General features: G+C 37.5%; 3 protein-coding genes across 11 annotated transcripts; all 3 read right to left on the bottom strand.

The window, feature by feature from the left end:
- Positions 1-35804: 35804 nt before the first annotated feature.
- On the bottom strand, positions 35805-38398 carry LOC126964846 (uncharacterized protein C15orf61 homolog). 3 transcript variants are annotated; one of them, XM_050808168.1, is made up of 4 exons: positions 38382-38398; positions 37667-37954; positions 36824-37007; positions 35805-36069 (listed from the first exon to the last, which is right to left on the bottom strand). In XM_050808168.1, the coding sequence occupies exons 2-4, from the start codon at positions 37814-37816 to the stop codon at positions 35942-35944; spliced, it is 462 nt and encodes a 153-aa protein (XP_050664125.1). In that variant the 5' UTR covers positions 37817-37954; positions 38382-38398; the 3' UTR covers positions 35805-35941. The 3 variants fall into 3 exon arrangements, with proteins under 3 accessions (XP_050664125.1, XP_050664124.1, XP_050664123.1); XM_050808167.1 differs by lacking the exon at positions 38382-38398 and adding an exon at positions 38133-38182; XM_050808166.1 differs by lacking the exon at positions 38382-38398 and having other exon boundaries at positions 37667-38174.
- Positions 38399-50963: 12565 nt separating this feature from the next.
- On the bottom strand, positions 50964-81823 carry LOC126964829 (probable cytochrome P450 304a1). 3 transcript variants are annotated; one of them, XM_050808134.1, is made up of 9 exons: positions 81646-81823; positions 77039-77287; positions 64024-64196; positions 61910-62182; positions 59564-59681; positions 56420-56600; positions 55033-55150; positions 52814-52955; positions 50964-51802 (listed from the first exon to the last, which is right to left on the bottom strand). In XM_050808134.1, the coding sequence occupies exons 1-9, from the start codon at positions 81737-81739 to the stop codon at positions 51618-51620; spliced, it is 1533 nt and encodes a 510-aa protein (XP_050664091.1). In that variant the 5' UTR covers positions 81740-81823; the 3' UTR covers positions 50964-51617. The 3 variants fall into 3 exon arrangements, with proteins under 3 accessions (XP_050664091.1, XP_050664093.1, XP_050664092.1); XM_050808136.1 differs by lacking the exons at positions 77039-77287; positions 81646-81823 and adding an exon at positions 72943-73185; XM_050808135.1 differs by lacking the exons at positions 77039-77287; positions 81646-81823 and adding an exon at positions 64316-64739.
- Positions 81824-91340: 9517 nt separating this feature from the next.
- Positions 91341-143959, bottom strand: LOC126964822 (nuclear factor NF-kappa-B p110 subunit-like). 5 transcript variants are annotated; one of them, XM_050808117.1, is made up of 22 exons: positions 143543-143957; positions 141807-141949; positions 137990-138135; positions 135184-135289; positions 133599-133728; positions 130143-130247; positions 129307-129418; positions 127739-127917; positions 127234-127286; positions 126959-127015; positions 125953-126190; positions 124911-124948; positions 124212-124277; positions 121128-121256; positions 120604-120713; positions 109475-109647; positions 107837-107974; positions 106023-106192; positions 105094-105204; positions 104429-104590; positions 93740-93881; positions 91341-93273 (listed from the first exon to the last, which is right to left on the bottom strand). In XM_050808117.1, the coding sequence occupies exons 1-21, from the start codon at positions 143697-143699 to the stop codon at positions 93786-93788; spliced, it is 2619 nt and encodes an 872-aa protein (XP_050664074.1). In that variant the 5' UTR covers positions 143700-143957; the 3' UTR covers positions 91341-93273; positions 93740-93785. The 5 variants fall into 5 exon arrangements, with proteins under 5 accessions (XP_050664074.1, XP_050664073.1, XP_050664075.1 ...); XM_050808116.1 differs by lacking the exons at positions 91341-93273; positions 93740-93881 and adding an exon at positions 98174-100611 and having other exon boundaries at positions 143543-143959; XM_050808118.1 differs by lacking the exons at positions 91341-93273; positions 93740-93881; positions 126959-127015 and adding an exon at positions 98174-100611 and having other exon boundaries at positions 143543-143959.
- Between the last annotated feature and the right edge of the window lie 220 nt (positions 143960-144179).

The raw sequence follows: 144179 nt of genomic DNA, 5'->3' as shown, positions 1-144179 counted from the left end.
AAAACTCCAATGATGTAACCCAAGGAAGGTAAAACGGCCTAAAATATTGACATCGCGTGCGCTGCGAAAACTATTGATGATAGAATAAAATAATGTACTACGACATTGCAGAACACAAGGTTACAAAAGGTGTCGCGACATCATATTATGTTAAAAGTGTTCATATATTTTTACATTTAATTGATATGTCGCTACTACATGCTCAGTCCTGTATGTACGCGGACGAAGTCACGATATAGCTTTAATGAAATAAAGTGGATTTAGCGATTTCCATAACAAGAAGCCTCGTTATAACAGTGGGTGGTCATGTTTTATTAAATTACTGAAACGCAGCTATAGTAACGCCAATTTTAAGAACTACATTTGCATCTCAAAGTACCCTCAATAAACATTATATTTGTCCACTTTTTTATTATGCATAAGTTAAGAAGTGCTGATAAAGAGAGTCGCCAGCTGTGATTAAAATATATTGATAAAAGCATTTATGAACGTAACAATAATTTAATCGACTCAATTTTACGGAAAAGTGTCCGTTATGGATTTCACGTCTCGGTTTTTATTATTGTTTGATAAAGCGGTATTATTCAGCTATATATTTAACAAGTGCTGACCCAGCAAACGTTGTTTTGCCATAAGTATAAAGTAAGTACCCCGCGCCTGCTCAATGTATGAATTGTCATACCATGTAATGAAATATATGTGTCTGAATTATTTATATTGCAAATATATAAGTATTTCTATGTCAATAATTATAGATTCCAAGTAGGTAATATATCATATACAAAAACCTTCTCTACAACACATGACATCTTATGGTAAGTATAATATCAATTCAGTAGTGTCCGTAGTATAACCGAACAAAAAAAGCGGTTCTACGGCTAGAACAATGCGCCGGCTTGAAGTAATATCTCGCTCTATGATATACTAGTGATTGTAGGCGGAATAGGCAATCACTCGAGAATATTCTCTAAGAGCGGTGATACAACAAATGGGGATTTCTTTTTGTTAACCCGTAAATTTTCACTGCACTGGCACTGAGACCTGCATGATGAGTATAAACTTCATCACCAGTAACGTTATCTGCATGATGGGGACATTCAACATATCAAATATAGGCAGAAGAAATGGTGTAAGAGATAGCACATATCCTTCAAACAATATAATAATGTCACATATAATAATGCGTTTAGGAGGCTGTTGGGGCTACCATGGCGTTGTAGCGCTTCTGGAATGTTTGCTGAGGCATCTGTGGATGGTTTCCATGCCATAATGCGCAAAAAGCGGTTTCCATGTTGCAGCGTCTTCGTGTTAGCAGTAACAGCATCCTAAAGATGATTGCTGCCAGAGCTGACTGTTCCTTCCAGAAACACTGGATACAGTTAGGTCTAGGTTTATAAATATATTCCACTAATAATACTAACGTAGTAAATAAGAAATATTGTTACTAATACATTTACTAATATATATGGAGATCTCTCTGAATTAAATAAATAAATATCCATCCCCAACGACCTGTATGCTGCACTAATTTAGGAAGCTGCTAGAGAAAAATGTAAGGCGATCTGTGTTTCTTAGACGTTAAGAAGTCGCTAACGCCGATTATTATTTCTCCCATCTTGCTCAGAACGTTTGCCCCTATATTGACGCTAGTGCAAGCAGTTCCAACACTCATACTCAAAAGTCGTTGTTCCAAATTCAAGGAACATTGTCGATCCGATCCCTCAAATGTGTGACAGCTCTACAACAGGTTCAGTGCTATTACCTCCCCGCTCTCCAAAATCAAGAAAATCATATAACCGCCAGATTTTGGTATACCTACAGGGTCATTAGCAGAACTACAGTAGAGGTTTCACTATCAATCGGCTGGCTCTTTTCTGATGTACCAAATTTATCAATTAATTATAATTAATTTATTATTAATTTATAACACAAACATTGGTGTTTGGAACAACATTTCAGTCTCGTTACCTGTGTGGTTGCAGCAAGTATGAATCCCCAAGTATCAACAGATCTTGCAATGTTACGTACTCCTCGTTCCTACCTCACACAATTGCAAGGAGGTAATTAAGGTGTCAAACTACTACCACTCTTATGGCCACCCTTATGTTCTAGCTCTACTGTTTTCAGCAGACTGAGCGATTTTACGATTCAGAAATAAGATCAAATATTTCTTATTAAAGTTTCTTTGACAAAAAAGGCTTACTATAGTATAGCAGATAATATAATAGATAATAGTATAGCAGATAATAATGCCACAGCTCACCAGGATATAGAAGATGGGCGTTTCTTATCAGTTCATCTCCCAATGTCAAAGCCCCTTTACGAACTTATTCATGGTGTTTACCAAGTGTTGCTGCAATATGATATGGCACTCACTATAGTGAATTATTATTTCCATTTCTATTGATAGCTGCGGTAAAAGATTGAGGTTATACCATGGGCCAAGCCATGTAGAATTTAAATGAAACATATATGTCATGCTGCACAGTTTATTGTGTGAGAGCGAGTATGTAAATATCCCAAATAACAAATCAAGTGACCCACTAGATCGCTAAAGTAGATGTGATAAAGTCATTGAACTCTTTATCTGATATGTTTACGTATTTAAAAACATTTAAAAGAAATGGCAGAGTCGATAAAGAAATATTGATGTTGGTAGGTATGGGGCTTTCTTTTGGAATTTTCTTCGGTAGAATCACCTTTCCATTTATAGATTTTAAGAAAAAAAAAAGAATTTATGTAAGTAGGATTCGAATAGGTATGTAAGTACGTAAAAAAATATAACACTATGTCAGACATTTAAATAGAATAGACCAACATTACAAACAATTACTACGAAGTCCGCGCAACCAATAAAATGGCAATAGACAAATATTACTAAATCACTACAGAAAAAGGCGCATTGTGGTACCAAAAATGTAGCCGGCATCCTGTGCACCGAAGTCTCCCAATGGTAAATGCCTTTAGTCGTTCCGTTTTGACCTTAAAAATATCCATAATCTGGATTCGTTTTATATCTTAAGTGCCGTGAGTTGTCTTGACATTGGAATTGCAACAGTTAATTAACTTTTAATGGTTATCTCGAGTTGTACACCTTGGCCTAACAATTACCATTTCCAGGCTTTTCAATGTCTGTTTTCTGTTCTTTATTTGCATTACGTTGAAGGGCAACCAACGGGACACCCATCTCCATTTATTACTGAGACGCCGCCATAAAAATGTAAATAAAAAGGTACCTGCTAGAAGTGGCATAATCTAAGTCAAATAAACTTTATTCAATAAGGCTTAAACTGAGCGCTTTTGAATCGTCACTAAAAATATTTAAGTAATTAGAATTTCTGAATCTACCACAGGTTCGGAAAAAGTAGAGCTCGTGAGAAGAACACACAAGAAACTTAACGATAATATACAGGGTTAGTGGTAATTGGACCTTTTCTCGTTGGGAGGTGATAGAAGTGACTATTTGTAATAAATAAACCCCTCATAACGTATGAGAGAAAAGTGAGCCATTTTGAGCTATCAGTTTTATTATGTTTTTTATTTCATAAAAGCAACATCAAAATTTATTTAAAAAAGTATCAGTTTAAATATCATTTATTACTTCTGATTTATAAAACAACTAGCTGACCCGACAGACGTTATTCTGTCCATAATAAAAAAAAACTCATGTAGTCGGAATTTCATAAATTCCGTTCTTAGCTGACCTCTACTCCGTAAAAGGAATATTCCTACCAAATTTCAAATCTCTACGCCTTATGGTTCCAGATTCCAGATGGTATCAGTTCCAGATATCGTGATGAGTGACTATATACGTGGAAATCTCTTAGATAGATAGATAAAGCCTTATATAAAATTTTATAATCAATGACAGATATATTTTCAGTATTACGTAATAAATGTTTAGGTATGCGTAAGCAGAGGAGACTGGGATTAATCTGAAAAAATATTTTAAAAATAAATAAAATCACTTTTATTGCTTTCAAAGAAAAAAAACACAGAATAACATACATGATACAAATGATTACAAATTAAAATGAAAACAAAAGGTAGCGGCTCAGCTTCTGCTGCTCGGCGTACATTACTCCAAGCAGTGCTGGTTTTCAGCCACCCCCCTCCCTGAGGTGTTATTAGGGAACTATTAGAGTCCACGTCCACCAGATATAAATCACCAAGAAAATTTAAAATAAACTTTCAAATGTTGTAATTATACATACTCGTATACTTAGTTTCATATAATTATGTTTTAAAATCTATCATACTATTTATTCTAACTATATCTAACATATTAATTATCTATTACATTTTCAGAGTATATCACACTATAGTCGTAAGTATCTATCCCTACTCTTTGCTATAGTCTTGTTTGTTTGTGTGTGTGGTGTGTATAATATGGAGATTCAAAAAAAGTGTTTTAGTTTTAAATCTTTTAAGCAAGAGTGTTTTAGATTTTCACCAGCAAGTTGTCGTTTTAGTAAGGCAGTTTTAAACTTGAGTTTAAATGTATATGCACTCATTTTCCCTCGGAGAGGGGGAGGCAGATCATTCCATATACTAGCTGATAGAAATCTAAAACAACCTCTAAAGTGTGAAGTTCTGTGTCTAGGTACTTTAAGTAAATATTTTGTAGAACTGCGTGTATTTTTCATCCAATTCAGTTTTTCGAACAGATATTCTGGCTTTTTACTATACATTATTTTTTTAATTGAGCATGCGTATTGTAGTTCTCTTCTAGCTTTCATATTAAGGATATTTTTCTTATTTAAGTAAGGGGTTATGAATTCACGTCTGGGAATATTATAAGTAAAACGTATACAAGCATTTTGCACCCGTTGTATTGCTGATTCCATATTTTGGTTTAGTCTTGGACCATAAGAACTGCTACAGTAATTAAAGTGGGATAACACGATAGCTTGAGTTAACCGATGACGAAGTTTCTCATTGATATAAGGCCTTCTTTTGTATAAAGTTTTTAACTTAAAGAATACAATAGTATCTAATAAATAAAACAAAAAGTAACAAAAAGACATCCGACTTCAATAAAAACTATTCCATAATAATAGATATAAGCACTAAAACGTAAAAAAAAAAATTGTAATAAAATGATCGGATTTGGTACGGCCAAACCATCTGAAGTGGTCTGGTAACGGATGGTTATTATAGGTTACCATATTCGATGGTTCTCTCGCATTGTCGATCGCACAAAATTATAATTAATACCGTCCGGACCGTCACATTGTTCGGCCGTCCCAAAACCGACCATGTGCTTAGGCTATTCATACATTTATTAATGCCGTGTGTCCACGCCCATCCTTCTATATATCGCTCAGCTCGGCGCTACCGCTAGAAGTGTGTTAAGTTGGGATCAATCTGGGGTATACTTCCTGATTGCTTAGCTTAAAGGTTAAAGCTAAACACATGTTACTTTCCGTAACTCGTTAAGTTAACTCCTTAGTTAAGTTCGCTTATCAGACCTCTGATGCTCCTACCAGTAATATTGTACAATTAAACTTATTATTTAATAGCCGGTCGCTCCATTCCCTTTCTGTGGTATCATTAAGAAAGTCATTTATGTTATAGTAACCTTTATCACACATTCTTTTTTTAACAATACTTTTGAATAACATAATACTTTTGTTTTAAACATTCTCTGTGATCTTGTTGTAAAAGCATGATATACATCGCCCCAGCTAAAGACTTACTAACTCGACTTAGCCGAGGAGTAGGTAATATAAGTTTATGTTTGTTTCTGGTGTTAATATTACATTATCAAGAATATATTGAGAAACAACAGTCAAGATGTTTTCTTCGAAATTTTCGTGTACATACGAGCTTATTTCCTCTCATTCCGCGGTTCATCCCTTTTGTGCCTACGTGCCTCGACTATATTAATTTCACAGACCCAAATACGTAATAAAATTGGATTTGGATGTTTGAAAGTCCTGTCAATAACCGAAAACTTTACGACCTAACCAAAACAGCATCATACAAGGTGATCGTTCTCACAAAGATAATAAGCCAGTGAAGTGCGCCCTGCACTTAAAACAAACGATATAAAATAAACGATGTGTTATATTTGAACAACCTCTTTATGATGCACACTGACATCATACAAAAAGTAAACACGACAATCGACAGATAACCAAATTCGCGAGTACCTAATTAATGGTATGTATTTGAACATTTTGGTCTGCCATTCTTTTGAATTCCTTCAAGGCAATATCAGAATTGATAATATCAGTTCTGAAGAAATATACTAGCGTATAGGTATAGGTGATGGCGATTTTTAAGTTTTTGGCATGTAATGTGGGAGGCAGAGATCGGTAGCTATATTCTCGAAACAAACAAGAATAGGATCAAAGCGACCTGATGTCAAAATGTTAAATTTAGTATTCTTGTAACCAATGTAACACAAATAATTAGTTATTCAATTATTGATTGTTCAGTTACGATTACGTTGTGATTTACGAAATCGTTATCTCGTAACAAGATCGAAGTCATTTAAATTCAAATATTTTTATTAAATATAGGATTTAACATCGCTTATAATTGTACGTCAAAAACTACCGCCCATTCTCTATGTAGGCCTCAGACATGGAAGAAATGCGCAATAAACTTTGTGGTCTTCTTTTTAAAAAAAAATTTCGTCACATATACCTACCTAATATCGTACAAAAAAATTTATTACTTCCCTGAGGTTGGTCATTCCATTTCTTATCAGTGGTGTCATTAAGAAAGTCATTTACCTAATAATAACCTTTATCACATTCATCATTAGTCGGAAGACGTCCACTGCTGGACAAAGGCCTCCTCCAAAGATTTCCACGACGATCGGTCCTGCGCTGCCCTCATCCAAGGTATTCGATCAGCGTATCCAGATCGTCGGTCGATCTTATGGGGGGGCCTACCAACCTTATACCTATACCTTCAACAATACTTCAAGCCGGCCTAGATTCTAGCGATCTACAAAACGCAGGTCAGGCCGCACTTGGAGTAATGCTGTCATCTCTGGTCTGGCGCACCCCAGTATCAGCTTGATGTGATAGCAAATCGAATTGTCAGGGAACCAGTGCTCTGTGAACGGCTGGATCACTTGGCGTTGCATACAGACGTCGCTTCATTCTGTTGGGAGTGTTCCGAAGAGCTGTTTCACCTAATTCCTGCCGCCGAATTCCAGCTTCGCACGACGCCCCACAAGTGCGGTCTTCAAAGATCTTTCTTCCACGTACTACAAAGCTGTGGAATGAACTTCCATGTGCGGTGTTTCTGGGACGATACGACATGGATACCTTAAAAAAGCGCGTACACCTTCCTTAAAGGCCGGCAACGCTCCTGTGATTTCTCTGGTGTTGCAAGAGAATGTGGGCAGCGGTGATCACTTAACTCCAGGTGACCCGTACGCTCGTTTTTCCTCCTTTGCCGTAAAAAATCGCAAATCGGCAGGCTAACTAGACGCAAGAACCGTTGCTAGGTCACTGAAAACGATTAATTGAAGTAAATGCACTATTTATAAACAAAATATTATGCTGACTTCCGTACTGCAAACTGCCTTAGTGATAAAGATCAGTAAATGAACAAAAAAGAACTTGTTTTGTTTCGACTCTCGCAGAATTAATTGACTAATAAATAAATGATACCTACCATTGATAACCGTTAAATTTAAAACCGGTTCTAAGCCTTGAATATTTGTATTTTTGTACTTACTTATCACAATGAAGTCAATCAATACACTGCACTAGAATTACGGGAAGCGATTCCGTTCTGCCCTGTGCTGCCCCGGGGCGTAAAAAGAATAGGGTAGTCCCAGGTCCAAGGGTGTCGTAAGAGGCGACTACGGGCTTTTTGAAAGTGGGAGAGTCACGCTGCTGTCTTATGACGTCAGCACAATCGGGCAAGACTCGTCCGGGTTACTTACCACACTCGCACAGAATACCGGCGCGAAGTAGCGGCCTAGTGCCGCTATGTTTCGCATAGGTTAGTGTCGAGGACCGGAGGCCATTCCCCCCCGTCCTTTCCCCCCCCCCCCCCAAACAAAATATCGTATCGTACCCCTCGTATTCTGGGGAGGGCACAGTACCGCGTATGTCACAGGACAAACAGGGCAGCAACACCACGGCACCCCGCTCCACGCTTAATGTGGACTTTTGTAACAGCCGGGGAATTCACTCCAACTTAAACACCGTCCACCACCACCTTGAGACGGCGCAGCCGGCCTTGTGTTTCCTTACGGAGACGCAGATATCTCGACCTAGCGATACGTCATATTTAACGTACCCCGGGTACAAAATTGAGCATAATTTCATGCCTCATGCCGGGGTATGTGTGTACGTTAGGAAGGATATCTGCTGTCGCCGTCTCGGCAATTTTGAGGGTACGGGCCTGTCTACTCTCTGGCTCCGAGTAGATTTAGAGGACCGCGTCCGCATCTATGCGTGTGTCTACAGGTCCCATAGTGGTAACGCAGAAACGGATCACCTCATGGGCTGCGTTCAAGCGGCATTTGATGACGTGCTTGCTCAGATCCCCTCCTCTGAAATCGTAGTCTTGGGTGATTTCAACGGGCACAATGCCGAATGGCTTGAATCACGTACCACAGACTACGCAGGGCGATCTGTGCATAATTTTGCATTGGCGTATGGTCTGTCCCAATTGGTTGAGTCGCCGACGCGGCTCCCGGATGTAGATAACCACATGCCGTCCTTATTAGATCTTCTGCTGACTACACATCCCGATGGTTACCAGGTCTCTGTCGACGCCCCTCTCAGAACGTCCGACCATTGCCTGGTCAGGAGTGTAGTGCCTATCCGACGCCAACGTCGCAGACCACCAGCGACCCGCCGCGTTTGGCACTACAAGTCAGCAGATTGGGATAGGATGCGTTCCTTTTTTGCATCCTACCCTTGGGGCAGGGTTTGTTTCCTTTCGGATGATCCTAGTGCCTGTGCCGTTGCAGTAGCCGATGTGATACTGCAGGGCATGGATATTTTTATACCAAGCTCTGTAGTACCGATCGGTGGCAGATCACAGCCCTGGTTCGATGCGTCAGTTAAAGCAGCATCTGACTGCAAAAAACAGGCGTATCGAACTTGGGTTGCGGCGCTGGGCTCAAAGGATCCGAACTGCAAAGTTCTGAAGAGGAAATATAACCGTGCCTCCAGATTTTTTAAGCGGCAAATCGCCCGTGCGAAATCGAAGCACGTCGTCAAAATTGGCGAGCAGCTTTCCAGTTACACCCGACCGGAACACGCAAGTTCTGGTCGTTGTCGAAAGCTGCTCTTGGTAACTTCAACCAGCCGTCCATGCCGCCGTTGCACATGAGGAATGACACCCTGGCCTATACGGCAAAAGAGGGAGCCGATCTCCTGTGCACTCTTTTTGCCTCCAACTCGACTCTTGACGACAACGGAAAAACACCGCCGACCATCCCGCGGTGTCAGAGCTCCATGCCTGAAGTACAGTTCCGACAGAAAACTGTTAGGCGAGCTCTGTTTTCGTTTGACGTCAGGAAGTCGAGCGGGCCGGATGGCATTTCTCCAATCGTGCTTAGAACGTGTGCCCCTCTTATTCAAAAGGCGTAGTCCCTGATTCATGGAAGTCAGCCCTTGTCCATCCGATCCCAAAAAAAGGAGACAGTTCGGATCCGGCGAACTACAGGCCTATTGCTATTACCTCCCTACTCTCCAAAATTATGGAGAGCATAATTAACCGCCAGCTCTTGGTATACCTTGAGGGTCACCAGTTGATCAACGACCGGCAGTACGGCTTTCGCCATGGTCGGTCGACTGGCGATCTTCTGGTATACCTAACACATAGATGGGCGGCGGCTATTGAAAGCAAGGGGGAAGGCCTGGCAGTTGGTCTGGATATAGCGAAGGCCGTGTATGGCACAAGGCGCTCCTCGCAAAACTTCCATCATTTGGGCTTCCCGAGAGCTTATGCAAGTGGACCTCCAGCTTCCTCACTGGGCGCAGCATACAGGCCGTTATCGACGGCTACTGCTCGAATCCCAAGCCCGTGAACGCTGGAGTGCCCCAAGGCTGTGTGCTATCTCCCACGCTGTTTCTTCTGCATATCAATGATATGTTGGACACCGCCAACATGCATTGCTATGCAGACGACAGCACTGGTGATGCCGTATACACGGGCCATGCAGGTCTCTCTCGGGAAAACGTCGACCAGTGCCGGGAGAAACTTGTGTCTTCTATCGAGTCCTCTCTTGAGAAGGTCGCGGAATGGGGTATGTTGAACCTTGTCCAATTTAACCCCCAGAAGACTCAAGTTTGCGCGTTTACCACTAAAAAAACCCCATTTGCCGTATCACCGGTCTTCGAGAACACTTCCCTTAAAGCCTCGCCTAGTATCGGAATACTGGGTCTCGAAATCTCGAGCAATTGCCAATTCCGTGGCCATCTGGAGGACAAAGCCAAACTGGCTTCAAAGAAACTGGGCGTCATAAATAGAGCACGGCAATACTTCAAGCCGGCCCACATTCTAGCGCTCTACAAAGCGCAGGTCCGGCCTCACATGGAGTATTGCTGTCATCTCTGGTCTGGCGCACCTCAGTATCAGCTCGATCCATTTGACCGCGTGCAACTCAGAGCAGCTCGAATTGTCGGGGATCCAGTACTCTGTGAACGGCTGGATCACTTCGCGTTGCGTAGAGACGTCGCTTCATTGTGTGTCTTCTACCGCATTTATCACGGGGAGTGTTCCGAAGAGCTGTTCAACCTGATTCCTGCCGCCGAATTTCTTCTCACGATACGCCACAAGTTACGATATCATCCCCACCATCTCCCAGGAGCTTTCTTCCTCGTACCACGAAGCTGTGGAATGAGCTTCCTTGTGCGGTGTTTCCGGGACGATACGACATGGGCACCTTCAAGAAAAGCGCGTACACCTTCCTTAAAGGCCGGCAACGCTCTTGTGATTCCTCTGGTGTTGCAGGAGAGTGTGGGCGGCGGTGATCACTTAACACCAGGTGACCCGTCGCTCGTTTGTCCTCCTATTCCATAAAATAAAAAAAAAGCGAGTTGTTTAGACAACTGAACGCAGAGCTCCAAAAATAGCACGTCAACCATATGCATCGAAAACAAAAAATATTGCGAGGCATCGCCCTCAAAGCATTTAATAAACACAAAAAGAAGTGTTATTTTAAATACGTAACATTAATTCTTGAATCAACGACCTCATAAGTAACGACATGGTTATTCTTTATTTGGAACCAACGTTAGTATCGAGTGAAACACAACCTCTACTAATATTATAAAGAGGAAAGATTTGCTGTTTGTTTGTTTGCATTCAATAGGCTCCGACACTTCTGAGCCGATTTGAAAAATTCTTTCACTGTTGCGAAGCTACACTATCCCCGGGTGACACCTACATTATATAAAAAAAATTAGTAAAACTCCAATGATGTAACCCAAGGAAGGTAAAACGGCCTAAAATATTGACATCGCGTGCGCTGCGAAAACTATTGATGATAGAATAAAATAATGTACTACGACATTGCAGAACACAAGGTTACAAAAGGTGTCGCGACATCATATTATGTTAAAAGTGTTCATATATTTTTACATTTAATTGATATGTCGCTACTACATGCTCAGTCCTGTATGTACGCGGACGAAGTCACGATATAGCTTTAATGAAATAAAGTGGATTTAGCGATTTCCATAACAAGAAGCCTCGTTATAACAGTGGGTGGTCATGTTTTATTAAATTACTGAAACGCAGCTATAGTAACGCCAATTTTAAGAACTACATTTGCATCTCAAAGTACCCTCAATAAACATTATATTTGTCCACTTTTTTATTATGCATAAGTTAAGAAGTGCTGATAAAGAGAGTCGCCAGCTGTGATTAAAATATATTGATAAAAGCATTTATGAACGTAACAATAATTTAATCGACTCAATTTTACGGAAAAGTGTCCGTTATGGATTTCACGTCTCGGTTTTTATTATTGTTTGATAAAGCGGTATTATTCAGCTATATATTTAACAAGTGCTGACCCAGCAAACGTTGTTTTGCCATAAGTATAAAGTAAGTACCCCGCGCCTGCTCAATGTATGAATTGTCATACCATGTAATGAAATATATGTGTCTGAATTATTTATATTGCAAATATATAAGTATTTCTATGTCAATAATTATAGATTCCAAGTAGGTAATATATCATATACAAAAACCTTCTCTACAACACATGACATCTTATGGTAAGTATAATATCAATTCAGTAGTGTCCGTAGTATAACCGAACAAAAAAAGCGGTTCTACGGCTAGAACAATGCGCCGGCTTGAAGTAATATCTCGCTCTATGATATACTAGTGATTGTAGGCGGAATAGGCAATCACTCGAGAATATTCTCTAAGAGCGGTGATACAACAAATGGGGATTTCTTTTTGTTAACCCGTAAATTTTCACTGCACTGGCACTGAGACCTGCATGATGAGTATAAACTTCATCACCAGTAACGTTATCTGCATGATGGGGACATTCAACATATCAAATATAGGCAGAAGAAATGGTGTAAGAGATAGCACATATCCTTCAAACAATATAATAATGTCACATATAATAATGCGTTTAGGAGGCTGTTGGGGCTACCATGGCGTTGTAGCGCTTCTGGAATGTTTGCTGAGGCATCTGTGGATGGTTTCCATGCCATAATGCGCAAAAAGCGGTTTCCATGTTGCAGCGTCTTCGTGTTAGCAGTAACAGCATCCTAAAGATGATTGCTGCCAGAGCTGACTGTTCCTTCCAGAAACACTGGATACAGTTAGGTCTAGGTTTATAAATATATTCCACTAATAATACTAACGTAGTAAATAAGAAATATTGTTACTAATACATTTACTAATATATATGGAGATCTCTCTGAATTAAATAAATAAATATCCATCCCCAACGACCTGTATGCTGCACTAATTTAGGAAGCTGCTAGAGAAAAATGTAAGGCGATCTGTGTTTCTTAGACGTTAAGAAGTCGCTAACGCCGATTATTATTTCTCCCATCTTGCTCAGAACGTTTGCCCCTATATTGACGCTAGTGCAAGCAGTTCCAACACTCATACTCAAAAGTCGTTGTTCCAAATTCAAGGAACATTGTCGATCCGATCCCTCAAATGTGTGACAGCTCTACAACAGGTTCAGTGCTATTACCTCCCCGCTCTCCAAAATCAAGAAAATCATATAACCGCCAGATTTTGGTATACCTACAGGGTCATTAGCAGAACTACAGTAGAGGTTTCACTATCAATCGGCTGGCTCTTTTCTGATGTACCAAATTTATCAATTAATTATAATTAATTTATTATTAATTTATAACACAAACATTGGTGTTTGGAACAACATTTCAGTCTCGTTACCTGTGTGGTTGCAGCAAGTATGAATCCCCAAGTATCAACAGATCTTGCAATGTTACGTACTCCTCGTTCCTACCTCACACAATTGCAAGGAGGTAATTAAGGTGTCAAACTACTACCACTCTTATGGCCACCCTTATGTTCTAGCTCTACTGTTTTCAGCAGACTGAGCGATTTTACGATTCAGAAATAAGATCAAATATTTCTTATTAAAGTTTCTTTGACAAAAAAGGCTTACTATAGTATAGCAGATAATATAATAGATAATAGTATAGCAGATAATAATGCCACAGCTCACCAGGATATAGAAGATGGGCGTTTCTTATCAGTTCATCTCCCAATGTCAAAGCCCCTTTACGAACTTATTCATGGTGTTTACCAAGTGTTGCTGCAATATGATATGGCACTCACTATAGTGAATTATTATTTCCATTTCTATTGATAGCTGCGGTAAAAGATTGAGGTTATACCATGGGCCAAGCCATGTAGAATTTAAATGAAACATATATGTCATGCTGCACAGTTTATTGTGTGAGAGCGAGTATGTAAATATCCCAAATAACAAATCAAGTGACCCACTAGATCGCTAAAGTAGATGTGATAAAGTCATTGAACTCTTTATCTGATATGTTTACGTATTTAAAAACATTTAAAAGAAATGGCAGAGTCGATAAAGAAATATTGATGTTGGTAGGTATGGGGCTTTCTTTTGGAATTTTCTTCGGTAGAATCACCTTTCCATTTATAGATTTTAAGAAAAAAAAAAGAATTTATGTAAGTAGGATTCGAATAGGTATGTAAGTACGTAAAAAAATATAACACTATGTCAGACATTTAAATAGAATAGACCAACATTACAAACAATTACTACGAAGTCCGCGCAACCAATTTTTGCGAGGGATATGGGCGTGGCATCCAAGACGCTAACAAAATTTACCAATCACATCGTTTCCCATCAAAAGCGGTGTGATAAAATACCACAAAATTCTCATGATTTGATAGCATTATACATAATACAAAATAAATACATAATTAGTAAATTTATTTAGTAAACTAACGGCCGTTCCCAATGTACTATCTATAGATAGAGATAAATTTCTGCCTTCTACTGTCAGTAATTAGCTGTCAATAATCTGAAGCTGTCCCAATATACCCAATAAATCATTCTTGTCGCCTTATATTGGGACGCGTGAATAGCCTTTGAATTGAATTTAAGGTGAGGTATCGTCGACAAGTTTATTGGAACAGAAAAGTCAACGATAGTTACGATTTTTGTCTCAAGTAAGAGATAGACTGAATATTGGGAACAGTCGTAAGTTAAGTATACTCGGACATTCTGCATATTTAGTACACCGGAGATAGTTAATTTTACAGAAGATTTCGTTTGAACTACTTCAATTTTACATTACAAAACGGATCAATTTCGATTTTTCGTCGCTATTCGTCTCGCTTTGCACGTTTTGTGGCTGTATCCCGAAAAAACGCGCATCAAACATCATTTTGTTAGTGGAGGTCGCCCATTTTAAACACCACCTGAGGTTGGCTTCTGGTAAGTGCCCTCTACGCCTTACTCTGTACTTGTACTAATATATATTCTTTGGTGGAGGTCACTTTGAATGTATTTAAATAATTATTTATATTTGCAAAGTATTTCGTCCTGTCTATCTATCAACGAGCTGTATATAACAGACCCCTACAGCTGCATTTGTGACAAGTATGTTACCGCTATAACAAATAAATAATAAAACTAAAATGGTCTCCATAAAAATTAACATAAATCTTTCTTTTACAAATTATCTAAAAACCCATCACATGCGAGTCATCTCGTTCTTGATCGGTTTCTTTTAATAACATGGAATAAATAAGAATATATAAATTGAAAAGACTGATGAAGGTAAACTGTCAAACCGTTTGGTATACCACCTGCCAACATCAAGATAATAATTTATATTTATATCGACCCAACTGTTATTTTTATTATTTTAAATATGCAAACAGATTAGATACGGAGTTCAATGACTTTATCTCAAGCTATCTAGGGTCAGCTCATTTGTTAATTTGTATATTTAGGTCATAGGTACTGTTAGTTGATGGAATCTCATTAATAATGCCACATAATACTATGTTTATAATCTACTAATTGTTTATCATATAGTATAGTATACTCCTTCAATATTTACACACTTTTACATTGACCAAATATGACCCCAGAAAATGGCCAAAACAAATGTTACGAAATTCAAAAATTCTTAAAAGACGTTAGTTACGACCTATGTCTGGTTTACCATCTTTAGATTACTATACCATAAAAGACTTAATGAATGATACCATATTGGGTATGGGGGTACCACCCACAGGTTGTTTATATAATACTTTGATAGAAAAAAAAGCCACGTACCTCTGAGTGCGCCCGTTCTTCTCAGGTGTGAAGCAAAAATTTGCGATTTTTTGTAAGAGGAAGACAAACGAGCGTATGAGTCTACTGGTGTTAAGTGATCACCACCGTCGGCATTATCTTGCAACACCAGAGTATTCACACACATTGTCAGCCTATTTTAAAGGTGTACGCGCTTTTTGTGAATGTACCCATGTCGTATCATCCCGGAAACACCGCACAAATAAGCTCATTCCACACCTTGGTCATAAGTAATAGAAAGTTTCTTGAAAACCGCACTGTGAAGGAACGCCACACATCCAGATGGTGGGGATGATATTCGAATTTGTGGCGTGTCGTGCAGAGGCGGAATTCGACGACAGGAATCATGTCAAATGTCGCGTTATAAATGCAGTAGAAGACACACAATGAAGCGACGTTTGTACGTAACGCCAAGTGATGTAGCTGTTTAAAGAGCACTGGGTCCCCGACAAGTCGAGCTGCTCTGCGTTGTAAGCGGTGAAATGGATCGAGCTGATACTGGGGTGCGCCAGACCAGAGATGACAGCAATACTCCATGTGTGGCCGGACCTGCGCTTTGTAGAGCGCTAGAATGTGGGCCGACTTGAAGTATTGCCGTGCTCTATTAATGATGCCCAGCCTCTTCGAAGTCAATTACCATCAGGTCACCAGCCTTGCTTGCTTGAAGTCGGTGCCAAGCCAAATGTAATAGCAGGTATCCACATCGCCATGCGTAACTTTGAGCGGGATAGCTTCGTCTAGAACAAAAGAACCTAACAATAGGTCGTATTTTATAATATATAATAATTTATGCATAAAAGGTAGATATCAGATTTGCATATGAGGTGTATTAAATTATATCTATATTAAGTTATTTTATACTTTTCAGTTTTCGAAGTCGGTTTTTACGTTTGTGGAAAGAATATTGAAATAAAGAAGATATTAAAACATAATAAAATATTTTTTCAGCATAGTTTTGTTAATTTAGTTTGAAGTATGATACAAATATACAAATAGTCTTGTTGACAACGTAAGGTTGTCAAATTTGAGAGTCGGTAAACATTCACTCTAATTCAATGATATTATATACAATTAAGAGGTAGATATCGCACTAGCGTGCGCAAATAGTTGCAGACGAATTCAGACAATTGTCGTAATTTTATTTAGTCGGCTAATAGCAGCGAGCTAATCGGAACGTATTCGTGGCGTGACAATAATAATCTAAAATGCCAACCTGTGTGTTAAGAAAATGTAAAAACTATGTTTGCAAGATACTCGTATATAAGAGTGAAGGTATTTAATACCATACGAAAGTATATAAAAGAACTTCGTATTTATATTTTATCACGATTTTATTTCTTATTTACAAATAAATCTCGAATTATTAACGTGGTGGTTCGAGCGAGATAGAGAATATGATGTCAACTGCAGCGCGACAAGGACAAATAGCGTGTGTCATAGATTAATCAACCAGAAGTGAAATCGTAGGCAAAATACATAGCGTTAGTAACCGCTTGATTGCGGAACTTGAGTGTTCTTGTTAGTTTGTGAGCGTCTTTCTTAAATAATATTATGATGATTATAATAAGTTCTGGCTTTCAAAGTCTTATAATAAAGGTGGTATAGAATGAGATTAGTAATAGCAGGCTATTTGATATTTTATTAGTACTTAATCTTGGAATGTATGTAACGTACCAGGAGGTCTACTCGCAAAATCCACAACGACACATTTGGAACGATACGATAATACTCCGAATATATCGCAACTACCCTGTCTGCTGCGGAATGGTCGTGGTAGTATATTTTAGGACAATTTAGGAAATGATTTAAAAAAGGCATTGTTGCAGTGAATGTAATACGAAATTTAATACTTTTTAATAAACAAGTGCGTATAGCTGAACTATCAAACTACTAAAACAAGTTTTAGGGTAGGTAGCGGAAGTAGACAGTAAATGCTATCTGCTTGCGTAGGAGTTTTTTCAGTAACTATGCCCTTTCGGTATATCCCTTGCTAACTGCAGAAGAATCAATGGATCATTTTCTGTTTCTCCCATTACCTTATTGTAATAAACTCTCAACAAAAATACATTCATAAATAGTATAATATACAAGAAATAATAATTGTAAACTTAAAACTTTTTGGGAGCCTTCGTTAGGTAAATTGAAAAAATGGAATCCTTATTGTAAGTACATTTCGGTTTTGTTTTGATATGTCTGTATGTTTTTTATTATTTTATGTACAAATAATTTAAATCATCAATATGGCTATAAATTATAATAAACACGAAATTATTATTTTTTAAATCAATAACACCTAATTTAAATGTAGTTTTACTACTTTATAACTTTTATTACATGAACTCATGAATGAATCGTATTTTAGGGATAAATCACCGTGTAGGTACGGTAAAAAATCATATCTGGTGAATGATTCTGTGTTTTTGCTATGCAAATACGAAGCAATTAGCAAATTATACTTATCTCTTTTTCACTTGCGATAATTGCATGTACTATCCTTCTTTGACATGTAAACGTAATGTAGTGTGCTATAGCAATGTTAAATTATTCATGTGTGCGTTTGTGTATCAATTACAAACACCGAATGTTGTCTAGGTAACCTATCTATACTTTTAAATATCATTGTTCTAATTAGTATTCCCTAACGCGCCAAAAGAAGTACATTATCTTCAAAAACTTTCTCACCACATTTCTTGTCATTCACAAATCACAATACTTGACAATTATACCTACTCACTCACTCAGTTTCATATAAAGTGCCATCTACCGAACATATACATCATGAAATACAAGAAACGGTGACAGACTGGTGATTGCACACAAATTTCATAATGCATCCTACGGAAAATGTAGCTATGTCATGTGTATAAAAATATTTAATAAACTCCCTCCAAGCTTACGCGTATTACACGTCCAACGATTTAAAAAGAATCTTTTTACATGGCTTATAGCTAAATATTTTTTATTCTATAAAAGAAATGTTGTGAGACATTAGGTTAAATTAAATTGACTTTAAAATATATATTAATTCTAGTCTTTAAATAATGACATTTAAAAATAATAATTATAATTTAAATTGACCTAAGTGCTTAAAATAAAGAGATTGTTAATGTTAAATCAATTATAATAATAACTAGAATTTTGTTAATAATAATTTTGCATGCCGGAAATGGCCGATAGCATTCATACATTAAAACTATTTACACCCATTTTTACATGTTTTCTAGCAAAATAAAGGATTTATATATTTTATTTATTTATTTAAATTTCTTCATGAAGCAAAGAATTTGATACGAAATATAGTGTTGCGTAGCAACCCTTCGAAGTATATGACGAGAGTTGTCAAACTTCAAGACATTGTTAATTTCAACAGCTCCTTCAGCAATACTCGTAGCTCAGCGGAAAAGTGTTTACTTTAGACGCTGTAGACCCGGGTTCGATACACCTACCAGTATACATGGATTTTTTTGGGTTTAGTAAAGTTAAAAGAATTTTCTAGTACAATTTAAATTTAAAGATCGAATGGGAGAATCATTTTGAGAATAGAACGGATCCGGGGGTATATAAGCCGTACTAAGCGTGGCCTACGGCCCATTCATCTATTAGGCTCCCCTATCCCCTTCAGGTCCACAACCAAGTACTTGGGTGTGACCCTCGACTCCCAACTCACCTTCAGGCCTCACGTCAAGAAGGTGACCGGAACCGCCCGCTTCTATCTGTACCGCCTAAACAGTATGTTAGGTAGGCACAGTAAAATGTCTTTTAGGAACAAGCGAACACTCTTCAAGGTTTGCATTCGACCGGTTTTGACTTACGCCGCTCCAGTTTTCGCTCATACGAAACCCAATATTATAGACAAATTACAAACAGTTCAATCCATTTTCTGCCGCAAGGCTGTCAATGCCCACTGGTGCGTTAGAAACGCAGACCTTCACCGGGACTTAGAGCTCCCCACCATCCAACAACACCTTAAGTGCTTGTCTGAAACTTTCTTTAAGTCCACAGACAATCACCCAAATCCCTTGATTAAGGAGGCAGCGGATTATACCGCCTCCCCTCCTTCGCGTCATCAAGTCAGGAGGCCCAGACACGCCCTCTCCGATCCCCCTAACAAACTCTCGTCTGACCTGGAACGCCTCTTGGCATCCGGGGACAATCAGACGCACTCACCTCTTTTTTGTGATCATCCTTCTGATGTGACTAGTCCCAATTAGATAGCACCCTCTGTGCAATATCCCAGCGGAAACTCCACAGGGAGTGCCGCTTGCGCCTCTCTCTCCCCATGAGAAGGTCGCCTTCGATGTAGGCTTAGAGGGCACCTGCCCAAAGCCAACTGCAGGTGGTGTTTAGTGGGTAGGCACCTAGGTTTCACGTGAGTCCCACATAACCAACGCAGACTTAGGCTGCGTTGGTATGCATGAGCATTCACCACCTCCCTCCCGTCGTTATCCCGGAGGGTAGCCCATTCCCTTGCTTGGGCGCAAAAAAAAAAAAAAAAAAAAAAAAAAAAAAAGGCCTACGGCAGTTCTAGTTCTGACTCGAAAGTGTAAAGAAGAAGAAGAAGAAGAAAATAAGAAGCAGTGAAAAGTGGAAGTGTTCCAAGAAGAAGAAGATAGAAGAGACTTAGTGTTCGGTGCGGTGTGACGCGTTGAAGGTACCGCCGCCCACAAGAGGAAGAGCGGCAGACCGGCGAAGCGCAAGTTCAGAAAAAGTGAACGCAAATAAAGACTCGTTCCTATAAGCGGAGTATTATTTCCAATCCCTGACCCACTCCCGTGTCAATTGGTGTCAGAAGTGGGATTGGAAAGATGCCATTAGTGCCCAGGAACGAGAAGGGAGTGACCACGCGAGCGGGAGCAGCTGCAGCGGCAGAGGACGAAACATCCGGCTCTGGACTTAGTGCGACCGTGTCAGCACCGCAGGCTCCTGCCGTAGACATCAGCGCTCTCATGCAGCAGATGGCCGCCATGATGCAAGAGGCAGCGCCCCGACAGGAGGAGCAGCTGCGGGGCTTGCAAGAGGAACAAGCGCGCCAACAGGAGGAACAAGCACGCCGACAGGAGGAGCAGCTGCGAGGCCTGCATGAAGGCCTCTCCAAAGACATTTTATCCGTTGTGCAGAAAAACTCCATCCGTATTGACGCTGTGGAAAAAGAGATCGCCCGGATTGACAGTGTGGAAAAGAAGATGGACAAAGTTGAAGAGAACTTTCAACGGAAGATGGGAGAGATGGAAGTTACTATTAATCAGCTCAGTGGGAGGGTCGTGTGTCCTTCAGCCAACACAGGAGTTTTCTGCGGAACCACATCGAGCAGAAATTTAAAAGTACCTCCCTACGATGGCAAGTCTTCCTCGGCTGCCTTTAAGCTACAATTTGAGACGGTCAGAAGAGCCTGCGGTTGGAGTGACCAAGAAGCGCACTCTGCCCTCACACTAGCGCTCCGTGACGAAGCACTCTCCGTATTGGAAGCACTCGGCGCTGGGAAGGAGGAAGTGACCTACACAGACCTTATTGACGCGTTGGAGGCACGCTATGGTGATAAACACCTCGAACATGGGTACCGGGCGCAACTTAAGGACCGCAGTCAAAGGGCCAGCGAAACTCTTCAGCAGTGGTCCGTGGAAGCCGAGAAACTAGTGCGTAAAGCATATCAGTCGTCGCCAGCTACAATAGAAGAAATGTTGCTCCAAGTTTTCATCCATGGAATACGGGACGCCGAAGTTAGAGCAGCCGTACGATTGAGTCATCATACCAGCTTGAAGAAAGCGGTGGCACATGCGTTGGAAGTGGAAGCGGTTCGCCACGATTCTCGGGCGTTGAGACTCCGCAAAATTGTACCAGCAGATTCCAGCCGAAGGTAAGCATATAACCCAGCATGCTATGGTTGTGGGGAGCGAGGACACATTAGAAGCACTTGCCCCAGGCGTGAGAGCATAACGCAAGGTAGGAAGGATGCGACGGTCTCAACATCACCGCTGGAGCAGCAGGAAAACTAGAAAAGACCAGGGCAGTGGGGTGGGCGCTGGCCGGTAGAAGCAAAGCCCCAAGGATCTTCGTTAAGCAGACATGTGACGGAAACACTTTAGTTATAGAAGGAATGATAAATGGAAAATCTTGCCATTTCACTTTGGATACGGGAGCCTCACGTACAGTCGTTAGCCAAAGAAGACTAGAGAGCATCGGAAGACGACACATGCGAGAAAATGTAAACTTAACACTCACAACAGTTACCGGCCAGCGCATACCAGTCCAGGGAGAGAAGATCGTGGCCATGAAAATCGGGGATACGTTGTACTGGCAAAAAGTGGTAATCGCGGATATCACAGATGACTGCATCATTGGGTTGGATTTTCTTCAAAATCATCAGTGTACCATTGACATGAAACATGGTGTATTGAAGCATGGAGGTCAAGAAATTCCAATAAAAGGCGGAACTGTTGGGAAAGTGTTGTGTTTAAGAGACACTACTTTAAATCCGAGATCGCAGACCCTAGTCCCGGTAGTCCTGCCAAGGGATGACAGAGGAAGACCTTTTAAATGCGCTATAATAGAAAGGGTGTACGGTGGTTTGGTTCCGTACAGAGTAAAACACAAGTTAGGCTCAAATGGTATATTGAAACCTTAACTTATGCTATATGGTAAAATGGTAAAATGTTGGTATGGTAATGAGCACGCGAATCGATCGGCGGCTTGTCGCGAACTGGTTACAATATTACTTAGGAAATAACGCGAGGCGACGTAAACGCTGATACGCGAAACGTGATGTACAGTCGACATGCTGTTGACCGTACATGCTGCCACCGCGAGAGAAGAAAGAGTGGTGGTGAAGATGGTACAAAAAAGAAATGGTTATGGTTAGCGAGTGACGTGAGACAAGGTGATAAACAAATTTGCATTATCTAATGGTAACCTTAATGTCTCTAGCCACAGTAATCACTAAAATTATGCCTATGCACTACAGGAGAAGTGGATTGGTCTTTCACTTCATCACTACACTTATCACTATTTTTACTAGCACTAGATTGCCCGTGGTTAACTACACTTACACACTGGTCACTAACACTATACACAAACGCTGCGTTCGTCAGACCCCGCGGCTCAGGGCGCGGCGGGTGCGACGCGGCTGGCCCTGCGCCAGCGGCTGCCGGCGCGGGCGGCGCGCTGGAGTCCTGGCGTCGGCTGCGGCGCGGGCACCACCGCCGCACGGCGTACGCGGCGGCCCCGGCCACCAGCACACCCGCCACCACGTATATCGCGACGTAGTGGTGAACGTCGTGATAAGATATACCACCCTTTAGACCACTCTCTGAATTCATTTGTTTTATTTTTGCGCCTATATCATCTAGCTCCTGATCGTAACCACCCATCACTGATGCTGGCTCCGAAATCAGCGACACGAACGTCTTATTCTGGTTAAAGATGTGGTTGATGGGGTGAATGTCTATAGCTGGTATATCCGTCTGTATGGTTAATGTATTGTTCTGAAGCCTCCGAGCATAAATGGTAATGTCTTGTCCTTTCAGAACACAATCTGGACCCAACCTAATAATGCCGCTATTATTAAGATGATTGGAAAACATTTGCTCTCCACAGATGATACGTACTGGATACGAGTCGCAGCAAAAGAAAAAGTATGTATTGACCTCGCTTAGCTGAGACCACCAATCTAGACATTTGGCAGTTTTGGTTCTGCACTGCTTCGTCTCCTGGTCTTTGGAGCACATGACGTCATCATGACTCATATGAGAAATTGGTTTTTCCAAAGGACAAAGTTGTGTCTCAGTATCTAAATGAAGACAATTATTTAATTCTAAGTGTGATATGGTCATAAATGAGTCTCTTCGTAAGTTGATCGCAATGTAATCCGAAACTGGAACTAGGGTGACCATGGTTTTGCCGTTCCGTCTTGGTACAGGATAAATTTTATATACTTGGTAATGGTCTCTACTCACTAATGGTATTCTAATTTCAAAAATAAAATAGTCATTTAGCATTTTCGCTCTGACCTTGAGTAAATGGTACATTTTGGTTAATTCTGTATGCGTGTTCTCTATTGGTAAACTTAAATCGTTGGACAATCTTCCGGAAATAATATTTAATTCTTCTAGAAGCTGGTCGGGTTTCAAAAGATGTATGTTGAACTTCCCAAAGTACACCTCCGAAACAGTATCTAAAAGAACATCCTGCACATTCTTCAAATTCGACTCCAAGCTGTTAGCTGCCATAGCGCATAATAAAAATTCATTATTGTTTTCCACGTCTTTCAATTGACTCTTGACATCATTGGTAGCGTTCTTTAACTGGTTAAGGTAATGAGTAAATATTTTATATTGTTTGTCAATTGAGCCTTGCATCCTCTTCAATACATTATATTCTGCTTCTATTACGGAAGTCTGGTTTTTCCATAGAGCAGCAAGATGGTTTTGGTTTTCCCTAATTAAATCGATGTCCTGAATATACTGCTTAGCGAATTGGTCATCGAGTACACCGAACAGCGCGTGTGCAACATTACCCACAGCGTTGATAAGGCCGCGCCTGCGCCGCGCGTGCCCGCGTGGGAACTGCTGCGTCGACAGAATGTTATTGTAATGCGATAACTCTGTATAACTGTGCTGTAATTGTATTAAAATAGATTCACAATGGTTTCTGACTGACGATTCCTTGCAAATATATTCCATATGATCAATATATTTGGATAACAATTTACTGCCTTGCCAATATGGTTTTAAATCGTAGTATACAACTAGTTTCCATTCGTCCTGAACTAGTCGCATGGTTGATATTTTATCTAAATATAAACTTTGACTGTCGTTGAAGTTTATAGCGTTGTATGCACACGTGGCTGGTGAAAATAAAAAGGTAAACAACATAAGTGCCATGGTAAATAAATTAACAATTCCTCTTCTAGCTCGTCGCTTTGGTTTTGGTAAATCGTCGTTCGACTGGTGTTTCGGCTGGTTATGGTCAGTGGTTTCATGAATTTGGTTACTGTCTTCGTCGTTGGAGTGGTTAATAGGTAAAAGAGATAGTTTGACTACTGGTCGCTTCATAATGCCATTTTTGGTTTTAACAGAGACTACTCGAACTAGCCCATCTTGCCCCGGATGTAGCTGCACGATTCGACCGAGAGCCCATTTACCCGGTGGCAGGTTAGCATCGTGTATAATTACAATGCCGCCAACATTTAAATTTGGTTGTGAACGTCGCCACTTGGACCTAGCGTTCAACTGTGTGAGGTACTCCGCTCTCCATCTCTTCCACACATCTTGGTAAATCTTCTGCACTAACTGCCATCTGGTTCGTAAGTCGTGTTCTGACTCAACAATGGTCAATGTTGGTCCACTGGACAGAAAATGAGAAGGGGTCAAACAATCTAAGTCTTCGACGTCTTCACTCAGCGGGCACAGAGGTCTGGAGTTAAGGCATCCTTCTAGCTGAGCTAGAAGAGTAGAGAACTCCTCGTAGGTGAGTTTTTGTTCTCCTATTACTCGCTTCAGGTGGTATTTCAAGCTCTTCACTGCAGCCTCCCAGAGACCGCCTGCGCTTGGCCAAGATGGTGCGTTGAAGTGCCATTCTATCGACATTTCAGCTATTTCTGCATAAAACTGGGCATTCAATATGGTTTTCAAGTTAACAATCTCCTCTTGCAAAACTCTATTTGCTTTTATAAAGTTCGTCCCGTTGTCACTGTAAATGTGACCGGGCGATCCTCTCCTGGCCGCAAGTCTTCTGAGGGCTGCCAAAAATGCTGAGGCGGTGAGATCAGAGACCAACTCCAAATGTACAGCCTTGGTCGCCATACACACGAAGACGGCGACATATCCTTTGGTACATCTCACTGATCTACCCTTCGCAGACTTGACGTCAACAAAACCAGTAAAATCAACCCCCAAATGGTAAAAGGGGCGGGTCCTGTTGATTCTTGCAGGTGGTAAGTCTCCCATCAACTGGTCGTGTTTCAGGGGGTCGTGCCTTCTACATAGCACACATCTCCGTAGCCTCTTCTTTACAGCATTGTTTCCTCCCAGGATCCAATATTCTTGACGCAGCCAAGCAAGGGTTAACCGGGGACCCCCATGAAAGGTCATCTTATGCGCGTGGTCAATAATCATGTCAGTAAGCAAATGGTTATGTGGTAAAATACACGGATGTTTCATACTATCTTCTATTTTGGCGTTGGTCAATCGCCCCCCAACCCTCAAGAGCCCCTGGTTATCAATAAATGGTTTCAATTTTAATAATTTACTCTTAGGGTTAGGTTGGTTATGGTTTTTAATATATTGTATATCTTCTAAAAATTCTACTTGTTGTATATGCCTTATAATTAAGTTTTTAGCTTTTCTTATTTCTAATATAGTTAAGTAGTTTGTTTTATTAGTATTAAATGACTTAGGTGTAAAACGTAACACCCACGCAAGCACTCTTGAAGCTCGCGTAAAATCGCTGTATCTGCTAATTATACTATCTATAACCTTGTTTTGATATTTAATTGTGTTTACATTTATATTTAATAATGGTTTTTTAAGCTCTTCGCAGGTTGTATATAATTTATTGGTTAATTTGGACTCTTCAAACGATCTTAGCCAGTGGGGACCTATCCACCACATGGAATGGTTAATCAGCTGTTCTGTGGTAATGCCTCTACTTGCGCAGTCAGCTGGGTTGTCCTTTGTTGACACATAATGCCAGCTACTCGATGGTATAATGTCAATGACCTGCTTCACCCTATTCGCGACGAATGGTTTCCATTTACATGGGTCGCCGTTGAGCCAGCCTAACACAGCTGTCGAATCAGACCAACCGTAGATTTTGATGTTGTAATCTGATAGGCATTTACAGGTGATCTTCATGACCTTGGTAAGTAGAACCGCTGCACATAACTCTAATCTAGGTAACGATACATTTTTCTTTACAGGTACGAGACGAGACTTCGAAGCTACTAATACTACAGAAGACTGGTTGCTGGTAATATTGTTGACTCTGCAGTATACAACACAAGCGTAGGCATTTTGTGATGAATCACAAAACCCATGTAATTCAATGGTGTCGTTCTTAGAAGACTGCAACCACCTTGGTATGGTAATATGGCTAATTTTCGTGATGTCAGCCTCTATGGTTTTCCATTTTGTGTTGATGTCAGCTGGTAATTCGTCGTCCCACAGAAGATTTAAGAGCCATACTTCCTGGAAGAGTAGTTTCAACTTGGTGGTAACTGGTGAAAGCCATCCAAGCGGATCAAATATCTTCGATATATTCGAGAGTAAACTTCTTTTGGTGAGTTTACTGACTGGTTCGGAATTCAATTGAAAAGTGAAATAATCTTCGTCGGGATGCCACTTAAGTCCTAATGCCTTGGTTGATTCCTGGTATTTAAAAACATATGCTTGGTCTTCGCATGGTAACTGGTTATCTGGTAGTACATCTGGTTGATTTGACGACCACTTCCTTAGATTGAATCCACCTAACTTAAGGAGATTTATGAGGTCGGAAATCAGCCTCCTTGCAGACTGGAGGTCATGATGTCCATGGAGGAGGTCATCCATGTAGAGCCTGGTAGCCAGAACTTCTGCTGCTTCTGGGTAACGGTGACCTTCATCCTTAGCCAGACGTTTCAATGTCATCATGGCTAGGAATGGTGCGGCCTTGGTGCCGTATGTGACAGTGGTAAGTTGGTATTCTTCTAATGGTTGCTTTTCAGAGTCCCTCCACACGATCTTCTGGAGCGGCTGGTCATCATCATGGACATCTATAAATCTGAACATCTTCTCTATATCGGCTGTGAAGGCTATTTGGTACTGCCTCCACTTTAATATGAGAGTAAACAAATCCTCTTGTAAATTTGGTCCAGAGTACATAAGGTCATTCAACGAAAGTCCAGTCGAAGTTTTCGCTGAGGCATTAAAAACAACTCGCGTGGCAGTCGTCGTGGAATCCGTTCTGATTACACAATGGTGAGGTAAATAGCACTGAAGTATCGGATTACTATTACATTTCTTCATATGGTTTAAATTAATATATTCATGGATAAATTGTTTGTAGTTCTGTTCGATAATTTTATTTTTACAAAATCTGCGTTCTAATTGCCGAAATTGGGCTACGGCTTTGGTTTTAGACTCACCCAATTTTTCGGTAATCTCTGGTTTTAATGGTAACCGTACAACATAACGTCCGTCTGGTTTGCGCGTAGTATGCTGTTGATAATGATGAAGGCAATGGTTATCTTCATCCGTAATATTTACAGAGTTGTCTGAGATATCTTCAATCTCCCAGAACCGCTGTATATCCTGCAAGTCGACCATGACGACGTTGCAATATGTTTGGTTTGGTTTTATGGTACCACTAAGAATCCAACCGAGCTTGGTATTTTGCGCGATTGGTAGTGATGTGCCATTACGAATTAAACCTGGTAAAATAATTAATTCGTAAACTTCAACGCTTAAAATTAAATCTATTGGTCTACTTTTATAAAACTCTGGATCTGCGAGTGGTAACTTTTGTAAATACGGCCAAGCTGGTTTTTCTAATGTTTCGTGTGGTAAATTCCCGACGACATGCTTCATCACATAGGCTTCCGTTTTAAATGTGAAATTATTATGAAGAGATGACACTGAAAGCTGTGCGACTCCCTTACTATTGTTGGCTTTTGCGCCTACTCCGACCACCACACAGTGGCGCTTAATCCTGGGTAGGCCTAAAAGTTGAGCGGCATTCTCTGTAATGAGAGATGACTCCGCGCACGGGTCTATGAGGGCTCGCATGGTATGGTGACAGCCATCCATAGACATAATATTAACTTTAGCTGTTGCTAATAATTTGGGCATGGTTTCTTGTGGGGCATTGGTAACGCATATATTGGATCTTCTAGGAGAATTTTTGATCTCGGTATTTCTAGAAGTAGATGGTGCAAAAGTGACAAGAGCATTATGCAGAAGAGTATTATGCTGCTGGTTACAAAAACGGCAAGTTTTTTCCGAAGAACATTCCTTGTCATAATGGTTAATTAAACAGTTTTTACATAATTTGTTGGATTCAATGACCTTAAGTCGATTCAGCGGTGCGGATTCTAGAAATTGTTTGCATTTAAACAATTCATGGCAACACGTTTTACAGAGTATGCATTTCCGTTGTGGCGCAATATGTACTGGTTTCGTATTGACGTGGTTTATTACAGCTGGTCTTGGTTTAAAATTTCTGTTCATAAAATTATGTAAATGGTTATTGGTATGCTTTTCAGCCCATGGTTTTTGGTATTGGTTTTGGTGTACCTGGGATGAATTTGATTTGTTGAAGTCCTGCTTACGACGAGAGCTTTCTAACGAAGTAAATTTAATTTCTAAAAATTTCAAAAAATCTAACAAAGTAGGCAATTCTTTTGGATTCTTAAGCGACACAATGTAATCATTATGGGTTTCAGTATCTAACTTTTGGCACAAAATATAGACGATCAATGGGTCCCAGTTGGAAATGTCGATGCCCATTGCTTTTATAGAGTTAAGACACTCGTTGGTGGTGTCATGTAACCTTTTGATGACCGCTGCAGATTGATGTTGAATCGTAGGCATGGTTAGTAACAATTGTATGTGAGAATTAAATATTAACCTAGTATTATGGTAACGTTGGTTTAATATGTCCCAGCATACTTCGTAGTTTTCAGAATTGATGCGTAAATGGTGAACTAATTTTTCAGCCTCGCCACGGAGCTTACTTTTCAAGAATTGCATTTTCTGCGCATTTGGTAAAGATTTATTATGGTGAATTGTTTCGGAGAATAAATCTTTAAAACATATCCAATCTTGGTAGTTTCCGCTGAAGGTGGGAATGTCCATTTGTGGGGTTGAACGTTCCCTGTAAGATGACGACCACATCTGTCTGTTCACTGCCTTCTTCATGGTGTTGTATTTCTTCTCCATCTCAGCGAATGCTGTCTCATACTCTTCGTTGTCGAGCAGCCCTTCGCTGTCGATGTCCCAGTGAAGAGAATCGATGACCGACCATCTTGATTGGATAGTTCGTAAAATATCTTCGAACTCCCAGCGGTCGGAGCAGCTTTCAAGGTCGACAGCCTCTATGGTACGGGATAGCGCCTTGAAGTTGCTCTTCTGCTTTCGCAGCATTTCTTCGACCCTACTGGAGTTGCCCTGGTTCGATAGCTTTGGTGCAGGGAAGCTAAAAGAGGGACCCTCCTGAGCGGGAGAGAAAATATCGCGCCTATCTGAGCCCTGCGATAATGGTGTAGCAGGTCTCAGTAATGGTTTGCTGGGATCGCTGGTTACGTAATTAGAAATCATATTCCTAACTTCCTGGTAAAAATCTTTCGTCCGCTGGTAATGGTTTTCCGCGAAGTAGCGATGGTTAGGGTCTTCAAACTCAGCACAAAGCCTAGTATGGTTGGTCTGGAATTCACTCCAGTACGAGTCTAAAGCGTTGAGACGTTTTTCAATATAGGCGGGTGTCTTTCGTTCTGGCCCGTCCTTCTTGAAATTAACACACTGCGTGTTAATCGCGGACATAATCTGGTTTTGGGTGGTTAATAGAGCCTCCATGGTTACGGGTCAAAAGAGAGTGGTAAAGAGTGGTGAGTGATAAAAAGGAAAGATCTTACTTGAAGACTGGTACGTGGTGACCTGGTGTGTCCTCAGCAGTCTCCCCGTTGGTAGTCGCTGGTAGTATCGCCGATCTGGTGAACTGGTTACACTCCACACACAAGCACTTTGGTCAACACTAATTTGGTTCACTACACACGCGACGAATTTTGGTTAAAATGGTTAACTAATGGTACTGGTTAATAGAACGATGGATCACAATGTTTTTGTGTCCTCGAAATGGTTAAAAAAATTCTGGTCACTGGTTAACAAAAGGCCGAAGGACCACAATGTCCTTGGAATGGTTAAAAAAAATTCTGGTCACTGGTTAACAAAAGGCCGAAGGACCACAATGTCCTTGGAATGGTTAAAAAAAAAAATTTGTCACTGGTTAACAAAAGGCCGAAGGACCACAATGTCCTTGGAATGGTTAAAAAAAAAAAATTTGTCACTGGTTAACAAAAGGCCGAAGGACCACAATGTCCTTGGAATGGTTAAAAAAAAAAAATTTGTCACTGGTTAACAAAAGGCCGAAGGACCACAATGTCCTTGGAATGGTTAAAAAAAAAATTTGTCACTGGTTAACAAAAGGCCGAAGGACCACAATGTCCTTGGAATGGTTAAAAAAAAAAATTTGTCACTGGTTAACAAAAGGCCGAAGGACCACAATGTCCTTGGAATGGTTAAAAAAAAAAATTTGTCACTGGTTAACAAAAGGTCGAAGGACCACAATGTACGGTGGTTTGGTTCCGTACAGAGTAAAACACAAGTTAGGCTCAAATGGTATATTGAAACCTTAACTTATGCTATATGGTAAAATGGTAAAATGTTGGTATGGTAATGAGCACGCGAATCGATCGGCGGCTTGTCGCGAACTGGTTACAATATTACTTAGGAAATAACGCGAGGCGACGTAAACGCTGATACGCGAAACGTGATGTACAGTCGACATGCTGTTGACCGTACAAAGGGAGACATTGGACACGACATGGATCCCAGCCAGGACTGTTGTGGGTATCTCCCAGATTGCGATGGTTCCCGTGTTTAATCCTCATGAGGACAAGCAAATCATTAGGAAGGGAACAGTGATCGGAGCTTGTGAGGAGATAGCTTGGTTAAGAAAGTGTGAAGAAGGGAGGAAGACCGTAGCTGCAAACCAGGATGTGAACATACAGAAACTTCTGGATAGTTGAAAGGACAATCTTACCAAGCTACAGTTAATAAAAAAAAATCTGCTACGCTACTCCGGGATTTTCTCAAAGAACGACGGGGACATCGGAAGAACTGGTTTGGTGACACACAAGATTGACACAGGAGACACTGTTCCGATACGGCAAAGACCAAGACGTATTCCGTTTGCACGCGAACAAGAAGTGGAAGACATGATTCGGGATATGAAAGAAAATGGTGTGATAGAACCGTCGTCGAGTCCATGGTGTTCTCCAGTGGTTCTGGTGAAGAAGAAGGATGGATCAACTATATTTTGTGTGGACTATCGGCGTCTGAATGATGTTACTAAGAAGGACAGTTATCCATTGCCAAGAATCGATGACACCTTTAGATTCACTTTGTGGCATGACGTGGTTCTCTACTCTGGATTTGAAAAGTGGCTACTGGCAAGTTGATCTGGACCCTAAAGACAAGGAGAAGACGGCTTTTTCAACCGGAAAAGGATTATGGCAGTTCAAAACAATGCCCTTCGGATTATGCAACGCCCCAGCTACTTTCGAAAGGTTGATGGAGTATGTGCTGGCAGGTCTCTTGGGACAAACCTGCCTTGTCTACTTGGATGACATAATCATTATGGGACGAAGTTTTGAAGATCATCTCAAGAAGCTCGAAAAAGTCTTCGCAAAACTGCAGGGTGCCAACTTGAAGTTGAGTCCAGAGAAATGTTCCTTCTTTCAACGTCAGGTGAATTACTTGGGGCACGTTATCTCGGAGCAAGGCGTTGCGAAGGATCCTGCCAAGATAAGTGCTGTCAAGGACTGGCCGACGCTGACAGAAAAGACACATGTGAGAGCATTCCTTGGCCTTTGCTCTTATTATCGACGCTTTGTGAAAGGGTTTTCCGATGTTGCTAAGCCCTTACATCGACTGACGGAGGAGAAAAGAGCCTTTTCCTGGGATGAAGACTGCGAACAAGCTTTCTTAGAGTTGAAGAAACGACTATGTGAATCACCTATCCTCGGATATCCTGACACGGAGGGAAGATTCATAGTAGATACTGATGCTAGCAATTCTGGAATTGGTGGAGTGTTATCTCAGAAGAGGGTAGGTCAAGAAGTTGTAATCGCATACTTTACCAAATCTTTATCGAAGCCGGAGAGAAACTACTGTGTAACTCGTAGGGAGTTACTTGCCGTGGTGAAGACATTACAACATTTTAAAAAGTACCTGTTGGGTCGCAAATTCCTCGTAAGGACTGATCATGCCGCCTTGAAGTGGTTACTAGAATTCAAGAATCCGGAAGGACAAGTGGCCAGATGGATTGAGCAACTTCAAGAGTATGACTTTGAAATCGAACATCGAGGAGGAAAAACTCATGGAAACGCAGATGCTTTATCTAGAAGACCTTGTCCGACGGAATGCAAACATTGCATTCGTCAGGAGGAGAAAGAAAATCCAATAATCCGACTGATCAGAACAGATTCGATCGATGGGAACTGGAGCAACGATGCAATGAGGAGAGCTCAGGAAAATGATAAGGATCTTCAACCACTTTTACATTGGCTAGCAAGTGGATCACTTAAACCAAAATGGTCTGAAGTGGCTAGACACAGTACGGCTACCAAGAGTCTCTGGGCACAATAGAACAGTTTGGTGATGCATGACGGGTTGCTCTGCCGTAAATGGGAAACCCCGCAAGGAAAGGATTGCCATCTGCAACTGGTCGTTCCCAGGGAGAAGGTGAACGAGATCCTGAGAGCTCATCACGATGGTTCTTCAGGTGGACATTTGGGAATAAGAAGAACTCTCACAAAAATTAAAGAACTAATTAAATTCCCAGTCACCAAATCTGGAAACCGTTACATAATGGTGGTGATGGATTATTTCACGAAGTGAAGTCTTTCAAGAAGCAGTTACCGTTGCGACGAAGCTGGTGAATTAAGTTTTCTGCAGATTCGGTGTGCCTTTGGAGTTGCACAGTGACCAAGGGCGGAACTTCGAGTCACAAGTATTTCAAGAAGTTTGCAAGATTTTGGGAATCCATAAGACCAGAACTACGCCATATCATCCACAGTCGGACGGGATGGTGGAGAGGTTTAACCAAACATTGGAGCGACATCTGGCAAAAGTAGTGGACAGTCATCAGGATAACTGGGATGAGTACATTCCACTGTTTCTTATGTCGTATAGAAGCGCAATACACGAGACGACAACGGTGACTCCTTCGTACGCCAATTTTGGAAGGGAATTGAAATTGCCAGCTGATTTACTCTCAGGCTGTCCACCGGATACTCCGAAAAGTATAACAGAATATGTGGATGAGTTACGGAAAAAGATGGTTGACATCTACGAGGAAATTAGAACAACTGGGCTTAACGCAAGTGAACGGATGAAGACCCGCTACGATCGAAGAGCTAATATTCCTAGTTTTGAAGAGGGAACCCTGATTTGGTTACACAATCCTGTAAGGCGAAAGGGGAAGTCTCCGAAGCTCCAACCAAGTTGGGAGGGACCATACAAAGTAATCACAAGGATAAATGATGTGACTCTCAGAATCCAGCGTACCCCTCGAAGTCCCCCGAAAATCGTACATGTCGATCGGGTGGCTAAGTACTACGGAAGCAACGATGATCGGGACGATCATGTCTTGGTAGGGGGCAGTGTTGCGTAGCAACCCTTCGAAGTATATGACGAGAGTTGTCAAATTTCAAGACATTGTTAATTTCAACAGCTCCTTCAGCAATACTCGTAGCTCAGCGGAAAAGTGTTTACTTTAGACGCTGTAGACCCGGGTTCGATACACCTACCAGTGTATGGATTTTTTTGGGTTTTGTAAAGTTAAAAGAATTTTCTATTACAATTTAAATTTAAAGATCGAATGGGAGAATCATTTTGAAAATAGAACGGATCCGGGGGTATATAAGCCGTACTAAGCGTGGCCTACGGCAGTTCTAGTTCTGACTCGAAAGTGTAAAGAAGAAGAAGAAGAAGAAAAGAAGAAGCAGTGAAAAGTGGAAGTGTTCCAAGAAGAAGAAGATAGAAGAGACTTAGTGTTCGGTGCGGTGTGACGCGTTGAAGGTACCGCCGCCCATAAGAGGAAGAGCGGCAGACCGGCGAAGCGCAAGTTCAGAAAAAGTGAACGCAAATAAAGACTCGTTCCTATAAGCGGAGTATTATTTCCAATCCCTGACCCACTCCCGTGTCAATAGCATAATTCGTGTGCCGCTTTTAAAACAAAATTTCTTCATATATAAGTAGTAATATTATAAAGAGGAAACATATTTTGAGTCTATGTATGTATGTTTGTAATGTTTTACACTTTATATTTTGTGTCACCCAAAAACTACTGGAACGATTTATTATTTCAAAAATTCTTTCATTGGAAAACTGTATCTTCACTGAGTGGCATATTACATTTTGAAAAAAAAACAGTGATCCCTAATAAGAATGCAATAATATAACCAAAGGTGTGAATTTTTTTTTATAAAAATCTGTCATCGCCCTTCATGGACGAGTCCGACAGCCACTTTATTTAAAAGGGGAGAAACATGATTATACCAAAGCATAATCATTGCGATCCAAATTAAAAAAAATTAAGCGTCCTTAAGACGCTGAAACAATGTCATTATTATTAAAATGAAATTACCATTCATGATAGCTACCTATTTATTTCCTATATACTAAGTAGGTTTGACTATGTTGTGGTATTCCAACTCATGCATTACTATCTGCAACTAATGTAGGTTTGACAACGAATGTAAGTATATTGATTTGAAATTACGATTACATACTTATTTATATAATTGAAAAAACTGAGTTAGCCTTAAACTAGGTGGGTACAGTTTTAGGTAAAGAAGTCAACCCTAATGTCCACAGAAGAGATAAGATTCACTCGATAGAAAGAGAGGCAACTTCTAGGTACAACAACACCTGATTGTATGACACCACGAGTCCCTATTTCTTTAATTGATTTTGTACTATTCTTTGGTGCCGCTCAGAATTTTTGGGTTTTTCAAGAATCCTGCGGCACTTCATTGTAATGGGCAGAGCATATCAATTACCATCAGCTGAACATTCTGCTCGCCTCGTATCTTATTTTCATAAAAAAAAGTAACGTCAGGGCTTCGTCAGGGTGTCGCGGACGGTGTGCGCGCGCATTGTCAAATTTCTCTATGATAAATATTCCCTAATGCACCAAAAAAAAAATTTATAAACAAAATTTCAGAATTATTAAACAATCATATATTTTTGTCATTTTGTTAGAGTAAAATAAAAAGTAACAATATTGTAAACATTTAATACATAACAACATTTAAATATTACAACTCATGACTAGACTTTTGCTTAGTTATCTAATAAAATATAAAAATGTCTGTATTAAATAGGAAGAAATTCCGCCACTGTTCATTTCTGGTCAATGTATAGAGCCTTTATGCTCTGGTAATAAGAAATATATTGTAACTGGTCCTTTACTAGTTTGCACTATTTCTTGATGTCTTATTAGTTGTGTTGCTGCTAAACCATAAAGTAGACATGGTATGCCTAGAATGAAAATTATAATTATTATTATAATATTATTATAATAGACATAAATCATTTTACGAACTGATTTATTACTTAATGAACCAAATGAAAAGATACGACAAACGTTGGTATTGTATCTGCCAACTTCACCTGACAGCTGTCAACACTGTCATATTGATAACAAAAACAAAATGGCTCATAACCGAAAATCGTGACGATTTGCTATAAAATTTCTCTCATGCGTCCATAAAGAAGTTTTACTTCAAAAATTGTCTGTATATTTATCAATAATTTACATACGTATTCAACATTGTCATTTCAATTTTTATTGCACATTTTTTTTCATATTAAAATTATAGTATAAAAATATTATGTTTAGATTTACATATTTATGATCAATATAAAAATTATAAATAATATATATAAATAATAATCTCAACATATTATATCTATAGTTATATCTCATAGTTTGGCGACTGATTGCAGATATAATAATAAAATATATAGGAATAAACTTGATGTGCTTCCCCGGGGCATAAAAGGAATAGGAAAGTCCCAGGCACAAGGGGGTCGTAAGAGGCAACTAATAGCATTTACCAGGCTTCTTTACACCAGATACCAGCTAGATCATGGGTACCACCATGGCACTCTAAGACCAATCCAGGTCAAGTTATTCACTTTGGATCAGGTGGTATTCACACCCTTTTACCTCTTTTAGTTTAAAAAGAATTCTCGGATAATGTTTATGGTGACATACTTACTGACAGCTTACCAAGATTAGCAACTTTTATAAATCTCATGAATCTGTCAGAACTTGACAAGTCTTCTTCTTCCTTCTTGGAGCAGTGATACTTAATGTATGGAAAACAACCAGTCCTCAGGATTTGATAATTAGAACTACCTACTTTCCAGTTAAAGTTTGACATACCAAATTGGTCGTTACAGACACTTTTATACTGAAATACAATAATATGGGATTTTAATTGTAATAATTTTGTTAATTTATATCATAGTTAGTATCAAGAAAATTGTGGATTGGCAGCCTAACCTTATTCTGATGATATTTATATTTTCTTTTTTTATGACAGTAAGAGATGAGACGAGCGGGATCAGCTGATGGTAATTTTATTTTATGATAATTGATACACCCTGCCCATCACAATGGAGTGGCGCTCAGGATTCTTGAAAAACCAAAATTCTGAGTGACACTACAACTGCACTTGTGACCTTGAGACATAAGATGTTAAGTCTCACTTGCCCAGTAATTTCACCAGCGATGGTGCCCTTCAGACCGAAACACTGTTACACAAACAAACTGTATTACAACACCAGTAGAATTACATAAGTGCAACTGTAGTCAAGTGGTGCTTGTACACTCTTTACCTTAACTTTGAAGATATTGGATGAGGAAGAAATCGTTTGGAGAACCACATTGTCGTAAAGTCAAAAACCAATAGCATATGCATCTATACCAGCATGGGAGTGGTAGCATTGGAAAGCCAAGCAAATCACTCACCACAAGTCACAACCCAAACTTATGTAGACCATTTCATAAGCCCACATATGATAACATAAATTTCTATTAGTTTTCGTAGATGTAAAGATCATTCATTACCTTAACAAAGTAGGATGTCCATGGTGGTTCATTGCATTGTTTTAAGTAAGCAGTTAATACTTCTGATACAACTGGGCGCGAACTCATGAAATATCTTAGCAATGACATGTTTATGCACTTCCTATGCTTTAATAGACTGCTGCAATACATTTTGGTTGTTTCTTGAGAAATATCAATCAAATTTTATCTATTTGTATTTTCATAAGGTGCAGTCATCTTCTGTTTTTAAAATTGGATTAAGTACGTTAATATCCGCTATGGGGCATTAATGCTCAATTTGTAGGATGTCTGAAAGCAGTTTGTAGTTCGTTACAGAGTAAAGTAAATATTATTATTTTATTTTTATTCTTCTCGGAAAATTTACAGCTAGGTTATTAAAAAGTAGGTATATTATTAAGTACTGAAGGCTAATTAGAAATTTTCAATAATAATTATATTCTTTTTTTCTTTTTTAAAGTGTAGGTACTCTTCTTGCCAAGTTGTATATTTTCATTTTGCAATCAGCTGATCAACAATTTTGACATTTGGCTGACATTGATATATTTTTATTTAGTTTTAGAGCATTGGTAGCAAGACCATCAGCTCAAACTATGATATAATAATAAATGATATTTCAATATACTCGATTACAAGATAAACCCCTATTAGGTTTATGAGCAAAAAAAACTTAATGTAGGCTATTTCTATTCTTTCTACTGTGGAAGGGGCACCATACTTTAACCATTAATGTAGGTTAGAACTCCATTTTATTCTTAGAATATTGGCACTATATTATTTTAAGATTTTATTGTTTGACATGATAAGCAAAACATAAAGTAATATTTAATAAAATAGTATATTTTTGAAACTGTGACATAAAAAGGGGCGCACTTACAGGCTAGGGTGTGCTTTCATTATTTTGAACTAGCTCTTATGTTCGCAATGACCACGGTTGCCCCTGAGTCTTAAGGCGAAGAGTAAGGAGAAAACACGCAAACTAGGTGTTTTTAGGCAAGTTTAATGGTGAAAATATAGCATTTGGAGCTATGAACACTAATTTATCTTGTTAGAAATACCCTTAAGTCTTATTCTTAAGTTGCCAATGCTTGCTGTTGGTTATAGTTAATACTCCAGAGCTATTTTTAAATACCATTTTTATTTACAGTAAAACAAGTTTTCGGTACTTGTTTAGTACGAAACTCAGAAGAGGTATACATAAAGCTTGTACTTTTATTGTGGAAGTTCATTTATAAGGATTAGTCATATAGTCATCAATAACAAAGATTATAGGCATTTAACTGTATACGCCTTACTTTTTGACAAAAGTAAAGTAAGAAAGTATTCGCTCGTAAAATATGATCAGGCGTTACATTTTTCATGCCTGGCATCAGTCACATACTTCAATCAGCGTGATGGTGATATAATTACCTCTCACCTTGCTGTATCGGGCTGTGGTATACTATTGATTCTGTTTTGGTGTAAAAAATAATAATAATGGGAAATAAGACTGGGCGGAAACTTAGAAAATCAGTGAAGTTGTCCAGAAAACGTAAATCAGTCCTTGCAAACGATGTAAAAAGATGACTCAAGAGAGTACGTAAGTACCTATATTTATTAACATAATATACATAACTAGTAATTGGCATTATGATTTAAGTATAATGATATCAAAACCAACAACATTTTAAATATTTTGGCTAGCCTGTATGTTTATAATCATGCATTTTCGTTTGATAATTGACCAAATTGACCAAATAAAAAATATTCTCGAGTCTAATGTAGGTAACTATTATAGATTGCAGCGTAATAAGGAAAGTTCGAATTTGACTTCAAAAAATACTTGAGATCTGATATCGGCATAGTTAAAGCTACTTATAGCTACGTGCGCAAATAGTATGACCATGAGTTCTAATGTTTTGTATAAATATGTTTTATTTTAATTAAATAATTATGTTTTTTAGGGGTTTTTTGGTATACAAATAACATAGATTCTCGAAGACAATGCAGAGATGTGGTGAGTATTTATATAATCTATACAATGTAACAGTTTGAAAGCATTATTTAAACAGTCAGGATAGGAAAAAAAATACGGGTTGCACTCCGGGAGTGCCAGCAGAAGTTAAAACTTTAATATTAACATTGTGCATTTTTCAACATTTTGGAATGGTAAGGGAAATCAAAGCACGTTGTCAAAATCGGCGAGCAGGTTTCCAGTTACCCGACTGGAACATGCAAGTTCTGGTCTTTGTCGAAAGCTGCTCTTGGTAACTTCAACCAGCCGTCCCTGCCGCCGTTGCAGATGAGGAATTACACCCTGGCCCATACGGAAAAAGAGAAAGCCGATCTACTGTGCGCTCTTTTCGCCTCCAACTCGACTCTTGACGACAACGGCAAAACACCTCCGATCATCCCGCGGTGCTCAATGCATGAAGTACAGTTCAGACAGAAAACTGTTCTGCGAGCTCTGTTTTTCTTGGACGTCAGGAAGTCGAGCGGGCCGGATGGCATTTCTCCAATCGTGCTTAGAACTTGTGCCCCTGAGTTGACGCCGGTGCTAACGCGTTTATTCCGGCACTCTTATTCAAAAGGCGTAGTCCCTGACTCATGGAAGTTAGCCCTTGTTACTATATCCAAGTCCTTTGATCGTGTATGGCACAAGGCGCTCCTCTCAAAACTTCCATCATTTGGGCTTCCCGAGATCTTATGGAAGTGGACCTCCAACTTCCTCACTAGGCGCAGCATACAGGTCGTTATCGACAGTTATGCTTGAATCCTAAGCCCGTGAACGCTGGAGTGCCCCAAGGCTGTGTGCTATCTCCCACACTTTTTGTATCTATGTATCTACGCATCCGTAGGAATATCAATCACTGAAGGAAGCTGGATTATTCTTCGCTGGAGAAAGTTCTTTAACGAAGATTTTGAAGACCGTTGGATTTCGATATAAATAATGTAACAAACGCAAAAAATTGATGGAAATATTTGATATCGTTTTTCACAGCAAGTGAAAGAAATTGAAAATTGGCAAAATGTGTTTTTGGATGAAACATTGCTTAATGCTAACCATACTGTAAACCGTTCTTGGACCGATGACACTGCAGCATCTACTTCCAAAGTTCCTGTTGGAAAAGGATCGCGACATCACCAATCTGATTAAATCTGGCCTTTTGTTACACCTTTTTTGGTCTCTTTTGGTATTCATTTATTTCTTATATAAAGTATGTATATTCATTTTAATTCTAATATTCAGTTTGTTCAAATATATTAAGTAAACATTTATATTTTTGTTTTATTAAACCCTTTTAATCAGGTACTACTTGCAACAACAATAAATTAGAAAGGTATGGCATTAGAAACAATGCTCTTAATTTAATTAAATCATATTTATCTGGTAGACAACAATCAACAGAAATAACTAAAATAAATGTTATAACTAAAATCAAAATGAAATATTTATCAGACCCCCGGAAAACCACATTTGGCGTGCCCCAAGGCAGTATTCTACGACCACTGCTTTTTCTTATTTATATAAATGACCTGCCTCAAACTATTAAGGATCCAATGGTCCTATTTGCAGACGATAGTACTGCCATATTTATTGGCAACAATCCATTAACATATGAAAATTACATAAACAATTCGCTTAACGAACTAATAGAGTGGTTAAATTATAATAATCTAAAAATCAATCTAAATAAAACATGCATGATGAAATTTGCTTACAAAAACACACAATCTTATGGATTAAATATAAATTATGACGGTAAAGCGATGAATGAAGAGAAGTTCACAAAATTCTTGGGTATTTGTCTTGAACACAATCTGTCATGGAGAACACACATTGATTATGTCATTAAAAAACTAAATAGGTTCTCATTTGCTCTACATATGCTAAAGAAAGTAGTTGATATGACTGCGGTGTTAGCAGCATATCATGCGTATGTAGACAGAACTCTGAGATATGGGATTCTGGGGTAATGCTCCAGGGATTTATGAAGTATTCAAAGCTCAAAAGAAATGTATCAGATCTGTCTGCTCACTAAAAGCAACCGAATCATGTAAACCTCACTTTATTAAATTAAATATTCTTAGCATGCTATCAATATATATTTTTGAAGTAGCAGTTATGGTAAAGAATAATATCAATAAATATGAAACGCTAATTTCGAAACGAAACGACAACAAATTACGACCTATGAAGTCCAGAACAGAGTTGTATCGAAACAGCATCTTTTGCATGGGACCAACAATTTACAACAAATTACCTGACAATATTAAGCGCGAAAATATATTCTACTTTAAAAAGTCTTTCAAATCTTACTTAATAAAAAAAGCATACTACTCATTAATAGATTTTCTTGACGATAAAATAGTAAATAATAAAAATTGACTTCGACTGAACTCGATATCATTGTATAACATTATATTATAAATTAAACTTAATAAGCCTATGAAATAATAAACATTGTATGATTGATGTTAATCTAAGTTTGCTTGGGATGTATATCTTTTTTTAGTATAGTACAATATATTATAATTGTTACAGAAATTAAAACGTGAACTATATATTTCTTTATAAGTTTGCATGCCTTGTGGGTTAGGATAAGAGCACTTGTTAATTATAAGCCACCAACATATTATTACCTTATCTTGCAAATAAAGATGATTTGATTTGATTTGAACATAAACTAATATATTTGATTAAATTTTTTTCGAGAGTAAATTGACATTTCGCATCACTATTATAATATCTCAAAACGGCCATCATACCGTGCCGCTAGTATAGTTATAATAATTTTAGTTATTGTTTTGTGGGTTGTATCAAAAAATTGTTAGACATTTTGTAACTTTGTGCTGATCTATTCAGTACAGAAGTTAACAGGAATAGACTGACGCTAGACAATAACTCTGAGAATAAAATCACCTTATTTGGTATTATAAAAGCCTTTTTTCTTACCATTTCTTGTGGTGCTGGAATGTCTAACTCTTTCATAAAGAAAAGTTACATAACGTAGGTACTTGTTACATACTTTACTCAGTATGGTTATTTATTCTGAAAAACGATCTAATTGCCCTCGGTTTTACCCTATAGTATAGCAATTCCGCGGTAATCTGTAAAGCTACAATGGCTTCGAAGAAACTGGACTTGAGCGTGGCAATACTTCAAGCCGGCTTGCATTCTAGCGCATGTCCGACCTTTAAATATGGAGTTTTGTTCTCATACTCACCAGATTAGTGAGCACCCTAGTATCTGGTGGAACCATTTGTCTGCATGCAACGGAGATCTACTGAAATTATCGGGGATCCTATGCTCTGTGAACGGCCTAATCACTTGGCGTTGTGTGGAGACTTCGCTTCATTATGACGGTACTTCTACCGGGGATTCCATCCAAAATCCGAATTCCACCATCACATTCCAATACTAACATATACTCTCCTCTCAATGTTCCTCAAGTGTGTAGTTTTAAAGGCACTTAAAGCCACATAAGTTCGATTCAGGCAGGCAACGCGAGCACACGTGCCGCGTTATCTGTCCTCCTTCGAATATTTTTATTACCTGCGTTATCGCACTATCTGCTCAGGCCACCTGGGCTAGCTATTGTTATCGCGCGCTATTGTTCGGGACTCTTTGAGTCTCGCACCTGTTACGTTCCTTCGCGGAACGTAGCTTACTTATTATCTGTGTTAATTAGCCGGTTTTACGATCGTGTTAGTTAGCACCTGTGCTGTGTTTCGCGATTCTGCACGCTAATCGTGTGTGTTGTGAGTGTTGCAGATCGTGCCGTGTGTGTCTTCTCCGTGGGTGCCTGCACAGCGTGCATCGGGGTTCCGGCCCAGCCAGTCTACATCCAGCAAAGCTAAGTCTTAGGCTTAATTATTATTATTAATTTCTTTTAATTTTGCATACTTTATTATTATTAATAGTATTTTATTAATGTGCAAGTGCACAACTAAACTATAGTTGTCCACTTTATTATTATATTCCCCCTCTGCCTGACTCGGGCAGCGGGGGTTGTCACCCCCTTAACCTAATTAATAACAACCATGGCTTCACCAATGGTTGCCGACAAGGGCCTTCTACGCGCCCTGCTAGATGAGTTATTTACGGAGAAGATCGCTCCGTTAATTAAGGAAACAATAGATATCCAGACAGCGAAAGCCAAAAAATATAAATCGTCATCTGACGTTTCGAGTTCCGACGGGGAATCCGAAATGGAGATAGGTAATGCGTCCGACGCAAGTTCCGTGGCCTCGGTCAAACCGAGAAAAGTGATCACCCGATCAGCCCGTCCGCCTGTCCTTCAGGCGTACTTTAACGCGCAGGCGACCCCTAAGGTCCCCGCGGTCAGTCCTGACTACACGGAAGCCCCTCAGGCTTCCGGTGCTTCACCGGCCCAGCCGGAAACCGCTCTACCGTCGAGAGCGGAGAGTGTCGCGTCGGATGCTGACGGTTTCATCACCGTCAGTCGCAAGAAGAAGCGCGGTCGCGAATCGCCTTCTCTTGATGGCACACCCGCGAAGAAAGCCGCGGCCATGACTGGCTCCGCTCCCGCGTCCGCGCCCGCGCCCGCTAAAGCCCGCGTACCGCCTCCGACCAAGCGCCCGCCTCCTATTTTTATAGGAGACCGAGGCCGCTGGTTAGTTACTAAAAATAGGATCCCGAAGACGCTCTCCTTCCAGGCGAGGGCGTAGCAATCTCTCATCAAATTAGAGACCAGAGAGGTAGCGGACCACCGCGCCTTGACATCTCTTCTTAGAGAGCTGAGTGTGGGTTTCCACACGTACGCTCTGCCTGAGGAGAAGCGTCTGAGGGTCGTTATTAGGAACGTCCCTAGAGAATTAGACGAGGCCGACATTCTGTCGGACCTCAAAAAGCAGGGTTACCCTGCACACGAGGTGCACCGTATGCGCGGAACCACCAACAAACAACCATTTAACATGGTTCTCGTCGTCCTCGACCTCACGCAAGAGGGAAAGGAAATTTTCAATATTAAATCGGTTTGCTCCCTTCAGGGTATCCGTACCGAAGCTCCTCGCAACCGCGGGGGGCCCGGTCAGTGTCACAGATGCCAATTATACGGGCACTCGGCACGCAACTGCGAACACACCCCGAGGTGTGTGAAGTGCCTCGGAAAACACGGCACGCCGGAGTGCCCTCGACCAGCGCAATGCGCGGAGCCCCCGGCCTGCGTCTTGTGCGGGGAGAAGGGGCACCCCGCGAGCTATCGCGGGTGTCCCAAGGCACCCAAACACAAGCGTCACCCAGGGCGCCGCCAGCCGCAAGGCAGAGCAGAGAAGGTAGAGTTCACTCCGACCTTCAAACCTGCGCCGCCTCCGAAGGTAAACGCCTGGGCGAGGTCTCCTCCGGCTGCCAACGTTGCCACAGAGGCCACTCTCGCGGCCCCCGCGCCCCTCCGGCCACCGCTAGCGTCCCGCCCCGCGCCGTCGGTCCCGCGACTGAGGCCACCGGCGCCCGCGTCCGCGGGAACAGGTAACAAAGGCGGCAGCACCTTTGCCTTCATGTTCGAACTGTCAGAGCTGTTCGACATTGATGAAATCACAGCCCTGGCCAGCAGGCTCGATGCTGTCCGGGAAGACCCGCCGTCGCTCCTGCAAGTTATGGCAGACAACGCCAAAATATTCCGTGCCCTCACCGATATAGGGCTAAAGTATAAAAACATTCGCGATGCCTAATTACGTAAGCGGACGGGTTAAACCACATACGCTCCGTATAGCGTATTTTAACGCCCAAGGCCTTAAGCCTCAACTAGACTTGGTGAAGGAGTTCGCTCACGAACATCAATTAGACCTATTCTTAGTGCAAGAGACATTTCTAAAACCACGTATACGCGATCCGCGTATCGCTAATTATAACTTAGTCAGGAATGATCGCACCACCCGTCTGGACGGCACCCTCATTTATTTTAAAAGGTCTCTACACTGTATACCTATAGATCCTCCGGTCCTCACTAACATCGAGGCCTCTGCCATCCGGGTCAGTATGGCGAATCACCAGCCGATCACTGTTATTTCAGCTTATCTTTCGCCCAACAAAAAAGTATTATACACAGATATAGAAGCATTACTCGGCCACGGGGCTGCAGTTATAGTGGTTGGCGATCTTAATGCCAAACACTCCAGCTGGAACAGTAGAGCCACAAATAGAAACGGAATCTTATTAGATTCGCTGACAGACACGCTGAACTTTTCAGTAATAGCACCCGACGAACCAACACATTATCCGGATAACGTCGCGCACCGACCCGACATTCTAGACGTTGCGTTACTTAAGAACGTAACGTTCAATGTAAATTCAATCGAGGTTTTTCACGATTTAGAGTCAGACCACCGGCCCGTCGTCCTAAATCTAGGCCCACCGGTTAACTTTCAACCACCGACGAAAACAGTGATCGACTGGCAACGGCTGGAAAAGGATCTCGAGTCTATCAAGTCCGACGACCTTGACCTTATACCGGACGTCATCGACTCGGTCGACACGGCTCACAGTGCTATCTCTCATGTGACGTCACATATACAGAATAGGATCAAGGCCTGCTGCAGGCAGGTTCCGACGATGCAACCGCATCGCCTAAACCTGCCCCCAGAGGTCAGGAACTTACTCACACAGAAGCACAGAGCCACTAGACTTTACGACAGGTATCCGTCGGTCGAGAATAGGCGCCACCTCCGCTACCTACAGCGGGTGGTACGGGAACGTATCGCGGAACTCCGCGGCGAACGTTGGGACCGCTTGCTCGGCAACCTTAAGCCATCACATGTGGCTTTCTGGAAGCTGCCTCGCGCGTTCAAACAGGAGCCGCCCACTGTCATGCCTCCTTTGGACAGACCGGGACTGCAGCCGGCGCTCGATGACGATGAGAAGACTGAATGCCTCGCTGATAGTCTCGAGAGTCAGTGCTCTCCAAATGCAGCAGCCGACCCGACACACGTTGACGAAGTTGATCGTGAAGTTGAACGTCGCTCCGCTCTGAGCCCTTCAGGCGGTGTAATAAAACCCACCTCTTACGAAGAGGTGAACCTAATCATAAAAGAGCTTCACTCCAAGAAGGCCCCGGGGCCCGACACTATAAACAATAGGGTTCTTAAAATCCTACCCTCGACTCTTATTACTTTATTGGTTACCATTTTTAATATTCTATTGTCTAATAGCGCGTTCCCCGAACAATGGAAAGATTCCGTTGTTATCGGTATCCCAAAACCCAATAAACCTAAAGCTAATCCACCACTGTCAAATGGGTAAGGTCAATGCTCTCAAATCGCAAAGCTCTAATCTCCCTCCATGGGACATCACTGGAGCTATACACTACGCGAGGTTGCCCACAAGGTGGCGTTCTTTCGCCACTTCTATGGACACTAGCAGTAGACGAACTACTTAGTAAGCTGACAGAACTCAGAATTGATGCACTAGGGTACGCAGACGACCTAGTTATTATCGTCAGAGGTTTCTGCCAAAGCTTACTAAGCTCTATACTGCAAAAGGCGCTAAACACCATCTCACAGTGGTGTACAGCCAACAAACTGTCAGTCAACGCAGGAAAGACTGTTATTGTGCCATTCACGAGGAAACGGACACTTAACAAACTGAAGTCTCCCACCTTGAACGGCTCTACTTTGGAATTCTCAGCTGAGGTTAAGTATCTGGGAGTCACATTCGACCAGAAACTCACATGGAATTCTCACATCGACAAAGCCGTGAAAAAGGCTAAAACAACCTTGGGTGTATGTCGACGTCGACGTCTCGAGACATTGGGGAATGCGCCCCAAGATCCTCCTATGGCTATTCAAAGCAATTGTGAGACCAACAATCACATACGCCTCCATTGTGTGGTGGAACAAAGCCAACCAGAAAACAACTGCAGACAGACTAAATAGCCTGCAGAGACTTGCCTGTATGTTGGTAACCGGAGCCATGACGTCTTCTCCTGGTGCGGCCATTCAAGCAATGCTAAACCTACCGCCTCTTCCACTGTTCATACAGCAAGAGGCGAAGGCAAGCATGCTGAGGGCAATCGCCCAGGGGGGTTCATGTAACTGGATGTCGCAAACGCTTAGGACCTTAGAGGACTTAGTTCTGCGACACCACATATTAGGCATGTTACCTGATCAGATTATTCCACAATTAATCTCTGTTAAACACTATATCGTGGAACTACCTTCCAGGGACGACTGGATGAACAACAAAGTCACGTGGAAGGACGGGAGCCTCATGTGGTTCACCGATGGGTCCAAAATGGAAAATGAAGTCGGCTGTGGGGTCTATGGAGAACGCCCCAGGTTTAAATCCAGCACAAACCTGGGAAGCTTTACCTCCATATTTCATCCTTACGCCATCCTGGAATGCGCGGAAACCAATATCCAAAAAGGCTACTTCAATCATAACATATACATTCACTCTGATAGTCAGGCAGCATTGTTGGCTTTAGACGCTGACTTGACGTCGTCTAAGTTAGTCAAAAATTGCCTCGAATGCCTGAATTCATTAGGCATGAAAAACAGAGTGATTCTCAGATGGGTCCCAGGGCACGCCGGAATCATAGGCAATAAAATGGCCGATGAGCTCGCAAGAGCTGGGGCTAAAGCAGTCCGATATGGTCCGGAACCCATTTGTGGACTGCCAAAGAGCGCCATCCGACACACCCTGAGTAACCAATGTAAACAAGAAGCACTTAAACGCTGGAACAACTCTTCAGGTTTAAACCACTCTAAAGCACTGATAAGGGCATTCAACAGTAGCTATGCGAATGAAGCCCTATCATTGAACAGGAAAAATCTATGCATACTCACTAGGATGTTAACCGGGCACTGTCGCCTAAACAAGCACCTCAGTGTGGTCGGCATCAGAAGCGACAAGGCTTGCAGGTTCTGCTCTGAGGATGATGAAACACCTATTCATCTACTCTGCGACTGCGGCCCACTAATGCATAAGCGTAACACAATCTTTGGCAACTACTTCGTACCACCAGATAGTGTTTGCAACACTCGCGTCAAGGAACTACTGCGGTTCGTAAAGGCGGTAGGGCTTGACGATGAGCTTTAGTATGAGTGGCGAACACAATAGTCCAATTCTGGACGCGGTGTTACTAGGAACCTTTTAGGACCAGGAAATAGCCACCCTCTTCAAATAATAATAATAATAATAATAATCCGAGTAGCTATAGGCCTATTAGCTTAATTAACTCGATCGGGAAACTCTACGAAAGATTAATTCTCGCGCGTCTTAATCATTACATCGCGGAGCTCAACCTGATACCCGACATACAGTTCGGATTCAGAACCGCTCACTCGTGTCCCCAGCAGGCTCACCGACTCACCGGTACATTCTCGTACGGCGTCAACTTCACGCTACCACGGCAGCCGTGTTTTTCGATGTCGCGAAGGCATTCGACAAGGTATGGCACAACGGCTTAGTATTCAAGCTGTATCAATTGGGAGTGCCAGACAGGCTCGTGCGCATCATACGAGCCTACCTTACTGATCGCTCCTTCCGATATCGAGTAGAGGGCACCCTATCCTCACCCAGACCCATCAGGTCTGGCGTGCCACAGGGTTCAGTCCTCTCTCCCACTCTTTTCTCGCTCTTCACGAGCGACATTCCCAAGTTTCCGAGTGTCCAGCTCGCTCAGTACGCTGACGATACGGCACTCTACTTTGGCTCCGCTCTATTGAACCGCTCAACCTTGAGCAGGAACATTAAAGTGCTTCAAGCCGCCGTCGATGAACTAAGCAACTGGTTCAGAAAATGGCGGATTGAAGTGAACCCCACCAAGAGTGCAGCGGTACTCTTCGGTAACGCGAATAGCATCCGCGCTAAAAAACGACCGACCGACGTCATTAAATTGTATGAAACACCCATACCGTGGGTGAAGGATTACAAATACTTAGGAGTCACGTTCAACAGCAATATGAACTTCAAGAAACATATTGATACGGTATGCAATAGAGCCCGATTTGTCCTCAGTCGCCTTTATCCACTTGTGTGTGGGCGAAGCAAACTTCCGCTCAAACACAAAGTGACGCTGTACAAAACCATCGTACGGCCCATACTGTCATACGCAAGCGTCGTTTTCGCGCACACCCGACCGAGCTACTTACGTGGTTTGCAAGTAGTTCAAAATAAATTCACGCGCATGGCAACCGGAGCCCCGTGGTTCATCCGAAACGTTGACCTTCACCGCGACCTAGAGCTTCCGACGATACCTCAACACTTTAAAGAGATCTCGCGACGCTTCTTTGACAAGGCGCCTAACCATCCCAACATCTTGGCTAGGAAGGCATGCGGGTACACCCCCCTTCACAATAGTCTCAACCCAATAAGACGTCAGACACGTAACGGTAGACCCGGATGACGACATCACCATCGCGAACGCGACACCCACACAAACACCGACACAGACACGCACACACCGCCTTCGCAGGCGTAGGCGCGGTCAACCACCGCAAACCACTGGCACTCGTCACTCTGACGATGGCCAGCGGCCCGCACCCTAGATACACCACACATTGTTTGATACCCGACGAGACGTTAGTCCTCGTCCTGTAATCGTTTCACTACACTCACTAACACACGGACTGACTGACGGACTGACATACACCACTTACACAACCACAAACACACTCCACAAACAGACACAAAACACAAACATACATGCACACTAACATTTACACTACTTACACACATACAAACATACATACATACAATCATAAACACATACACACACACTCACATACATTACACTAAACATCACCACACTCGCCGGCGAGTGTGTTCTTCTCATCTTTTCATCTTCATTTTCATTTTCATTCTCTCTCCTTCCCACAAGCACACAGCCGGTCTGAGGTTCGAGTCTCCTTAGGAGACGCCCCGCGACTGTTGTTGCGTAGTCTTTGCGGCCTCCACGGCCCACGTCCTACTTCGCTGTGAAAGCCAGGGCTGCTAACAGCACAGAGGAGGTTTTAGTCGGTATGGGGCGTCCGCTTACGCGGACACTCGAGTCCGACATATTACGCCCCGTTCCGGGGCGTAAATACGTAACAGTATTTCCTCCTCTCAAAAAAAAAAATTAAAGCCACATAATGCCGTGATTCCGCGATGATACGACATATATAATATATGCAAAAAGTGGGCGGCAGTGATCACTTAACATCAGGTGACAGGTGAATTTGATGCTAAAAACATTGTAATTAGGGATTCGACACAAACATGTTTTACTATTACTATTTTGAAGTCCTCCATAAATCAATATATTTTAAAAATAAGTAATTAGGAACAAAAAAGGATAAATAAAAATGAAAAAAAAAATATTATCGAAAACTTTTATTTGGACTAATGGACAATAACAAGAAATTTATGACTAGTTTTACTAGACAGTCCTTGCATTTCAATAACTTGTCTTGCATAGTGTATTCATTAACGCCCTTTTTCAATAACGTATCTCTAGTTACGGATACCGTGCTGTCACCATTTAATGACAAGATCTTATCTATCCATAGATATGTCCAATGCTTTATATCGATAGGTTGTTGAAATGTAAGTAAGCGTAAAATGATAGATTTGTCTACCTCTAGTAAATTAAACTAAGGATAGATAGGTTATTGAAAACGGCCGTAAATTAGGAACAATGTTATACATATAGATAGTCCCATCTACAATGACGCTTGACATTTATATTATAGAATGTGTAAGGAATAAATACTTATTGCTTGTACTGAGAGCGGTCATCATAAATTCAATAAACTATATTTATTTTGTCCACCGAATTCTATTAACATATTGCCAAATTGTAATAATCTATTTACTGTTTCACTTAATAATTCGCCGTACACAAGCATTAACCATGACACAGTATAAAGACATTTAACAAATCGGAGATTTGCCAAAAGGTGAGAAATCTAATTATATCATAAGATAGGGAGAAAAACAGTAATAAAACAGTATAAAGGAGAGTAAATCACTTCAATATCTTGGAGTAACCCGAGCCCAAAACTCAGGTATTGTAGTTATAATGCCCTGTATCCTTTTCGACGCCTGTTTAAGAGGTTTTCCATCAGCTGTTGATAATTTAAACTGTTGCATAAACATGGCGAGAACTAGGAACATGCCTTGCCGGGCAAACGTCTCGCCAGCACACAATCTTCGCCCTAAAAGTTGTAAGAAAATACTAGAGTATGTATGAAAGAAATGTTAATATGTTCCAAGACCCAAGTTAACTTGAGACCTGATAGAAATGTGCCCCCATATAACTCACTTTTAAGTACCACCACGTCGTCTCGAGAAAGTCTCTTGTTAACGTTAGGCGAGAAACTTACAGTTTCGATAATATTTTCAACTCCGGTGAAAATTAAGAAATTCTATTTCGTTTCTGCGCTTTTACTAGAGGATGTAAAGAGTGTAGACTGTCAGGGTATTCATTGCAACCGCTATATGAGATAGCGCCGTTTCTGATTCCAAGAGATATCATGTCGTAATTCGTACCGCCAAATTCCAGCATTACAGAGGCTATAACCTTAAATAACCCACTCTACCTGGATGTGTCAATCCAAAGTTAAGTTTTCGTGGAAATTGTCCCAAGTATGAAACTGCAAAATGAACATTCCACGGTCGATACGAAACGAGTGTACTGTAGAAATCCCCCAACTCTCACGAGTGGGAGGCTCCTTTGCACAGGGAGCCGGTTAGATTATGGGTATCACTACGGCGCCTTATTCTGTCGTGAAGTAGTAATATGTAAACATTATTCTGTTTCGGTCTGAATGACGCCGTAGCTAGTGAAATTACTGAGCAAATGTGACTTAACATCTTATGTCTCAAGCGATGAGCGATATTTTTTTCTATTTAGAATTTTGTGGGCTTTTCAAGAATCATGAGCGGCACTGAATTGTAATGGGCAGGGCGCATCAATTACCATCAGCTGAACGGCTGGTGAGTACCTATCCTGTAATTTGTAATGTGATCTAACTAATAACTAACCATCAATTTTAATTGATCATTCTATATCCCATAAAAATGTGTTTGCATCTTTTTAAATTTATATTATTAGTGAGTATAAAATTAAAAAAAACCTTTAGTAGAGAAAAAAGATGACAGAAAAAACTACCACGTTCGTCGACATTGAATAAATCTTTATAAATGAAGTGGAATTTTTTGCTTACCAGCTCCAAAAGGAAGAGACTTGTCACTGCTAACTTGAAGTTTTCCATTGACGATAAATCGTTCGGGTCTAAAGCTTTCCGGGTCTCCCCAGATATCCTTGCTCATATGTAGACTAACATAGTTTACTGATACAGATGTATTCTAAAAGCGAAATGCGATTAACATCAGTCTATAATATCATAAGTATTATCTATGTACGTACCTATATCTCATGCTCCTAACAAGCTATGTTTAATATCACTATTGTTAGATTTGACAATTGGATCGTTCAGACCACGCGACAGAAAGTTTTACTTTAGGCTGGTATACGTACAAGCGAACAATGGCAAACAAATTGTCTTCCTTCTCTTTCGCTCCATAGCTTTTTTGACAAATTCGTTAAATTATTTTGTTGAACCCGGCCATAGAGTGACTCATTAAGTGTATACCTTTAGTTTATGGAATTGATCCTTCAATACGATCCTTGTGAAACAACGAAAGAAACCGCCTTTTTCTGTCGTGAAGCAGTAATGTGTAAACATTACTGTATTAATTTATTTATTTATACTATTAATCAATTACAGAAAGAATCTTAAAAGCTAACATAGTCCCGCAAAACAGTTTGGACTGTTTGTCTGCAGGATCAAGTCTCTTGTAATACATTAATGCTTATTAGAACATTGATTTTATACAAGTATAATTAACAAATATTGATAAAAAATATAATAAAAAAATCTCATTTTAATTTTAAGGCAGTGTTGACAGTAAATATTTCTTGAGTTTAGTTTTAAATTTTCTTTTACTGGTTTCTTTCTAGTCGGATGTCCTCAGGCAAGCTGTTAAATAGATAAGGTAGGCGTTTTTTCAAAGTTCTATCTCCATAATAGTTATTGATTCTAGGAACCTGAACTTACCAGCGGACATCAACCGAGTATCGTGGTTGTGCATAATTGGGTTATGTTCTTAATTGCCATGATTGTTAATGGCTAATAAGTACTTATGTTTAAAGCTTGGTAATACTTTACTTATTTTAAATAATTTTCTATAATCATTTTTACAATTATTTTTAACCTTTTTGGTGACGAGAAATTTTAAAAATCGCATTTGAAGTGATTCGAGTCTATCGATATATGTTTTAAATGTAAGCCCATAGCTTTCAACGCATAATTAATTATGGATTCCACCAAAGAAAAGTATAAGCACTTTAGGGTACTAATGGGTATTCTAAAACTAAGGTGGTAAAATTTTCCTAGTAGAATTCTTAATTTGCTACAAATAAAGTCAACATGGTGGAACCAGGAGAAATTAGAATCTACTTTAATACCTAAGTATGTTACAAAATTAACTTTTTCTATAGGATTACGTAGGCAATTACTTAAATTATTATGAAAGCAGTTAAAACTGTGTGCATACAAGGTGTGTTTCGGTGTGATGGGCGCCGCAGCTAGTGAAATTATTGGGCAAATGAGACAACATCTTATGTCTCAAGGTTACGAGCGCAATTGTAGTGCCGCCCAGAGTTTTTGGATTTTTCAAGAATTCTGAGCGGCACTACATTGTAATGAGTAGGGCGTATCAATCACCATCAGCTGAACGTCCTGCTCGTCTCGTCCCTTATTTTCATAAAAAAAATAAGTGTATCTTGATGACATGGAGTGCAAAACAAACTGCCGCCTGTTTGTTAGTAATTAACGCAGCTCTCTTACAATAATAATTAAATTGATCATAATCCTGTCACAGTTCTATTTAACCATATTTTGTCGAGATAACCTACAAGGTCGATAACTTATTGTCTGAAATTCCTGAAGTTTGTCTTCGCAAAGTACAAGCAACCCTAAGAAGATAAACCTGTCTCTTCACTTGTCTTATTGCTTTTAAAAAGCTACCCTTCATTCAAATAATTCATATATCATATTAACTTGTTACTAGGACGTTTGAACATCAAAAATTATCACCCATTCGAAACACCTGATAAGAACGGACGTACGAAACACAGCGCTTCTATTTTATTTTATTAAATTTCAATGGTATTGTGTTAATCATATCTGTAGTTAAATAAAACTCTCTCCTGTCTCCATTTCGAAATATAGCGATATCAGATATCATCAACTGCAAAACATGTAATGGGATATTGTGTTCAAAATATTTTATAGTTATATTGTTTAGCTTTAGATAGAATAGCCAAACAGTGTAATATAATAATAAAATGTAATAAATTGAGTATAAGTAACAATCTCACTTTGGGTATATCGTATCCTCCGAGTTTAGTGTCGACCATGGCACGATGGGCAACCCCCAGCGTCACAGGAGTCTCAGTCCTCATCATTTCTCTGATACAGGCCTCCGTGTATGGCATCCTGGAAGTATGTATGAGCCGGTCAAGTGTGGGTCTGAACCATAGACAATCTACTAATGTATAGAACATCTCTAACGGAGGTACAGCAAGATAGATAAGTAAAGCGAAACTATTGTAACTGTAACCGATTTTGATTGACAGATTGTAAACAGTCAACCACGCTCGGCATCACCAAGCTCCTCAAATACAAATATTTTTATTTATAAATCAATTATTGATCGTCCAAAACCACCCACCCATTCGAAATAGTAGGTATGCCTGAGACCTGAGAAGAACGGGCGCAAGAAACTCAGCGGGCTTTTTTCCTTAATTTAGTTACAATATATGTATATTGGGTACAATAAAATTTATAATTAAATAGCCTGAAGTCGTTCGCTCTATTCCCAGTACCTTTGCCTGTACCTTTACCACACAAACAACAACATTTTTTTAACAGTTCTTTTGAATTTGGTAACACATTTGCTAGATTTTGTTGGATCTGGGTAAAGCGTTTTTTTACATTTGGTAAAACATTTTGGTACATCTTGGATCTGGGTAAAGCGACTGGCCTCAAACTATTAAATAAATAAATTATATAACTATAACACTAATAGAGAATGATAAAATACTCTTTTTTACACAATTAACATTATCAAATACTAGAGCCAATCATGTAATATTATGCAAACCCATTATCATGACCAAATATGCCTAAATAGTAGTTTAAATAAAAAACTAAAAAACACTCTTTTATATAAAAATTATCATTGGTATTCAAAAATATCCTAATATTACATAAATCGGTTAAAGATAATGGTTGGTATTTAAAATTAACATCAATTCCTGCCTCATAGACGATAGCTGAAAATTATATAAATTAACAAAAATCTTAATTTGCAAATTGAAAAATGGAATAATTTTATCAAATTATTGTATCAATAATATCTCGATAAATATAATATAACGAAATTTTAACTAAATCTAGCTTTTTAAAGTGTTAAAAATACGTACAGTTGAAGCAAATAAAAAGCGTGTAAAAAGTCGACCATAGTCACTATATATACTGTTAATATGTTAACAAAAAGTACAAAAAAATACCTTTTTAAAAACACAAAATAATTAATGATACTCGTTTGGAAGTCCGTACTCTTTATTTACCTCCTTTGAAATCAGATATACTCTATTTCTTCTAATAAAAGTATCAACCCTAGGTCTGAGCCCCGTGCGCGGGGCCGGTACCAATTATTGCTACTCTTGCTACGAGGTTAGTCCGGCATTGATTTACACATACTTGTTTCTGTCATCCAGTGTCGGTGCTCTGTCTCTTCCAACCACTCTGTCAATCTCCTCGTGTATCTTCTCCTGGACTTCAGGATGCATCAGCATTTGTTCGACCAACATAGTCAGAACCATCTCGACAGCTGTCGCGGTCGGGAACATATAGTCCGTGCATATTAACTGTAGCTGTTGAACTAATTAAAAATATTTTAATTCACATCCCTTTATTAAAAAAAATTGTTTTGATACGCTAAATATATATTGAGCAAGTTATAAGACACTTTATTTTATTCTGTTTAAATATTTATGTTTTTATCATTGAATATTAACGTAGAATAATTACAAATCACAATCACACTCAAAAATGTCTGAAACGAAACTCTGCCTACGCGTCTACTAGGCAGAGTTTTCGTTCAGTTGTGTTTTGAATACAACGCCGAGCATTGACAGTGTTCAGTGAAAATCTATCCTAATAATAGGATATATAAACCTAAAAACAATGTAGTGTCGTATTTTAAGTAAGTGGTAAGTGCCATTTTTAACCGATTTCAAAAAGGAGGAGGTTATCAATTCAATCGGCAGTTTTTTTATGTATGTACACCGATTACTCTGAGATTTATGATCCGATTTACGTAATTCTTCTTTTATTTGATGCGAAATAGATGCCATTTGGCCCATAAAAATATAAAATAGTTTGGCCCAGTAGTTTTCATTTTATGAACATTTATATGAAAATTTTCGTCTACCTGGATGACATAATTGTTTTCTGTGTACGGCTTTTTTTGGAGTTTTCATTCAGGTTGATTATAATATATTATGATTATCTGACACTAAAACGTAAAAAATAAACTACGTTTAAAAAAACCGACTTGAAAAACTTAAAATTATATAATAATTAAAAATTTAATTTAAAACACCTCTTAACCTTTAATATTAATAAAATACTATTATTTGTATATGCTACATGCTGATAGATTTGAAGTCGGTGCCAAGCCAAATGTGATAAAAGTACCTATACTCGCCACGCGTGACTTTGAGCGGGATAGCTTCGTCTAGAACAAAACAACTGAAGCGGACAGACACGCGTGGCGAGACAATCTTAATAATTACAGTAAGTAAGCTGTTTATAATATTAAGTTTTATTTTGTTAAGGGCTTAGAACTGACTTAAAACCTATCAATAGCTAGCACATATAAATATGTAATAGTATTTTATTAATATTAAAGGTAAAGGTTTGCGAGGTGTTTTAAATTAAATTTTTAGTTATTTGATACTTTTCAGTTTTTGAAGTCGGTTTTTTTAAACGTAGTTTTCTTTTTATAAATTAACAAAATGATGTGAGTTATTTGACGATTTCGCACCATAATCAATGAGCTTTATAAGCGTATACAATAGACTTTGAACATTACTGCTACGAAGTAACGTGTTAATTTGAATGAATGTTTTATTGATATATATACATACGTATATACAACGCCGCTCGGACATTTTGACAACTTTTATTAGGCGATTGTGACTCTTGTTATTTATATTACGTCAATATTAATGAAACAATTTTTTCTTCGATTGGATTTTTCTCTTCTATGAGTCTCCCTTAAATGAGGTTCGTATTAAATATTTTATATAAGAAAACAATTGACAAAATATGACGTCGCCACAGGCAATTTAATTTAGTAAATTTTAATATTAGTAAAAGCGAGCATGACGAAGGCATGTAACGGGTACGGTAATTATTAATTCATTAAATCATTTTAATTAATCCTTTACACAGCGATATCATTTTTCAAAAATTATTATTAAAAGTCTCAGTATTGCAAACACAAGCTTGTTGATTGACATCTCCAATATATTTTCAATATATATTTTTATTTTTTGTAAAATCGAACGTAACTCACTCAATTTCACTTTTACTTAACCTATAAGTTATCTATAAGCGTGCAATAGTTCTTTTTTGGAGTTTACTCCTTAAGAATCGATTATCATATGAGGCGCCCGGTATGAGAAAATTATGGAGAGTAAAACCTGCTCATCAAATGGGATAGTAACGTTTTTGGTGCGCATCATTTCTCGCGCACCTTTCACTTTTCAGTTGGCGTGACAGTCTAGACACTCGGTCCCTATATTAGTTGTATTGCAGTGATACGAATAGCAAACTTTATTATATTATTGAAATTGATTTATTATTATACTTTTATAAAGTTAAGTGAAAATTCTATAAATTATGGAAGAAAGTGGTGTAAATAATAGTGCCGGAAAATCTGATAAGCACGTGGGTACTAAGTATGTTAGTACATAGTCAATTCATACATTAATATGACATGTATTAGAAAATTTATTGAATTAGGCGTTACTTTGCGGAAATCCATAATTATACAAATGATTTAAGTTTTCTTTAGTGTTAATTCCGCCAATATTTGTTTTTGAAACAATTCGACACGTGTTTCGCCTCTACACGAGGCATCCTCAGAACGTGTTGTCTCACCAAAAAAGTAAGTCTCGTGCCAGATTTTGGCGAGACAACACGTCCTGAGAATGCCTCGTGTAGAGGCGAAACACGTGTCGAATTGTTTCAAAAACAAATATTGGCGGAATTAACACTAAAGAAAACTTAAATCACCTCTACCTACTAAGCTAGAGGTCCCGGGTTCGAATCCCGGTAGGTGCAAGCATTTATATGATGAATATTGATGTTTGTTTCCGAGTCATGGATGTTTATATGTATTTATGTATGTTTAAGTAAGTATATTGTATTAAATATATCGTTGTCTTGCAACCCATAACACAGGCTATATGCTTAATTTGGGGCAAGATTATTTGGAATTATCAATATAGTTTTCATACAAGTTCATATGAGCTATGCACATAATTAAAAGATTAATTTAATATGGAGAGTATATATAGCGCATTTCACGCCAAATAGACAATTTTTAACCTAACCTATTATTTTATTTTTTTATGTCTATAATTTTTATTAAATTAATACGCTTTTATTAGCATCTGCTGTATGTCTGTTTGTAACCGACTCCATTGGGCTTGATTTTGTTTAGTTCCTGTACAAAGACAATCGTTCTTGAGGAGTAAACTCCAGTCGTGCGTCGGAGATGACAGACACACTTTTTTATGATAAGTATCTATAGGTAATTACTATCTATAATACCTGAGTATGTCGATCGTTTATTTTGTTTCATGTCCTCCTTCATCGCTCTTATATAAATATCCAGAAAACTTCTATCATATTTCTCGTCATATGTTTCTATCGCGTCCTTGATAATGACCTGAAAATGGTAAGAAAAAAGGCTGTATTTATTCTCAAAGGTGTTTTTGTCTGAAATTAAATGAAATGAAATTAATTTATTTGAATAAATCAATGACGGTCTATAGAACATATAGGTGTACAGCACAATTCACCAATATATCGGCATATAAATATATTATTTTATTTTATTGTATATTAGAATTTTTATATTTATACGTCACTAATACACATTACATAGCTTTAATTCAATAATCTATATATATAAAAATGAATTGCTGTTCGTTAGTCTCGCTAAAAGTCGAGAACGGCAAGACCAAAATTAGCCAAATCGGTCCACCATTTGGCTAATTTTCGTCTTGAATTATTTGTGGAAGTCCAGAGAAGATTTAAAAGGTTAATAAATAGGAAAATACTCGGAATTAAATAAAAACTACATTTTTGTATTCCCTTTGATATGTCCCCCGTCGTTCAGAAATCAAATTGATAGAATATTTTAAAATGAATAACTAATTAGAATATTTAGATTGTTCTAACTTTCTCAGGAGGTAAAAAATAAACTTATTTTTAGCTAACTATAGTTGGTACATTAACTACAGTTGTTAACCAGACCTAGGTCGTCGAATTCAATCAAATATTGCGATGAAGACTTCACGTGATCCACCCCTAAATATAATTTATTTTTATTTTATTATGATTCAGCATTAAAACTTCAATTTTTCGCCCTACTACAATATACAACTATTTTTGTATTGAAATTTTTATATTATTACAGAATAAGACACAAGGTACAGACCATCCACTAATCTGCTATGGGTTGCAAGATAGCAATCGAATACAATAATAATTGGTAGGTCTGAGAATCGGTTGCCTCTATTTTTTTTCCAAAAACTTTTTTCTAAATACTTTATATAGCAATACAACGTTTGCTGGTTGAGCTTGTATAATATAAAATAAACATTAGTTTGTAGGTACCTTTCAAAAAATTACATTTAAATACTATTATATTTGAATTAAGATTAAGAATTATTTTAAGCTATAAAAGCATTTATCTATTAGCCATAATTTTTTTTATGTATTATTTTTTTAGGCCTTTTTTCTTATATTTTTTGAAAGGAAGCTATAATATTCTTCACACGCTTTGTAACTTCGATTCATATAAGTATTAGATGCACCACTTTACAAACAAATTTGTTATATATCAGCCATTATACAATATAAATATCCTTCCTTAAATATACGTAAATACTTATAAACATCCATGACAACCTGTATACCCGAGTGGTTAGCGATCCTACCTGAGGTCCCGGGTTCGAATCCCAGTAGGTGCAAGCATTTATATGATGAATATGGATGTTTGTTTCCGAGTCATGGATGTTTAAATGTATTTATGTATGTTTATATGAATTGATGTATGTTTAAGTAAGTATATTATATTAAATATATCATTGTCTTGTAACCGATAACACAGGCTATATATGCTTAACTTGGGGCAAGATAATTTTTGTAAAAAGTGTGTCAATATTATGACTCTGAAACAAACATCTGTAATATTCATCGTTTAAATGTTTGCATTTACCAGGATTCGAAGCCCGGGACCTCTAGCTCAGTATGCAGTGTCACTAACCACTAGGCTAAATAGGGGTTTTCGAAATCATCTTCAAAGTCAATGTCAAATTTTATTCAGTTAGGGTTAAGCTAAGCGCTTTTGAATCGTATTAAATATTCGTTTTAAATTACTGCATGTACCATATTATGTTCGGTGAAAGTAAAGCTCGTAAGATGAACATACAAGAAACTCAACGGCCACTCTTTTCAATCAATAGAGTATTTTACAATGGCTGTAATATACATAGCAAATTAGTTTGTTAGGATCCAATATGAGTCCTGTTTAAATAATATAAATAATTTCATTAAAAGTAATAAATAATAGTCTGTATAAATATAAATGATCGGATATTGGATTCATTGCTTGTGTAAGGATGCTTCGTGAACATAATGGCCGTGATTACTGTCATATATAGTGATCGCATCCAATAAATACAATGATTTAATATCTATAACAGATCACCACATGCAGCACCCGTTCACGAGATGTCACATGGACCATCTATCGCTCCCTTCCCACATATTTGAGGGAAGGAGACGACCCGTCACACTACGCTGCCGCAAGCAATTTCATTTCAGTGAGCATGACGAACCATTCTAAGATTCTCATAGTCGAAAGCCAAAGGCCAAAATAGGGCATACCTCGAAGAAATCTAACAGGGCTTGGTTCCCGTTACTCAGGCCTTTGAATCCACTGAACTCAGGCAACATTGATTTCAACCACGGAGTAATAATCAGTGCCCCGCCAAGGTCGTTGGTGCTTCTTTGGAAAAGCAGGGTTTGTTTCGCCAGATACCACAAGTCGGGATACATATTCCGCGGGAATGTAGAACCAGTTATAATATGGAGTAAACCATTAATAAAAGGTACAGCAAAAAAGTGTGGTAAGTATATAAGGTCACCTCTCACTATTACCTGAAATAAGGTATATATTTAAGGAAAAATTATTTATTATTCTTCATAAAACAAAAAAAAAAGTTTTAAGTGCATAAAATATCCTTCTTAGATCACTAATACATCTAGATAGACTGTGACAGCTGTGAAAACGTCGAAAAAAAATTGAGGTTGACTGCTAATCTCTATTTTGATCAATACACACACACTAACACAAATTGACACACAAAACGAGTGCATGACGCAGCTTGTCACGCACTCTAATAAACCTGGCCTGTTTTCATTGGTTCTCTAGCAGCAAGAGACTATATATATCTAGTCTTGCCATAAATACTGAAATAAGAAAAAAAAAATCTATTGCAATTAAGATTTATTACTTTTACAGTGTGTTAGCTTAATACATAAATACAAAACAATTTAAAATACAAAAAACTTATTTAAAGTGGTCTTCATTGGCTGCATACAGTTCTTTAAACGTTGAGGCCAGTTATGAATTGAATCACGCACTCTTTCCATGGGAAAATTCTTCACTGCCAATCATACGGATTGTTTTAAGGACTCCAAATTATCATGGCGTTTAGAGCAAGCCGTACTCTCTAAAACTGACCATAAATCATAAACTAGCGGATTACGATTGGGACTATACGACGGCCAGTCTTGAGCTCTGATGAAGTCCGAAACGTTCGTTTCCAACCAAGACTGCGTAGACCGAGCTTTATGACCCGGCGCCGAGTCTTGCTGGAAGAACCATTCTTAGTTATTGTTAAGGGGCTTCACTACCTTCTCAAGAATGGTATCTTGATACACTTGTGCCGATGTTTTGATACTTTTTTCACAAAAGTATGACTCAGTCACTCCTTCATAGCTAATAACCAAACCATTACTGAAGTCGGATAGTGTCCACCTTAGAGCTTTGAACATAAATACGGTCATTTGTTTAAAATGTTGCTGAATTGTTAAAAATATTCTCATCATAGGTGCTATCTTCTTTTCCCGAGATAAAATATTTTGCTTTCGGACAGGATTTCTTCGAATTCTTTCCGGTACTGCTATGACCACCTCTTTCGTACGAACACTACGTGAACGGCCAGAACATTTTCTCTCACAAACAGAGGAGGTCTCATTGTACAAGCCCGGTACACAAACATCTTACTAATACCAAGCGTATGGAGATTTTTAAAAATTGCATTTGGCACCATACCTACTCTGTGTAATGCTATCACAGCGATTCGGTTTTCTTTATCAGCCCACTCCATTTTAATATCCCAAAATAATATACAAAGATTGTATGACAGATTCTAAATTCAAATGTAATATTTTGTTTATTTTTAATTGTAACAGAATTTATGGCCAGACTAAGTATACGTATAAATTATCTACAATGGCCATGTTGTTTTAGAATTCGTACAGCAACTGATAATACTAATTCGCCAACTTCACATATATTATATATTATGTTTATATACAGTATGTTAAGAAGTTGACAAAAAAATATATAGGTATTATTACTATCTAGGAACCAGTGCGCTTCGCTTCACCTAATAAAATATGCATAAAAATGGATTCAGTCCCTCACTTTTGGGATTAATAATAAAATAAATAAAATTTGTAACCAAAATTTATGAACGATGCGGGATTCAAACCCGTGACCTCTCGGGTTCCGTCCGAACGCTCTTACCAACTGAGCCAACCGTTCGAGTACCCACGAGTTCGGAACCGGGACTCGAAGCTTGTGGTTCGAGTCCCGCATCGTTCATAAGTTTTGGTGACAAATTAAATTTGTCACCAAAAAGTTCATTGGTTCAGGAGTATGCCATAAAACTTTTATTATATAATATGAAGATGACATAATTAAAGAGTACCTTCTCCTCAATAGTTTGCGGACCATTAATAACAATATTCATAACCTCCTTTGTATTATGAGCAATCACATCCTCCAGGACGTTATCTCTTCTGCCGAAACCAGAATCCCTCATGTAACGCAACGTGAATCTTCTTTGTACGTGCCAGAAGTAACCATCAGTAAAGAATATTCCTTAAATAACACAAGATATTGTATACTCTTGAGGCTAACAAAATACATAAAATCCGCAACAAAACCTGCAGGAAAAAGTAGTGATGTAGCTAGGCAGTAAAACTAGATTAAACAAACACCTCTCAATCTTAGGTCTCAGAGATTGCAGAGCGTGTAGATTATGTAATAGTGCAGATGAAACCCGGCTACACATTCTCTCTAAATGTGGTCCTATAATGCGTAAACTTAGCATCTCTTTGGGAAGACCAATTCTTGAACCACTTGATACGTCAGCTCACTGCAAAATACATAATAAGATTCATGAAAAGAATGAATCTTAGCAATGAGTTAACACAATAGATCATATTGGTCGCAGTGAAACAGGGCTGCACTGAATTGAATCAAAGCCACTTTACATACTAGTGATGCACGCACGCGAAAAGTGTGTGTGTGTAGTTACTAGGTATGACGCACGCGAAAAGTGTGTGTGTGTGTAGTTACTAGTTATGACGCACGCGAAAAGTGTGTGTGTGTAGTTACTAGTTATGACGCACGCGAAAAGTGTGTGTGTGTGTAGTTACTAGTTATGACGCACGCGAAAAGTGTGTGTGTAGTTACTAGTTATGACGCACGCGAAAAGTGTGTGTGTAGTTACTAGTTATGACGCACGCGAAAAGTGTGTGTGTAGTTACTAGTTATGACGCACGCGAAAAGTGTGTGTGTGTGTAGTTACTAGTTATGACGCACGTGAAAAGTGTGTGTGTAGTTACTAGTTATGACGCACGCGAAAAGTGTGTGTGTGTGTAGTTACTAGTTATGACGCACGTGAAAAGTGTGTGTGTAGTTACTAGTTATGACGCACGCGAAAAGTGTGTGTGTGTGTAGTTACTAGTTATGACGCACGTGAAAAGTGTGTGTGTGTAGTTACTAGTTATGACGCACGCGAAAAGTGTGTGTGTAGTTACTAGTTATGACGCACGCGAAAAGTGTGTGTGTGTGTAGTTACTAGTTATGACGCACGCGAAAAGTGTGTGTGCAGTTACTAGTTATGACGCACGCGAAAAGTGTGTGTGTAGTTACTAGTTATGACGCACGCGAAAAGTGTGTGTGTGTGTTGACACTAGTTATGACGCACGCGAAAAGTGTGTGTGTAGTTACTAGTTATGACGCACGCGAAAAGTGTGTGTGTGTGTAGTTACTAGTTATGACGCACGCGAAAAGTGTGTGTGTAGTTACTAGTTATGACGCACGCGAAAAGTGTGTGTGTGTGTAGTTACTAGTTATGACGCACGCGAAAAGTGTGTGTGTAGTTACTAGTTATGACGCACGCAAAAAGTGTGTGTGTAGTTACTAGTTATGACGCACGCGAAAAGTGTGTGTGTAGTTACTAGTTATGACGCACGCGAAAAGTGTGTGTGTAGTTACTAGTTATGACGCACGCGAAAAGTGTGTGTGTAGTTACTAGTTATGACGCACGCGAAAAGTGTGTGTGTTGTTACTAGTTATGACGCACGCGAAAAGTGTGTGTGTGTGTAGTTACTAGTTATGACGCACGCGAAAAGTGTGTGTGTAGTTACTAGTTATGACGCACGCGAAAAGTGTGTGTGTAATTACTAGTGATGACGCACGCGCAAAGTGTGTGTGTAGTTACTAGTGATGTACGCACGCGAAAAGTGTGTGTGTAGTTACTAGAGATGAACACACACGAAAAGGTTTTCTTCTGTCGCGTAATAAAAAAAAACTTAAAAGATTATTCCTTGTGTTGTTTACGTTTGTTGAAAAAGCAATATTGTTATAAAGAAAGTATTAAACACAAGCAATGAAAATATTACTATACCGCATAATTTAGTTAAATAATATTATTAATTACGAGAGATTTTTTTTCAATACTTGTATATAAATTGAAATTAATTTAATTCTTGTTCATTAGTCGTGGTTCAGTAGACATATAAGTTACAAGAGGCTTGTTATCTGAAGTATGATACAAATGGTCTCATCGACCAGCTAACGTCAGGGTGTCTCATTTCCCTGGCGGTGTGCGCGCGCATCTTATAAATTTACTCTGATCATTTTTGCGTAACGCGCCTAAAGAAGTTAACTTGAAAAATCCAACTGATGTCCTTTTACATGCACTAAAAATGAATTAGCGATGGGCAGGACATGTGGCTAGGGTCCCAGACCAAAGAAGGAATTTAAAAGCCACAAGATGGCGTACTCTCTCAGGTACCTAGCAGATACCGAGGTGGACCCAAAATGAGGTGGTGTGATGACCTTTTCACAGTGTCAGGTTAAAACAGGCTGGAGAGAGTAAAAAATAAGGGAGAAGATGGAGGAGGTATGGGATCAAGATTATAATATCAGGAATAACAGTACAGTATTTTAAGGTATAATTTTAAACTATACCTTAAAGTAATGTTATATTTGGTATAAAATTAAAGTCTTAAATAAAGATGCTTATTATTATAATTGTATACAGGTAACTTATGACAGAAGTCATTAATTGTTAAGTTACTTTATGTATTTTATTACCTACTTTATTTTAATAGAATGTATCATATTATAACGACGAGCATCTATTAACAATAATTACGTTCTATATACTGTACCTATACATGTACCATACGTGTACAAGCTCAATGTGTAAGGTAAATTCTGAATTTTCAGTGTTATGTTTTACTAGGTCTAAAAATATTGTCGCGTAGCAACGCTTTGACGTATATGACGAGAGTTGTCAAACGTCATATCGTGCAGCAATGTACATGACGAGAGTTGTCAAACTTCAACACATTGATAATTTCAACAGCTCCGTCAGCAATACTCGTAGCTCTAGCGTAAAAGTGTTTACTTTAGACGCTGTAGAACCGGGTTCGATACACCTACCAGTGTATGGAATTTTTTGGGTTTTGTAAAGTTAATGGAAATTTCTAGTAAGTTCAGGATCAAATCGAACAGAAAAAAAGGGATGGAAAATGTGTAAGCAGGATAAAAATAGTTAAAAGAATTTTCTAGTACAATTTAAACTTAAAGATGGAATGAGAGAATCATTTTGAAAATAGAACAGATCCGGGGGTATATGAGCCGTACTAAGCGTAGCCTACGGCAGTTCTAGTTCTGACTCGAAAGTGTAAAGAAGAAGAAGAAGAAGAAGAAGAAAAGAAGAAGTAGTGAAAAGTGAAAGTGTTCCAAGAAGAAGAAAATAGAAGAAACTGAGTGTTGGGTGCGGTGTGACACGTTGAAGGTACCGCCGCCCACAAGAGGAACAGCGGCAGACCGGCGAAGTGCAAGTTTGGAAAAAGTGAACGCAAATAAAGACTCGTTCCTATAAGCAGAGTATTATTTCCAATTCCTGACCCACTCTCGTGTCAATTGGTGTCAGAAGTGGGATTGGAAAGATGCCATTAGTGCCCAGGAACGAGAAGGGAGTGACCACGCGAGCGGCAGCAGCTGCAGCGGCAGAGGACGAGTCACAAGAACCATCCGGCTCTGGACTCAGTACGACCGTGTCAGCACCGCAGGCTCCTGCCGTAGACATCAGCGCGCTCATGCAGCAGATGGCCGCCATGATGCAAGAGCAAGCGCGCCCACATGAGGAGCAGCTGCGGGGCTTGCAAGAGGAACAAGCGCGCCGACTAGAGGAGCAGCTGCGGGGCTTGCAAGAGGAGCAAGCGCGGCGACAGGAGGAGCAGCTGCGGGTCTTGCAAGAGGAACAAGCGCGCCGACAGGAGGAGCAAGCGCGCTGACAGGAGGAGCAAGCGCGCCGACAGGAGGAGCAACTGCAAGCCTTGCAGGAAGAGCAAGCACGTCGACAGGAGGAGCAGTTGCGAGGTCTACATGAAGGCCTCTCGAAGGAAATTTTATCCGTGGTGCAGAAAAACTCCACCCGGATTGACACTGTGGAAAGGAAGATGGGGGAGATAGAAGCAACCATTCATCAGCTCAATAGGCTCAGTCGTCGCCAGCTGCAATAAAAGAAATGTTGCTCCAAGTGTTCATCTATGGAATACGGGACGCCGAAGTAAGAGCAGCCATACGATTGAGTCATCATACTAGCTTGAAGGAAGCGGTGGCACATGCGTTGGAGGTAGAAGCGGTTCGCCACGATTCTCGGGCGTTGAGACTCCGCAAAATTGTACCAGCAGATTCCAGCCGAAGGCAAGCATATAACCCAGTATGGTATGGGTGTGGGGAGCGAGGACACATTAGGAGCACTTGCCCCAGGTGTGCGAGCATAACGCAAGATAGGAAGGATGCGGCGATCTCAACATCACCGCTGGAGCAGCAGGAAAACTAGAAAAGACCAGGGCAGTGGGGTGGGCGCTGGCCGGTAGAAGCAAAGCCTCAAGGATCTTCGTTAAGCAGACATGTGACGGAAACACTTTAGTTATAGAAGGAATGATAAATGGAAAATCTTGCCGTTTCACTTTGGATACGGGAGCCTCACGTACAGTCGTTAGTCAAAGAAGACTAGAGAGCATCGGAAGACGACATATGCGAGAAAATGTAAACTTAACACTCACAACAGCTACCGGCCAGCGCATACCAGTCCAGGGAGAGAAGATCGTGGCCATGAAAATCGGATATACGTTATACTGGCAAAAAGTGGTAATCGCGGATATCACAGATGACTGCATCATTGGGTTGGATTTTCTTCGAAATCATCAGTGTACCATTAACATGAAACATGGTGTATTGAAGCATGGAGGTTAAGAAATTCCAATAAAAGGCGGAACTTTTGGGAAAGTGTTGTGCTTAAGAGACACTACTTTAAATCCGATATCGCAGACCCTAGTCCCGGTAGTCCTGCCAAGGGATGACAGAGGAAGACCTTGTAAAAGCGCTATAATAGAAAGAGAGACATCGGAGACGACATGGATCCCAGCCAGGACTATTGTGGGAAACTCCCAAATTGCGATGGTTCCCGCGTTTAATCCTCATGATTACAAGCAAATCATTAGGAAGGGAACAGTGATCGGAGCTTGTGAGGAGATAGCTTGGTTAAGAAAGTGTAAAGAAGGGAGGAAGACCGTAGCTGCAAGCCAGGATGTGAACATACAGAAACTTCTAGATGGCTGTAAGGGCAATCTTACCAAGCTACAGTTAATAAAAGCGAGAAATTTCCTGCTACGCTACGCCGGGATGTTCTCGAAGAACGACGGGGACATTGGAAGAACTGGTTTGGTGAAACACAAGATAGACACTGTTTCGATACGGCAAAGACCAAGACGTATTCCGTTTGCACGCGAACAAGAAGTGGAAGACATGATTCGGGATATGAAAGAAAATGGTGTGATAGAAGCGTCATCGAGTCCATGGTGTTCTCCAGTGGTTCTGGTGAAGAAGAAGGATGGACCAACTAGATTTTGTGTGGACTATCGGCGATTGAACGATGTAACTAAGAAAGACAGTTGAATTACTTGGGGCACGTTATCTCGGAGCAAGGCGTTGCGACGGATCCTGCCAAGATTAGTGCTGTCAGGGACTGGCCGACGCCGACAGTAAAGACACATGTGAGAGCATTTCTAGGACTATGCTCTTATTATCAACGCTTTGTGAAAGGGTTTTCCGATGTTGCTAAGCCCTTACATCGACTGACGGAGGAGAAAAGAGCCTTTTCCTGGGATGAAGAATGCGAACAAGCTTTCTTAGCGTTGAAGAAAAGACTATGTGAATCACCTATCCTCGGATATCCTGACACAGAGGGAAGGTTCATAGTGGATGCTGATGCTAGCAACACCGGAATTGGTGGAGTACTATCTCAGAAGAGAGAAGATCAAGAAGTTGTAATTGCATACTTTAGCAAATCTTGATCGAAGCCAGAGAGAAACTACTATGTAACTCGTAGGGAGTTACTGGCCGTGGTAAAGACATTACAACATATCAAATAGTACTTGTTGGGTCGCAAATTCCTCGTAAGGACTGATCATGCCGCCTTGAAGTGGTTACTAGTTCAAGAGTATGACTTTGAAATCGAGCATCGAGGAGGAAAAAGTCATGGAAATGCAGATGCTTTATCTAGAAGACCTTGTCCGATGGAATGCAAACATTGCATTCGGCAGGAGGAGAAGGAGAATTTTATGATCCGGCTGATCAGAACAGATTCGATCGACGAGAACTGGAGCAACGATGCATTGAGGAGAGCTCAAAAAAATGATAAGGATCTTCAACCACTTTTACATTGGCTAGCAAGTGGATCATTTAAACCAAAATGGTCTGAAGTGGCTAGACACAGTACGGCTACCAAGAGTCTCTGGGTACAATGGAACAGTTTGGTGATGCATGACGGGTTGCTCTGCCGGAAATGGGAAACCCCGCAAGGAAAGGATTGCCATCTGCAACTGGTCGTTCCCAGGGAGAAGGTGAACGAGAACCTGAGAGCTTATCACGATGGTTCTTCAGGTGGACATTTGGGAATAAGAAGAACTCTCACAAAAAATAAAGAACGATTTTACTGGTTGCATTTCCGTGATGATGTGGAAGACTGGTGCCGAAAATGCAAGAGTTGTGCAGCTGTCAAAGGACCTCAGACCCGGAGCAGAGGAGCTATGAAGTTGTACAATATTGGGGCTCCGTGGGAAAGAGTAGCTCTGGATATGGCCCGACCGTTCCCAGTCACCAAATCTGGAAACCGTTACATAATGGTGATGATTATTTCACGAAGTGGCCTTAAGCATTTGCTCTACCGAATCAAGAAGGAGTCACCGTTGCGACGAAGCTGGTGAATGAAGTATTCTGCAGATTCGGTGTGCCTTTGGAGATGCACAGTGATCAAGGGCGGAACTTCGAGTCACAAGTGTTTCAAGAAGTTTGCAAGATCTTGGGAATCCATAAAACCAGAACTACACCATATCATCCACAGTCGGACGGGATGGTGGAGAGGTTTAGCCAAACATTGGAGCGGCATCTGGCAAAAGTAGTGGACAGTCATCAGGGTAACTGGGATGAGCACATTCCACTGTTTCTCATGTCGTATAGAGCCGCAATACACGAGACGACTACGGTGACTCCTGCGTACGCCAATTTTGGAAGGGAATTGAGGTTACCAGCTGATTTACTCTCAGGTTGTCCACCGGATACTCCGAAAAGTATAACAGAATATGTGGATGAGTTACGGAATAAGATGATTGACATCTACGAGGAAATTAGAAGAACTGGGCTTAAGGCAAGTGAACGGATGAAGACGCGCTACGATCGAAGAGACAACAAGAATCCCATAAGGCGAAAGGGGAAGTCTCCGAAGCTTCAATCAAGTTGGGAGGGACCATACAAAGTAATCACAAGGATAAATGATGTGACTCTCAGGATCCAGCGTACCCCTCGCAGTCCCCCGAAAATCGTACATGTTGATCGGGTGGCTAAGTACTACGGAAGCAACGATTATCGGGACGATCATGTCTTTGGAGGGAGCAGTGTCGCGTAGCAACGCTTTGACGTATATGACGAGAGTTGTCAAACGTCATATCGTGCAGCAATTTACATGACGAGAGTTGTCAAACTTCAACACATTGATAATTTCAACAGCTCCGTCAGCAATACTCGTAGCTCTAGCGTAAAAGTGTTTACTTTAGACGCTGTAGAACCGGGTTCGATACACCTACCAGTGTATGGAATTTTTTGGGTTTTGTAAAGTTAATGGAAATTTCTAGTAAGTTCAGGATCAAATCGAACAGAAAAAAAGGGATGGAAAATGTGTAAGCAGGATAAAAATAGTTAAAAGAATTTTCTAGTACAATTTAAACTTAAAGATGGAATGAGAGAATCATTTTGAAAATAGAACAGATCCGGGGGTATATAAGCCGTACTAAGCGTGGCCTACGGCAGTTCTAGTTCTGATTCGAAAGTGTAAAGAAGAAGAAAAGAAGAAGTAGTGAAAAGTGAAAGTGTTCCAAGAAGAAGAAGATAGAAGAGACTAAGTGTTCGGTGCGGTGTGACGCGTTGAAGGTACCGCCGCCCACAAGAGGAACAGCGGCAGACCGGCGAAGTGCAAGTTCGGAAAAAGTGAACGCAAATAAAGACTCGTTCCTATAAGCAGAGTATTATTTCCAATCCCTGACCCACTCTCGTGTCAATATTTAAATGCTTGTTTGTGTAATATATAGGGACATAATATGATAAAATACATATACTAAAATAATGTGTGTTGACCACAATCTCTCCCGTTCAAACGTTTGATAGCACTACTAGAGACTAAAGAGAGAGAGATATCACTAAAATCGAAACGCGAAATAAAATAAAATCGTAAACTTTCACGGTATGAATTAAAAATAACTCAAATGTGACTATTTCCCTAATATCACTTATTTATGGGCAAATAAAAAAGCCATATGCTTAATATATTAATCACAATAATATAATCTTAATTAACATTTATATTTATTAATTGTATATGGTTATCAAATATAAAGTAAACATTTCGTGATAGGTTCATTGCATTCGCAATAACAAGATATCAGATTATTGAAAACACTGTGAGAGTAGGTACATAAAAAGATAAGTTTAATGAAAACAAAAGATTTAATTAAGCATTCGTTATATAATAATATCTGTACTACCCACATTCAATAAAATAAATATAATTATTAATTCTACAATAATAATTTACTACACACCAATATTTTTATTTTATTTTATGGAAATGGAGGACACACAAGCATACGGGTCGCCTGGTGTTAAGTGTGAGCACCTATAAATAACATGAGATTTTCTTGATATTTTACAAGTAAACTAAATATCCTATCAATGAAAAATTATAGTATATGTATTTTCATACCTTTTCCTGAAACTGAAAACACGATTGGACGATATATTATGCTAGTTACTTTTTTTAGTCGAAAACGATGTTTATTTTTAGAAAGTGCTACTTTGCTTGAGAACTACATCTTCCATAAACATAGAAAATACGGTTAGTAATCTGTAATCATAGGCAAATTTATGTAGGTTCTATCTTATTGCCATAATTAATTAAATAAGTTTTGGTACTTCCGCTGTTTAGTTCGGAGCAAAAATATCGAAAGACATTTATACCATGCCACGCGATATTCACTCTTATAGTGTTGTTTGTAGTCATAAAATACTGTTGCCAAACTAGTTGGTGGTAATCGGATTAACAATTATTCCCAAAATCGCAATCAAACTCTATGTGCAGATCTTCTAATAATTCTAGAAAACTCTTATATTTTACTTATGTACAGAAATATTAGAACTCTTAAATGAAGAACTTAAAACTATGAAAAGTAAATTGTAATAACGATCAGAGTCGTTTGAACTGACGAAGGCCATATTTTTAATAAGAGAGCAAATTAATAAACAGTGAAATAATCATTACTTTTACTAACATGCGGTGTAAGGAATATACTTATTTGGCATATTTTGCATTAGGAATATATGTCGTAGGTATATGTATTGTCAAAGCCGTGATATTACAATTTCACTAGTGATATTATAAAAAATAGTAGATTGTCAATCCACTTCATTTCTTACAGTTGTAGTGACATTGTAATGTCACGGGTATACTATAGTGATATTATAAAAAAACCTAGGTATATTACAAAATATGAAGTTAGCAGTGTGAGACGTCGAGCGTTCTGATTGGTCAATTGTTTTTCATACGCAGTTTGCAAAACATAAACAAACAAAACTAAACATTGGAGCGTGTATGTAATTGTGAGCGTTTCCATCTGAAATTATTGTCGTAATAGTAGTGAACAAGGGCCAATTCGGTTCTGGCATTCGCCGGCAATGTCACTAAGACCAGGCCGTTAACAATGATATTATAGTATTAAAAGAGGTAGATATTATGTCACTAGCTCGCCGAAAATCAATCGCCTAAATGGAGTCAATTGGTTCCTTTGGTCGTAGTCGCTCTATTGATACGAAAACGGTACGCACGCGTTTGTTGTTGACAGAATTGCTTACAATTTCATATTACATCATTAAAATGCCGTCTTGTGTTATGGGAAGATGCAGTAATTACGATAGTAAAAAGAAATCATAGATTTACATACCACAGTTAAGAAATCATGAATCATAACATTTTATTTGATTTCATTTATTCAATAACAAAATAAATATACGCCATGACATCGCCGATCGCCGCCAAGCCGAGTCAAGCCGAATGCCGCAACGTGACTCGAGTCTCGAGTGCGGACATAGATTAACGTACAGAAATGGCGAAATATTGATGCTGTCTGTTTCGGGATGATCGAGGTAGTTAGTATATTTTAGGAATTGATGTAAAAAAAGGGATGTTCCAGTGAATTTAATGATAAACAAGTGCGTATATAGGTAGCTAAAACACACACACAGCTAAAAACAAAAACAAGTTTTAGGGTATCCTTATTTGACGTGTAATTGTAATGTAGTGTGCTATTGCAATGTTAAATTATTCATGTGTGCGTTAGTGTATCATTTTCAAACACCGAATGTTGTCTACGTAACCTATCTATACTTTTAAATATAATTGTAGGTAACCTATCTATAGGTACTTTTAAATATCATTGGCCGTTAAATTGTAAGAAATGAAGTGGATTGACAATCTACCGTTTTATTATAATATGACTAGTGAAATTATTATCAAGTTAAATTATTTTCAATAAATAATAACTAAATTTAAGTCTCTATATCTTCATTTACTTACTTTATTCACTAAGGTCTAGTCTCTAAGACTGTTCAAGTTGCATATATATATATATATATATATAATAAAGCCTTTTTTAATGATTTTTATGTTAGTATGGTTAATCGACAAACATGATTATTTCATTTTAACTTTTATGTTAGTAAGTTATAATGCATGCACTATGTTAGTTTACTTGATAATTTTCAAATGGATTCCAGTTGGGTAAAGGCCTCCATTTTTTTTCCATTCCTTTCTACTTTTCCCTTTTTCGAGCCAGTTAGTTCCACCAATCTCTATAATCTCATCGGTCCACCTTATCGGTCTATTAAGACCGGCCCATTGCCACTTTAGTTTTAATGATTGACTTAAGGCATCAGTTAGTTTTGTTGGTTTCCTTATCTTCTGGCTGTGTACCTTATTAATTTTCCTTAATTTAAGCATGCTTCTTTCCATTCCGCGCTGTCCTAATTAAGTGTTGTACTTTTTTGATAAGCAACTATGTTTGACAGCCATATAACAAAGTTAGATGAACACAGGTTTGCATTACTTTTTTCTTGAAATCAAAACTGTAGTTTCCTTTTAAAATTTCCTTTTGGCTGATCAGGACGAATCATATTTGTTAAATGTATAGATGGCCGGTCAAGTTTTTATTTTAGCTTCAAGTCAAATTTATTTAATAAAAAAAGACTCATTTAATCAATTATAAATTTAAATCAAACACAATAAAAACATCGAGACATGTAAAATATGTTTTAATATTCCGAGCGGGTACCGAACCCGCACACCAACGCCGAGGGAAACGCCTTGTGCCATACTCGATCAATGGCCTTCGCTATATCCAGGATAACTGCCAGGCCTTCCCCTTTGCTTTTGATAGCCGCTGCCATCTATGTGTTAGGTATACCAGAAAATCGCCTGCCGACCGACCATGGCGAAAGCCGTAGGTCGTTCATTAACTGGTGACCTTCTAGCTATACCAAGAGCTGGCGGCTTATTATGCTCTCCCTAATTTTGGAGAGCAAGGAGGTAACAGCTATAGGCCTGTAGTTTGCTGGATCCGAACTGTCTCCTTTTTTTGGATCGTATGAACAAGGGCTGACTTCCATGAGTTAGTGATTACGCCTTTTGAATATGAGTGCCGGAATAAACGCGTCAGCACTGGCGTCAACTCAAGGGCACACGTTCTACGCACGATTGGAGAAATGCCATCCGGCCCGCTCGACTTCCTTACGTCCGAAAAAAACAGAGCTCGCCGAAAAGTTCTCTGTCTGATCTGTACTTCAGGCATACAGCTCTGACACCGTAGGATTGTGTGCGGTGTTTTTCCGTTGTCGTCAAGAGTCGAGATGGAGGCAAAAGGAGCACACAGAAGATTGGCTTTAAAAAATCTGGAGCCACGGTATTATTCCCTCTTTAGAACTTTTCTGTTCGGTCCTTTACCTTTTTGCTCAATTTTGTACCTGGGGTACGTTAAATGTGACGTATCGCTAGATCGAAATATCTGCGTCTGCCAAAGGAAACACAAGGCCGGCTGTGCCGTCTCAAGGTGTTAGTTTACTTGTGTTAACTGCTTATTGTGTTTGAGAACTAGGAGGTGTGACGGGATGCGCTTGTTGTCTTTTGTGATTTAACCAAAGCGTTTGATACGGCAGACAATTTAAGACAATCATGTTAAGCTACTGCTGATTGCGTATTCGCAAATTAATATCTAATTCACAATCATCTATTTTAGGTGTCAACCTAGTTTAGGTGTTACTACTTGTTTTTTTTTGTTCTATTTCATGTCGCCTCTCTCTTTGCAGTTTGATTTTAATTGAATAATAAATGTAAAGTTAAGTTTTCCTGTTAGTAAACAAACACCCACATCCATGTGTATTTATAAGTTTCCAACCCCGCGCAATGATCAAACCCGCAATTTATGGTTCAATAAAGCATATTATTTCTAATAACTATTATTTCTATTATTCTCTCTCTCTCTCTCTCTCTCACACACACACACACACATTTACCTCTGTCCTTTGGAATTTCAAGCTTTTTAGTTACTGTGTAAGTGGAATCCTGGTGACCAGTTATACAGGTATTTTATTACCTACCACAGGCACCAGCGATCGACGACCAAAACGTATGTATCCCCTGTATTTTTAATTTTTCGCTTTATTGTAATTTTGGTTGTTGGCGAGAAATAAAGTTATTATTGTTATTAATAATACTTTTTTAACATATTTATTATAGCAACAGACAAACTTACCAAATTTCTTCCAAAATGATCTCAAACGGGAGACAACAGTGTCCATCCTACCGTCGAATTCTTCCCTAATCAATACCTCCTTAATTATGATTGGATCATTGACAATTATTTGCGGATAAGGTCCCAAAAATAAGCCAACGATTTTAGTTTTGTATTCCTTGGCAAGCCGTGTTGATGCCAATCCTAGATTGTTGTAAGCTTTTGCCAGAAGAATCCAATACCCGCCGTAAACAGGAAGTCTTGGTGGGCCTGAAATATTTTTTAAATTAGTATTCGCTAGTATATGTCCCAGGCCCAAGGGTTTCGTAAGAGTCGACTCAGGGCATTTACCAGTGGGAGGCAGTTATCATCAGCAGAACGTCCTGCTCGACTCATCCCTCATTGTCATAAAAAAATAATCAGAAATGGCGAGTAAAATGGCCCCACGGCGTAAATAATAACGAAGAGCAGCTTGAATTATCGAATAATAACGAAGCATCTCTTGACACCTGGTGTTACGGATGTCCATGAGCGTCCGATCCCGTTTACCCACTTATAATCAAAAGTCACAGAACGCAAATAAAACATTGAAGCAGTCTTGTCATAGTATCTACGGTTGATTATTAACGTTTACACTGACCTCTACTATACACCACTGGATAGGCGGCTGTCAAAGTACTTTTGTGCCTGTTTCGTATTCGCCATTTTGGCCCTATTGGAGATGTAGCGACAGTTTGTGGTACTAAAACTAGTGAAGATAACCTAAGCAAACATCGATAGATGGTGGGAAACTATTTACAAAAAAAAATGTGTTCTTTATAACGTTGATTCTGGAAGTATAAATAAGACGGAAAGCGAACGAAATTAATTCAAAATGCAAAAATACTTAAAAGAATTGTATGTTCCTTCGCAGCCATTTGTATTATACGTTAACATTAGTGCTCTGTGTTACAATTAGTGCACAAAAAATTAGCTGTCAAACTCATGGAACAACCTGTCCAGTTGTATTTATACAGTTCAGTGGCGTTAAAAATTCACACAATTAAGTAACAATACAATATACTATCACTGCATAATAAAAAATGTGTTATTGGTATTGAAGTATTTGTCATGCGCACAGCGTGATTTACGTGATTTGTTCTCGGTATGACACATTACGATAACCAAGAGTAACTGGTTCACGCGCTTGACATATTGTCAATGATTTTCAGATATGTGGACGAGGTATGCGTTATGAATGAGTGGATCAGTCATAATAAAAGAAATTGATTTTTGAAATATACATATTAGCTAGATCAGAATTATACATATTAGTATACCTTTAAAAAAGGCGTATACAGAATATTAATTAAAACACAAAACGAATTCAGACAAAACTTACAAACAAAATTAATATGGTTAAAAAGAAAAATGTAGAAAAAACATATTGTTACAACACTGAAAATAATTTGATATTTAAAAGGTTTAATTGACACACTTTATCAGAAAAATCGTAAGAAAATTTAGTTTTTGTCGAAATGGATATCAAGGAGTTTCTTTGAATTAAGTATGTCATTAAACAAAATCGTTTTGTCATCGAGCCAAATAAATACTCATGATATTAATTGGTACAGCGCTTTTAGAAATCAAAAGAAATAATCACATTTAGATGTCCTAAGGAATCATTAGTAATCATTTTTAAGTTTCTAATTGAAAAGCTTTTATCCATAATATTCACGACTCCTGTCTTGCAGGAATCTAAGTTAAACATAACGTTTAATAAGAATGGCACTAGCACGTACACATTTTGAATATAGGAAAAGTAGAAAGAGTCGAACAAAGTGAACATTACCGAAAAACAACAAAAAAACAGCGGAATACTATCCCACAAAAAGGCAAAATTAAAACCAAATCTGTTAGTTTCTAAATTAAAATTTAAGTTCTGATATAAAAAGTTAGTAAAATGTGCTACTATTACAGTATACAGTATGCTTAACGCCATCCCTCAAAAAAAATACATTTTATTGTATTGTTGGTTTTAATGAATTGGGATGTTTTCATAGTCTGATAGCCGAACGGCAAAAGTGTGCTTAAGACAATGTAAGCAAACTTCTCTCAATTGTGTGTCAATCACCAAGTGTAAGTGTGCTTTAAAAAAGTGCTCAAATAATACGTTAGCGACGTAAAAAAAAGATGGTGTGACTTATTACCGGTAAGTTTATTTTATTTATATAAGATGGGTTGGCAAAAAGCAAAAGTTATTTAGTAAAACGAATATCTTTTCATTAAATATGGTACAATTATTGACAAGTATTCACATCCCTTTCTCTCCTGCTTATCAGGACGAGACAGATGAAAGGACGCGACAGCCACACAATTAGAATAAACTTTTTTAAAGGCCCAGTAAACAATGATTAGCAATATTGTAATTTGTGTACGGGAAGTCATTGCCAATAGAGTCGGTTTTTTAAAGGACCTTTTGAACAATATTGTAATTTGTGCACAGAAAGTCATTACCAGTGCATATGAACGGCATACAAGAACATGAACAACTACAAACCAGTGCTACTTATACAGTATCACAGACATATTATCGTAACCTTGTGATAATTGATATTTATTTACATTTCAAATCTGTAAAAGCTGATATTTTTCAGCTTCTCCGTAGACGAGAAAAAATTCGCAGCTTAAACTGAAAAAGTGTTTACATTGCTATTTGCCTATTGACCACAACTGGAGTAAACGCATCAATGTATAGACATAGCAGTCGAAGCTTATTATGGTGTCATTTATCATGTGCCATATTTCGGCTTTGATTTTATATGACGTGCATTGACTATGTGTATAGAACGTCATTGAATAAAGTATATAATAATGTAACTAAACAAAGTACGTTATCTCTTTAAGTATTCTGTCCACTCCTTGTAAATGCTATCAGGAGTTCGTTAAGCTTTTATGTCTTAACTAGTCATCTAGTGATTATTTGGTATGTTCCGATATGCACTACGACCACTGTACAGTGTGACGTCAATTTAGTATACTGTGAAGCCGTTCCTTTACAGCCAGTTATACTGGTAATCTAAATAAACTAAACAAAGTACGTTATCTCTTTAAGTATTCTAACTGTCCACTCCTTGTAAATGCTATCAGGAGTTCGTTAAGCTTTTATGTCTTAACTAGTCATCTAGTAATTATTGGGTATATTCCGATATGCACTACGACCACTGTACAGTGTGACGTCAATTTAGTATACTGTGAAGCCGTTCTTTTAAAGCCAGTTATACTGGTTACTATTCCGCATCTTTTGACGCGATTATTAACGTTGTCTACTTCATTAAAAAAACTGCTGTTGGAGTAGGCACTGGCAAATTAAAAATATTTTAATTAATATTAATTGTAAATTGAATTTTTAATATAATAAAAGTAAGTAGTTTTTCACGATCTTTGCACGATGAAAAATTCCTGCGTAACTTTCAGCTCGTATTGAACATTTTTAAGACAGTCTAATAAGGTTAATTTTTGGAATTCTTCCGTTGTTTTATTTATTAATCCTAACTATTTACAGAACTTTATAATTTTCGTATTATACTGTAGGTATTGTTTATAAAACGTTAGGTGTCCTCGAGTGGTTTTGACTGATCACGTGATCAATGTACTGCGAGTACCTTGCCTCGAAAACGCTCACAGTAAAATATGGCGGCGATTTATGACGTCATATATTTCCCTAGGGTACTGCGGCAGTATACTGGCAGTTCATAACGGAACGAATATTTCTATAGTAATAGCAACCGTTGTCATGGCTACAGATATGGATATATGGCATCTACACCTACATTCTATCTAAAATGTATAATTAAATAAACAAATATTACGACCAACATTGTCAATTTCACATTTCACAGTCACATTTATGAACATTTACTATACGTTCACAAAAATCGTCACCATTTTGCTCTACATAGTAACTTTCATTATTATAACACTAGATATAAGGGATTGCTTGTAACTAGTTCTAGTAGGCTTCATAAGATACATAATAACTTTAAGGTTAAATGTATATTATTTCATTATAAAGTACCAGCCACTGTTCAGGCATTATCTATCCATAAATTTAAATGTTTAACTAAAAAATTAGTCTGTTGTAAATCCTACTACTCCACAGCTGAATATCTAAGTGATTGGACAGCCTGGGACTAGATTATGATTATTTTATATAATTAACAATGACAGTACAATATTGTATATTTTACCGCAAAAAATAATGCTGGGAGAGTTACTTGCGCCGCTTCATCTCTTTCAGAGCGCCAATTTTTTTCCAAAACGGTAGTAGTATTACAAATGACATCAAAAAGAATTCTAAAGGAATCAATTTTGAGAAAATAAATGCCTTTTATGTCTTTTATCCAGTATGGCTTAAGTCTTCCCGAAGGATTGTGATATGAATTTTAGGTCGGTAATTACCTACATGAAACGAATGATTTTATAGAATTCAATAAAAGCGATTGAAACAGAAGAGAGAGCGTTTTTCTGGGTGTCGTTCGCCACCGTTCTTCGTATATGGACAAAGCAAAAATCGAACAAAATCGCGTAAAGAAGCTAGTTTGCCAATAAGTCAGCTAATATTATATCAACATAATGAAACAACTTACCTGGCGGAAAATTATCCGGTCGTATATACGCTGCTTTGTAAAAATAATTGAATATAAATCCAAACAATAATATGAACACAATAAGTCCTATCATTGTGTCGCCCTACAAACACTCAAATATACTGATTACCACTCAACTTAAAGACGTAACTATATATTATTATATATTAATATATTTTATCTTAACAAGAACATCCAAGTTGCAGAGTAAAAGTTATTTTATTCCTAAATGCATAAAGTTGTTATTATCACAATTTATATCAAACTGTCTATTAATTTATTTTGTGAACGCGATTGCAACGCCAATGCAATATTTTGCTATGAGTGATTCAATTGAAGTTCTTATCTATAACCATAGATAAGAACCTTGAAATAGTGCGACAACAATAAGGTAAGATACTCTGCATGAAGATAAATCACAATAACCTTATGACCCATCCCCTCTCCAACGCCTCTGGTTCCCGCGGAGAGAGTAGACCGTAGTCGATATTATATCTAGCGATGTTCAGTTCCGTGGTCACTTGGAAGAGAATGCCAAATTAGCCTATAACAAACTTGGGTGTATAATAGGGCGAGACAGCACTCGCTACAACCCACCGCCTGCAACTATCTAATAAACTATACTACTATTTCCCGAGGAGTAGTTCAGGTCAACATCAGCATTTCACCACCGGACGTCACGTCTGGCATTCTACAACAGCGAATTTGCTGCGGTTTTCTCAAACCGATACATGGACCTTTAAGGTTACAACATACACCCAACTTAAAGGCAACGCATCTCTTGACCCCTAGTGAAGCGGCTGTCCATGGGGGGTAGCCTCGCCACTCGCACAATCCGTCACGTGAGAATTTGACCGTTTGCAAACTCTTATTTAAAAATACTAAAACCCTACGATTAATCATAGTATGTTAAACGCAGCGGCATTATAAACGGGAAGTACATTAGAGCCACAAATAAACGTGTGTCCATATTTGGTTTTAGTACGGTGGAACGACTGACATCGTGCGGTCGCTAGCGGACCTTTAAATACTGTAAAAATAAACCAAAAAATCTTGGAGTCTCTAAGACTCAAATAACTGGCAGTTTTTATTTTTAACCGACTTCAAAAAAGGAGGAGGTTCTCAATTCGTCGGTATGTTCTTTTTTTTATGTTTGTTACCTCAAACCTTTCGACCGTGTGAACCGATTGTGATAGTTCTTTCTTGAATTCTCTTATTTGAAAGCTGGTGCTTCCCGTGTGGTCCCATTGTAATCTGGTCCAGATCTGACAATGGCATCCATGAGAAAACCATAAGTCTTAAATTTGCTATACATACGTATAGCAATGTGGATGATAAATTTACAAATAACTCAATATCGCGCCAACCGATTTCAGATGATTCTTTTTTTTATTGGAAAGGATATACTTCAAAGATAGATTGGTGAGAGTTTGGTTAGGTTCTGATTACGGAATCCATGACAAAGTAACAGAACTCTTCAATTCTTAGGAGCAAATTAACGATACTCGGCCGAATCTTTTTTATGCTATCCGGATATTTAATGATCTACCATAACATAGTTATGGTCAAGTAATTGTCGTAGTCAAATATGATGATCTATGGGACTCCTTAACGACGTAAGGGTGCGATCTGTGGCAGAATTTCTAAGTGTCTGTAATCAAATTGCAAAGCACTTACGTTCATTGCTGCATTGAAAAATTTAATATATCTACACATATTAAGACAAATTGTTAGTAAGTGTACTTCAAATTCACTAAAAATCATAAAATAAAAAAAAAATCCACAAAAACCAACCGACTTCAAAAACACTATTCCAAAAAAATAGTTATAATGTGCACTAAAAAGTATAAAAATCATAAAAAAGTCGGTGTCATCCTAGATAGGTTTGTTACTACATACATAATTGAGTATATACTGGGTATATAGGTGAGCTGATGTGCTTGAGTCGTGAGGAGGCGAGAGGCGATAGCGGGTCGCGGCGGAAGGACACTGAATCCAAAAGTAACAATAATCGTAACTAGAATTACGTTAATTAATTAGATTGTATAAAAATACGTAAGTATTTTTATCGTATCAATTTAATTTGTGACATAACTTTAATTTTAAAATTATTTTTTTTTTAAATTTAAGCATTAATTTATCAATCAACATAAAAGTAATCTGATAGATAGTTAACAAATGTAGTTAATCTACCAACTATATTTAGCTAAAATTAATTTTAAGTTTATAAGGTAAAAAACTTTCTGAGAAAGTTAGAAAGAAATGTAAAAATTCTAATTAGTTATTCATTTGAAACTATTCTTTCAATTTGTTTTCTGAACGACAAATTATTTGTTTTTATTTAATTCCGAGTATTTTCCTATTTATTATTATACCTTTTAAACCTTCTCTGGACTTCCACAAATAATTCAAGACAAAAATTAGCGAAATCGGTCCAGCCGTTCTCGAGTTTAAGCGAGACTAACGAACATATATAGATGTGTATAATTATTGCCTGTATTCGTTGTTTTGACGAGTAAGGAATGCTTATAACACTAATATGAACGTAATGTTTACAATTTTAAAGTCTATCTGTATTATACATATTATTATTTATTTTATTTTTAGAATCTCAATGTAAATTGATATTCCTAAGAAAATTTCTTCCTTTGTTATACTGTATGCGTACTAGTTTTGCAACGAATACAGTATGTATAGAGCGATTTTAGTATAGATACCAATCGAAAATCAGTTTAATACTAAGTTCAAAAATCATACAAGTTAACCCTAATTATTCATTGTGTTATATTCAGCTATACTTATTGTCTTATCTGCCTTATTTTACACGCAAATTATGTCTCATAGTGTTTCTATATATTTTGTGTCCGCAAATAATTGTTGCTATTGTAAGCTATTATATATTGTGAACGTACTATATAATATAGTTACTTTTATGCCTTTATAATTATAAGGTGCTTTTATTGTAACCTATAAGGCACTCAAACTTATTATTGGGTACAAACTTGTGTAGTGTAATCGAAATAGGTTACGGTAACAATAGCTTCCCTACTCCGATCTATTATAATAAAGCTGTACTTCTGTCTCACACGCATTGTTTCTCTATGCGCTATTATATTGTAAGTCTATTGTGGGAACTCCTTCACAAATTATACATTCTCTCTACTCTGGATAACAATAATATAATCGTATAATAATTTAACACTATCCCTCTTGTTTGATCGATATATTTGTGTTCTACAGAGTCTAAGATAGGCCAGTTGTAAGTTCTACAAGTTTAAAAATATCATTTTTCAGTTAATAAATGTCCCACAAACGGTTCATTGACTGAGAACTATGTTCAATTTTCAGTGACCCGAGGGTGGTATTTATTGTAGTGGTTTGCCAAAAAGGGGAAAATAAAATGCTTTGTAATTTTTATCCAAGAAAACCTGTATTTATTCCTGGAAATAATTAAAAAATCAATTACATGGTGGTTTTCCTCAAATGAGACAATGTCATTTCGGTAAATTTCGAATAATTGGGTGAAAATTCCTCCTTCTAGTGATAAGAAAATTTTGTATAGAGATATCAATCAACATAATATCCGCTAAGTGGACACTTTAAATGAACATTCAAGTGATAACCTGGCTGTAAGGGTCAGTATGATAACGCTACAAGGAGAGCAATATGTTACTAATAATAGAACTTACTTACTACATAATATCATATAGTATACAGGGCCGTCCTAAGCTTATGGGACATGACTGGAAAGTACCTTAAATATAGTAGATAGGGTATTTTACTGAAAGAAGACTGTTATGTTTAAATGTTAGTAATTCTACATTCAAAGATTTTCTAAAAATTGCTTGCCTCGTCTGGGATTCGAATATTTTCAAATTTAACAACAATATAATTTTTGTTTTAAATTTGCCTTCTGTCTAGATTACAGAGTACGTATTGAAACACTAAGTTTTATCATTTTATCTACACGTCCACTTATAAATAAGGATAACTATGCTATAAACTATTTTATGGAGTGGGTACCTACTTATTTACGAACAATCAATATGCATGGAAATGTATGGAATGATAATATCGCTACTTTCCGAACGTCGTCCTCAGCAATAAATAACTTTCTTGAAATTTGACTCAAACATTTTACGTTGTTCCTTTATTTTAAAATACTATGTTACTTAAGAAGAGTTATTAGTTTTTGGCCATCCTTTCGATTGGTATCATAAAAATAGATAGACGAGGCAAGTAATTTTTAGAAAATCTTCGAATGCAGAATCACTAACATTTAAAAATAATATAAAGTCTTCTTTCAGTAAAATACTCTATCTACGATATTTTAAGGTAATTTTTGTAGCGCGTCCGGTATGTTTGTGGAGAACCGTGTCGATGGTTTTTCCGCAATCATACGGAAAAGAATCGCCTCCGTCAAAAATAGGTTGGAGAGGAGTCCCAATATTATTTTGAAGGTGATAGCCGACAGACAGGACAGCGCATTCAAAGCGCACTGGATGTCTGGGTAAGTTTGTAAGTTTATTAATTATATCAACTAATATAGAATAAGCTTGTTACTAACATATATGTAATTTATTATTGTATTTCCTAACATAGGTTAAGACTATTTCACTAACATTTATATATGGACCTTTTGTTGTCTTAAATAAATAAATAAATAGTAAATTTTCCTTCATGTCCCATAACTTTGGGACGCCCTGTATATTATAACATATATAAAATAATAGAATATTAAGCCATTTAATTTTATTTTATTCTCTCCGGTGGTTTTGTAATAAAAATTTCTTCTTTGTAGTCGTTCACTCTTGACAGACAGGTCGTGGTTATATCTTGGTCGTGTCTTTTACCGCCGGTTCTCTCGCGATACGATGCCAAGTAGAAAAAAAAAAGAAAAACAATTACTATCTTATAAATTCTACATTAATAGCGCGTAAACGTAAACGACACAAAACGTAGACTGACTGTTAAAAAACCTTCTAAAGATTCCGTATGTTTTTTTATGGATAAACGAGCGTACGGGTCACCTGATGTTAAGTGATCACCGTCGCCCACATTGTCCCGGAAACACCGCACAAGGAAGCTCATTCCACAGCTTTAAAGTACGTGGAAGGAAGTACCTTGAAAACCGCACTGTGGAGGACCGCCACACATCCACGGTGGAGATGATATCCTAATTTGTGGCGGGTCGTGCAGAATAAATCAGGTGATCGATCCGTTCACATAACACTCGACAATTCGAGCTGCTTCGAGTCAAATGGTTCGAGCTGATACTGAGGTGTGCCAGACCAGATATGACAGTAGACTTTGTAGAGCGCTAGAATGAGAACCGGCTTGAAGTATTGCCGGGTTCTATTAATGACACCCAGCTTCTTTGAAGCCTGGATTTGCCCTCCAGATAACCGCGGAATTGGCAATCGCTCAAGATTTCGGACCCAGTATTCCGATACTAGGCGAAGCTTTAAGGAAGGTGTTATCGAAGAGCGGTGATACGACAAATGGGGTTTTTGTACTCGTAAACGCACAAACTTGAATCTTCTGGAGGTTAAATTGGACAAGGTTTTTTTTACATTTTGCCAAGAGAGTACTGGATAAAGTTTCTTCCGGCACTGGTCGACGATTCCCCGAGAGAGTCTGTCGTCTGCATAGCAATGTATATTTGAGGTGTCCACCATATCATTGATATGCAGAAGAAACAATGTTGGAGATAACACACAGTCTTGGGGACTCCGGCGTTCACGGACTTCGGGTTCGCGCAATAACCGTCGACAACGACCTGTATGCCGCGCTACTTGCATAAACTCTCAGGAACACCGATGGAAGATAGAAGTTTTGAGGGAAACGCCTTGTGCTATACACGATCAAAGGCCTTCGCTATATTCAGGCTAACTGCCTTCCCCCTTGCTTTTGATAGCCCCCGCCCATCTATGTGTTAGGTACCTATACCAGGCGATCACCTGCCGACCGACCATGGCGAAACCCGTATTGTCGGTCGTTGATCAACTGGTGACCTTGTTGACCAAGAGCTGAAGGTTTATAATGCTCTCCATGGTTTTGGAGAGCACGGAGGTAATAGCTATAGGCCTGTAGTTTGCTGGATCCGAACTCCGGGTCACATGATAATATTTATGTTGTCACCGCTGCTTTACTAAGTTTTTTTTATATGAAAATAAGGGACGAGACGAGCAGGACGTTCAGCTGATGGTAATTGATACGCTGTCCCATTACAATGCAGTGCCGCTCAGGATTCTTGGAAAACACAAAAATCTGGGCGGCACTACAATTGCGCTCGTCACCTTGAGACATAAGATGTTAAGTCTCATTTCCCCAGTAATTTCACTAGCTACGGCGCCCTTCAGACCGAACCACAGTAATGTATACACATTACTGCTTCACGGCAGAAATAGGCGCCGTTGTGGTACCCATAATCTAGCCGGCATTCTATGCGAACGAGCCTCCCACTGATATGTAAGATAATATTATGTATCTTTAAATAGTATTTGAAATTTCTTTTTTTATATCTTTATTTAGTTTAACAGGTCTGCGACTAAATAAAATACATATATACACAAATCAATAAAATAGCTAAGACTATTGAGAGTCCTGTGTTATTACAACTAACAATAGACTACTACCAAAGGTCTGCGGTGACCACAGAATATCATTTGACCCGTATGTATGTTTCTTGGTCTATTTTTACCATAACATACGGAACCTTTACAGGGTTTATTAATATTTCATTCTACGTTTTTATTGCAGTATTAGTATTAGTGTAGAATATATAAAACAATGATTATTATTATTTTACCATCCAACATTTCCTGCTTGTCTCCACTTTGTTGTCAAGTACATAATAATTGCAGTAAATGAACATTACTATGGTGATTAGGGCTCCCAATCCCGCGGCCTGTATTCAATCTCAGCATTTGCGGGACTACGAATTTTCAATACCGCGGGATCTCGGTATTTGCGGGATCCCGCATATTGAAAATATGCACATTTTAAAACAATGAATTTATCAACTCCACAGTTATATATACATACTACTATTCAAATGAGATCAATCAAATTATCCTTTTTTTTCACCAAAAAAAACAATAAACAAATTCTTATTAAAACACCAAAACAAAACAAATCGTTTTCAAAAAATACACAACGCAAAATTACCAAATCAACTAAAAAAACGCATTTAACATTTCCAAACTGTCGTCTGCCAAACTGCTGCGTATTTTACTCTATTGCCTGGCCAGAAAATGCCCTTTCTGCTTCCACACTTGTGGGCGGTATTCCTTTTAAGGGCTTGTACGTGAATGAGTCCAAATAACAGCATATTCAAACTTAAAGGATGTAAGTATTTAAGGTCTCCGCTGCGCTGTAACTAGATACTGCTGGCGTAGTCGCAAAGTCCGGCCAATAATACTACGCCCAAATGGGTTTACTCGAACAAGTCTCGAACGTGTGTGACGTTGACTTGCCACATGTTCTGTTAAACTTAGCCAATAATTGAAACTAAAATGCCGATTCTCGTAGTAAAACTTTGTAAAAATAATACTACCAAAAATAAGAAAGACACTGGGATCACATAACATCAATAAGAATTTTGTATTTTATTAATTTCAATGTAAAATAACACGAAGCGTATGTTACATTATTTGAAAGATGTCATTGGGTGTATGCAACTATAACACGCACACAAGCATCTTATAGTTGCCGTAATAAAAAAGCTATTGTGCTTAGGTAGTGTGGTATCTAGTTGGAGCGCAACGGAGACCAATCCTTATTCTATGATTACACACTACTTGCCAGTATGTACAAACGTAAAAAAAGTATAATCGCTGTAGAACTGTAGGGGATTCCGCATAGTTAATATTAATCTGTTTAGGGAGAAGTCAGATATTTTTAGAATGTTAGAAAATTTGTATTCGAGTATTTTAACTGTAAATATCAATATTCTAGCAATGATTTTATTACAAATTAAGTTTATTGTAACATTATTTTGTTAACCTTCCAAAAATGTAATTGAATATTAAATATTTTTCATAAATATATAACTACTGTTTTTTTATTATTGACTTTGACGTAAAACTAACAACTAGACAAACACACTCAAAAATTGTCTGAAGCAAGACTATGTTGTGTTTCGACCGCGCTTTGAATACAACGCCACGCAATGTCCAAAAAACAGCATATTCAAACTTAAAGGATGTAAGTATATAAGGTAAGTGCCCCTTTAAATTCACAAAATTGTGAAACTAATTTGACGTTTTTCATCATTGTGCTAATAGAGCAAGAGCCCGTGGACCCCAGACCTACGTTATTTTATAAAAGCTGAAAGTTTGTCAACGCATGCTCCCACCACAGGTAAGAACGATGGACCATTATGGATTTTGGGTTACAGTAAATACCGATTTAAATACCTACATCAAATAATAATGTGCGATTTTTCGGTATTACCTCCAGAATATTATCAAAAATCACGTTATTCATTGCTAGACACTTACCATCGTGGCAACCCCTTGCCAGAAACCCTTAATGTTCATGAAATCATACTTTTACTTACGTCATAGTATTAAAACTGAATTTTACTCCTCTCCTCATTAGCAGACACTTGACAGTTCCAACCCGCTCGTGAGTGACTCGCACCTGTCTCTACCTACCGTGTTCTTGTACGGCGCCAAAATAATCAGAGTAGTAATAAGTTTTTTTTATGACAATAAAGGACGCAACAAATTAGCTGTTCAGCTGATGGTTATTGATACGCCCTGCCTATTACAATGCGGTGCCGCTCAGGGTTATTGGAAAAACAAAAAATTCTGAACGGTACCATACTTGCGTTCGTCACCTTGAGTCATAAGATGTTAAGTCTCATTTGCTCAGTAATATCACTAGCTACGGCGCCCTTCAGATCGAAACACGACATACCTACTGTAAGTCTTCTCTTACGACACCCTCGGGCCTGGGACTATCCCATTCTTTTTATGCTCCGGGGAAGCACAGGGCGAGGTTGAGTGCAAAAGATCTCGTGGGCGCTCTCAAACACGGTGAGCAGCACTCATAAAATCTGCGATACACTCCAATATAAATGATAATGCCAAAGTTACCAAACAACGATACTTGGCATCGCATCGCGGGATTTGCGGGACTGAAAAAAAGCGTGCATGCGATACAAAATAGGATAATTTGCGTGAATTATTATTCTTAATAACTCAAGTTATTAACTGTTTCGTATTTTCGTGATGTTTATTGATACATCCTTTTAGAATAGAATAAAAATATAAGGGTGTGTACGTGAATGAAAGATTCATCCCGCGCCTTAATAGATAAGATAGATATATATAGATTCTTTTCTATCTCTGAATTTCTATACTTTTTATGAGATCGTATAATAAAGCTGCCTTCACACCTGAGAATCCAAATCAGATGTTGGAAGAGAAAATGGAATACGACTTAGATCTTATATCTTGCCGCCACTCATCTACCTTATTTGTACTTAGTACTAAGATATTTCATAGCTTGTATTTATTACATCTCACTTACTTAAAACTTTAATGTCTCCTGTGTGTTAAAACAGACATTGACATTACAAAGATTCTATGATATTTAGATTTTATATATGTTTATCTACACCCATGCTTTAAATCCTCTATTAAAGATTCTGAAACAGTTAGCTGCCAACATTAAAACACCCAATGTTCTAATAACCATTACATCACTCAAAAGAGTGTTGTAATGTTGTACTGAATTTCATAACAACACTCCTATGTTTTTTTTTATCCCTTCATGCGCAAAGAGTCTCAACAGACAGCCACATTCTTATTGCTCGATGTGTGGTATCTGTATGAATTTCAAAAAAAGAACATTTTCGCGCGCTCCACACTCCCAGAACGTCGCGCGCCGTAAAAAAAGTAGGTTATTCGAATCCCCGCCATTTTTCTTCGATATTTTTGAGCGATTCATTTTAAACGCTGCAAAAGAACATTATATTCGAGTGAATTTTAATTATTGCACTATACAAAATGTAAATAGCTACTAAAATAAATAATTGTTTCATTAATACTTAGTTTATTTGTATATAATCAGTAATGAATGGTATTAGGTTACTACTAGGACTGGTGTTTTGGTGTTAGCAGTAAGCTAACTGTTCCAGAATCTTTTGGAGGATTCATATTCTGGGTGGATAAAGTCTTGTATGCAACTGTTGATAATTAGGTATTAAAACACTCATGTGATACTATTATCCACATTCGTGTTTTAGTACCCCTTATTACACAACAGTTGCATAAATAACTATTAACATGGCTATATATAAATAATGCGTACTTGCTTTTTACACACATTTTCTTGAAATAAATAAAATTCGGTAATAATAAATTTGTTAGTGACTTATTAATTTTATTCACTTCACAAAACAATTCCAATCTACAGCAGTATTGGGTTGGCATGGGCTCTGGTTCTAACTTCGTTGTGTTAAAATACCTCCCCTTCTTATTAGATACCAACCCCTCTATTGCTGAACACATATTATTAAAGTTATTTAACCCATCGGTTATTTTTGATATTTCATTTTAACTATGAATACTATACTTACTACTATACTATAAAGCTATTTTTTCATCATTGTTGACATCGTCTAGAACTTTGGGAATTATTGGTTATTACTTATTTTCAGCACTTACCGTAACATCAATATTATATCTCGTGCGTATTGTCTGACATCATAATATTATAATCGGTATTGGAGAGTCTAATCTGGGTTAAAACGATGTATACGTAACACCTTTGACCCAGCTCTGGAGCCCAAAGTTTTGTAAATAAGATATAAATCGGTAGACATTTGACCTTAGATAATTAATTATACGTCTAAATAGACTGTAATAGCTATGAATATGTCGAAAAGAATAGCGGTGAACTGTTAACTTTTATTTTCAGCCACGCACCCACACTAAAACAAAGTGACTGATGTATCGCGAGTGTAACACGTAGCTGTCATGTACACTAAAGTAGTAAGCCTGGCCTGTTATCATGCGTTGGCTAACAGCAAGAGGCTCTATCTAGACAGGTGACATACAGATGTCACGCCGGACATTGTTGATTGGTGAGTTAACTTGCAGGAACGAATATTCAATTCAAATCAAATCATATTTATTTGCAGGATTTGTTGAGTTATAAATAACAGGTGCTCTTATCCGAACCTATAAAACATACAAACTTATAAAAATGGAATACAAACTCAGTTCACGTTTTACAATTACAATTATAATAAACTATAATAAAAAAAGATTTAGCCTCACGTACGTGTTATGAAATTATTAAGCTCTACTTTCACTAAAATACAAGTACATTATAAAACTTGCAATAATTTGTTATTATTAAAAGTGATCACTTCTGGGATTATTTATACAAATTAAATTGGTATAAATAATCCCAGGTTCGAGTCCCGCATCGTTCATAAATTTTGGTTACAAATTTAATTTGTATAATTTTCTGTAAATATTATAATAACTTATCTGTAAGAATGGCACGTCATATAAGTTAATCATATATTTAAAGACGTCGGCCGCTTCTGTCTCGCCAATGTACTCCAAAAAATTATGAGGCTTTCAGAATTAACTCCATAATTTTATCCTGTAATAAGAAAAAACTAAAATTAATCAACCTTTCTAAAAGGCCGCAACGGCCCTGTGATTACTGCGGTGTTGTTGTAAAATGTCATGTCTTGGGCTATGTCAATGCGAAAGTAGCCCAAATAACCCAAATGGTTGCGAAACTGAGGTGGCAGTGGGCAGGGCACATCACACATGGGACAGTAAAGTCCTGGTTAGTTCGCCCTCACAAGATGGACCGACGATCTGGTCAAGATCACCGGAATACGTTGGATGAGGGCAGCGCACTACCGATCATCATGGAGATCTTTGGGGGAGGCCTTTGTCCTGCAGTGGATGTCTTCCGGCTGATATGATGATTATGATAGAATGTAGTCGGCACTGATCACTTAACATAGGGTGACTCGTTATTAGTCCTACACTTCCATTAAAAGTAGAACATATTACTTATCGTGCTAACTGATGATATAATAAAAACAGTATTTTACCGTGATATATTCTATCCGAGGACTCGTAATAGTTGCAGTACAAATGTCAGGCCAGGTCGCGCCAACCTCCGCTGCCGTCCAGAATCTTAGGGACGGTGTCGTGGAAGACAGTTAGCTCCGGCTCGCTTTCGTCGCAGGACTCCTGAATTACAATTGTAAGAATACTCTCTAAAAATGACATAGACAAGTAGTATTTTCTAGTTCATAAGCAGGTGTAGTCTAGTGCTTGTGTTACCGGCAATCGATACATATTCATAGTTTGGTATTCTAGAAACTAGACAATGGTTTTGGCATTAATCATTTATACATCTAGATAGACTGTGACAGCTGTGAAAACGTCGAAAAAAATAGAAGTTGAATGTAAACCTTTATTTCGCACAATACACGCACACTAACACAGAGTAACGTACAAATCGCGAGTGTAAGACGCAGCTTGTCACGCCCGCTAATTTGATCGGTTGTCTACCAGCAAGAGGCGCTATATAGATTTATTGTTTGTATAGTGGCTTTGATACAGTTCAGTGCAGCCCTGTTTTACTGCAACCAATGTGATCTATTGTGATAGCCGCTGTTAACTATAGCGCTATAAGAGATTGATTCTTTTCATGAATCTTGTTATATCTTTTCAGTGAGCTAACGTATCTCAAGTGGTTCAAGAATTGGACTTCCCAAAGAGATCCTATTTTACGCACGTTTACGCATTAAAGGACCACATTCAGAGAGGATCTGTGACGGGGTTTCATCTGCACTATTACGTAATCTACAATCTCTGAGGCCTCAGATTGAGAGATATAGATAGATCTAGACAATACTATATTTACAATATTTACTAGGGGACGCTCGACTACGGATGCAGGTGTTGAACTCATCAGGAATATTTTTGTGGCCTGGGAAGAATCACAGAATGCACTTGGTATCTTCTGTGATCTATCTAAGGCTTTTCATTGTGTTCAACATTCAACGCAGGAAACAATGTCTCTATGGTATAAGAGAATCTGCCCTCGATCTTCTGATCTCATATTTAAATAATACCTAATCTACCTACCTAACCTACAAGTTATGTGTATCTCGGAAACCTGGTTATCTATAGAAAAACAAAAAACATTACACATAAATAATTATATCATGGCAGCTTCCTTCTGTCGTGTACATCATAACGGCGGTGTTTGAATATTTGTTAAAAATAATTTAGAATATTTAGAACGTGTTGATATGTCAGTTATCTATAACGAAATGGTATTCGAAGTGTGTGCAATAGAGCTACCTAAAAATAATCTACTACTGATTAATCTGTACTGGCCTAATAGTAGTAGAGAAGTAGAATTGTTTTACAACTTATTAGAAAATCTCCTCATTAACATTAATAAAAAAGAAATGAATAAAAACATTATTATTATGGGAGATATGAATGTTGATTTTCTAGATGCAAAGGAAAAAAGCAGACTCAATAACCTCTTGTTGTGTTATAACTTCCATCAAAAAGTCTCAAAGCCTACTAGAATAACTCCGACAACTAAAAGGTACATAGACCTAATTTTTACAAATTTCTATCTAGAAGGCTCAAAAAATGAAGTATATGATTTTGGATTATCAGATCACAAGGGCATCATTTTCAGTCTTTCATTAAATTAAAACGTAAATTTAATGACTTTAATATCAATAAATTTAAAAACGAACTCGCGAATATCAACTGGGATGATCAACTTAAGCCTAACAATAACGTTAACGAAAACTATGAGATATTCCTAAATATAATTGTTACTGCCCTGAATAAATGCATACCTAAATTACTAACAAAATTTACTCTAAACCAAAATAAACCTTATTTAACACTAGGAATTAAAAAATCATGTTAAAATAAAAGATTATTAAAACTCCTTGTATCACAAATCAAAAATAAAGTATGAACAAATTTTTATAAGAGATATTGCAAAGTTTTAAAAAGTTATTATAATAAATCTAAGAAAATTATAAATATCCGTAAATTCAGCTCAGCTGATAATAAAACACGATCCATGTGGAAAATAATAAAAAATGAAACAAATAAAAGTACTATAAGAATAAAGCAAAACATAAGTCTTAAATCTTCAGAGAATAATATTATAGTAGATCCGAAAATTATTGCTAATACATTTAATAGTTTCTATTTACCCATCTCATCAAGCCCTAAAGTAAAAAACGACAATATAGCTATAAATTCTAATAAATTAATTAATTTGTTATTTTTAAATTCGTTTGAACCCAAAGACATCTTTAACATAAAAAAAAATCTTAAGAATACAAACTCTTTCGGAATAGATGAAATCCCCCCTTTTTTAATAAAAAAATGTGCTGATATTTTAACCTACCCGTACACTAAACTTATTAATCAATCATTCTGTGAAGGATTATTTCCGGACGATCTAAAGATATCCATAATAAAACCGGTATATAAGAAAGGAAACACATCTGATGTAAATAATTACCGACCTATTGCCCTTCTACCTACATCAGCGAAGATATTTGAAACTGCAATGGCTATACGCCTAAGTAGTTTTCTGGAAAAATATTATATCCTAAATGAAAGCCAACATGGTTTCAGGAACAACCATTCCACAACTTTAGCGATATACAAATACATACAAAAAATATTTGATTCACTTAATAATAAAAAATATTCAGTTGGCCTACTGCTTGACATGAGCAAAGCATACGATAGAGTCTCTTATGATATCTTACTAGAAAAATTATTTCTCTCAGGAATTCGAGGAATTGCCCACAAATGGTTCAAATCTTACCTTAATAATCGTTTTCAATATGTGGAAATAGAAAATACTAACTTTGAAACTGGAAAGATAGACCACATAAGATCTAATAAAGCTCACTTATCAGGATCGATTCCACAGGGCAGTGTGTTGGGTTGTATATTGTTTCTCATATACATAAATGATCTTCCTAACTTAATAGATGATGATTGTACTCTTTTTGCTGATGACATTTCTATTTTGATCCCATGCTCTAATTTAAAACAACTAGAAGAAAAATTAAATATTACAATGGACAAAATCTTTTATTGGCTAAATAATAATAATCTTGAACTTAATATTAATAAAACTAAAATTATACCTTTTAAACCTTATCAAAAATCCCCCTTAAATATATCTTATTCTTACAAAAATTCACAACTTGAAACAGTTGACACAGCTACACTACTGGGAATTGATTTAGACTCACACTTGACATGGAAGCCATATCTACAGAAATTAAAAAGCAAAATGTCATCTTTTACTTATGCTCTTTACCAACTAAAACGCGTAACAGATTTCAAATCTGCCCTTGCTGCTTATTATGCATATGCACATTCTAGATTATCACATGGAATATTAATATGGGGAAACTGTAGTAAAATAAAATATATATTTATTCAACAGAAAAAATGTATCAGAATTTTAGAAAATATTCAGCAGATGGATTCATGTAGACCATATTTTATTAAACACAAAATTTTAACTCTTACTTCAATTTACATCCTAGAAGCATGTAAATTTGTTAAAAAACATTCGGACTTATACTCAACACTACCAAATAACAAGCGAAATAATAGAAATTTAAACAAATTAAAAATTCCCCAAACAAGTATGTCATTAGTGTCATCGAGCCCTCATCACATGGAAATAAAAATTTATAACCACATCCCAAACGAAATTAAAAATAAAGAGAAGCCTTCTCTATTTAAAAGACATCTTAAAATTTTTTTAGTTTCAAAATGCTTCTACGATTTACCCGAATTTTTTAATTACAAGTGTGAGAATTAGTTACAATATAGTATAAGAATATAAAAAATGTATAAGACTTATTTATTTTATGTATAACGTTGCTGTGCCCTTGCAGGGCGTCACATATTGTCTACCCATTAATGTACCAACCATCCTACTGTAAAATGTGACTTGCAATAAAATATTTTGATTTGATTTGATACGATTCAGAGGGTCGACGTGAATGGCAGGAGATCTCCTGGGACTCCTCTCGGTATGGGGGTACCACAAGGGTCTATTTTTGGACCCTTCCTCTTTCTAATTTATATAAATGATCTACCTAACCTTGTAGAAAAAAAAAACACAAGGTAATATTGTTTGCGAATGACATTTCACTCATATTCAAAGTGAAAAGAAGCCAAGTTTTATATGACGAAGTAAACAATGCTCTATCTGACTTTGGTAAACTGGTTTAGCGTGAATAACTTATTGTTAAATAGTCATAAAACTAAATATATTAAATTTACCGCACCAAATGTCAAAAATGTAGATGCGAATATTTTATTAAACGGAGAGGTGGTAAAACCAGTGGAATCTGTTATATTTCCTAGCATTACTCTTGATTCCAAATAAATTTCCTGCTTATTTTGACTGCCACGACTCGCTGGCCAGAGTCTAAGATATAATAATGAAAGACACATTTGAATCTTTATACTTTTATTTAATTGAATTATTCAACTGAACACATTATTCATACGATATCGAGATACATAATTATATAATAACAAGGCTAAAATCGGCCTTAATTACCTTTTTTAAAAAATTTTCACTCATATTTTCTTATTTTGTTATAAACGGGTTCTTTCTTGCTTTTTTAAGTTTTTACAGCAAATAATATATATATTATATAATAAAATAAGTAGGTACTATAATAATAAAAAAATAAGGTTTCCTTCATTTGTGTACTTATACAAAATAGTGTCAAAAATTCAAAATTTCAATTTTGTCAGTCACAGTCATCAAGTCAAAATTAGATAAAATAAAACTCAAAATATAAGAGGCTAATCGAACTATACACATAAATTCAAAATACTTGTGACTTAGTTTAAGTAGATTGAGTACATAATAAAAACATAACATGGAACTATATTGAACATTACCATGAGTGGAGTAACATTAGCGCAAATGTTCAATCTAACATAAAATAATAAATGAAAGTATTGTCATGAATACGGATTAACCGCAATAATCTAAGGCTTTGGAGGAATTAACCATTCGACACGGAATCCAAGAAGAATTTATAATTGAAAGTTAGACGACCGACCCATTTTTATTGTAACCAATTTTGAAGAAAAAGAAGACCGCTGAGTTTATTGCGCCCGTTTTCCTCAGGGGGCCTACTCCTAAAATCGATATTCGATAAATCGTCGCATTAGTCGTGTCGAATCCTACTCTTAGTTACATCGTTATCAATGTCGAAACGATGATTGAACGAACGAAACATTATTCGATAATATCGGTCCTAACCCTACTCTTAGTTGAAAATGTCAGAGATGAATATTCGAATTTCACAAATAATCAAAAGTCACTTTTACGATAATCTCAACGACACCTTCTAGGCTGTCGATGCTATTATCGTTTCAAGTTGTATAGATATATTTGCCATACAATATACATACTTAATAAATATTATTGAAATAATTATATGTGATTTACTATTCAACAGGATTTTTTTACTACTAAGTCATTTAAGTCATTTTGTTGATCGTTTATGCGTAGAAATAATGCAAATGGCCGCCTGAGAAATAGAAAGTCAACGAGAAGGGTTGAGTTACTTAAAATGATACCAAATTGGTGGTGCAGAGTCTGGCATGGTCCTTAGCGCTTAAACTATGTTTTGACTTTTGACACTTAACAGCCACATAGCACAGATAATGTTTAGGTTTGAACATATTTTATTCACACTATCATCGTAAAAAAATCAAAATATTAGTCTATGGAACGATAAACGATAAGGAATTCAAACATTTGTAAGAGTAGGATAGTCCTACAGTTGCGATATATTTGGAGTATTATCGTATCGTTCCAAATGTATCGTTGTCGATTTTGCGAGTAGACCTCCAGGTCTGAGGCATACCATGCCGAAAATCCTATTTTAAATAAAAATATTTGAATTTTCGCGGGTTGAGGGGAACTACAATAATTGTCAAATAATGACAGCTCTGTACGAAATAAAAATGACAAGCGAATGAGTAACACATATAATACAACCAAAAAAAAATTGAAAACAGTACATAAATATTTTTTTAAATGGCGTATTTTATTTTGTTACACCCCAAATTCTATTTGTAGAGAGGAGACGAGTAGGACGTTCAGCTTATGGTAATTGATACGCCCTGCCCATTATAATGCCACTCAGGATTCTTGGAACCAAAAGTTCTGAGCGGCACTACAACAACGCTCGTCACCTTCACTTAGATGGCATTACCGATCGATTCCAAAAACTAAACTGCTATTAACATCAAAAAACCACGTCATCTGCCACTAACTCGGACCAAATCGATTAATTCATTCGTGAGTTATCGTTGACGAAAGAAAATCGAAAAGTGTTTTTTCGGAATTACTTCGAAATTCCAAGTTCGATGAATTGAATCTCAAAGATTCTTTATTAGGCTCAAAAAACTGCGAACAACTGCGTGAAAATCTGTTTGCTCATTCATAAGTAATTGAGGTTTGAAAATTTATAAAATAAGGTTTTATTTATCTTTTATCAGATTTTTTAACTCGAAGAGCTCAAAATTGTCATAAATACAATTTGAACCATTTTCCTATATTTTTTATTTAATTAATGACTGACCGGAGTCCATCATGTTCCGTTCAATAAAAACGAGTTTTTATTCATCGCCAAGCACAAGAAATGGCAAAAAATGTTTCGAATAAGGCGTTATAAGTAAAGATTGGATTGTCTTTGAAGTTCTTGGCACCATAATATGCGAGTCATAGTTGTAATTCTTCGTCACTTTCTTTCCTCTGTGATATCGTCGGTAGCATGCATAGTTCATAGTCAGAATCATCGGACGCCGACTCTCTTGGCAGTAAGTACCATTTCTTCGACACACCTGAGTTTCGCTTCCTTTTCTACAAAAACAAAACATTTCCACGATTAAGCTTTCCTTGGCGTGACTTCAATTCAAACTAAAACTAATCTGTAAAGCATAATATCTTCTTATTCCGAATACAATATATTTAGAAAAATTGCTCTGTTAAAACACAATATTCGTTATGGTTTGAAGTTATTGGAGTAACAGATTCCTTTGTGAAATAGTCAAGGATACTATAAATTGTTACATCTGTGTAATGGTTTTTTACAATGTAGCTTTATAATAACAAATCAAATCTAATAAATATTTTATCCAAATACATGTAATATATATAAAATATAAATAAATAAATAAATTCCTTATTGCCATACAGAACATTACAAAAACAAAATGCATAATTAGGCTACGCGATGAAACAATAGACAAAATGAGAAGGCTCAGCTTCATCTGACATGGAATCATGGATTCGTGTTTCCATGCAGCGCTGGTTTCTAGCCATCCCCTCTATATATCTAAATAGTGGTTATAAATTATATATATTATACAATTCAGAGACAATAACAGGACGGAATTTGCTCCAACTCGAATATAAAATAAATGTAATTTCACTATTCTTTATCAGAGGGTCAACTCTTTTGTTCTCGACGTCTAGTCTTAGAGGTCAGGGTTGTCACAAAACTTGCTTTAAGATGTTTAAGCACTGCCATTTACAGAATAGGTGGTACAACTACATTAGGGAAAAGAGTATCTACTAATTTGATTAAATAAGACTGGGACTTGAGAACTCCAATTAAATGCAACCGATTTAAAGTATTTCTGTTCGTGCCTAAATACGAGTACCAGACACCGGTACGCATTCGAACGAACCGGTATTACCGCAGACGTAAGCACGAGGGGTATTGCCTCGTTCATATCGCACTTCATCGTTGCTTCGTCTAGTGACCTAGTTGACTCACAAGTTATTTATTACACATATTATGGTGCCGTGCTGGTTCAATAATATAGGAATAAATATATACAATAAGAACAGAGTATGGAAAACATTAACAGTTATAGCGCCAGTTGAATGCAGTCGGGGCCTGAGGTAGAGAGTGGGAGCATCTCCCCCCGCGCGCCTGCTTACGCGTCAGTTAGCGTACGCTTATCACGTTATCGCGTTAATACTCAAGTTATACCCGTAATGAGTGATCCGATTCTTTATTCATAGCCAAATGTTTTATACATGTGTGTTGAACAAAGGCAGAAGAAAAATTTGGGATTTAATTATTAGGTTAAAATAATTGATGATCATCAATTATAGTTAGGTCATATTACTATCGCATTCCTGAACTCTGCATTCAACTCTCGCGTCATCTGTAGAGATTTTGTACTCAATGGCTTGGTTTCACAGTTCAATATTTGTAGCAACACAGGAGATTTAAGATTTTCAGATTTTTTTTCCTGTATTTGTACATTGTTCAGACATGGCATTACGCTAAATTTCGTGACTATGGGAAGATGGAATGTCTATATCAATGGGAAGGACTTTACGTTTTATACATATATAAACAATTTACAGCAAGAAAAAAATTTCTACAAGATAATAAACGTTAGGTTATATAATGAAAAAATACTTACTTGGTTTAGTAAGATGCTTTGAAAATTAAAATATTCACAATCAAATTTTATTTTATTAAGTGTTATTGTTCAAACTGTACACAATTAATCGAAACACTTGAATCGCAATTAATGATAACATAGTATATTGATGACAATGTGGGCGACCGTCGGTATCTTTCCTCATAAAAGGAAAGGAATTATTATAGATTAGATTCATTTCTGCTGTATGGGAAATACTATTCTAATTATTTAAAAAAGATGTGCCTGCAAAAAGGTGTACTTGCAAAAAAGAAGTTCCAATATCCAAAATGAAAATTACCTGGAATGTTATGGAAAAATAAAAAATATAAACTCAAATTTTTCATTAAATATCAATAACAGGGTTATTAAGTCAGATTTAGAAGTAGCCACAGCTTTCGAACAACATTTTGCAGATATTTCAGTTGCAACTAAATTTCTTAATTCCTCCCCCATTGCTGTTGAATCTGTATTGAAAGATAATATGTTTAATTAAATTTAATTTCTATCATATTAATCCGATTGATGTCGGAAAAATCTTTAATTCTTTAAACTTGAAGAAGACCACCGATCTGTGGGGTAATTCTGTTGATGTCACAAAGTCAATGATTAACAGAGTTGGCTCTTATATTTTATAGTTGTATTGACTGTGGTCAGTTTCCTGATCTAATGAAATGTAATAAAATTATATCTTTATTTAAATCTACCTGATTTAAATCAGACCCCACATATTTTATTTCGTAAAGTTTTCATTTAGTAAAATTTTTTAATATTAGATCAATTGCAAGGTAATTTTAATGAAAACCAACTGTTGCATTCGAAACAGTTCGGCTTCACAAGGGGTCGCTCGATAACCGATGCTGGTGAGCTTCTAAATCATATCTTCGATACCTGGGTGGGTTCACGTAATGCACTCGGCATTAATTGTAATTTGTTTAAACTCTAAGGTGTTCAACAGTGTTTTTCACGAGACATCGATCAGGAAATTACACCACTACGGGATTAGAAATACCTTCATTGGACCTTCCTGCTTCATATTTAAGTTATAGGATCCAATAAGTTGACGTCAATGGAAAGAGGTCTCCTGGTTCAGTGCTCGCTAGGGGTGTTCCGCAGGGTTCAATTCTGGGCCCTTTCTTGTTCTTAGTATATATTAATGACTTACCACAACTCAATAAGGATAATCACGATGTAGTGTTATTTGCTATACTACATTAACAATTTCATATTAAATGAGAAGCAGACCAACTGCTTAAGATTGGTTACTAGTAACGTTAGACAAGTACAAATCAGTGTACTAATAAACGGTGTGGAGTTGGACTTGTAGACTACTAAGTGCCTGTGCATTACTTTACATTCATAGTAATAGGTCCACATACAGAGAGATTATCAAATGGACTCTACTCTGTAGCTTACGAGGTTTATAAAATTCGTCAATTAACTGACATTGAAACAGCCCGGCTAATATACTTTAGTTATTTCCATAGTGTTATGTCGTACAGTATTTTGCTGTGGGGAAATGCAGCCAACATACAACTATTTTCGTTTTGCAGAATATGCTATTCGAGCAATTTATAACGTACGGGTGAGAGATTCGCTGAGAGACAGAAGATACAGAATCATAATATATTAACATACTAGACTACATTAATGATGACATTGTTTGGGACTTTGTTGCTACAATTTCCAATATGATTGAAATGGGATAAACTCTATGATAATTATGAAAGTATTATTGTGTAATAATTATGAAATTTATTATTAAATTATTATAAAATGACGTATAAAAGTATCTGTGAAGATCTCTTTATTAAAGTAAATATAATTTATACTAGTTGCAGAATAAGACGGTATTTGTTTTCTAAATTTCATAATTCAAGGTCAACGGTAAATACCCAGTCCATTCCCTTGACAATGTTGAAATATATACGTTTTTTTGCATCATAAACGGCCGTATCTTTTACGTTAACTTAGAGGCTTGATTTTTACAGCTTTGAGAGACTGTAGACCTTAGTATATCGTTTTAATTTCAACTCGCATTACCAGATAGAGGGTCTTGACAGACAGACTAAGAAGTGATTCTATAAGGGTTCCGTTTTTCCTTTCGAGGTCCCAAAGTCCAGGAACGCTCCCGCTATTCCTGTGGCGTGACAAGATATCAAGGACGACGGTGACCAAGTACCATAAGGTGTTACACTAAAGTCAAATTAGTCACAATGATTTTGTGATATTCGTACCTCAGATGACTCGTATTCGTCTTCAGGCTCCACCTTGCTGACTCCTGCAGTCAGTCCAGGGCTGATGTGTCCGTAGTCCTGCAGTATCTTCATCAGCTCTGGCTTGTCCATCGCGAGCTGCCACGCTGGTTTGTTCGTATTGTTAAATTTTTTCGGATCCGCCTGCAACACACAGTAATAACGATATAATAAATTTGTAAATTTTTTTTATACATAAGTCACTGAACATCTAATATTATGACAATTATTACAGTATCGACTCGTGTCAACCTCAGCGTCACCTTTGGATTATTTTAAATAATTATAATTTGACTGGCTGACCTGACATACGCTGTCTGTCAATAGAAACATTTATGCATTCGGGAATAATGTAGTCTTAAGCCATCGGAAATATGTCGGAAAGTTAACGAGTTAAAAATAAAACAAAAACTAAAATAAAGTTTTAAATTAATAATTTAATTATTTTAAGACATTATGAGATTTCAAATTTTAATATTAAAAGTTTTCACTTCTATTGGCAGTCTCTACAACAGCCAATTTATTTAAATCGTATAATATATAGATAACAGATAAGCGTTTTCTATACATTAAAGTTAACTTGCTGAAATACAGATTCAGGTTCGATCGACAGATAATATGATATAAGAATCGCCGTAAGCTTGTACCTTTTTCTCCAGCAACAGCCTCGCTATCTGCAATGTCTCCTCGCTCACTGGTCTGTCACACACAAGCTGAAGGGCGGTGTATCCTCGCCCGTCCACCATGTCAATGTCACTCTGGAAAACAATATCATTTAAATGAAACACTTTTGTTGGCATTGTTAGGGATCCGCCTGTCTTTGACTTCAATGAATAATTAATTCAACTGTACAAATATTTATTTTATAGAAGTTACAAAAATGTTCAATAATTTAGTTGTAGGTATTTAATCTGTGTTTGAGTTTTGATTTCTTGAAGAGAGTGAGTCCTCCCCGCCTGCAGTGTGGTTTTATTGTAGTGTCTTGAATCGTACTCGTAGTAGTCGTACTGTTCTCGTAGTTACCATCTGATTGTATAGATGGCGTGTACACTTTTAATGGATGAAAACGCCATGTTTTTACATTAGATTTTGCGTAAAAGTTAAATTTTATTATTATTTTAGTTAACTCGACGTTTCGAGACATTTCCGGATCTCGTTTTCAGGGGACTGAGGTTGAAATGAGTCAAAGATAGTATTTGTCATAGTTGTTATTATGATTTTTTTTTATGAAAATAAGGGACGAGACGAACAACGAGAGAGCAGGACGGTCGGTTGATGGAAATTGATGGACCATGCCTATGTGGATGCAGTGCCATTGAGGATTCTTGAAAAACTCAAAAATTCTCAGCGACAATACAATTGCACTGATTACGTTGAGCCATAAGATGTTAAGTCTCATTTGCCCAGTAATTTCACCAGCAACGGCGCCCGTCAGAAAAACACACCCGCCGAAACACAGCAATGTTAACACATTACTGTTTCGCGGCAGAAATAGGCACCTCCCATTGGTAATTTGTAGAATTAATCCCTGAAAGAGAGGGATTTCACTTTAAGAATAATAAATGAATAGACTCACGGGTGCGATGGCGGCCAGGAGCGCCTCGTAGTCAGCCAGCCCGGTGGCCAGGTGCAGGGCGGCCCGGCCCGCGCCGTCGGGGACGTGAGCCCGGGCGCCGGCCCGCAGCAGGCGGCGCAGGGAGCGCGGCCGGCCCAGGACCGCACACAGGTGGGCCGCCGTCTGGCGATCTGGGCACGGACAGGGTCATCACACTGAGCACCGCGCACACAACGCCAGAGGAATCGAGGAGGAACATTTTTAAATGACTTGTTCATTCTTTTGCTCTTAATAGTGAATTTCATTATTATAACACTAAAAATAAGGGACGCAATCCCTAACTAACTAATTCTAGTAGGCTTCGTGAAATACATAACAGCTTTAAGGGTTAATGTAATAGTTATTTATGCAACTGTTGTGTGATAAGGGGTATTAAAACACGAATGTTGATTTATCATAGTGAGTGTTTTAATACCTAATTATCAACAGTTGCATACGAGACTTTATCCACCCAGAATATGAATCCTCTAAAAGATTCTGGAACAGTTGGCTTCCTGTTAACATTAAAAGTTAAAACACCAGTCCTAGTAGTAACCTAATATCATTCATTCCTGAATATATACAAATTGACTAAGTATTAATGAAACAATTATTTATTTTAGTAGTTATTTACATTTTGTATAGTTCAATAATTAAAATTCACTCGAATATAATGTTCTTTTGCAGCGTTTAAAATGAATCGCTCAAAAATATCGAAGAAAAATGGCGGAAATTCGAATAACCTACTTTTTTTTTACGGCGCGCGACGTACTCGGAGAGTGGAGCGCCCGTAAACAAAAATGTTCTTTTTTTGAGATTCATACAGATACCACAAGCAATATAAGAATGTAACTATATGTTAAAACTCTTTGCGAATAAAGGGATAAAAAAACATAGGAGTGTTGAGATGAAATTCAGTACAACATTACAACACTCTTTTGGGTAATGTAATGGTTACTCAAACATTGGATGTTTTAATGTTAACAATAACCTAACTGTTTCAGATTCTTTAATAGAGAATTTAAAGCATGAATGTAAATAAACACTTTTATAATAGAGTCCCAGCCACACAGCTGAATATCTAAGTGATCGGACAGCCTGGGACTAGATTATGATAATTTTATAGCAATAGAAACGACGGTACAATATGTTTTATTAAAAAGATCGCAAAAAAAGAATACTGGGAGAGTTTCTTGCTTCGCTTCTTCGCTCTTAGAGCGCCATTTGTTTCCGGAGCTGTGGTATTGTTTAAAATAACATCAAAATGAATTCTAAAGCAATCAATTTTGAGAAAATAAATGCCTTTTATACCTTTTATGGTGTTAATCATAGCCTACTTTATGTTAATATTTAAGCTAGTGTATCCTATTATATGTGTGCGGTCCGAGCTTCCCCGGATCATACAAAGAATGGGGAAGGGCATTTAACAGCGCGAGGTACCGGCGCGTTTTTCTGCCGTGAAGCAGTAATGTGTAAGCATTATTGTGTTTCGATCTAAAAGACGCCGTAGTTAAAGAATAGAGCAGATGGACAATAGATAGAGAGAGAAATCTTATGTCTCATGGTAACGAGAACAATTATAATGGCGCTCGGAATTTTTGGACTTTTCAAGAATCTTGAGTTTCACTACATTCTAATGGACAGAACGTATCAATTACCATCAGCTAAACGCTTGTCTCGTTACTACAAACCATCTCGTTACTACTAAAAAAACCTCCATAGAACATAAATTACAAGTAGCGTGACAAAAATATTTATAAATATTCAAATTTATATATTTAAATATTTTTCCGTACCGTAGTTGTAAACGTCCAAGTCTCGCGGGACATTATTTTCATCCATAGCCTTCAACAAGTGTTCCAGTCCTGCGTCGTAGATGACGGCGTAATGCACCGCATTGTTACCGTCCTCGTCTTGTAACATGGGGTCACAACCTGCAACGTTATAAAATAACAATACAAATATCTATTAAAGCCGGGTGTTCACTGACGGAGTGCGCTAGAACGAGTTAGATAGTGTAGAAAACAGTGTAAGCCCCGCTTTACTGTGGTTCTGTTTACGTAACTTTCGCCCCCGGGAACCTTAAATCTAATACTCTTATGTCTGCGTGTGGGCGGTCTGAAGGGCTGGCTAGAGATGGAGATGCTCAGGTGTAAGAATCCTGAGCGGCACTGCATTGTAATGGGCAGGGCGTATCAATTACCATCAGCTGAACGTCCTGCTCGTCTCGTCCCTTATTATCATAAAAAAAAACTTATAAGATATACACAGTACCAATCTTGCACAATACGTCAGCTGTATAACTTCAGGTATACTGCTATCAGCATGTCGGTGACGCGAACTCGCGAGATTTCACGCAACCAAAAAGTGTGTAACTATATCTATATATATTTATACAGGTGGCCGAGAAGTTGACGTCCAAAACTAAAATTTGAAAGCCTCATGGTGATGAGTATCCGAATGTATGTTCTTCGAATTTGCGTAGTTTAGGAGATAATAATTTTTTCCCCCTTTATCCGCTTTTTTCACCTAATTGTGGTTTAGGACTTTTTTCTAATTTTTTTGAACACTTTAAGTTAATTTTATTGTTGATAATTATTAACTACAGTTGCAATAACCACATAAGAAACTATGAATAGTTTAGGCAATGCGGAACTAGTTTAGAATTGAGTCATAAGTTCAAGATAACTGCTCCAGCTAAATTCATGAAAATGTTCAAGGGATCAAAAAAAAATGGGGAGCCTATGGCTTCTAACTATTTCTAAAAACTTCCCAGAACATTGGTCAATAAAATGAGCCAAATTCAAATTTTAGCTTTGGACGTCAACTTCTCGGTCACCCAGTTATTTATATACTACTTGCGAGTCATGAGCATGTCGGTGACGCGAACACATGAGATTTTCCCTAGGCTAGAGAAGTTTTCACTTCAAAAATAGTAGTTGAACAGGAGCGTTGACGAACTTTTGGAAAAGTGTACGCGCTTCTTTGAAGGTACCCATGTCATATCGTCCCGGAAGCACCGCACAAGGAACCTCATTCAACAGGTTTGTAGTACGTGAGAGAAAGCTCCTTGAAAACCGCACTGTGGAGGACCGCCACACATCCAGTTGGTACTGTTCTCGTAGTTACCACCTCATTCTGTAGATGGCGTGCACACTTTTTAAAGGATGAAAACGCCATGTTTTTATTTTTTTGCATAAGATTTTGTGTAAAAGTTAAATTTTATTATTATTTTAGTTAACCCGACGTTTCGAGACATTTCCGGATCTCGTTTTCATGATATCCTAACTTGTGGAGTGAAGTGCGAAGGTGGAATTCGGCGGCAGGAATCAGGTGAAACAGGTCGTCGGAACACTCCCCGTAATAAATACGATATAAGACACTCTATGAAGCACGTTTGAACATAATTGGAGAAATACAGTATCGTTCCTCACCACATCTGATCAGTAGAGGTATCAAGGCGTGGTTGTGAGCTGTGGCCAGGTGTAGCGCAGTCTGCAAGTGCCGGTTCTGCAGGTTGAGGAGGTGCGCCATGCCCAGGCTGTGGCTCAGCTCCGCGGTGATCTTGACGCTGGGCTGCCGGGTGTTGACGGACATGTGGAGGAACCTGGGTTGGTTGGTTGACAACTGTTAACTAGATACACTTCATTTATGACGAATATTAACATAAACATTCATTACAATAATAAACTTGTTTATTACTTTAACAAAAAGTACTCAAAAACAAGGGGCAGGTGTCTCCCGATAAACTTCGTGTTGCGGAGGCACCGCTGTTTATGACAACCTTTATTTATGACAAACAAAATTACACAAATTATATAATTTAAAGATTATTTATTATTACCAATTTATTCACCAGTGGTGCAGTAGTGCCACTCAGAATTTTTGGGGATTTTCAAGAATCCGGAGCGGCACTGCATTGTATTGGGTAGGGCGTATCAATTATTATCAGCTAAACGTCCTGCTCGTCTTGTGCCTTATTTTCATAAAAAAATATTTATAAAAGTTGTAGTATTATACTTTACAACTATTTATAAAATTCACACGATCAGAGAAGAAAGGAAGGGGTGTGAAAGGGAAATGTGTGTGTTCGTGTATGAATGTGTGTGTGTGTATATATATATATATATAGTATGGAAACAACTTATATGAAATAAATGTACTTACATACTTGTTAGCATATTATCTGACGATATACCTAAACTTAAAGAAATCCGTGCAGTGGTTTTGTCAAAAAGTAGGCTTTTCATTTTGAACAAATTTAAACGTCCTGTAAGATTTAGGTGACTGGGTCAATGATTTAATGAACTTGAATATTTCAATATCATAAGGCGTTGCCGCTTTGCCTAGCTGCCTTTGAATTACGCCGCCCGCGGCCGTCAAAGACACCGGCACGTGTATCTCACACGTAGCGGTGTCTCTTTGACTGCGGCGCTATTCAAAGGCAAGGTCGTCGCCCGGCGTAGGGAAGGACTTCTTCTATTGATAATTAGCTTTCTTTAAAGGGAGTTGTAATCGATAAATAATAAGCTGTTTAAGTCTATTTTGAAATTGTTCTGTAATGATTATTGTAAAAATACTACACCTACCAAGGTATTTAAAACTAAGCAGCTTCAGAATTTTTATTTTTATAAATTATGAAGTAGTTTAGAGATAATGATCGTGAATAAGGAAGAACTAAACAATTACAATTTATTACTTGTTTGTAATTTGAAAACAACCTATCAAAAATCGTACCAACTTACACGAAGAGTTTCGCACCGTACAATATATAGCCTGCCCTGGACCTAATTAACCGTTGTCATAAAAATATAATTTAAATAAAACATAATACACCAAACTAAATAAGTATCGATAAACTAGAATTGTGGGGTATGCCCTCTTTACGCCTTTATTTATTTTCGCCATTTTATGTAAGTATTTGTAATTTGTTATTCAGTTTAACGCGAGCTTTCGGAATGTGTGTATCGCCGTCTGGAGTGTCCAAGCGAGTGCTATAAGCAGCCCGCGATTATTTCAAATGAAATGTTTCAATCAATTTTCATTTCTTCGCTAATAATTATGTTATTGTTAAGAGCTTGTTTACGTGAAGAGAAGTAACAGCCAATTCGCCACCGTGAGCTACGTTGTCGCTCCTCGGGGCCAAAGTATGTAGTCTAAACAGACTGTTTTCTTTTTTCTAATTCAATTTTGATAATTAGTTTCTTTGAAAATTTCTTTTTTTAATTTAGGGATTTTAATTTAATTATTAATTTTACTATACTTCTGTGGACCAGTATGACTTGTATTTTCATTTATTTCATTAAGCTGTTTACATACTGTATGGTAACGCCAATTGTCCTTAATAACACACAACCTTTTCCTTAAACCCTTACACCTTTATCCTAGCACCTTAGCCGGTACAAGTTAAGAATAAACCGCGAGCCGCGACATCTATGGTCGTATGGCGTAGCACACATTCCGTCAAGTACCCGCACGCGAAGGTTGAGCTCCCGCAACATTTAAGTATAAATCCAGGAAATCCTTGTATTCCTGTTGATTTGCCGCCGTGAGATCGTAGTGATTTCTTCGTTAAGTGTCCCGCGATATATATATTGTGGTTCGCCAGCACACTCAGGCGAATATAGAAGAACCCAGGATCTTGCAGAAGAGGTGAGTACCGGCTATTCCCTTTACTTCAATAATTCCTGTTCTGTTCACCTGAGTACCCCTTTTTATTAATACAGTCCACTTTAAATTCCCTGGCGCAACCATATTTGTGGTCCTTCGTCCTACCGGCTCCAAAAGCCGGATTTGAGGCTTTTAGAATTTTATAGTTTAGTTTATGTACCTACCGCATTAAATCATACCGCGTTACAGCCGGTTATCGGCAATTATTCCGCATAAAACATTATAACTGCTCTATTGAGTACATTAATTAGGTCTCAATTAGTGATTTAAATAAGTTAATTTGATTAAATATCTATAGATTTCTTTAAAAGTTACAACTGTGTGCACACGTGTTTGCAATAGTATATTTAACTTCCCGCCGTGTTAATTAGTAGCACGTAACCCCACATAATATTATATAGTTTATTGTTAATCTAATTAAATAGTAATTACATAAATTGATATCAAATAATACCTAATTGCAATTTGCATACACATGGCACAAAATTCATTCATTTGAAGGGTCATGCATTATAATCCGCCCGCGTAAGGGAGTCGAGAGCAAACAAAGATTAAAAGCGACATACTTAATTTCGTCGCATTCTCATTATTAGAACTACCTTCAAATTTGATTTGTATTATTTTAGATTATAAACAATGCCACCTAAGAAAGATTTTCGTATATCTTCGGATTCCGACGGCGAGATGGATTCGGAATTGGTCATGCTACAAGCTGAACGCGAAGTTAGCTTTCAAATAGTACAAAATATATATGATTTATCACAGAAAAGTATTAATATTGATACCGCCGCTAGGGAAAGATTCCTAGATGAATCCGCGAATATTGACGAACTTCGTAATGAGTTTAAACAAACATTAAAGAAATATAACCCCCGCTTATTATATTTAACGCCATCCGCAAAGACTGACTATAGTAGTCTAGTAGCATTTGAATCTTTATATAGTCGCGTTAAACGATTACAGACTCAATACACAGTGCAACCGAGCGTCTCGACGGGTTCTTATGATAATATGAACGCTATACATAAGTCTAGACCTAAGTTAGCGCCTATAGAATTACCAAACTTCTCGGGTGATATTCGCGACTTTCCTTGTTTTATGATAGTTTCAAGGCTACCGTGCATGACAATCCGTTGTTATCAAATACTGAAAGGCTATATTATTTGTTAGGAAAACTGTCATCAAAGGTTCTTAGTGTGATCTCGAGTATTTCTCCGAGCGCTGAGAATTATAACTTAATCTTGAAAACCCTAACAGACAAGTACGACGACAAGCGGTTGCTCGTCTCTGCTTATTTAAATCAAATGTTAGGATTTAAAGCAATACAATCAGGTTCCGCGTTTAACTTTAATTCATATAATGATAATTTTGTAAGTGCAGTGCGCGCCTTGCAATACTTAAAGTTAGAAAATCTCAGTGATTTAATATTAGTACATATTGCATGTAAAAGGCTAGATTTGGAGACGGTGCGTGCATTCGAGACCCAGTGTGGATCCGAGATGCCTAGCTTTGATAGGTTGGTCGAATTTATACAGGCCCGCGTTAAAGTGTTGAAATGTTCGCAAGGTACTACGGCGATTGTTAGTACTTCGCGAAGTAATAATAATAACCGCCGTTCCAGTAACACCGCCCCGACTTATCAAACGTATCTCAACACTGCCGGTGCTTCCCGCAAATGTTTGTGTAAAAACATTACTCATCAACATTTATTCAAATGTCAGGAGTTCAATAAAATGTCTCCTCAGGAGCGATTTCAATTCATAAAAGAAAACCGGGCTTGTATATACTGCTTAAGTCTTAGCCACCGCGTTATTAATTGTTCTTCTCGTACATCATGTCGCGTTTGTAAATCAAACCATCATACAATGCTACATTTTACCAGAGAAATATCACCATCACAGCCATCACCGCGAGATTCGCGACACGCGTGGTGACGAGCATATCGCCGTGCGTAACAATGTTGCACTATGTGCAAGAAATCATACACCCCGCGCTCAGAATACAAACACCGCTGTATTATTACCAACCGCTCAAGTTATTGTTTACGATATTCATAATAAACCGCAAGTCATTAGAATACTTTTAGACTCCGGATCGCAATGTCAGTTCATCACGCAGGAATGTTGCAATCGCCTAGGATATCAACCGCTAAGCATCGAACGTATTATTGTGAAAGGGTTCGGTGGCGAACAAAAAATAATAAACAATTCGCTTATTAATTTAAGGTTTTATTCCCGCTTTGACAACAACATTTATTTTGATTTTTCACCGCTCGATGTTGATCAGATTACCGATTTCTTACCTACCGCTGCGATAGACCAGTCCGTGTTATCACGCTTATCGCAATTACAGCTGGCTGACGAGTCCTTCGGAGTACCTAATAATATTGACGCCTTAATAGGTGCTTCTACGAGGGGCGGTCAAAAAGTTCGCGGAATGGCGGGGTTGGCGGGGGTGAGGTCGCTCCTCCAGGTAGCCGCTACTTGAGTAACTCATAATTACTATATATGCCAATTTCTAGCCTAATTGGGTCATTAGCTTTCGAGTTACAAACGAGTGAACAAGTAAATCGGGAACAAACTAGCCACTATGGAGAAAATTGAACATCGCGCCGTCGTAAAGTTCCTCACCAAACAAGGAAAAACGCCTCAAACTATTTTGCAAGAGATGTTAGCTGTTTACGGAGACTCTGCTCCTGGTAAAACCATGATTTACAAATGGCACGGCCTTTTCAAGCAAGGAAGGGAGTCAATTGAAGATGATCCTCGACCTGGACGGCCCATTGAGGCCACTACGCCGGAAATCATTGAAAAAGTTGAAAAACTTGTATTGGAAGACGGAAGGTTGAAGAAGAAACAACTTGCAGCATCAGTTGGAGTATCAGAAACCACAATTTTAAATATTCTTCATCAACATCTTGGCATGAGTAAAGTGTGTTCAAGGTGGGTCCCGAGAATGCTCACGCCGCTGCAAAAACGTGAGCGCGTCAACTGTTCCCGCGAGTATTTGGACCGCTGTGGAGAAGTTAGGGAAGAAATTATGGCCCGAATTGTAACCGGTGATGAAACTTGGGTTCACCACTATGAGCCTGAGTCAAAGCAGGAGTCGATGCAGTGGCACAAAAAAGGCACACCACCCCCAAAAAAATTTAAAGTGTCGCAATCGGCCGGAAAGATCATGGCGACTATTTTTTGGGATACTGAAGGTATTCTTTTGATCGATTATAAAGAACGTGGTGTTTCTATAACGGGAGAGTACTACGCTTCCCTATTGGACCGATTAAAAGAAGCTATTAAAGAAAAAAGAAGAGGAAAACTGACAAAAGGTGTACTCCTTTTGCACGACAACGCGCCCGTTCACACGAGTCATGTTGCGACGGCTGCCATTCATCGATGCGGTTTTGAACAACTACGCCATCCACCCTACAGTCCAGACCTGGCCCCTAGCGATTTTTATTTATTCCCAAAGATGAAGAAAGAGCTGCGTGGAAAAAAATTTAGAGACGATGATGAAGTCAAGTCGGCGATTTCGGCGTATTTTGACGCCCAAGACAAAACCTATTTTTTCGACGGTATTAATAAGTTATATGCCAGATCCCAAAAATGTATTCGTGTTAAGGGGGAATATATTGAAAAGGAAAAATAACATAATGTATCATTTCATCTTTTTTCCCAGTCATTCCGCGAACTTTTTGACCTCCCCTCGTATATACCCGCATTTATCTCTCTCTGAAATAATATCCGCAGCCCGTGGCTCACCAGGACCTTCCGCGTTCCGCACGTTGTTAGGGTACGTGTTAATGGGTTCCGTACCTACAATATCTACATATCATTCACAACATGTTCTGACTTGTGCTGCTCAAGAGCCTGTCGCTATTGACTCCTTAGTCAAGCGATTCTGGGAGCTTGAAGATTCTCCCTCCACGCCGCCCATTCAACACCCAGAAGATGTTGAATGCGAAATATTTTATAAAGAAACCACGACCGGCGATCCCAGTAGTGGGAGATACATAGTTGCCCTTCCGTTCAAAGGGGATGTGTACACACTTGGTGACTCTTTCGATATCGCACGTAGACGCTTTCTGTGGCTCGAAAGAAAATTAGAATCATCGCCGAAATTAAGATTGGCTTATGATGATGTTATACGAGAGTATATCGCGAGAAATTACATCGCACCCGCGCCGCGCTATGATACTCACGATCCGATTTACGTTATTCCGCATTTTTGTGTAGTGCGTGAAGACAAAATATCCACTCGTTTACGTATTGTTATCGACGCCTCCACCCATACTACTGGAAGGAAGATATCGCTTAATGATATACTGCATACAGGGCCGAACTTGCAAGGCGACTTAATAAAAAATATTTTGAATTTTCGTTTTCATGCCGTTGCTATGACGACAGACTGCCGCGAACAGTTCTTGCAGGTAGGTATGCGCGAATCTGACCGCCGCTATCAATGTTTTTTATACCGCTTTCATCCTGACGAACCGTTGCAGTTATATTGTTTTCAAAGAGTTTGTTTCGGCTTAGCGTCGTCCCCATACCATGCGTTGCGTACAGTAAGGCAACTCATAGAAGACGACGCACGGAGAAAAATACCCGCTCGCGAGTGCTATCGCGCTTTCATCTCAATATATGGATGATCACGCATTCTCGGTTCCCACTGAACGAGAAGCAGTCGCTATTGCACATCAAGTTATTGACTTGTTCAAGGGCGCACAGTGGGATCTCGTCAAATGGAATAGTAACAGTCAAACTGTTTTAAAACATATTCCCGACTCACATAAAATTCCCTGTGATGTTGAATTTGATAAATCCATGATATTAGGCTTGCATCGGCATAACGATGAGGATGCTTTCTATTTTAAAGTTACCACTCCCGCCGCAGATGAAAAGTGCACTAAGCGCTCCATCTTGTCGTCAGTTGCCCGCCTATGGGATATAAAGGGTTTCGTTGATCCCGCCATTGTATACGCCAAGTTATTGATAAAATAACTTTGGCAGCTCGGGCTCCAATGGGATGATGGGCGCCTTCTTATATTATAAAAAAGTGGAAACAATTCTGTTTAGAGTTGCCGTCTCTTAATGACTTCCGCGTACCGCGACACATTGGCGTATTTATTGGTTGTAAAGTCACACTCTTAGGATTTTCTGACGCTAGTGAAAGGGCTTATGGGTCGGTGATCTAAGCTCATGTTAATGCGTCATCTCGCAACACTGTTCGATTAGTATGTGCTAAATCTAAAGTCAGCCCGACAAAACCCGTCACAATTGCACGTTTAGAACTATGTGCTATGGTTTTAATGGCTAAGTTACTCCGCGCTGTCCTCGACAGTTATTCCAATTATGGTCCGATTGATGTATACGCCTTTACCGACTCTAAGGTAGCGTTATATTGGACTAAAAGCTCACCGCATAAGTGGCAAACATTTGTTGCCAACCGCATTGTTCAGATTACGGAAAACATTCCGGCTGACAACTTCTATCATGTCTCAGGTATCGACAATCCTGCTGATGTCCTTTCGCGTGGTATTTTGCCGAGGAAGTTAGTCACGCATCCTCTATGGCTCCACGAAGCCCATGGTGGTCCCATGGGCTTCGTCAAATACGTCTGAATGGCCGCTTAAATATTTAGAGGGACAAATTATTAGTAACGTACCTGAACAAAAGCTTTTAACGCATATGGTGTCTTCACCAATAAAGTATTGCGTGCTATATGATTTAGCACTTCGTATTTCATCGTGGCCTAAGTTACTTCGCATTGTTTCTTACGTTATAGATTTATAAATGTAAAATCACGCCGCAGCGCTATTACAGTGTCTGTAGACCGCCGCAGAACTGACTCAGTATCTGCCAGTGAAATGAACTCCGCTCAAAATAAAATACTCCGCGCTCTGCAAAGCAAATATTTTGCAGAATAATATAATAACATAAAAAATAATAAACCTTGTTCACAAGCTTTTAATCGACTGAGGCCTTTCGACTGAGGTAATTCCTATCTTCGCGAGTTATATAAATTCCTCGATGTAGAGTACCGTCCGAAATTAGAAATAGAGTACGCGGAGAGTAGAATAACGTGGAAGTTTATATCTCCAAATCCTCCGCACTTCGGAGGTGCCTGGGAAAGCGTTGTAAAAGTTGTAAAAACGCATCTGTTCCGAGTAATCGGACAGATGCGTTTTTACAACTCTGACCCCGCTGAGCTCTCGACTCTAACTCCAGCTCATTTCTTACATACCGCTCCATTAAACTCTATACCCGCGCCTGAAGTGGAGTCTGACCGAGTCAGCTTACTTCATAGACATTCGTTATTAGATAATTTGGTTCAGTCGTTCTGGAACCGCTGGAGAATGGAATACCTCCACAGCTTACAAGTTCGACAGAAGTGGAATACTCCAACCGCATCCATAGAGCCAGGGACAGTAGTAATTGTAATGAATGATAGTGTTCCTCCTCTATCTTGGCCCCTGGCGCTCATAGAGAAGGTTCATCCTTTGAAGGACAGCGTCACGCGCGTTTGCACTGTAAGAACCGTCAAGGGAACTTATCTACGTCCGGTCGCACGTTTGTGTCCTCTACCTAAACAATAAAATATAACCGCACTTCTATTATTCTACCGCTAGTTTTTATTTATATTTAGAGTAAGTCTTGTTTATTAATATTTCTTTATTTACGCGAACCGCTTTAGTTTGTAGCATGATTAATGTTGTACCGTTCCGCCGTGATTCTGTATCCGTATGTGTACTCATACATCGTACGTTTCTAGAGTCATAGTTTTTTCTTATCTTACGAAGGGTTTTTAATGGTGACCCATTAAAGGGGGGTGAAAATGGTAACGCCAATTGTCCTTAATAACACACAACCTTTTCCTTAACCCCTTACACCTGTATCCTAGCACCTTAGCCGGTACAAGTTAAGAATAAACCGCGAGCCGCGACATCCATGGTCGTATGGCGTAACACACATTCCGTCAAGTACCCGAAGCACGCGAAGGTTGAGCTCCCGCAACATTTAAGTATAAATCCAGGAAATCCTTGTATTCCTGTTGATTTGCCGCCGTGAGATCGTAGTGATTTCTTCGTTAAGTGTCCCGCGAAATATATATTGGGGGTCGCCAGCACACTCAGGCGAATATAGAAGAACCCAGGATCTTGCAGAAGAGGTGAGTACCGGCTATTCCCTTTACTTCAATGATTCCTGTTCTGTTCACCTGAGTACCCCTTTTTATTAATACAGTCCACTTTGAATTCCCTGGCGCAACCACTGTATATATATTAAATGACCCAGCAAACGTTGTATTGCCATATAAAGTAATAAAAAAATTTTTGGGGTATAAAAAGTAGATGCAACCGATGCTCAGACCTACCAAATTTATCGTACTACAATTATTATAAGTATTGATCCATTGCCATCTTGCAACCCTATAGCGGATTTGTGGATGAAAAAGAATAATTAATGTTGTATCATAAAAAAATAAAAACAAAAAATTACGTCCAAAAAAACGAAAAAAAAAAATTTTAAGGTGGGACCACCCTCAACATTTAGGGGGGTGAAAAATAGATAGTAGCCGATTCTCAGACCTACTGAATATGTATATAAAATCTGGTAAAAATCAGTACAACCGTGTCGGAGGAGTAAGGTAACTAACATTGTGACACGAGAATATTATATATAAGATATATAAGGTGAGTATACCTTGATCCTTATCCTATCCTCAATAGTAATTGAGGATCTTCAATATAAACCACAAATTGTTTCTCTGAAAATACAAAGTTTTGTTTTATTTGACACGCCTTTTACAATAAAAATTAAAAATTAAATTCTATCTCACCAGAAAATACAAAGAAACGATATTTAAAGTTCACTAATATCGCTTCCTCAATCATATCCTTCGACAAGTTTTTATCATAATAAAATGCACAAAATAATCTAAGTGTCATCCGGCATTTTATCATAGTTCACACGTCACTTCTATGCACCATCTTCCACAGACAACATAGATACGCGAAGCGCAGCAAATTCAAATTAATGAAATGTCATTCATTTCATTACATATATATATAGCATACACAACTACTCAGCAACAACATTCAGAGATAACCTGACAACCCGATAAGTGACGAAATTTTTATGAGACACGTCTTTGCACAGGATGCCGACTAGATTATAGGTACCACAACGGCGTCTTTGTTCTGTCGTGTAGCAGTAATGTGTAAGTATTATGTTTTGTTTCGTGTGTGTGTGTTTCGGTCTGAAGGGCGCTGTAGCTAGAGAAATAACTGGGACACATCATCATATCTTTTTTTCAAGAATTAAGATGATTGCATAATAATAATCACTTTAAATTAGATTGCTTCAGCGTCTTTAGGAAGCTTAAAAAAATTGCGTGTGTACAAAGTACACATATCAGAAGTGAAACCTGCATTGTGCATGAACCTCTAAGCTGTATATGAAGTCCTGGTACATGTTGCTACGATGACACATGATTTCAACCGCTATGAAAGACATTACTAACACCGCTACCATATTTATGTTCTCCTGGTGTCTATGCAGTTATAAGTCGTGCGTATGACATAAGAATATATTAAGGTATACATAAAAATAAAATAATATGCATATCTCTGTCTCATTCTTTGCCGGCTTCATCATACACATTGTGTCTCTTACCTGTCGTATTTTCCGTTGCATCTGGTTTGAAATCACAACGATTCTAAAGAAGTTTGACTTCATCAATTAATCGTCATAATAAAATAATAAAGGATTGTAATGACTGTTCTCTCGTGAGTCCTTGATCGATAGCCACTCTGGCGTGGCCGCCGCGCGTCCTTTGATCTCGAAACCTACACGGGAGTGAGACAGGCCTGCTATTGGGCGGACTGGTTATTACTTACGTGTCTCCGTTAGAGAGTCGTACGTCGAACAGCTGTGTGAGTTTGTTGCGGACAGCTTCCTTCTTGTAACGCGACTTGTTGCGAATCATTTCACATAGATCACGTACATGCTAAAAATATAAAAATAATTCATTTACAAATCAAAATTTTAATCGAACTATATAATATGCGTTTATTCCGTTTATATACCGTCCGAGCGCTCTTATCAACTGAGCCAACCGTTCGAGTGACGCATGGATCGTAAATCTTGGTATGTTTTGTTCAATCCAACTCAATTACTTAATTTATCAGTATAAAAGTACTAGCATTTATGTGGTTAAATATAATATTCATTTATAGCGCTATCGTACACAAAACTGACAATTTACAGACCTATTTATTTACCTACATTAAAAATGTAACACTTCGGAACTATTACAAATATTTTACATTAAAAGGATTATCTCTCAGGAAAATCAACTTTAATCCATTATTTCAAGTAAATCTAATTGCTCGTAGATGGTATTCATAAAAGGGTAACTTACATCTTTAACTTTAGCGCCATCGTCCACGGTATAAGCCGCACTATATTCATCGGGGGTTTCTTTTCGTTCTCGTCTCACTATTTTCGATATCGGAGTTTGAACTTCGATACCTAAAGTAGACCCTTGGTACTAAACAAAAGAAAATAATTAATTTTATAGTATTGAATACACTATACAGGGCATCCCACGGCAATGCCACGTGGAGGTGAAGTACTTTAAATATTGTAGATGTAACATTTTACTAAAAGAAGACTTTATTTTAATTACAAACACAATTTTTACTGCATCACGGCAATGCCACGTGGAGGTGAAGTACTTTAAATATTGTAGATGTAACATTTTACTAAAAGAAGACTTTATTTTAATTACAAACACAATTTTTATTGCATCACGGCAATGCCACGTGGAGGTGAAGTACTTTAAATATTGTAGATGTAACATTTTACTAAAAGAAGACTTTATTTTAATTACAAACACAATTTTTACTGCATCACGGCAATGCCACGTGGAGGTGAAGTACTTTAAATATTGTAGATGTAACATTTTACTAAAAGAAGACTTTATTTTAATTACAAACACAATTTTTACTGCATCACGGCAATGCCACGTGGAGGTGAAGTACTTTAAATATTGTAGATGTAACATTTTACTAAAAGAAGACTTTATTTTAATTACAAACACAATTTTTACTGCATCACGGCAATGCCACGTGGAGGTGAAGTACTTTAAATATTGTAGATGTAACATTTTACTAAAAGAAGACTTTATTTTAATTACAAACACAATTTTTACTGCATCACGGCAATGCCACGTGGAGGTGAAGTACTTTAAATATTGTAGATGTAACATTTTACTAAAAGAAGACTTTATTTTAATTACAAACACAATTTTTACTGCATCACGGCAATGCCACGTGGAGGTGAAGTACTTTAAATATTGTAGATGTAACATTTTACTAAAAGAAGACTTTATTTTAATTACAAACACAATTTTTACTGCATCACGGCAATGCCACGTGGAGGTGAAGTACTTTAAATATTGTAGATGTAACATTTTACTAAAAGAAGACTTTATTTTAATTACAAACACAATTTTTACTGCATCACGGCAATGCCACGTGGAGGTGAAGTACTTTAAATATTGTAGATGTAACATTTTACTAAAAGAAGACTTTATTTTAATTACAAACACAATTTTTACTGCATCACGGCAATGCCACGTGGAGGTGAAGTACTTTAAATATTGTAGATGTAACATTTTACTAAAAGAAGACTTTATTTTAATTACAAACACAATTTTTACTGCATCACGGCAATGCCACGTGGAGGTGAAGTACTTTAAATATTGTAGATGTAACATTTTACTAAAAGAAGACTTTATTTTAATTACAAACACAATTTTTACTGCATCACGGCAATGCCACGTGGAGGTGAAGTACTTTAAATATTGTAGATGTAACATTTTACTAAAAGAAGACTTTATTTTAATTACAAACACAATTTTTACTGCATCACGGCAATGCCACGTGGAGGTGAAGTACTTTAAATATTGTAGATGTAACATTTTACTAAAAGAAGACTTTATTTTAATTACAAACACAATTTTTACTGCATCACGGCAATGCCACGTGGAGGTGAAGTACTTTAAATATTGTAGATGTAACATTTTACTAAAAGAAGACTTTATTTTAATTACAAACACAATTTTTACTGCATCACGGCAATGCCACGTGGAGGTGAAGTACTTTAAATATTGTAGATGTAACATTTTACTAAAAGAAGACTTTATTTTAATTACAAACACAATTTTTACTGCATCACGGCAATGCCACGTGGAGGTGAAGTACTTTAAATATTGTAGATGTAACATTTTACTAAAAGAAGACTTTATTTTAATTACAAACACAATTTTTACTGCATCACGGCAATGCCACGTGGAGGTGAAGTACTTTAAATATTGTAGATGTAACATTTTACTAAAAGAAGACTTTATTTTAATTACAAACACAATTTTTACTGCATCACGGCAATGCCACGTGGAGGTGAAGTACTTTAAATATTGTAGATGTAACATTTTACTAAAAGAAGACTTTATTTTAATTACAAACACAATTTTTACTGCATCACGGCAATGCCACGTGGAGGTGAAGTACTTTAAATATTGTAGATGTAACATTTTACTAAAAGAAGACTTTATTTTAATTACAAACACAATTTTTACTGCATCACGGCAATGCCACGTGGAGGTGAAGTACTTTAAATATTGTAGATGTAACATTTTACTAAAAGAAGACTTTATTTTAATTACAAACACAATTTTTACTGCATCACGGCAATGCCACGTGGAGGTGAAGTACTTTAAATATTGTAGATGTAACATTTTACTAAAAGAAGACTTTATTTTAATTACAAACACAATTTTTACTGCATCACGGCAATGCCACGTGGAGGTGAAGTACTTTAAATATTGTAGATGTAACATTTTACTAAAAGAAGACTTTATTTTAATTACAAACACAATTTTTACTGCATCACGGCAATGACAGATTTTCATATTGCAGAACAAAATTTTACATCAAACATTAAAATTAATGTTCTTCCTTTTATTTCTGATGCTATATTATGTAGCACAATGAGCAGTAGTAGCCTTGTGATGAAACATTTCGACCAGTATAATATTGGGTATTGTTTCGTGTTGCGGGTTCGATTCCCGGTTCAATGAGGCAATTACTTATAAATCTATGAACACAACTTAAATAGATTTTTCAATTATTAATATACTTAGATTATTTTATAGAAATAAATATATTTAATAACAATAATAGTACTTCATAATATTATTTTGTATAAAACTTAATTACTGTATATAGAACGTTGCTGTGCCCTTGCAGGGCGTCACATATTGTCGACCTTTGTACCACCTTTTTGTAATAATGTGATATGCAGTAAAACAATTGATTCATTAAAAGTAGCTATTATTGTTAGCTAAAGTGTAAATAACAAAGTGCGAATTCTGAACTCATTATTCTGTAGTTTAACATGCATTTTAGCATGTTTATTGTTTCTCTATAAAATAATCTGATACCTGGAGCTTCTCCGAATCATCAGCCATCATAACGGAACTCCTCAAGAAGGCCGCCACTGGATTCATCTGCAAATTCAATGAAAATTTGGAATTACCTTTTTGCGTGTCGAGTAAAACGATTGTTTTAATTTTAGAACACATAAAACCAATATACCTGCCTCGGAATGTTGATTTTTCAAAAATTCAATGCAGTTTTAGTCAGTTAAGCTGGGCTTAACTTGGCACCTACACGATCGAGATGCTAACTGATAGGGCGATTGTTCGAATCCAATGAATGACACTTAACTTGCCTTTTTATGCCTTTTAATTATCATCAGCTGAACGCCAACCACCCAGATTGTCCCAGAAGTCTAGCAGTCTTTTAAAATTGCTGCAGGCATCCGGGAGCGATTCTGGAGCTGGGAAGATTAGTGCCCGTTGTTAGTGCCCACACTCCACAAGCACATGTTCTTCTGCCTCCCCCGGTCCCCGGTCCTAGGTACAGTCACTGACTGCCGGTGACAACATTCACCATTTACATACTTAATCCCTGCGTGGTCTGATCAGATTGCGGGTAAAACCCTTTGATGACAATGGAACTGCATTCCTTGTTTGTGTATCGGATTGAGACATTCACACACGCTTGAATAATTCACCCCGTATATGTGTTTATTCTCCGACATCTTGTAAACTTGAAAGTCATAAGTAATAGATACTTACGTCAATTGAAGTGTTTTCACTAAACGAGCCCAAGTATTCTGAAAAAAATATTATTATAATAAATATTGATATACTTCGTACACAAATAATGTTGAAGAAAGACCTAGCCTGATGAATGCAAGACAACGATATAGTTAATGCGATTGACATACATACACACATAGAAATACAACCATTTTTTATCTACACTAATATCTATACTTACTAATATTATAAAGCTGCAGTGTTTGTTTGTTTGTTTGAACGCGCTAATCTCTGGTACTACTGGTCCGATTTGAATGATTCTATCAGCGTTGGGTAGTCCATTTATCGAGGAAGACTAAGAAGGCTTTGTTTTTTTTTCAAAATTAGGGATCCGTCATAAAATTGCTGTTTTGTAACACAAGGTGTAAAATCGAAAACCTATTTTTGCGTGCGCTGCAAAAACTATTGACAATAGAACAAAATGATGTACAGGCTATAATATAGGCAATATTTTATTACTTATAAAACTATCGCGTGAATTATACTTTATATGGCAAAACAACGTTTGCCGGGTCAGCTAGTATTTAATAGAGGGCTAACGGGCAAGAGGCTTACGTGATAGGTGAGGCCCATGGACATTTTTGGAGTTTAATCCTTAAGAATCGATTTTCATATGAGGCGCCCGGTATGAGACAAATATGGTACGTTACATACAAGTATATATATATACTTGTGTGTAACGTATATAGTATAATATACCTATTAGAGTGTGCCAAAATGTAACTTCCTTGATGGACCTTTTAAAATTGGACTTTTGAGTTCCGCTTTTAACAGGAGTTGTGTTTGTAACCGACTCCATTGGACTTGATTTTTTTAGTTCCTGTTCAAAGACAATCGTTCTTGAGAAGTAAACTCCAGTCGTGCGTCTGAGCTGACACACACACTTTTCTTTATTTACTTTAATGGGACCAACAAACAGTAACAGAAAAAATGCGAAAGGAAAATCGTTATGTGAGCTAGGATTTAGTAGTTTGTAAGTATTTAATTATTACTGACTATTCATTCTAGCACGTTTTACCTGCAAGGTTCATAGAGTCAACATAGCGCCTTCTCTCTTCGGAGGGTAAATTCCCGTTCCCGCTGGTCTCCAATAATCTGAACATCTCCGAGGAGTTGAAATGCAGCACTGGCACCGGCGGCACATTTGGCTGACCCAGCATAGGGCTGGTGTACGTGAGTAGCTTGTCACCGCTATTACATTCCGATATATCTTCAAGCAATGCATCCGCCATTAAATCGGTGCTTTGTGATGGGTGCTGAAAACACATTTTCATTAAAAAAAACCGTGTGGTGTCGTGGGACGCCGGATATATTATTTAAAACATTACACATATAAGCAACGTGTTTTTTGTTTGGCTATTATGTATGATGCATGTTTTAATTATTATATAATATTATTGATTTCTTATTCATTTACGTTTAATTCAATTTGTAATATTCCGAAACATTTGCATTCATTTTAATTAAATATGTTTGTGTCTATGTTTTCGAAATGTGTGTAACACCTTTAATTAAGCCAACACTTAGAATTTATTATTTATTGTAATAATATTATTATACTTTTGTTACTGTTTGTCTTGCTGGTGTTAAATAAATAAATAAATAAAATAAAAAATAAAAAAATATCACGAGTTTTTTTTTTGTTGTTGTTTGTGTATAATTAATTTACAATTATTTTTTTATTTTTGAAGTAAAACTTCTTTAGGCGCGACTTGGGGGTAACCCAGATTTTTTTCTGACGGAAGTAACGCTCAGTACAAAAGTCAATTGAAATTGAGTACTTTAAATATAGCACGTTTATTAGGATAGAAGACCGGCGGTTGACTGACTAAGTATACTACCCTTGCTCCCGTTAGGTCGTGGTCTATATATTATTATTAGTAATCAAACAATTGACTAATCAATATTAAATGCTTAATCAGTCTTATGCCCTTTAAAGGTCTAAACGCATTTTGTATGAATGCGAACACGCGTGCGTGTGTGTAAGTGCGTAAGTGTGTAAGTGTGTAAAATGAAGTACTTACACATATAAAGGTGTTCTGGACTGCAGGTACTTCTATATTCTTTATTGTGACGTTTTCCTAAAAACGAACAAATTATCTTAACAAAAATAATAATGTTGATCAACGGTTGGATCTTAAAATAAAGAAACTTAAACAAACGTTACTTATTAATATCATCCTTCAGAGTTACCATTTGGATTCTCATATTTGTTTTGATACGTGTTTTTGTAATTTTAAAATGTAATAATCCAAATAAAATTATTCACTATATGTATTTTAATGGTATATAAACTTACATTTATTTCGTTCACAGTAAGTGGAAGATCACTGAAACTTTTGATAGAGCCACCTGAAATCAATACCAAAATCAGCTTTCAATAATAACAAAAACAAATTAGTGCATCAGACTTCATAAAAATGCCAGTTCACTGGGAACTAATAAATATTAATGTTATATAAATATGTTGCAACAGCGACTGTCGTTAATATACATTTTATGGCAAGAGGTATTCAGCTGTCAGTTGTGTCAGTTCAGTAAGCTCGTCCTCGTGTATAATTATTTTAAAAAAATTATGATTTTTTTTATGGAATAGGAGGACAAACGCGCGTACGGGTCACCTGGTGTTAAGTGATCACCGCCACCTACAATCTCTTGCAACACCAGAGGAATCACAGGAGCGTTGCCGGCTTTTAAGGAAGGTGTACGCGCTTTTTTTGAAGTTATCCATGTTTATTTATATCAAGAGTCGCCGATCAGACTAAATAATTAAGATGACAGTAAGAGAGAGAGAGAGATCTTACCTAAGCTGCTGAGCGATGAGTTACTAGAGGTTGCTTTTCGTTTCTTGTTATGTCTTAAGAAAGGATCTGCCTTATACAGAAACTTCAATGGAGCACTGACCCGTCCATCACTGGGTCTCACCAGCTCAAACTTTACTTCGACGTTGGATGCTATACTCTTATCCCGGTAAGCAGGTGTCCTTTAAATAAATATAAATATTCTAATCAATACAAGAGTCAATTCGTTCTAGTTTAATAGCATTTCTAGGTGGTAATGCTTTTGTTCAAAGTTAAACAAGGTTTATGACGCGAACAATTATATATATATCAAATATGAAAATGGTTATTTAAAATAGGATTTAAATTCACTTATTGCACGTCAAAAACTACCCATCTGAAAATGTATGCTAAGGCATGATATGAGAAGAACGGGCGCAACAAACTCAGCGAGCTTCTTTCTATTATAATATTTTGTTACAAAGAATTCTTATTTAAATAGCCTGAAGGAGGTCGCGCCATTCCCAAAGTGTGGTATAATTAAGAAAGTTTTGCGACCAATTACCGCAAAAACGCTGTTTAACAATTCTTTTCAATTTCGTAATATTCTTTTCAAATCGTATAGTGTAGTGTTTATACCTTTTCAGAGTTCCTGTTGTAAAATCACATACATCACCCAACAATAGATTGACTTACGCAACTTAACCGAGTAGTAGGCATAACAATTTATGTTAGTTCCTTGTGTTAATATTATGATGAACACAGTTTAATGTGCCTATGTATTTATTTATTTAATGCATCAGTGATAATTACATTTATACAATAATACAGTATTCATTCTAAAGTTAATTCTTTTAAGTCAGATACAGCATGGTATTATCATGAAGCTGACAAATATTTAAATGTTATAATCAAGTGAAATACTTATACATAGATTAAAATAACGTCTTAACTTATTACTGAACAATTATCACAATGGAATAGTTCTAGTTCTAGATAGTTCGTTATATTAAAATTAGTTAATTATATTTTATTAATATAACAATTACTTAATAATCACTCAATAAAGGGTCTAAATGTTTACAACTATCGTTAAGTATTTGAGACATCCTGGAAATAGGTGAGTTATTGCCGAGAACAGTTTCTTCTTAAAGGTCTTGTAAGAGGTGTTATTGCTATATATGTGGGGATATCGAAAGGGATCATTAAATTTAATCTTGAATACTAAAGCTGGATTATCATAGATGTTGTTAAGACTTTTATATAGAAACATCAAGCCCGCAAATCTATTCTTTGGCTCAAGATAAGTATATTAAAAAAAAATATGGCAGAGGAGGAAAAACGAGCGTACGGGTCACCTGGGGTTAAGTGATCAGCGCCGCCCACATTCTCTTGCAACACCAGAGGAATCACAGGAGCGTTGCCGGCATTTAAGGAAGGTATTGTACGCGCTTTTTTTGAAGGTACCCATGTCGTATCGTCCCGGAAATACCGCACGAGGACGCTTATTACACAGGTTTGTGGTACGTGGAAGAAAGCTCCTTGAAAACCACAAAAGAACGTGAACAAAACTTAAATAAATCACATCGTACCTGAAAGCGATCGCGTACTGATGATGAACGTCTCCATGTTGAAAGTCAGCCTCTTTCGACCATATTCTGTCACCGCTCTCATCTGTCTCGAAGAATCGCACCTGGATGTTCTCTGAGACAATAGGTTTTGGAAGACAATCTAGCTTATTAATAATCCCATTATTACAAACTATTTATTTAATCCACTTAAAAATAAAAAAACTGTTTAGATATGAAAGAGCAACATATCAAATCAATTTCCTAATATGCAATAATTCTAAATAATCGAAACTAGAATTAGATTAATTAATTAGATTGTATAAAAATAAGCAATTATTTTTTAGTGCATATTATATCTATTGTTTTGAAATAGTGTTTTTGAAGTCGGTTGTTTTTATGTAATTTTTTATTTTATTTTATGGTAATTTAGTGAATTTGAAGTACACTAATTAACAATTCAATCATGGATTCCGTAATCAGAACCTAACCAAACTATCTTAGAAGTATATCCTAAGTTCCAATAAAAATAATCATCGAAATCGGTTGGCGCGATATTGAGTTATTCGTAAATTTATCATCCACTTTGCTATACGTATGTATAGCAAATTTAAGACTTTTATGGTTTTCTCATGGATGACATTGTCAGATCTGGACCAAATCACAATGGGAGATTACACGAGAAGCACCAGCATTCAAATAAAAAATAAATAAAAAAAGAATTTTATGCGTCGGAGAAGTACAGGGCAAATAGGTCAGTGGAAGTAATACTTATATAAGTTAGATAAGTTTTGATAATGTGATATTTACATCTAGTTGATAACCTTCATAAATAAAATAATAATATTCAAATAACTTACTTCTATTAACTTTCTCCACGAATATAAACACCTCGTCTCCGCCCGCCGCGCGACCGTGCCAACGACTTGACCGACATATTCTCAGATCATTTGTTTCAGCGCTCTCTGAAAATAATAATATCGCCATTATAAATTATCATTTACTTATTTTTATTACAAGACTCAGAGTTTCGTAGCAGCATTTAGCGAGTTAACGTTTCCTGAGGATGCCTCGTGTAGAGGCCAAACATGTGCTAAATTGATTGAAGGCTGAGATTTAATTGATTGAATGAGAACGCTCTTGTGATTCCTCTGGTGTTGCAAGAGAATGTGGGCGGCGGTGATCACTTAACATCAGGTGACAACATTTGGATAGTTATGGATTTATGTAAAGTAACGGCTAATTCAATAAATTTTCAATTATTTATTTAATCTACATCACAGACGTGGCGGCCCGAGGGTCACTATCATAAATCAAACATAGTTCATTTAATTTTCAAGATTGTATATTATGTAGGCTCGTCCCTCGTTGCACACCGACTGAATTTTGTTTTAAATTTCATACATTTTTAAATAATTCGGCGATATCTCGGGCAGACATCTCTCCGAACTGACATTATATCATGTCTATTGACAATTCGACAATTATCGAGTGACAGTGTCAAACAACAGGTGACAAATGACAATTTCGAGAAAAATATTGTACAGAAATATATTTTTACAGAAAATGCTCCATCAAAAAGGCTTATTGATTTAACAGAAATGAGGAAGATAGCACCCCTATAATTTGTGTGGTATGTTATTAGTTCTGGAGATAGGGTGGGGAATATAACCAAAAACAAAAGATATGATGATACCAGAATTGTATAAAGAAAGTATGATCTGGTAGAATTGTTTGTATATTTTATTGTCAGTACATTTCTGAAAATTTTATATACATTCACAAAAATCGTCACCTTTTTGCTCTTAAGAGTGATTTTCATTATTATAACATTAGAAATAAGGGATTGCTTGTAACTAATTCTAGTAGGCTTCATAAGATACATAATAGCATTAAGGATAAATGTTTACACTTTTATAATAAAGTCCCAGCCACTGTTCAGACATTATCTATAAATAAATTTAAATGTTTTATTAAAAATGGATTTGTCGTAAATCCTACTACTAGACAGCTGAATATCTAAGTGATTGGATAGCCTGGAACTAGATTATGATTATTTTATGACAAAAACAATGACAGTACAATATTGTTATATATTTGATTAAAAAGAGCGCAAAAAAAATGCTGGGAGAGTTTCTTGCGCCGCTTTATCTCTCAGAGCGCCATATAGCGGTATATTAGAAATGACGACAAAAAGAATTCCAAAGGAATCAATTTATAGAGAAAATAAATGCCTTTTATGATTACTGTTGATGCAGTGCACAACTTACTCAGCCACCGTTCGTGTCATCTCGGAGACATGAAAAGCCGGAAGTCCTAAAATTGAACCTTGGCATGAGCTATATATCAACAATGGCAAGAATAGAAGTTTTGAATCGATTAATCAAATGTGAAAAATCATACTTACAACGTGGAATGCTTCTGCAGTTTCATTGAAGGATATGGACCCATGGAAGACATTATTGATGGAAAGAACATAAAGTTATTCTTCAACAAGAACAGAGACATTGAAAATCAGAAATGCTATTGAACATGAATAACATTTATTGCTACATTTTTTTTTAAATGGCGAGAATGCAAGACGTACACCAGTAAGTGATACGCCCTGCCTAATACAATGCAGTGCCATTCAGGATTCATGGCTAAGCCCAAAATTCTGAGCAGCATCGTAATTCCGCTTGTCAGTTTGAGACACATAACATGTTCTGTCCCTATAGCCCATTAGTTACGGAGCTTTTTAAACCAGAACATGCACATTACTGCGTCTCGGCAGAACAAGCTTCCGCCGTTGGCATAAAAGGCATTTATTTTCTCAAAATTGAAAAAGTGACGTCAAAAGTCTTTTTGACGTCATTTCTAATACACTAGATACTACTACCGCTTCGGAAACAAATGGCACTCTGAGAGAGAAAAAGCGGCGCAAGAAACTCTCCCAGCATTCGTCGTTGTGCCCTCTTACCCGGAAGCCTCTGCAACGGAGTCTCCTACTGGCTAAACAGACAGTGTCTTATTAATAAACGCAGTGTAAAGTTACTCCAAGTTTAAAAATACTTCTCTCTAACATGTAATTCTGTAATGACAAAGGTAAGACTATGACGCCGCAGTCGCTCGTCGTACCGCTTCGCTGCGGCGTATATTTGAGCGAAGCGAAGTAAACTAAGTCTGTGTACAAAAACTGCTGCTTATAGATCATGAACATTCGAAAATGAGCAAAGGATAGCAGTGTTACAATTAAAACTTAGTGATTTGATCAATCGGCTCAAATATTAAATAAATATAAATAGCGCGTGCTAATTTAAAATAATTTGTAAATCATGTTTGTTTTTAATTATAACAATTGAATCAAATCGAAATTCAAAATTCTCTAACTTCTTTCTTTCTCGACAATAACCTAGAAAATATCCAAAGCTTTCTATAAGTTCAATTTTTTTTAAAATCGGTCCAGAAATAGCCGAGAAACAATTTAACACAGAAATCAAGTGGAGTCACCCGGTGGGAGCTCCGCTCAGCTTCGCTTAATAAAGACTTAAAAGTTTTAAATTTGTAATAACTTTACTTTTCGATTATTAATAACATAAAGAATGTGTACAAAGTTTGATTTTGATGGATTCATCAGTGTACAGAAACACAGTCCAGTGTCTAACTACTACAAGTATTCCATCCAAAATCATCATCATTCACAATGTAACTACTACATGTAAAATATAAAATATTCTACTGGCCAAAAGCCTCCCCTCAAAGATCTCCACGACGAGCGGTCCTCCACCAACTATTTTGTAAAATTTGGAGCCACAAACATACGAAAGCTGAATTTTGATATTACTACTAGCTGACCCGGCAAACATTATATTGCCATATAAATAAATTGTAAAAATATTTTTGAGGGTAAAATAAATAGATATTGGCCGATTCTCAGACCTACCCGATATGAACACTAAATTTCATACAAATCTACTTTATTTTACTAATTTACTATTATTTTTCTACCATCTCCATGCTATGTTCCGCGAGTCAAATAGAAGTAACTTTCTTTAGTAACTGTGTTTCCCGGCTTCTGTGTCACAACCACCTTGCTTAGTGTAAATAACGTACAAGGTACTCAAATATTCACAATTATGTTAAAGTGTATTGTGTTAACTTTAATAACTTTGTATGAATCTTAATTTTGGTAATAAAAATTTATTATTATATTATTATATAAATCGGTTCAGCCGTTTCGGAGAAGATTGGTAACAAACACCGCGACACGAGAATTTTCTATCTTAGATTTAACATTGAAAGCATATTTGTTAAGTAGTGTTGAGAATTAAACTTACTCATATTATGTATTGGGTTCGAGAACACAGGAGGACATATGACGCTGCCAGAGACATCGTGAGCAGTAAACTTTAGTCTTACAATGTTTAAATTGATTCTCTTTGCCTCGTTATCACATTTCACACGGAGCTGAAAAAGAAAATTTATCCATAAATTTAAATAATGCTGAATTCCAAGATATTACTAGTGGGAGGGTCCTTTGGACAGGATGCCGGCTATATTATAGGTCCCACCACAACGGCGCCGTGAAGCAGTAATGTGTAAGCATTATTGTGTTTTGGATTGAAGGGCGCCGCAACTAATGAAATAACTGGGCAAATGAGACTTAACATCTTATATCGCAGGGAGACGAGCGCAAAGAATTTTTGTGGTTTTACAAGAATCATATAGAAATTGAGATTACTTAAAATCTATCAGTCCAAATTGTATTCAAAGCCGAGCCGTCCAAAAGTTATAAGAGGTGTACATACATCCATACACACACACACATACATACAGACGTATGGACACCACCGCCGGAAGTCGTCTTAAAACGTCGAGATCTGATGAAAACTCGACTTTCGAAAAACAGGGTAAAACCAATAACTTCTCGATTTTCGAAATTTTTCAAGCGAGTACTTAGTTTAAAAGATCTTTGAATTTGCCGGATTTTGTGAATGGACACTTACACGTCCAATGGTTTGTTCGTCCCCGGGTATGAATTAAATCTGTAACGCGGCATCTTAGGTCGACATGACACGGGTACTTTAGATACAATAGTTTGAGCCCACATACTAAAATTTTCGCCACGCACAACTAAGTCATTGCAACATAATATAAATAATTTAATACAAATTAAAATTTGTAACCTATATAATATAATATATGAACGATATGGGACTCGAGCCTCGGTTCGAGCGACATCTCGGGTTCCGTCCGAACGCTCTTACCAACTGAGCCAACCGTTCGAGTGAAGACATGGTTCGTAACCTTGGTATGTCTTCTTCAACTGCCAGGTTATGGCACCATCTACAGACCTCACTTTACAGTTGATAACCTGCTCAACCCCAATAATTGCATATTACGATATTGACTTGAGATATAGCTCATCAAAATCTAGCCGAGAGGACGCGGGTTCGAGTCCGGCATCGTTCATAAATTTTGGTTACAAATTTAATTTGTATAATTGTCAATAAAATAAATAAAATGATGTGGTGTCGTGGGACACCAGGTAGGAACGAAGTTACTTCGGCTAATGTAGAATCGACACAAATTGCAAAAATAATCGTGCTCAATTAGGTATTATACACTACTCGCTTGTGTATGCGACTGTCGCGCCTGCGCACGTCACATTTAACGGTTTTATTCCACGCACTTTTCCACGCACTTTTTTCCACGGATTGTTTCTTACGGTTTAACTATCACATTTTTTTCAGTTCGGTCGCGCAGCAAAATCCCTATCCCCTCCAAGCCTGCCGTAAGGAACTTCGTTCCAATAAATTGTCAATAATTGTAATCAGTGATATCACTTTGATTCATATCAGGGATATCACTTTATAAATAATAAATAAATAAAATTTATAATACTTAATCAAAATATGTTACCGCGTGTTCATCAAGATTTGATTCAGTGATACATTGCGTGTACTTATTGTACAGTAGTTTGGAGACCTCTTTCTTTGCTGTGTGAATGATACCCATACCTCCAAATCTGAAAAGCATATAAAACTATAATTAAAAACATTGATATCCACTTGAGTTTCGTTCAAAAGTTCAATAGATACGAAATAAATTACTAAAGCAATAAGTACACAACGAACAAACATATACACAAACACATTAACACAATAACCAATGACAACATATATCAAATAATAATACATATATATATATATATTACTTTCACATTGATACGCATTATATTTATTTATTTAATTTATTACTATATATTTAATATATTATTAATGACAGAGCATATTTACACAAATCAAATTTGAAAAACAAAATTTTTTGAACGATGCGGGACTCGAACCCGACCTCTGGCGTTTCGTGCCGGTGCTAATGTATAACAATATCTACACTAATTTTTAAGACTTTTTATAACATTGATGCTGTTGGTGTTTTAATAATTATAATAGAAAACTAAAGCTGGTCAAGTGCGAGTTAGATCCGCACACGAAGAGTTCCGTACCGTACAATATATAGACTGCCTTGTCATAACCATTAACCATTGTCATAAAAATATAGTTTAAATAAAACATAATACACCAAAATAAATAAATTTTCCATAATATATCATTTGGGAACAACCTTGTGCTTATTCTAGTATTTTTTTTAATGAAAATAAGGGATGAGACGAGCAGGACGTTCAGCTGATGGTAATTGATACGTCCTGCCTATTACAATGCAGTGCCGCTCAAGATTATTGAAAAACCCAAAAATTCTGAGCGGCACTACAACTGCGCTCGTCACCTTGAGACATAAGATGTCAAGTCTCATTTGCCTAGTAATTCACTAGCTACGGCGCCCTTCAGAACGAAACACAGTAATGTTTACACATTACTGCTTCACGGCAGAAATAGGCGCCGTTGTGGTACCCATAATCTAGCCGGCATCCGGTGCAAGAGCCTGCCACTGCTAGCCGCGCGTAGTGTTTGAACTGACACCTACTTGTCCAACGCCGGGCGCCGGGCCGGCGCAGTTCAGAACTTGCAGATGAGTAGCGTCCACATTAGGGTCATTACAATTTTGTTTTTTAAATATATAATTTGTTTGCTTCAAAATTTCAACTAAATACTCAAATTTTTAGATTTATTTTTACACGCTTTATATTATTAGCTTCACTTGTATGTTTGTATGTTTGTAACAGACTTCTTTGGGCGCGATTTTGCCCCACTTTTTTCATTTGATTTTTCAATTTGCAAAATATGATTTTTGTTAATTTATATACTTTTTAAATAAATAAATCACTAATAAGCGCCATCTAGTAATTTATTGGAAACTACAAAGGACGCGCACGACATGTCAAGACAGTTCCACAAAATTAAAGTATCTAATTCGTTTAGAAGCGAATAGATGGCGGTAAATTTATATTTCCATTATAAATTATTAATGCGTGATTTAACTGAGCTAATTATTATAAGAGCTAGTTCGGGGATCTCGGGCTAGCTGAATTAAGTGATCTTTCAATATAACTAAAATATTTTTATTCGCAAATATTAAAATGCCTTCATTAAATCTAGAAAAATTAAAAATAAATAATAGTTTAAAAAAAAGTAAGAACACGCTTTATATAAAATTCAACTGAAAAATAGAAAATAAATTTAAATTGAAAATAGTGTAAAAAATATTATATATTTCATTATAAAAAAAGCGTGGGGTGCTTTTTAAGATATTATTAAAATAATAATTCTTCTACATCCCACGCTTTTTTATAATGAAATATATAATATTTTTTTACATTATTTTCAATTTAAATTTATTTTCTATTTTTTAGTTGAATTTTATATAAAGCGTGTTCTTTAGTTTTTTTTTGCTTACGATTAAGTAATTCTAACCGTGTGTTAGTTTAATGTCGCTATTATAACACCACGCTGTATAACACTTATCAATACATCGTCGAATTGGTTAAAGACAAATCTTAGTGAACTTAATAGTTTAGTAAATTCATATCATTTGATCGATTGGTTATTGTGCCCTATATAAGTTTCGAGTATTAATTATTTAATAAATTTTAATAGGTGGAAACTATGCATTAATATAGGAATATCAAGAATTACGTGTGGTTTACCGTTTATATAAACACCCCCTTTTACGCATATATTGATATGCTTAACCTATTAAAGGCATAAAAGGCATTTATTTTCTCAAAATTAATTCCTTTAGAATTCTTTTTGATGTCATTTCTAATAAACTAGATACTACTACCGCTTCGGAAACAACTGACGCTCTGAGAGAAAAGAAGCGGCGCAAGAAACTCTCCCAGCGTTCTTTTTTGCGCTCTTTTCAATAAAAATATTTAATATTGTAGTCATTTCTATAGCACAATTTTGTCCCAGGCTGTCCGATCATTTAGATATTCAGCTGTGGAGTAGTAGGATTTACGACAGAGCCATTTTTTTATAAAACATTTAAATTTATTTATAGATAATGCCTGAACAGTGGCTGGGACTTTATTATAGAAGTGTATACATTTACCCTTAAAGTTATTATGTATCTTATGAAGCCTACTACATAATTAGTTACAAGCAATCCCTTATTTCTAGTGTTATAGTAAAGTAGGGTCAACACCATAACTATTGAGTCTTTCATTACAATGATAAATTAAATACATCCGGTAACATTCATCTTAATGTTGATATTCAAGTTCGTAACAGGAAAATGTCTCATTATTAATTGTGAATCACATTACCCAACTTTATAACTTCCTCGTTGCGGTAGTACGCTGCTAATTTGTTTGTCCTGGTCGTCTTCAGTCAAGGTATGCGGGTGCTCTAGGTCAGCATCATGCCGCACCAGGTGACATCCGATAACAGCGCTTCCAGAATAATTGCAGAGCTGTTGAAAAATGGTAGTGACAGAACACGGCGTTAAAAAACCAAAAAAAAAAAAACTAACCGTCGTTTCACAAAGTCAAAGTCAAATAAACTTTATTCAAATACGCTTTTGAATCGTCAATATAAATATTTCTTTTAAATTATTGAATCTTCCATAATACGAGGGCTGCACTAAAAGTATCGGGAATGGAATATTTCCACTGTTCCTGTCATATTAAAATCTTTTTAATTAAAAACTCCTTGGTTATAAAAATCGAATACCATTTGTTTGTTTAAAAAAAGATTCTCGGTCTTGTCACAAGGTCTTTTCAAACTTGTTTAGTCGTTGAGAAAATCGAATTGACTTGAGAAAATTCTAGAGCGATGATTTATTATGACTTTCGAAGTGGTTCAACACAAAAACAGTGTGTTGACCGGATGATTTCTTCATTTGGTGATGAAGCCCCATCCAAAACCATAATTTATCGCTAGTTTGCTGAATTTCAACGTGGTCGTGTCAAGCTCAGTGATGATCCCCGTCAAGGTCGTCCAAAAACTGCAGTCACCAAAGAAAACGTTGATGCTGTGCGTAAGCTGATTGAGGAAGATCGACATGTGACATACCGCGAAATTCAGGCAACTTTAGACATTGGCATGAGTCAAATACAAATAATCTTGCATGAACAATTAGGTGTAAAAAAGTTGTTTTCCCGATGGATACCGCATTTGCTCTGTAAAGAGCAAAAAGCGTTTCGCGTTACTTGGTGCGTCAGAACTCTCGAAAGATTCCACGCAGGATCCTCAAATGCTGTATACAACATCGTATCAGGTGACGAATCCTGGATATACGCGTACGAACCCGAAACAAAAAACCAGTCACGGGTTTGGGTGTTCGAAAATGAGTTAAAGCCAACAAAAATTGTAAATTCACGGAGTGTTGCAAAAAAAATGGTGGCCACGTTTTTCTCCAAAACCGGCCATGTTGCAACTATTCCTCTTGAGGGACAAAGAACGGTTAACCGTTCTTGCTAAATGGTATGCTAGCATTTGTTTGCTACAGGTCATTTCTGAACTCCGTAAAGAATACTGCGACCGCCGCATCATCCTCCATCACGACAATGCCAGTTCTCACACCGCGCACAGAACAAAAGAGTTTTTAGATCAAGAAAACATAGAATTATTAGACCATCCGCCGTACAGCCCCAACCTAACCCCTAATGATTTCTATAATTTCCCTAAAAAAAAAGAATGAATTGCGTGGTCAGAGATTTTCATCACCTGAAGAAGCTGTGGACGCCTACAAAACGGCCATTTTGGAGACCCCAACTTCCGAATGGAATGGTTGCTTCAATGTTTGGTTCCATCGTATGGAAAATAGTGTCAAATTTCGCGTAGAATACTTCGAAAAGCAATAAATACATTTTTAAATAGTAATGTTATGTCACTTCCTTGATTCCCGATACTTTTAGTGCAGCCCTCGTATATTCGGAAAAAGTTTATCCCATGAGAAGAACATACTACAAGAAACTCAATGGCCACTCTTTTCAATCAATACAGTATTTTACAATGGCAGTAATATACATAACAAATTAATGTGTAAGGTGCTGCATCCAATATAGGTAAGTATCGTGTTCAAAGTTAAAAGAGTTTCAAATATTAAATATTTTATAAAAAGTAATAAAAATAAATTGAATAACAATATTATCGTACCTTTATTGCATGCATCAACATTTAGAGCTTCAATTAATTATTTGTGTGTGTGTCACATCACACACAGTACTCTTTAAAGCTGAAGAAACACAATCTCTACTGGTAGAGTGCACAGCATTTAACGTGAATATTAATGGGAAACAGTTACCGCGCGCCGGATTTGAACAAAAACAAATAAGGCAACAAGGCGACTCGTTCAAATTAAAATATTTTAATTCAAAATTGGATATTATTACGTATTGTAAGTTAAAAACTACACCCGTTCGAAATAGTATGCCTGAGAAGAACGGGCGCAACAAACTCAGCGGGCTTCTTTTTGTATAAAAATATGGTTACAATGTAATATCGATCCATTCCCAATATGTAGTAGTATCATTAATAAAAAAAAACTACGTTTAAAAAAACCGACTTCAAAATCTGAAAAGTATCAAATAACTAAAAATTTAATTTAATACACCTTTATCTTTAATATTAATAAAATATTATTTTTTATTTAGGTTGTCTCGCCACACGTGTCTTCGTATGGGTTGTTTTCTTCTAGACGAAGCTGTCCCGCTCAAAGTCACGCGTGGCGATGTGTACCTTTACTACATTTGGCTTGGCACCGACTTCAAAGCTATCAATATGTAACACATACAAATAATAGTATTTTATTTAATATTAAAGGCTCTCAGAAGGCTCAAGTTTGTACCACTAAAAGAACCCCATTTGTCGTATCACCGCTCTTCGACAACACTTCCCTTAAAGCCTCTTCTAGTATCGGAATACTGGGTCTCGAAATCTCGAGCGATTGATAATTCCGTGGCCATCTGGAGGGAAAAGCCAAATTGGCTTCAAAGAAACTGGGCGTCATTAATAGAGCACGACAATACTTCAAGCCGGCCCACATACTAGCGCTCTACAAAGCACAGGTCGGGCCTCACATGGAGTATTGCTGTCATCTCTGGTCTGGCGCACCCCAGTATCAGCTCGATCTATTTGCCGGGTGCAACGCAGAACAGCTCGAATTGTCGAGAACCCAGTGCTCTGTTTGCTCGACGGCTTGATCAATTGACGTTGCGTAGAGACTTCGCTTCATTGTGTGTCTTCTACCGCATTTATCACGGGGAGTGTTCCGAAGAGCTGTTTAACCTGCCGCCGAATTCCACCTTCGCACGACACGCCACAAGTTAGGATATAATCCCCACCATCTTGATGTGTAGCGGTCCTCCACAGTGTGGTTTTCAAGGAGCTTTCTTTCACGTACTACAAAGCTGTGGAATGAGCTCTCTTGTGCGGTGTTTCCGGGACGATACGACATGGGTACCTTCAAAGAAAGCGCCTACACCTTCCTTATAGTCCAGCAACGCTCCTGTGATTCCTATGGTGTTGCCAGAGAATGTGGGTAGCGGTGATCACTTAACAACAGGTGACCCGTAGGTTCGTTTGTCCTCCTATTCCATAAAAAAAAACGTAATGAAGCCCCTTAACAACACACCATATTCAATAACCAAGAATGGTTCTCCAACCAAGACTAGGCACCGGGTCATAAAGCTCGGTCTACGCAGTCTTGGGTGGAAGCGAACGTTTCGGACTTCATCAGAGCTGAAGACTGGCCGTCCGCGTCGTTTAGTCCAGGTCTTAATCCGCGCGATTATGATTTTTGGTGAGTTTTAGAGAGTACAGCTTGCTCTAAGCGCCATGATAATTTGGAGTCTCTAGAACAATCCATATGATTGGCAGTGTAAATTTTCCTATGGAAAGAGTGCATGCTCCTATTGATAACTGGCCTCAATGTTTAAAGGACTGCAGCCAATGGAGACCACTACAAATAAGCTTTTATATTTTAAATTATTTTATATTTATGTATTTACCTAACACACTGTAAAAGTAATAAATGTTAATTATAATAGAAAATTTTTTTTTTTGTTTCAGTATTTATATAATAAGCTTTAAATAGGTGAAAGTACTTATGACTTAAAAAAAAGTAAGAGTATTTTCTACCTCAACTGTTGGATGACTTTTAGGTTTCCCGGGAATGTAGTTATCACCCAGCAGACAGCCATGTGTTCCGATCATTTCACTTTTATACCTAAACCGAAAATATGATTGCGGCTGCTCAATAATTTGTAAGAATGGTTTCTTGGCTGAAACAAAAATCAAATTTTGTCATTACTCATAAATTTACACACAAGTAAACACTTATTACATTGTAATTTCAATTTTTAAAAAAAGGTTAAAATTATCAAATGACACTAGCCAAAATTAATACAAAACGGAAAGCAGGAAAATAAGAACACTGGGAGAGTTTCTAGCGTGGTTTCTTCTCTCTCATACGCCATTTCTTTTCGAAGCTGTACTGATTTAATTGAAATCAAAAAGTATTCTCAAAGAATTAATTTTTTAATTTTAAAAATAAAATGCATGAATAAAATTTGAAAAAAAAAATTATGAATGATGTGGGATTCGAACCCATGACCTCCGGAGTTTCATACCGGTGCTCCAACCAACTGAGCTAACCGTTCGAGTACCTCCTCGTTATAAAATTCTGTTTGCTTTGTTCAACTCTCAGGTTGTGGCTTCATCTACATACACTTCATCTACTACATTTTTCAAATTTTATTTGTGTATTACTCCTAGAAGTGAGGGTTATCACTTTAAAAACATAACATATTGTTTAGATTTACAAGAGTGACATCTCAAGTCAATATCCTAATATGCAAATATTGGGGTTGAGCAGGTTTCCAACTGTAAAGTAGATCCTGTAGATGAAGCCACAACCTGAGAGTTGAACAAAGCAAACAGAATTTTATAACGAGGCGGTACTCGAACGGTTAGCTCAGTTGGTTAGAGCACCGGCACGGAACGCCGGAGGTCCTGGGTTCAAATCCCACATCATTCATAAAATTTTGTTTTTCAAACTTTATTTGTGTATTAATCCTAGAAGTGAGGGTTATCACTTTAAAAAAACAAACATATTGTTTAAAAATTAAATGGTTTATTAGTTCTACTCTTAAAGCTAATCTCCCAAAACTAATTTTATTGATCAACAAATCTGATGAAACATGTATAGGCTGATTGCAAATATATAATGAAAAAAAAAAAATGTTAGCACAGAGTTACCCTCTATGTTGTATATGATATGAATGTTCAAGATATCAGCAGACATAAACACAGTAAAACTTTATTTTATAGAACAGTAAAAAGTATTACCAAACAAAAAGTTTTTAACAGTATGTGAACCTTACTACCAAGTAACGTCTTATTTCATCAAAATTGCCCCAAAATAACATTATACAGAGCTATTTCTGCAGCTAAATTTAAACAATTATATATCAATACCTCAGCACCAAAGAGTACAATTTAGAAAAGGATTCCAAAGACCATAACTAACACAACTTGAATAAAATTATTGTTACTGCATATGAAAATAATTAAGACTTATGAAGATATATTGGAAGTAACAATGAGACTTGTATTCACTTAACAATTTGTTTCTCTGTGGTAATGGTAGGTAATCTAATATGGAACAATTATTCATACTTATCTCAACCTTACTGAATTTCATACTTGTTACACTTTGTAACTGAGGTATCAATATGGTGTTTACTTGGCTTTCCTACACTTTTACAGGACGATCAAGTACAAATCGAAATTTTAAACTTGGTGTGATCATTATATTCACATCAAAGACACTTTTAAGTTATAAGAACAATAAAAACTATTAATTTAAAACAAACCTTGTTCCACATCCTCACAGGCTAGTTCCGTCATTCCGTTAGTTAGATAAATAACTTGTGAGGGAGAATTATTATAAGAAAGTGGTGAATATTGGCTGTGTGAAAACGGAGAGCCGTAGTTAGAAGATTCACTGGTATCTTGTTCACTGGAAGTCATAATGTAGATCACTATCCCACAAACTTGTTACAGTATATACCTATTTGAAATATAAATGTAAAAAAGTAAACTTTAGTTGCACTTTGTTTTATATTAATAATTTGCAATAGTCCAACTACGTCCACACTACGCAATGCACTTGCACACCGTACAGAATACAGATATCATACACGGTGACCGGAAAGGGGAAAACATAATACAAAATTATTATTCTGATGTGATAAGCGGTTTGTCAACAAACGATCTTTTGCCTTTTTGACATATCAAAGATAAGTTGATTGTTGAGCTTTTAGTGTTGATATTTAACTTATGTAATTACCCAAAATTTTAACAAATTTAATATACTATAGTAACTAAATATAAAAAACATATTTATTGTGATTGTCTCTATCTACATACAAACACCTTAATTGGTTTAATTAATACATCCCATATTTTTAGGCGTGACATATGGGTAGGTAACTCAGGTTTTTTATAAAA

Source organism: Leptidea sinapis, chromosome 6 (assembly GCF_905404315.1).
Source record: "Leptidea sinapis chromosome 6, ilLepSina1.1, whole genome shotgun sequence".
In the NCBI taxonomy this organism is placed as follows: domain Eukaryota; kingdom Metazoa; phylum Arthropoda; class Insecta; order Lepidoptera; family Pieridae; genus Leptidea; species Leptidea sinapis.
Note: the sequence above shows the minus strand (reverse complement) of the source record. Positions and strands in the feature narration are given on the sequence as shown.

Bases quoted from the DNA above. Each gene is read 5' to 3' on its own strand.
- LOC126964846 (XM_050808168.1), bottom strand. From the start codon at position 37,816: ATGTATTGCAGCAGTCTATTAAAGCATAGGAAGTGCATAAACATGTCA. The intron at 37,008-37,666 runs GTAATGAATGAT...ATTGTATTTCAG, and splicing joins GGACATCCTACTTTGTTAAG to TATAAAAGTGTCTGTAACGA. The intron at 36,070-36,823 runs GTAAGCTGTCAG...TTTTCATTCTAG, and splicing joins TATAAAAGTTGCTAATCTTG to GCATACCATGTCTACTTTAT.
- LOC126964822 (XM_050808116.1), bottom strand. From the start codon at position 143,699: ATGACTTCCAGTGAACAAGATACCAGTGAATCTTCTAACTACGGCTCT. The intron at 127,287-127,738 runs GTAAGATCTCTC...TATTGATTTCAG, and splicing joins CTCATCGCTCAGCAGCTTAG to GTGGCTCTATCAAAAGTTTC. The intron at 107,975-109,474 runs GTGAGGAACGAT...ATAACGTTGCAG, and splicing joins ACCTCTACTGATCAGATGTG to GTTGTGACCCCATGTTACAA.
- LOC126964829 (XM_050808134.1), bottom strand. From the start codon at position 81,739: ATGATAGGACTTATTGTGTTCATATTATTGTTTGGATTTATATTCAAT. The intron at 59,682-61,909 runs GTATGCCCTATT...TACCATTTTCAG, and splicing joins CCCTGTTAGATTTCTTCGAG to GTCATTATCAAGGACGCGAT. The intron at 55,151-56,419 runs GTATGTGTAAAT...ACATACTTCCAG, and splicing joins ACACTGGATGACAGAAACAA to GATGCCATACACGGAGGCCT.